Here is a 107,091-nt window from a genome sequence, read left to right on the forward strand (position 1 = left end):
TGGAGGCTTTTAACCGGCTCCTGCACCAGCAAGGCTCCCTTCACACCAACAGGAGGCAGCCATTGTTAATGCTGGTAAATCCACCTGAAGGGTTTCTGTGATATCTAAAGTGTCATCGCCACAATCATCAGACTGGAATCAGATTCTTTGCTGGAGGCACTGGAGAGAGGGGATGCTGCTCGGGCTTCAGAGCGTGACTGACAGTATTTGTCATCCTCTTCTTACCTGTAACGGTTCCACTGCACCCCCGAACGCCACGGGAGATTCACCAGTCACAACTCCTCTCTCTCTGCTGCACACGAGACACTAATGAGAATTATTATTAGGCACCATTATTATAGAGAGTACCTTTAACTCAGTGTGTGTCGGTGTGTGTGTACTGTATATATCCTGGCCATCTTCAATAAAGTTGTGTCTTATCTTGTGTATAAAGATAAGAATAGCTGAATACCTTGTACTGATGAGTCACTTTGAACAGATATAGGCCATCTGAAGGTAAAAATAGATTATATTTATCATTCCCTCCCACTATCACGATGGTTAATTCACACGCTGCCATTCATTAATTTAATTACTCCATGGTCGAATGGGCTCGACCCATCTCAGGTGCCCTCAGCGTTTCTTATTATAGCGTGCGGGGGTCTAGCTCATCACTTGTATTTGTTCGGCAGCTCACCGAGACCCTCGGCCCTGACGCAATCTCACCTCATTAACATTTTAGGTGACGAGTTTGTCACGGCCTTAATTAACAATTCATGAGCACGGCTTATAGCTATATTAACATTTTACAGCCAATAAATCAGCTTTCCTAATCTAGAGTGTGTGTCTGCATGCACAGGCCTGTGTGTGTGTGTGTGTGGATGTGTGAGACGTCCGAAAGGGGGGGCTTTGGACATGTGTGGGTGGGTGTATTATTTATGTACATCCACAATAACAAGAAACGATATATTTACAAGACTGTAGCTGTATTGCTCAGTCTCCCCGTCTGCATCTGACCGTGACATTTGTTTGAACTTTCTATTAATCATATGTTCTGATCATGGCAATTTATTGAATCATACTCATGCCTCTTGCTCAGCAAATCAAGAAAAATCAAACCTGATGCAGAGGAGGTCGTTCACAGTGTTATGCCAATTAATAATCTAAAAAATGAGAAACCGCACACAAACGCACAAATTACCCTTGATTGAAAGGTCGAGTGCTATTTTCGATTAGTCGACTATAACAAAGCTACAAGGTAAAAGTTGGCCCCTGTCAAGTCTTTGCCTCTGGGATGCGAAATAAAGGAGCAAGAGAGAAAGAGAAAGGAGTGAAGAGATATCGAGTCGAGGGATAAATCTGAGATAATGGCGGAAGACAATCTGGTGGAGTCGATTCTCTGAGGCATCGTCACTTCTGCTTCCCTCACAGCAAACGCATATTCAGAATCCATTGAGAGTTGGTGTCACAGCATGTGATGAGATGTGGAGTCCTCAACTGCTTCAAGGTGCCATCATATTTTGTATGGCTATGGTATATATCCATGAAAGAAAAAGAATAAAGCATCCTCCCAACAGGAGTGTGATGTCTGGAGACTTGAATTTACAGCAGCTCAAAACACGTGTTGCAGCGAATGAACCATCTGACAAGTGTGATCAAAACAAAATGTCTCATATTCTCATTCTCATAAGGAGAGAAAAGTGAAATTGAGGTAACGATCCCACCACAGCATCCCCTTGACCCCCACTTTCAAAGAGCACCTGTGTAGGCTGTGTGTGCCGGCCCTGGCTCCCCCACTGAGTCGCCCAGTGTGAGTGCACCAGTATCACGTGTAGCGCACATGTTGCATAGCATGACAGCCAAATGAAGGTGAACGCTGCAGCACTGTCTACTCTTCCCGGGTGACACAAGAAGCCATTTTTAGCTTAGTACAGGTGTCTGTTTATTGTCATGAAGACCCAATCCCTGCAACATCCACAGTGGTGCTACATGGACACTGAGCTTAACCTGAATGGAATATGATCCACATGATGTGAGTCAGTTTTTCTCAGGATATATGTGTATATGGTGTAATGGATATGCAATACACCACAAATGCACAAAACTGGTGCTTTCATAGAAAAACCCGGCTTTTGTGTTGCCTCAGTATAGCAGCCTTCCACGGCCCACATCCATTCACAAGCACATGAATTATAACACACAGATCAAGGTGAGTGCTTCGGCGGGAGGATGCTGAATTTAAAGGATTCAAAGCAGCTGTGGTGAGGCTTGGCCTTGCAAAATGCATGTGTCTGTGACAGAGGCATATGCAGCAAATGATCCTCCCCAGGTTCAGTGCAGGCTATTCCAATTCCAATCAGTCCTCCAACTCCTGCAAAGTCCAAAACATCAGAAATCGATCCGAGGGAGGTGAAACCAGGGAAACATCCCTCAGATTGATGGCTGGAACCACGGTGTGTTTTTAAACCCAAAAAGATATGGGTTGCTTTCCTGCAGCCATGATTTATGTTGTCATGTATGAAGTTAATTGTGATTTTTGGGACATAGGTATTAGATGTTAGGTGTCATCAGGGCCCACCAGTCCATCTGAAGATGTAGAGCTGTGAGAGCAGAGGGTGATTCTCCCTAAAGTGGTGACAAACGGCTGTAAACGTTAATGGGCCTCGTAACAGAGACAATAAGATGGGAACAGATGATGATGATAATGATTTGATAATGTAATTCCAATTACACGCACAGTTATAAATAATGGCCGGTGAACTCAGAGCACAGATAATATACATAAGCGAAGCATGATGAGGGTTATACCGAAAAAGAGAAATCCAGTAATGAAATGTCCAACACTTTTAGAAAAAGGAATTGCCATGACTACAAGGTTTTCTTGTTGCTTTCTTTACTGCTGCTGTGCTGCCCTCTTCTGGAGAGTTCAGATAAAAGTCAAAACTATTCATCGTCCACAGGAAACCTATTAGAAACATTTGTCTCTGAACACACTGGGTTATCAAGGTTTGTTGAACATGTGAACGAAAAAGCAATGCGGTTATCAATAATCTCTCGATTGGATTGTGTAACTGCTGCTACTAATGACACGTCAGGTTTACCTTTTAATAAAAGATAAGATAAAGATAAAATCAATTCCCTGCAGACAGCTTTTCACACACATCACCTATCCCAGCATCCTTCACTGTGCGGGCCCATTAAAAAGCTGTATCTCTGTCTGGGAGATGGGGGAGGAAAGGTCTCTCGTGCATGTTTTTGTTTATATATCTTGTCTTCCTTTCACAGCATCCATACCTGTCCCCAGTCTGTCCTCTTTTTTTTTTTAAACCCATCATCTCCTCTGGCTTCTAGGGGAAACTGATTGAGGCACAGAGAACAACATGATTTGTGAGATGGCAGCAACCCTCCTCATGCTCCCACTTTGGCAAGAAACCAGTGACAAAGTATTCCTGCCTCTGCTGCTGTGAATTGAAGCTCTGGTGTAACTGATGTGTTGCTTTCTGTCTCAGACTCTGCAAACGTCTGGCCTCAACCCCCCTGGTCATCAACACCACTGCTGCACACACCTTTCAGGCTGCATTCAATAGACATGATCCTGTTATGGTTCATCAGTGAGGTGTTAATTAATGGCTGTTGGCTCACAAAGACTTCATCAACTTCTGCCCCAAATCCTCTCTGGTGGCAGCCTCCATTTAGTCTCTCAGATTAATTACTGTTTCCTGGCAAAGAGGAACTTAATTAAAGGAAAACCTTAGCACAGGCTGACACATCTATCAGACTTTAAATCTTTGGATGTTCTAGGGGGGGAGTTCTCTCCTCAGCTGAGGGTTTGGGAGGAGGGTGTAGGCCCTGAGCGTCATTCCACTGGAGCTGCAGTGACTGTGGACTTCCACAAACTTGAGGAGTTGCTGGAGTTGGAGCAGCCTCTGGGTCAGAGCGACTTTTTTGGGGGAGAACGTCGCGCATGATAATAACTGAGTAGCCTTCTTTTTTATTTTTATATGTTAGTTCTATTTATTCTCAGGTTGTCAGTATGAACCACCGACACGCAGAGATGGACTGGCGCTGGATAGTTTTCACACTGTTTTTAAACTTCCCCTCCACGCACGGGTCTCCCCCCTCCTATGACTTGTTCCACGGGTCTGCGTACACTGGAGCGGTGCACAGACACAGAAGCAGGTAAGGACGGTGTTTTATTTGAAATCCTCCTTTTGTTGGGAAACATATAAACTGTTGGTGTCAAAGTCAAGATCCAGTTTATCCCGTCAAATCCCGCTATCCCTTGTGGTGAGACCTGTGCGCTGCTGATGCACTTTTGGATCCGCCAAATAAAGGAAATGCGATATCTTCCAAACTTCTCTTTTATCGCAGTGGCCTCGCATCGCTTGAGATTTTAGCCTCTTATGGTCACAACATGTGGCCTGGTTTCCATTCAACGAGCCTGTATCAACCTGCGACTAAATTTGGCACCAGTTCGCCTTAGGTGATAAGATCCAGATAAACGCAGGAATGTCTCTGATCTCTCATTTACCAGAAACCGTTACTGCGTTTACAACAGAAAACATCATTGAATAGTGACACGCCCTTGCAGGAAAAGTGCAACAAAACCATATGGACCTCATTAGGATGAGTGTATTGTCAAATCACTAAGAAGTCCAGCCATTCTCTGTGGTTTCTGCACAGAGTTGGTCTTGAATATCTCTCTCACGGTTTCCCTGCCTCTCTCCTCAGGAACTGGTGCGCCTATGTGGTGCACAGGAACGTGAGCTGCGCCGTGCAGGGGAGTGTGGAGAGCTTCCAGGAGCCCGTGATGGCCCCCTGCCCAGCATACCAGCCCGGCTGCCAGCAACTAGTGACGTGAGCATCCGGGAAGGGGTCGAGGGTGCATGTTTTGGATGTATGAGACAGACAGATACAAAATGTTTCTCAGAGGGAGACCAGGAGGGAGGCATCTTCACAGCGACTGCATGAGAAACTAAATTGGCAGAAGTCAAATTGCACAGATTTGAGTATGATAGAAGAGCACAAAAACTAGGCCAACTAACAGGAACAGGAAGTGTAGCCCAAGTATGATGAGGTCTTTAGACTCCAAGGATCTGGAGTGGGTACTAGAGATGAGGTTTGGTTCGGGTTAAGATGAGACATTAGCTGCTTTCAGACCTTCTCCTGACTTGGTCTCCTGACATTCTCCAAAGGGGCTGTGAACGAGAACGCTGTTGAGAGTTTCTCCTGCCAGATCCTCTGGAGGATTTACTGCGAGCGAGAGATTGTGTTGATGACGTTTCTTCCACTCGACAGACGCAAAAAGGAAAAAAGCTGATGTCAAGAGACGTTGTGGTGATTAATTCTGACGTCTAGACATCTCGAGAGACTCCTGCTGTGTTCTTATACGTGGAAAGAAAATCTGTCTGTTCCCGATCGTGCCAACATTCTCCAGAGTTCATGTCTGAAAGCAACAATACTGATGGAGTAACACACCTAGATTCTACCTCTGCGCTTTGACATCTCATGCCAATTCTAGAACGATACCTGAAACTAGACGGGCACCCGCAGACCTCATACCTCCACCAATGCTTTCACCCTATCTCTAAAAGTTTCATGGAAATCGGTCGAGTAGTTAAGTAACAAACAGACAAAGTTATGGTTAAAGTTGATCAAGATTATATTCCTATTTGAAGATCCAACCACTGCAGCGACTCTAGATCGATCCATTGAGGCTGTATCTTAGTTGTTATATTTGCTAAAGACATGAGTATCTTCATGAGTATCAAATGATTACAAGCGAATCTGGATGCAACTGTAGCTGAACAGGACTGCTGACGCTGAAGCATTACCGTTAATGTTCATCATTATCATTTTACTCAGAGTGTTTATTTAGATTTAGGGCAGGGGTCAGATTTGAAACTTATACACTACAAAACCAGAATCTCTTTGGCTCCACACACCAAACATTTGACTAAGTATTTAGACGTCCAGAAGAGATCTGTCTCTGTCTCTCTGACTCTATATAGTTTTGTCTGGTGTTTGAATGTAAGTTATCATCATCTAATAGTTCCCAGCTGTTGATTCTTTATAAGTAGTTGTATGGCTCTCAATATAACAAATCAATGCCCTGTTGTAGCTTTGCTGCTTCCAATGCAGTCGATCTTTCTCAAATGTGCATATTTTAAAATGTGACAGCTTAATATATTCTGGATTTCACTTCCTTTCCTTTAACTGTAATAAAGTAATAAATCATCTTCTAGTAGCACACAGTTTGATTTAAGGCCTCATCTAAACCCAAAACCTTTGAGATGAACAAATCATTATATTCCTTAATAACGTCTTACTGTAAATGGGAGTTTAACAGTTGTCACACAATGTGTTGCAATGCAATAGATTTGACTTTGTGAGTCATTAATTGTGAAACGCAACGTTTTGTGGTTTTACTTTGTTATTCACTCACACAAACATATGCACAAGAGTCATGGTGATGTGGAAAGGATCCATGGAAACTGATCATTCTTAGATCACTGGAACTCATTTTCAAGTCTGTGTAAAGTCAGAAAAGCTGCCAGTGAGAACAGACATCTCAGGTTTTCCCATTTCTAAGTTATGACATCAAGTTTTGGCTTCATATTATCTCTTGTTGGGATTTAAGATCACGCTGTTGATTACAGCCAACAGAGTTTCATTGTCCCACAGGTTTTAAGTTTCCTTTTTTTCCCCCATATTTGTCAACTGTGTTATCAGTGAGCGCGACAGTTGGGAAAACGAGCAAAAGTGACTGTTTCAGATATCAACTCTCCAGATGTTCTGCATGACCCCTTGCCTTCGGGGAAATTATGTCATCTATTGTTTCTTTCCCAACTGTTTCCTTTGGCTTGAAAGTTTAGAAGTAAATGTGCTGTGAACAATAGATAGCTCAAAAACGATCAGAGCCCAGAAAGCAGAGGTTTTAGTGATTGCAATATAATACGTAGTTTTGGAACAGTTTCTCTTGAAAGGGCAAAAACAAAAAAATGTCCAAAAAGAAAGGAATAACACGGAAAACACTGGTCTGAGTTTGTGAACCCCATTTCAGGTTCATACTTTCTTATGATTTTGAAAAACAAAAGTTATTGATTACACTGCTTTGTTTTTTTCAGATACAAAACTCGGTTTCGACCCACGTACAAGATTGGCTACAAGACATTCACAGAGTTAGAGTGGAGATGCTGTCCTGGTTACCAAGGTCTGGACTGTAAAGATTTAAAACCGCCTCCAGATCGACAGAGAGCGCAGGGAACGCAGCCTTACCTCCCACCGAATCCTGGACTCACAGCCAGACACACTCAAAGTAAGACAGCTCCACTCAACACTGCTAAACCACTAAATTAAACCTGCTCATAGAAAACTTTTTTTGTGTTTATTTAAACAGTAATATTGTATTTGTGACTCCAGGGCCGGAGAGGAGAGAAACAGGGCACCATGAGACCAGGAATGGCGGGATAGATAAGGTGCGTCTTCTGGAAGGAGAAGTTCAGCGCCTCTCTCAGACAGTGCTGGGTCTCCAGTCTGCTCTGACAGGGTTGACCAGCAACCTCCGCACAGACCTGCAGGAAGACACAAAGAAGATGCTGGTAACACTTCTTAACAACATGCGTCCACCAGACAGCAATATGGCCGCAGGCACAGAGGAGAGTCCAGCAGTGCTCGATGGTCATCAGGCCGTCCGAGGAGGGATTGTTGGAGACAAGGCCATAGAAAAAATAGTTGCCCGGATGGATGATATCAACCATGACTTGAAAAGTAAGGATGACGCTTTGGAAGACCTGAGAGGAACCATGACAAGTCACGAGGGACAGATCCGCGTTCTTATGGATGCCTCGCAATCCCAGACTCCAGCCATAGCAGAGTTTGATGTTATACAGATCTACATCGATGGGAAAGTTGAGAAGCTGAAGAAGGAGCTGGACCAGAGTGTGGAGGAACAGATGGCCAAGCTCCAAAGCTCATGCAATGACAAGATCCAGACTCTGCAGAAGACCTGGGAAGAAAGCCACGACCAGGGTTTGGTCAACCTGAGCAAGCTGGTGGAAACTAAGGAGGCTGACCTGAGAAAGGAGATCCGAGAGTTACGTTTGGACATGGTTGCCGCCGATGGACCTATACGCACTCAAAGGCAGACAGACCCATCCAAAAAAGACGAGCATCCCAGTGACCACAAAGACCTGTGGCGTGAGATCGATCGCATTGCAGAGGCTCACCGCATCCTGAATGTCCGTATTGACAATGAGCTGGAGCACCTGTCTGCAGGTCCTCAGGAACTTGACAACGATTTCAGCTTCCAGATTGAGGAGCTGGAGGCACGTATAAATATCACAGAACAAAACGCAGAGACTCACTGCTTCTACATTGAGGAGAAGCTGACCCGTACAATTGGAGATGAAGTGGCTGCACTTCGAAAGCTTCTGGGTGAACGTCTGAACAGCATGGAGGACCAGTTCACAAACATGCTGGTGGAAATGAGCAACAATTCATTCCCAGGGATGTTTGGGGACTCCATGGATTCCGTACAGTCAGAAGTCAATAACAACAAGTTCCTCCTCCAAGGTTTGGATGATAAGATCAATGCTGTTGGAGAGTTGTGCTCTGCAGGATGCTCTAGCTCAGGAAGTACTGGCGACGCAGGGAGTTCCTCACCTGCACCTAAAGGCCTAGAAAACATTTTAAAGGACCTGATCCGGTATAGGAATGACTTGGACATTCTTCACTCAAATGTCAGTGCCAACAAAGACAAGGTCAAGCACCTGGAGGACATTGTTCAAAGGCAGTCGGTCGAGAATGAAAGACGTGCCAAGACGATGGACGATTTCCAAAAAGGACTAGTTAATCTACAAGATAATGTGCTCGGCCTGGCTGGTGCAGTGAAAGGATTAAGTGACTCCTTGAGCAAATACCACCTAGATATGTACAAACTAAACTCAACATGCTGCCACGCGGAGCCGAGTGGCACTGGGAGTACAGCTGGGGACAACTGGGCGTCAGTCCCCGCGGTAACCAGTGATCACACAGACGACACCAGACGTCAGGTGGAGGAGCTGAATAGCAGGCTTGTTTCGCTAAGTGAGAAGGTGTCATCTGAACTGAGTCAGTGTAAACACAACACACAGGGCCTCTCTGATGGCATGTCTACTGTGGACGGACGAGTGACCAGACTTGAAACGGTGTGTGGGAGGCTGGACGGGGTTTCTGCGAACATCAAAGAGCTGAAGGACGGGCTGGAGCGGCACGTCGGGGGTCTGCAGGATGGCGTGAACAGGATGAACGTCACCTGCAGGAGTCACGGCGCAGACATCGTCGCCCTGCAGAACTCCCTGCAGAAGTTCCAGGCCCAGCTGTCAAGCATGGCCAAGCATGTTTTGAAAGACATCGCTGCCAAGGAGCCAGGTGAGTTTGTGGTTTGATGAGACTCTGATGATGGCATGTTTTTGTGTCTTTAAAAAAATAAGTCTTCACGGGACCTCTCAGACTTTCATTTAGATAAACACAGTCAGTGTGAGGTCATATTTAAAGATATTGGCATTTGATAGCTTGACATCCATCCATCAATTGTCTGGACTTCTTATCCTTTGAGGGTCGTGGGGGCAGAAGCCAATTGATTGCAGACATTGGAACCCATATTAAGAAGCTTCTGGCTGTGGTGTTGTTAGCTGTGTCATCCAAAGATGTTGGAAGGCAAAGGTGTTTATAGCTTTCTTTTGGTCGACTTTTACTTTACCCCTGGTTTTGTCCGTCTGTGCTTTAACTTCTGGGACAAGTGACAAAGGAAAAATACACTGATAGCCAGTCAGCTGATTTTCCTTCTAATGTTTATAATAGTAATGGATTATGATTATTCATTGCCGTTAGCTACGTAATGTGAATAAAACTTTAATACAATACCTCATCTATGTTGTGGCTGAGCAACGTCAGGTCCCACTCTGCTTCTCCACTTGATCAAACTAGGCCTTTTGTTACTGTTTAGTTTGAGAAACCCCTCGCGGCCGAAATTACATATCTTGTGTAGAATAAAAAGTCCATCGGTTATATCATCTTAAATGGATTTCCACATTAGCAAAGTCAAACACTGAAAGGCAAGAAGTGGGACAAACCAACAATCTTTTTTCAGCTTCTCCGTCATAACTTTCAATTCATCCGTTGTGATTAACATCTGTGTAAACACAAACTGCTCCCGAAGATAATCCCCCATATAATGCATTCTGCTCGCTTGGTTTACATGGAGGCCTGGAACGGAAGGATCAGATCCCATGAATGGCCACAGGGTATTTCCCGGAGTGGGAGGACACAAGTTCACTGGGCCTCCTTTTGCTTGCCTTGAATCTGTCATTCAATATATCCCGGCACCGAGAGGCAGAGGCCCACATTGGAAACTTCCTGTGACTTAGATTCATGTTGTCCTAAGAATTCCTCAGTTTTAATGTAAGGAATGGGACAGGTAAACCGAATCTTACATTTGCACATTCCACGCTCTGCTTATATTGCCGTCCCAGCCCCTCATAACCATTACTGATAATTTACATGCACTATTGCGTGTGTCATTGCTCCCTGGTGTAAATACCCGCCTATTCCCTTTATGAACATGTTGTGTTGTGAGGTCCTCTGTTTTGCACCGTGATGTTGCTTTAATGCCGATACCACAAAACTGCAGACCTCAACCCTCAGCGCACACAAAAACACGCAGCCTCATACACAATACACCTCCCTCCCTCCCCTCCGTCTCCGACACATGTACAAATGCCAGCCTCCAGAGATTCCCGTAGGGTGACCTCAGCCTGATGCGTGGAGTCTGGTCCTCATTAAGGGCCCTGACTCACTGCTGGAGCCAGTCTTGATGGAGAGGGGAGAAGCAGGCCTCCACACCCAAGACCAGATGCTTCGACTACCCTCAGCTGTGATGTCATGACTGGGGCCCCATCACTTGGTGCCTCCCTTTCTTTAACTGCCAAACAATGGTGGGGTAGGGACCTGAGGAGAACGGGAAGGTGGATGCATTAATGGTCGGGGTGTGGTGAGGCGGGAGTCCGTGAAGGCATTTTGTATTCCATTGCGGTCGTTGCCAAATATGGCCTGTTCCAAACTGTGATGTTCGATTTCATTACCGTACATGGAACATTATACAGCACCCCTGCCCGGCATTAACTCAGGCAGAGCTCTGCGTACTGCAGCAGGATTGTGAAAGATATTTGTGTGTGATCTCACTTCATGAGTGTTGTTTGTGTAATACTAGTTTATCTTCTTCTTTATCTAGTATTCCAAGGAAAAGTCTGACATTTTGGGAAATGTGCTTATTTATTTATGCTTGATAGCAGAAGCTACTCCCTGGCTAACTTAGCTTAGCATTAGACTGGAAACAGGCGGGGGCTAACTAAATAACACATTATATCTTGGTTGTTCGATCTGTACAAAGGGTCAAACTGACAATCCCTGTTTTACAGACAACTTTTTAAGCAGGAACATTTGGCAGGCAACTGATATGACACAAAACCCCCCCGATAGAATCTGTAATTTTCACACCATGCACTATGTGTTAATTTGTTACCTTAAATGGAGGCAGGCTTTCTATATCTGCTTTTTCCTGTCTTTGCAGATTACTGGTCGTAACTATTTACAGCTCAGACATGAACCCGACAGAGGTTTGCTTTTTTCTCTCAGTTAGATGAGAAGATGATAGCACTTTAATGCCTCGATGGTAAATCAAAAGCTAGAAATAGAAATAGTTCATAATGTGAAGCAGAGTTTGGTACTGATAGGAATAATTAATACCAAACTTATTGGTAAAATAAAAACACTTGGACATATATCAAAAAAGATAAGAACTGCCTAAAATGACAGAATCCATCTCAGTTCAGAACTTATTTGACTTTTTAGTCTGGCACATGTTCCATCCACTAACATGGAGGAGGCAGCGTTGATTAACTTTACTGCAGCCAGCCACCAGGGGGCAATCCAGATGATTTGGCTTCACTTTTGGGGAGCGGTCATTTCGTCTTTCTTTACATACGCTCTATGCTTTTGGCAGATCAGGCTAATTGTTTCCAGACTTTGTGCTAAGCTAAGTTAGCCAGTTGCTGGTGATACCCCCCTATATTAACCATTCAGATCTCAGCCTGGTATCGATGCTTCTCTTGGCAAGAGAGCGGACGTTCATAATTCCCAAACTGCCAAATTCTCCTATAACAGCAAATATCATGTGATCTCACTTTGTGCCCATATAGTCGAAAACCTTGAATCTCACAAGAGAGGGAGTCGAGCTGTGCGGTCAAAGATTTTTTACGTTTTGGAAAAGAGAGAATTAGAGATAAAATGTCCATGAGAAATCCCAGTTCTTTGGGTGTGGTGGAGTTTGAGAGCCTCCTGAACTGTTTCCTCTCGGCGCCTGAGCTCATGTTCTCCACACGGTCATATGAAGACCCCGAGGAGGAGGCTGCGAACAGATGAGGTGTTGTAACAACATAACTGAAAGATTAACCCGAATAGCTCGGCCCTGAGTCAATGGGACTGCTGAATGGAGCTGCGTGACTTCAGCTGGCATCGCTTCGCCCTCCATCGGCAGCTGCTGGGTTTAAGAGGAGAACCACGAAACCCTTGTGTGTTTGTCTCCTGCCGTCCGGTGAGAGTTTGGAGAGTTCAGTGGCTCTGTCAAAGTCCAACTTTCAAGCATGTTGTCAATAATGTCTTAGAGTAAGTGGATATATGGAAATCTTGAGCATGGCCTTCCTCATGCAGCCGGTGACTAATCACTTTTTCTGAATTTTCTCATTCGATTCTCAAGCTGTTTTTTTTTCTACTCCTCCTTTTTTTTATTTTGGAGATGATCCCAGACCGGCTCAAATCACTTCCCTGTTGTTTCCTTCTCTCTCTCTCTCTCTCGCCATCTCGCTCTCTCTCCTATCTCTCAATTGCTCTCTCCTCACTCCCTCGTCGCTCTCTCCTTCTGTTCAGTTCTTTCCTTCCAATTTGTCCTTCGGAGAATGCCAGAGGACTTCTCCTTCTCCTCTTCCTCCGCCCCGTCCTGGGAGTACGTATCGACAGAACGGGCCAGCTGATGTACACACACACCAACACACACACACACACACACACACACACACACACACACACATAAATACAATAAAAGGCAGTTTTGTTAAAGCCGGGGATAATATACATTCTTTGATTCCATGGATCAATGCTTTGCAATTGATCACTGTGGCTGTATATCGGGGAGACAGGGAGCGAGATGAACTGTCTGCAGTGATGAGGGAGTACAAGAAAAACAACACATCAAAGGACTCCTTTGAAGTTGGAGGGTGTCTGCTGGGAAAGAAAGGAAAATTGTGTTCGACACTGCCACACACACACACACACACACACACAGAGTATATATTTAGTCAGCCCTAGATTTTTGAGGGGGCGCTCCAGCTTCCCCGGAGACCCTTTCCGAAGCTGCCAGGGTTGAGGTGTTTCCATCCCTGACCCGAGGAACCCATCTGTAAGTCTTCAGGAGGAGAATGGAGCCAGAGACACAATGGGAGTTCCTGAGGTCTGCCATGCACTGCACCATTTAAACCTCCCATCATTAATTCCACTGGAGAAAAATGGGGTGGAGGGTGAAATTGTGTCCATGTGCATCTCGAAAAAAGGGAGAACTATGTGTGATGCATTATTGTGTGTGTGTGTGTGTGTGCGATTGTGCGTGCTCCACACCCTTGACACTAGTTTCCAATGGCGTGATCGACATGTCTGCTGCAATATTCCTTTCGGCTTTCTCACACTTCCTCACACTCACGTTCTGTCACCTCAATCTGTGGAGGCACCGGTGACTAAACCCGTCCCCCCCCCCCCCCGTCCCCCTGCAGCGTCTCGATCTGCTCGCGAGCGATAACATCTGGTTTTGGTGAGTCTCTTGGTTGCACCAGCTCCCCTTGTGTGTGCGTGCGCAGCCTTCCTGTGTGTTTTTGTGACTTTGCGGTTGCCCCCTTAGTGAGACCGTGGAGTGAGACACAGGCGGAGAGCTCATGGGAAATATGCACTCAGGCAACCGGCATCCTGAAGGAGGCAAAGGGAGGAAATGAGGAAAGAGATTTCTGATTATCTCAGTACAACGTGATTGCTGGGTTTAATTTGTTTTTGATTATCTGTGTGGTTCCTGAGTAGCTTGTGGTATCACTCGCAGTAAGACCAAGGAATTCTGTGGATGATGTTTTATTTGATAAAAGCACGGTGTCTGATTACTTTCATAATCCGGAGTAACAAGCAGACAAATGTAATTAGATTACTTCCAGTAACTTGCTTGATCATTTTGCCTCAGTGCACGACTGGATGTTACTTTCAGGATGTGTTGTTGGCTCTGTCAGAAACTAAAGTCATTTTAGTTTAATTTTGACTTCGGAAATAGTTGCGGGACAAAATTAACTGAGTAGCTGAAGTAAAACATGTTTGTGTGAAACATTTTGTTTACAATTTGTTTTTTCCACCAAAATGGCTGCAAAGCTTCAAGGTCATCGAAGGTAATAAATGTGTTGCCCTCACACACTGTATATACAGATGGAAGACATGACACAACATGACACGCGTGAGGGATCCGTCTCCCAGGACGGGAGATTTGATTAGAAGAAAAAGTTTGTAACAATGGAAAAGTGTGTCAATGTTTAAGGTATTTAGAAAATGTCTGAAATGAAAGAAGCCGCAATAACAAATTAATTGAGGTGTTATTGCCAGTAAGGGTAGAATATGTGAGGAGGTGTATTGTAAAACAAGCAGTCTTGTTGTAATCACAGTCCAGGATCAGGACTTTGCTGAGAATTGAACATGTGTCTGTGTCTAAATTCTTTATCTAATAGTCACCATGCTTGTTTCCCTGCAGCACCTTCGTGGTTGTTTGTGTTCTCCCAGAGTTTCCCCAAAGCCTTTTCAGCCAAATCTTAACTGTACAACCATTCGCAATAAGTGGCAATTTCCTTAATGTGAGTGTCTGTGCCTGAACGGCGTCTCTATAATCCTGTTAGACAGTCTCTCCACTTATGCCCAACCTCACCCACAAGGTTGTAGTGGCTCTGCCCAGAGCAACACGAGAGTCGTTTCCACCCATCACTGGATCTTAAGTGCAGCGTGACACAGATCCGTCCGACACCTGGTTGTCAAACACATCTTGATTTGTCTGTGGGACTCTCTCTCTCTCTCTCTCTCAGCGCCTCTACTCTGACCTCAGGCTGCAGCCGTGTCTGTGCACTCGGGGGGGCCCGGGCAGGCAGCCAGCTGCTTTCCGTTCAGATGGTTCTCGTTGCCGAAAAACTCACACCCACTCCGCCTGCTCAGCTTTTACGAAGGGTAATAATGGTACCAGCTGAAAAAAACAAAAACAGCTCAGCAGTGCAGAGTACGCCAGGTCTGATTTGGGCCGTTATCAGAGTGGACGTCGCTAAGGAGAATTCACAAGAGTACGGAGGGATGCGGTCTGACTCTGCGAGAGGAAGTGGGAGTTGTAAACAAAAAGTTTACTGGAGGCTTGTGCGATTACAGTTAGAACATTTTCTATAACTTTCATTTGGGTTGAGAGAAGCTTTTTATCCTGGATGATCATACGGTGAGGAAGTGAATCATAAATCGATGTATTTATAATCAGGCTGCTGTTTCTTGTTTTTGTCCTCCACTTTTCTAGGAATGACCTTACGACCGGAGAGGCCCGTTTCTCTGCCAGACACCACTCAGACCAGAACCAGAATAAAACAAATCCAGATCCCTATAATCTTCCCGCCGCCGCCGTCCAGCCCGAGGCAACCGTACAACCACGGCCAGCCGGCGCAGCCCAACACGCGCACCATCCGGATCAGCTCCCCGAACCAGCCGTCCAGCCCCCCCCAGCCGGGCCACCACAACGTGCCTCTGGTTCCCGTCCGGCCCGTTGTGGAGACGGGCGAGGCGGGACCACCCGGGTACAGCCGCAGGGTGACTGTGCGGAGGGGCTCGGAGCAGTCGTCTGACCTGCCACTCAAAGTGTTTGCTGGACGTCCAGGTGAGCAGAGCTAACGTTCACACTGACCTTTAGTGTTTCTACACTGAATCCACTCTGCAGCTGGGGAGACTAGTCTGTGTGAAACCTGCACTGAGCCCGGTTTGATTTTTCCCCTGTTTGGATTCATGTCACTGAACTGGATTTGGCAATGTTTGAAATTATAGCCTACAAATTACAGTGCAAATACCAACATGATACTGAAATACATCTGTTTGGATTGTCACAGGGATCCTGCACATGGTCCAAACACTGTCCACACTGGCCCTCAGCATTTTAACATTTCAGTTTTATATGTAGTTATCAAGTCCAGAGGTTTATCCACCTTCATGATTTGTTTCCAATCACAACAATAATGGACATTATAATAAAAGAACATAATTTGTAAAAAAACATATCATTTCCTTTAGCCATTTTTGCCACACGGTAACTAATAAAGATTTCTGCATACTACTCACATCAAACGCAGGACTGGGCAGTAACTGAGTAAATATCAGTGCCACAAAATTCTTATTTTGATTCACAGAATCCAGATCATGGTCCAGAGCTGCATCAGGTTTCCCCTTCTCACAGATATAAGCACTTTCACATATTTCATAAAGCTTCCTGTGTTATTTCTTCACAAATTCACAAACTAGTTGAAAAAACGCTGGATCTGACAAAGCGAAAGAAAGTGAAAATAAGGTGAAAGGTGGAAAATTAAGTCCTGGATCGGCTTCCTTAATTTGATTCACTCCAGAAGCGAGTGACTTCTTCCTTGGCTCATACCGCACCCGTCCACCAAGTTTCAATAAAACTGGTTCAGTAGTTTTTGTGTAATCCTGCCGACAGATAAACTGGAGAAAATTACTGCTCTTGTGTATGTGTCCCGGTAAAGTTCCTCAGTGACTATTTCATTCATTCCTCGTTTGTGTGATGAATGTCGATCATGTATCATCGCTGCAGTGACAAGAAGATGATTTTATGGCGCTCTCTCTCTCTCTCTCTCTCTCTCTCTCTCTCTCTCTCTGTTTTTATGACAACACATCTGGCGTTGTATCAGACTGAGCCATCGTTGCCACATGTGTTCATGGTCAATATTCATCTTGTCATCTGAACTCGTCAGGAACCTGTTTCTGTTTTCTCCCTTTTCACACATGGAAGCCATAACGAGGGATTAACTATCTGTGTACTTTGGGTATTTTTGTCATGTACACATAAGAATTCTTGACTAAAAGGCCTTTTAACCACGGCCAGCTCCCATTGGACGGATGAGACAATAGAGCGTCGCAGATTTAGCTCTGGATTGAATTATCTGGACTTCTTCGGCTGAGGGATGATTAGGGAAAACAACAAACAGCAAAATATGCTTTGTTACAGTTTTCACATGAGCTCGGTTTGAGACGTCAGCTGTTACTGGTCACTGAGTGTGGGAGAGGAAGCCCTGTATGTTCCTCTGAGTCCGAGACGTGATTCCTAAAAATCTTCAGGCTTAAGTTTAGAGTCATGAAATGTGGTTTTATTCATCCTTGAAAATGTAGATGCATGTTCTCACATCATCTTTTTTCGAGGGCTGGATCATGACCCAAGGAAAGCCCATTGACTTTTTTCACCTTCTTCAACAAAGAGACAAAGGGAATTAACCTTGAGTGAGGTCTGCGCTCTCTCTCTCTCTCTCTCCGATCACCGTTCTACTTTCTACTATTTCACCCATGTCCGTTTGTTTGTTGGTTTGATTCTAAGCAACTTTATGCAAAAGAGTACGTGATGGATTATCCCAAAACTCGATGGAAGGATGTGGTACGAGTCAGGAAAGAACCCATTAAAGTTCTTAACATTTTTGCTTATTTCTCAGAGAATTATGTGTGAATCTTAAAGGGAAAAAATTGAATTTATGGGGTTTGGTATCAATGAGTGTGTGCAGTTTTGTGCGAACCCTAATAAAAATCTGGCCCTAGTGGTTATAAATGTGGTTTCATAAGGGTGTAGGTTTTTTCAGCTGTGGCACATTAACCAATGGGGCTAGAAGCATGTAACTAAACCACCAATGTGTAGCTGAGAAGTGTAATGTGGCCTCGGCTTTAAGGCTTGTTTAATTTAACAGGACTGTTGAGGCTTGGCCGAGGTATGTGCTCTACTGAGCTGCATTCTAACAGCAACCATGCAGGTTTGAGCCCATTTGGAGGCTCAGAGGAAAGTGTGATCACCGGAATCTGCTGGAAATAAAAATCAAGCTGATTCCAGAAGACACTTTTAATGCAGTTTATTATAACCTGCTGTGTAACCCATGGTGTTTTGCAATGATTTTCACATGGAAAACCAAACATGATTCTGATTCCTCACGCAGGTTATCCTCCTGTGCAGCCGGTGTCCTTCCAGCCTCAGTCAACCAGCCACCAAGGTACAGCACTGCAGCCGCTTATTATCAGGTTACACATCATGCAACTGAAGTGTAGAAAAAAACAAACTGGAAAAAAACTGGAAAAGCTGAGAATAATTAGCAGCTTTAGATTTGCAGGGGAGTGGAAAGTGGATGTGTTTAGTTTAAGGACGTGTGGGCGGAGTGTGGGAGGCTTCAGCTCGTCTGCTGTCACTCAGCAGAGAGTCACCCCCCCCCCCCCGGGCCGAAGGGCAAATGTTACACTTGGTGATGATGAAGGAAACTGTGTTATTGAAAAGGATAACGGCTGCAGCAGCTGAAACAAGGATCTTTAGTTGTTTTTTTCTCCTTTCAGCCACAAACACTGAATCGTATTCATTTGATTCAGGCAGCCAGAGACTTGCATGAATGAAGCAGCTCTAAATATAAAGGTGTCGCCTCACAGCCCTGACAGAAGAAATTAACACCTTCTTCTCTTGTGTCGTGTTCTAGTTCCTGTGGCGGCGAAGGTGCCGTGGAACCCACTGCAACAAGCTCCAGTTGCATCACCAGGTAAAACCCGCCTGAAAATCATCTCTCTGCATAGATAGAGATAAAACAGATACCATTTATAGAAAGGTTCATATTTGGTTAAATTACTTGGAGGATGAAGCAGTAATTCATCTCTGAAGTGAGACACTGACTTGTGTGTTTTCTTTCAGTTTCTTTCGACAACAGCGCCTTCGCGGATCCCTTCTCCTTCTCCGCCGGCCTCACCCAGCAGCCGTTCTCTGGAGACTTTGGCATCATTCGTTTTAACAGGGTTCTGGTCAATGATGGTGGACACTACAACCCCAACACAGGTAGAGGCTCACACAGACACACACAGTCAAACACACACACACACACACACACACACACACACACACACACACACACACACACACACACACACACACACACACACACACACACACACACACACACACAAACACTGACAAACACCTGGTTCTTCAGATGAACTTCAGTTACACCTAAACAAATCCAATTTTTATTAAATCCATTTATTTCAGTTTAATGATATTGCCTATTATCTTGTAAGTGGAGATTTAAGCTGAACTAAACAATGTTTTATATAAAACACACTGAATCAGCTCCCCCCCTCCCCCGAGCCCCATGGAGCATTTTAGCTTCTCTCAGTTCGTTGTTTTGGTTATTAAGCTTCACCAGAAAATGCATCTTTGACCAGAGACACGACTTCAAATGAATGTTGATGTTGCTCAGTTTGGATGCTGTGTAAGCCAAAAGAAAATGTGCAGCCACTTTACTTTAAAATGTATTTTGTAATTAAGCAATTTCTCAACAACATAATCTAAAACCATATCTAAATTGATGCCTTTTAAAAATGTGTAATTGAAATTTCAAAATAAAATCACACAAGGAGAACAGTTTTGTGGTTTGACGTCTAGGAGCCATTTTCTTTACCTTCTCATTCCTCTGACTTCAGCCTTTTATCATGTTTGTCTGACAACTCATTAACTCCATCATGGTTCCTCCTTCCACAGGCCTCTTCACTGCACCAGTGGACGGTCGATACCTGATCTCAGGCCTGCTGACAGCCAAGCAGGGCGACCACGTAGAAGCCGTCCTGTCCGTGTCCAACCGCAGCGTCCAGAAGCTCCGGAGCTCAGCAGCGCCTCCAGCAGGTCAACACCGGGACTCAGCCGGCGGATCCTGCGGCTGCGGCGGCTCGGTGTCCTTCAGTCTCATCCTGCCCCTGAGGAAAGGAGACCGGGTGGGTCTGGTCAGGACTGGAGGTCAGCTGGCCACCACAGAGGCCAGGGAGATCCTGTCCTCCTACAGCGCCCTCTACCTGTACGCACAGCAGGCGCAACGATAGCTGCAGCTCACGGACACAGAGAGCAAGGACTCTTTTGCTCCCTGAGGGTCGGACTGGAGGAGATGTTGACTAGAGGCAGTTCTCACTGACTTGCTGTGATGCAGCCACAGCGTGATGATTATAAATCCAGTTAAACGAGTCATTACGTCGCCTTTTGTAAACCATTTGCCTTAAAATACCTGAATATGAGAAGTAGGATTTGCTCCTAATATATTTGATTATCAACTTGTTTATTTTGTAGCTATTGTGAATGTCTTGTATAAAAGTCTTTATAAATTAACATTAAAATTCCTAAAATGAAATATGTATCGTAACGAAACCATCTCAGAGACTCGGGTCAACATATCAGTGGGATGGGATATTGCTGGTTGGGCAATAAACTTTGATAAAGCACAGTTTAGCATGAGATCAGTTGAGCTCAGTGTTACCTACACTACAGAAGAATAGAAATGACTGATGAATACACTTTAAGGAGATTGATGTGTAAAAAAAACAAGGGATCAGCAACTCAAGCTCTTTTTAAATGTTACAAACTTGGCTGTTTTCAGAAGCTGCACTGAGGAAAAACCCCATTTGGGTCATTACGTAAGGTGGGTGTGGGTGAAAAATACATTTCCCCTCTCGTCACTCATGAGATTTACAAAGTTCCCCAGCAGAACACTTAATCTCTGCCAACATTTAAAAACAAGAGAAAAAATCCTCACAGACAAGTCCACTGAATTAATGGTTTTGTAATGTTTCATAGTTTTATTGTTCCATAAAACAAAGTGATATTTGGAATGACCGGAGGGACTGAACCTGCAATACAGTCAAAAAAAAACTAGAATAGCAGAGTAGACAAGGTTCAGAAGTTAAATTCAATCAAACTGCACAAACTCGTATCTGTTCCTTAGCTCTGCCAGAGTTTTTATCATCAAGATCCATAAATTATTCTCTGGGAAATTCCGGAAAATGTCAAAAACTCCCCACGTTGAAGAAAGAGATTCCTGGATCTGTGCTAAAATGTCACGGCTTCTCTTCTCGGTACATGTCCTCCCCTTCCATCAAGTTAATGTAATTAGTGGAGAAAAGAAACAGGCAGCACAGAAACAGTTATTCAGTTAGAAACTTTATTTAATACAAATATGACCACAAGCCACACTTTGTTAGCTTCCATAGGCCTGTATTACCTTTCCTTCTCTTCTTTTAAACATATTTTCAACCACATCTCTATACAAATCAAACACAGCATGTACACTTTAGGTATCTCTGTTGGTCAGACACATTAAAACAAACGAGCGTTAACCTCAAAACAGAACGAAGCAAACAGATCACACGCTTTAAAAGAAACGATAAAAGAATAAAGGCATCGGAGACAGAACAACGTGATGATCAGTCAATATACTGGAACGTGTTTTCCACAGCAGTCGAGCAGTGAGAACAATATCTACCACGTGTCCCAGGGTCATAGGGACTGTGGCTCTTCCACACGAGATGCTTTACTTTCATAGAAAGAATGGAATTCATTTAGTTCCTTATAATATTTATCTGACTTCACCAAACTTCATGGAGAACAAACATGAAAACACGCATAAACACACCGGTGGTAGAGAGTGAACTCAGAAACACTTCAGTCAAATTAGGACGACTAATATCTAAATGAAAACTCGATGGGAGAGAACTAGTCTGTTGTGCTTTTTTTCTCCCTTGCTCCTGCTGCATTTTTAATCCTCATCATCTTCATCACACTGGTCAGATCCACTTCAACGGGGCGGCACATCCGCCCACAATTGTTTTCCCAAAACATCCACACACACACACACACAACAACAGTGAAGCACTTCAAAAAGCTTCCTGTGCACAGTCAAGTATTTCCTGTTTATCTCCAAACATGACCCAGTGGTTCTTCCTCTGATGACCAGAGGCAAAGCATCAGTCTTTTTTCCTGTGTCTCTCTCATTCACACACAGACACTCACACACACACACACACACACAGACACACACACAGGTTAGGTGGCTGTGATACTACTTTCAGGTCTGTTCCGCACCACAACTATTTTCTCCTCCAACTCCGACATCTTGCCCTGCGACCGACAAATACTAACCACCCGTCGTCAATAACTCACACAAACATATTTCAGGGCAGCTGATTTGTCTGTGGTGTTCTACTGCGACTCGCACAACAAGGAGGTCAAACTCCAGCTCCTCATCCTGCATTAATGGCCGACAGGAGGAGCGGATGTGGGTGAGACGTGTGCTGAGTTGTGAATCTGTGTCTCTGGGTGAAGCTTAGACAAAGTGCGTTGGATACGTCTCGGTAAAGCCACTGAGGGACCAAAAGGGCGAGTGGTGCCGTCAACCAGCAGCAGCAGCACTCAGTGACTTAGGTGCACACACACACACAAACACACATACACACACACACACTCACACACTCAAACACACGCTTGCATCATCACGTCATCCTTCAGGCAACATCCCAAACGCACACCCTTCATTTGAAGCGCCTCTTACATCTCCACATGTTTTACACGTACTCACATATTCTCAAAGCTAAAGCTGCGGATTCTGAGGGTTTGCTGAGGAATGTGTGTGTGAATTAAATGTTGAAAGCTTCACTGTAAATCAAGGAATCATTGAGGAAATGGGAAACAAGACACAAAATAATACAAGATCATGCAAGGCGTAGCAGATACTGTTAAGTGCATGTTAACCTGTGACCAAACGTACAAAATACAATTTGGAATATTTCCACATTGCATTTGAGAAGCCTTCTTCAGACAAACAAAAAGGCATCACGATAGAAATCAATAACTTAAACATATCAATTATCATAAATAATGACTGCACTGTTAAGAAAACATACTGATTTGCCAGAGCTTGAATAAACAGAACATTAAAATAACAGCAAGACAATAAATCCTGAAGCTGCGTAATTTTCTTTTCTTTAACAGAACTTCTTCACATACTTGTTGGCAAAAGAAAATCCCAGTCACGACCTGGAATATCAACATGTTGTAGGTTGAAGGTTGAATCCTCTCCAGGGGAAAGTGGTTTTCTGAAAACAGCAGCGGGCTGATAACTCCAGTCTGTCCAGGGTCGAGGGCGTGAGGAACTAAACTGAACACCTGTGGTAGCTCGCCTACTGTTTTGAGTTTAAATGGTTCAGAGTTATTTTCCGGCCAATAGCGCCATTTCACTTCAATCTTCTTTTAGAAAACTGAAATTAAATCCTCCAAACAAAGGCGGAACCTTGCGTCGAGACATACTTAGCACCCAGGGCAGAAATATATCACCAGCACATGACTTATGTCCTATGATCATTTTCTTTCTTGTTTTAATTAACAATACGCCTTTTTCTGCTTTGAATGATTCACTTCAATTCCTCGGGGAGTTCAGAAAATGGGAAACATGAGAAAACCTTTTCCTTCCGTGCAGCTCAGACTCAAGTGCTTGAGGCTAATGCCTCGTGTGGGGCTCCTGCTGCTCCCCAGAAAAGCAGATCAGCCTCTGCTAGGAGTTAGAAAGAAGAGATTTATCTCAGGTCTGTGTCCCTGTACAGCGATGAGGACTAAAGAGTGCTTGCCGAGTTAGGCTGCCTTCACAGGCATGAGGAAATAATAATAACAATAATAATTTAGTTCGCAATTAGACTCTTGTCTCCCAGGGATGAGATATTTTCAGTGACTATTAAACAGAATATGGTCTGAATATAACATCCACTTTGATGGGTTAATTAAAGTTCACCAGTTTCTTTGAGTGTGTGTTCACAGCTCTGCTCCTGTGTCACACTCACTGTACAGTTGCGTGTGTTTGAGAACCATGGAGAGAAGTCGAGGTTCCAGTCCACGTGTTTTCCTGGAGATGCGTCTAAGTGCACAGTCATGTATATGTATATCTTGGTATCCACATGTGCTGGATCAGAGCATTTCATCCGGCTGGATGTCTGGTATGGGCTGTCTCCAGTAACAGAAGGAGCTGAACTCTGGCATGAGAAAGGCCTCGTTCTGCTCTTTGCTCAACAGAGGGAACACGTGCTCCACCAGCTCACTCAGCCGCCCGTAGCTGTGGAGGAAAATCAGATATCAGTCCTCTACATATACCTGATTTTCAACAACAACAGAAAAGTATCTTGGTTCTTTGCTGACCCATAATGCATCCTTCCACCTAGTTTCTTGCTAATCTGTCAAGTAGTTTTTGTGTGATCAACCAACAAACAAACAGAATGTGAAAACACAATCTAATTGGTGGAGGTAATATTTACTGTGTTAGCAAACTGCTGCTTTGACAGTGAGCCACATTAGCAATCATTTGACTCCAATACTTAACATCTAATTTACATTTTGTTCACATCTCCACCAACTTTGGTTGAGAAACACTCTGCTGTGTTCACCAGGAAGCTGCTAACTTGTTTGGAGCCAGGCAGGTAGCGAAAAGTCTTTTAATCTGAAAACAACGGTAAAGTTGCTTTTCTAAAACCCAAAGAAATAGATGCAAGATGGAAAGAAAAAGCTCTTTATCAAGTTAGTTCACATGTAATAGTTCTGTAAAGGTAAGTTCCTATTGAGTATCTATTTTTCTTTTTTCCACATTCCAAAAGATTACATGTATTTGTAAATTAGTCGTGTCAAATGCATTGGAATGACACAGAAATAAAGAAGGCATGTATGAATGTGAATCCTCAAAGTAACGATGTTTGTACTTACGAAGACTTGTTGCCCTTGGTCTGCTCCTGGATCAGCTCTCCCTTCGGGTTAACTGTGAAGATCCGACACACAGGAACTCCCACCTCCTTATAGGCAAACACATCCTGAATGGAGACATGAGGTTTAGAGTTCAGTATGTGATCTGAATGTAAAAGGGACTTCCTAACGAAAATACGTTAAATTCTACATTTTCCTTAGATAAAATCTGAATACATTTATTTTTTACATTACAAAAGTATATTATATTAAAAATGCATAAACTCAGGGCCCTTAAAAGCCTTCTGAAATGACGGCTGTTGATTACTGAATTTGAAGAAGCCTGCAGATATAATACACACGGGTACAAACTGACCTAAGTGCATTATTCACATAAACCACAGTTTTCCTACCCATGTTCCACCTAATGCACGTAATGCTAATATTTCCAGACAGAATGTTTTGTTGGGCAGGAGCAGGACTGTGTGTGTGTGTGTGTTTGTGTTTTTTCTTGTGTTTTATGTGTTTTGGCAAGTGATGGAGACAGACAGACTGGATGGCTGCCCCCCTGCTTCATTTGGGTGTTTGTGTTTATGCAGCTGAAGATGAGATGCTGGGCCTGGCTTGAGGTCCCGTCCACAGACAAAGTCACACGGGACCATGTCTGACTCCCACCAGTGACCTCAGCTCAAGTTCAGCCCAGTACTGATTTCACATGTTTGCGTCTGTTAATTGTCAAGTTGATCAAACGAAACATCGTGACAACACGGGCTTCTGGAAAGCACAGCTCGCTGACATGTAGAAGCGAGCGCTTTAATGTCCTGACATCTTCAAACAGCCATTAACTCACATTAGTTCTATTCCCAAAGGCAGCGTAGAATGGCTGCTTGTTATGCTGGAACAGGTTCTTGATGTCTGTAAGGCATTCAATCTTGAAGATCTCTGGCTTCTTCTCGATAACCTCCCTGAGGAAACACACGGGTGATTAGAATGACACAAACTGCATGTCCTTAGAATGGGGCAAGAGTAAACTTCTCCAAGTACAATGTTACATTAGAGGGAGAAAAGAAACCAAACCCATCTTGAACCTGACAGGATTTCTGTTTGTCGTATCTCAACCTGACCTGAGACCCAACACTACCCGAAACCTGAATATCATTTCAAAATGTGGGAACAGACAAAAAGTTTGATTCCACAGTCTGAATGCAGAACATTTAAACCCTCAAATTTAAACTTTCCTTATATTAGAAATGCCAGGGTTTGGAATAATTATTTCTGTTGAATACACACGTAGTTAAATTAAGCAAAACTATAATTTATGTTTACTTGTGGTGAACTGGGAAAAGGCATTGATTAAAGCCATGTTGAGCAAATTAACAAGGACCTTTACTTCATAACAAAGCCTCACTGTTTGTGTGTTCTCTGAATAGTTGGGCTTGAGGCGAGGAGTCGGGTGTGATCATCTTTGTCGATGCCAAGAAGCTGCTGACACGCATGTCCTTTAAAAAGCAGCAGCTCTACCAGTGAGTGGAGTGTTATGGTTGTTTAATTAACTTCTGTTGCAGAGCCTAGTGAGATGTAAACAATGGATCAGTTGTGTGCTGCGGTAAATCGTGTTCACCAAGACCAGTAATTACCTCGGCCAAGGGGGTTATGTTTTCTGTCAGAGTTTGTTTGTTTGTTAGAAGGGTTAAGCAAAAACTACTCAACCGATTTCCATCAAACTTTGACCCAAGGAAGAGCTTTTGGTGCAGATCCAAATCATAATCTACATTATCTCAAGGCACTTAACACAGAAGGTTGAGACCTTAGAAAGTGTGATCGAGGAGCAGAAGCAGGAATTTTCTTTCAACTTGCTGAGGGTGTGCAATTTTATGCAGTTCCAAATAAGAATCTGCAGTTCCAAATAAGAATCTGCGTCTAGTGAGTTTAAATGTGGTTTCTGCTCTAATGAGTCTCTCTCTAGTTTTAACAATGATTCAAAGATAATCTGTGCAATGAATACAACAACATTTTTTTTAAGTGTCACTGAAATATAAGCTCCTTAATTTTTTTATGGAATGTGTAAAACTATTTTGCATCCACAGCTTAATGCTACACAGACATCGGCAGGTTGCAGTAAGTCTAACCAGCTAATTAATGAACCTGTCAACCACACATCCAAAAGAGGATGCCTAGGAGGCTTTAACCTTTCCTGGCTTGTGAAGACAAAATTTACATTCGTTTGAGCCAGGAAATAAAGCTGGAGAAAAAGGTGGTCATTTATAAAGCACATACCTGTGGAAGGCAGAGAAGAGGCTGCTGGGAGACAGCATCAGAGGTCCTCTGGGCAGGATGGTGCCTCCATCATTGACCCACTGCAGGTAGCCTCTCGTCATGTCCGCCATGCCAATAGCCCGAGCTGAGCAGTACAAGAACTTGTAGCCGTTCCTGCCAGAGGGCAGAGTGGTGCTCATTAATGCTTGTGCGGATACACTTCAATATCATGACCATCATTAGCAACTACTAAGAATAGCCCTTTAATTAGATCTGCGACTCCGGATGTTTTTATAATGTGCAGAAGTCATATGAAACTCGATGATAATCGCGCGGAGGAAAGATTCTATTTATTATTACTGCCCACGGTCACTATTTCCCATTTCCTCCTGTGTGTATTCAATGTTCTAATGACTAATGCAGCAGAGACAGGTCAAGATTTAAGTGTTTGAGAAAAGTACTGATACTGATACTTAATAACTGAGTGAGTCATCAAACACACACAGAAAATATCATCTCCACAGTGATGATTGGGAATCATATCCAGACAGTGGTAAACATTGACCAGTCATTCATCCATCCTCTGTGGTTAATCAGTGTTGTTGTGCACTTACTCAGCCACTGAGTGGTAGAGCTTGGCGATGCCTTGGTGAGTCCAGTCCTTCCCCAGCTGTGGCAGGATCTGTCCAAACACATCTGACCTGAAGCATTAAACAAACATGTACAAATGTTATTGACACAAAGACAGGGCTGTACCCATCCGCCACATCACTGAGCAGGAAGAGGCAGAAAAAGCGTGTGTGTTAAAGACGATGAAGCAGATCTGTAGCAGACTTCCCAAAAGATGTCACATAAAGCTGCATAACTACTTAACCATTCCATCATAAATAGAGAACATTGTGAACTGTTCTCCACTAATGAGGATTACTGGCCCATGGGAAAGGAACCATCTCAACCTTATCTTATGACGGTGTGTGCTTACAGACTGAAATGTAAATGGGCTCATTATAGCCCCTGTGCTCTTCACCCTGTTACTATGAAAAAGCCACATGTCACAGGTTGGCCTAAAGGGTCATACAGATAATAAGCTGCAGTCAGTGTGGACCCATTTGATGTCGACCACCTATGAACCGCAGAGTCTGCGTCAAGAAGACATTGGTTTGGTGTCAAATGAGGCAGAGGTGGCCTGAAGCTAATTAGAAAGATTAGAATAAGCAGAAGTGCATAATGCTCTTAATTAATATTTGCTATGTGAGAGGGTTGAAGACAAAACTGCATAAAATGTGGAATTATCAATAAAAGTCATTTATGCTCCTTGATTCTAAATTACTTGTACATCCTACTTATCCACTGTTCTGTCACACTCTAAGTCACCGTTCATTCTCCTGCTGGTTTCCATCTGCAGCGCTCACATTAATAATGAAATAAGAGGCTTTATATCACAGTCTGCAGGGAATTTACAGACACCATGAACTTAAAAAAACATTGCACTTCAACACATGCTTGCTAACGCGTGAATTGCTTCCTTTCCTGGAATACAGATTCTTACAGGTCGTGATAAAATGCCTGTGATGCGTCATATGTCACAAAGAGACTTCTCTCGGATTGATCTAAAATTAGCTTTTCTATATAAAATACTAAAAGTGTTACATCCTTCTACAAGAAATGGCTACGAGTAACAGGTTTATAAAGTGTACACTTCTTGGTATTCAATTTAATATTTATTGATAATGATATTATTCATGACTGATACCACACACTTATGGGGACCTGATGAGCCCTAGACAATGTGGAGGGTTATTTTAACTAAGAGGCAATTTTTGTCAGACGAGTTCCTCTGTAAAAACTGAAAAAATCCTCGGTATCATTGTTCAGCTTGGAGTGGGAATAAAACCAGTGTGAATTATATGGGACAGGTACAAATACATGTACCATATCCTGTGGTTTTACCCAAAACTTGCCCCTTTCTGGTTTTCCTTTTCTGATACCATTTCCAAGGCTTATGGTTGTAATATTAATTGCTATCCTATAATTAACAGTTTTGGTGTATTTTCAATTCCAGTTGTTTCCAATCTCCCTGCTCATTTACAGAAGGTCATTGATGTTTCCTCTTTATTGGTGTGTATATATCACACCTCAAAAGATGATCTGTCCTTTTAAGGTTCAACTACATTGTGATGTGAATACATTATTTTATATTGTGAGATGTAGTTAATACCTTGTCTGATAAATGTAAATACCTTTATAAAAAAGGTAAAGTGTATAGTGTAAAAGGTATAGTGTAAAAACACTGAAGGATTTGGTGCCACATACTTGGTGATGGTGCCATCTATGTCAGAGATAATGACTCTGTCGTCCCAGTTCCACATGTAGATGGTCCCCTCGCAGCGGCACGTGCCCTGGTACTGAGTGGTGATGCTAAAAGTAACATCATTGGGTCCCTCCTTCAGTTTCAGACTGGCCTGGTAACACAGGGAAACAGTGACAGCATGTGTACAGTTTATTTCATTCAGTAACATGTGTTTAAAGCAGTGCACTTTGCTTGAGTAGGAATAACTATGCCACAGTACAATGATCATATACAGGTCTGCAGAGCCCCCTACAGATTCATTGAGGTGCAACACATGTAATTCATAGTCCGCCAGCAGAGGGAGCCCTACACTACCAAATAAACATTTTAAAGTGTACTTTTGCAATCCACTGTGTAATCTGATTAAGAATGTATTCTGAAAAACAACTTTATTCATATTTCACAATGATTTGGTCAAATTAACTTACAAAGGAAACAAACAGAGACATGACTTTGAGGAACTAAAACCTCATGTGTACTACTTACTATCTGATCAGAAGAGAGGCGTAGTGACTTCCTGTATGTGTGGGGGCCGGCGTGGTGCGGAACATCTACCGACTGCAGTCGTTCTTGACAGGATGCAGCACTCACCTCCTTGGACTCTTCGTCGCTGGATGAGTCTCCTGCTTTAGGTCTAAACGGGAACAACAGTTGAGATTGTGTATTATTGTCTGACTGTCCGACCTTAAAAGCCAATGTTTAAACACCAGTGTATAACCACTGTACACACAACATATGGGTGTATGTTTGTCAGTTTTACAATCCTATGCTTGACATCATCAGGTGACCTCACTTGACTTGAGACACATAAATAAACCTTTAGTTTCACTTACGGTGAGGCAAGCTTCTCCTGCGATACAGAGGGGCCTTCCTCCCCCGACAGAGACTCCTCCTTGGTTTCACTCTTGGTTTCTGACTGTAAAAAATGTAAAGAAATCCCGAGATATTGAGCATGAGCAAGAGAATGGATATAAAAAATGTAAAAAAATTGTACATGGATTTGAATTTTTCCTAAAAATAAAACCTGCTCACACCTGCTTGATTGCACTGTCCGCCCTCTTTCGCCAGAACCACCAGCGGCCGGACTTCTTTGGCATTTTCTCCTTCACCCAGGCCTCCTCTGTAGCCTTGAATAAAAAAAGACATTATGTGATGAGCTACAATGCTCCACAGGTACGGACTGCACATAGAACACAATGCAGAAACGAGGTCTCTCTTACCTTTGGTAAATTCTTCTGAAATGCTTGTAGACTTAGAATCAAGGGGGCAGCAAGCGTCCAGTTATAATATCTGATGAAAGACAATAATTTAGAGCTGAATATTGACCATGTACTCATGCTGAATCTCTCATATACATTCAATTTCATTCATGAATTTAATTAAATGCTTACTTACCTATTTCCTATCTTTACTACCAAGTTGGGGTTATCTATAATTGCTGGATGCTCTGCAAATTCATGATAGGTGATGATATGCTCCGTGAACCTTTCTGCAAACACAGAAGCGAGAGGGACATTAATTAAAGGCCGCAGATGAAAAGGTCAGTAGTGGTGAGCCATAAGATCTTACTTAAGCCACAAAGAAAGGTCAGGAAACTTTTTCATCCCCAACGTAGAGAAGCTAATGTGTAGAGTGTATTTTTATCTTTTATTTATTCACACAACAGAAAATTTGTAAGGAAGGTGAAGATGGGATTCAGTCCTAGTAAAATAGAGACTGGTGTCCTTGAAGGGAAATGTGGACACAATTATGGTTACCATAAGCGTACAATAGATCGAAAGAGCCTCAACCAGCAGTGTCTAAACACCTTCTGATGTCACTAAAACAATACGGAATTATCATAGTTTTACATGTAATTTAGCTCCATGTATCCACTGGCTGACTTAGAGACTTCCTGTCTTGCATAAAGAACTTAGTGCACTTAAGGCTTTTTACGAGTGTTTTTCTTATATACCTTTGGATATTTCAGCATTTTCTGTGAGGCCTCCACACAGAGAAAGGGTGACGTCTGGGAGGTCACTTGCTGAGTCAGACAGACACTCTGTCCCACTGTCAGCTGCAGCACTACCCACCGACTGAGGAGACTGAGAACCAGAGAGCATCTCCGAGTCCATCCAGTGCTTAGTGGCTGCCTCAGCCTCACTGGAATGACAAAGGAGCAACACATGGTCTTTAGAGGAGGTACATTTTTCCTACACAGTTGTAAAAATAGCACAGTATTTTTATAGAAACAGGTCAGGCTGTAAAATTAATTAGTGACTTTTTTCATGAGCTAACCTCTTAGGAAAATATCTTGCAGCAACATCAGGCTCAAGTACATTCAGGTCATCTAGGTAGATATCCTCAGGACCCTGATGCTGGCTCCTCTTTGGGACACCTGTGTTTAGAAATAAAATCACTTATTATCTATCAGACTTTTGTAATCAGTGATAACAGAAGAAAATTGGCTAAGAAAGTGACCCATCTTACCTTTCTTCTTTGAGGGTGAATCACTCGGTTGGCTGTTGGATGGCATGGACGTTGTCAGAACATCCAGGGGCTCAGTGGGGGTTTCAGGTCTCAGAGAGGTTGCCGTGCTGACAGATTCAAAAGTATTAACTTCTGTTATTGTGGTGACAGGGGTGCGTGGCTGTGGCTTGAAAATGGTACACACTGAGGAGGCACAATCTCCCTTTTCGATCTCTGCGTCATCCTCCATAGCCTCGGAGCTGAGGATGACTCGGAAGTGGGTACTCTCCGACGGGGTGATGGTCACTCTTTTTAGTGGTTCTTGTCTCTCTTTCTTGGGGATCTGGAGGTTGGATATGATACATTAAAAAAGATTCTTCATTGATGATAAAACTAAGAATTATGTTTTGATGTGAAGAGTGTGAAGTGTTTACCCTGGTTGTTTCTGGAAACTCTCCCCAGGTCCACTGCATGTGAGACTCGGCTCTGAGCAAACTCTCTGAAGGCCTGACCACCAGTTCAGAGTCACTCTTTGGGGAAAAGGCCTGTGACAGAGTGTTTCTGCAGGGGTAGATATAATCCATTAAATCAGTAAGTAAGGGGCAATTAATGCAACTTCTTCTCACCCTTGTTGATGGCTGTGAGTTCATGCCAATACATACCTGTCATCTGACCGCCAGTCCCCATCAGACATTGAATAGCCATCAAGGCTGTGTCTGGCTCCAGGTAGTTTTGGGTCAATGTCCCGCATTGTGGTTACTGAAGAGGACCTAAAATCAAAGGTTGCGAAAGATACTTAATAATGAACCCATCTCTAAACAGATCTTGGCTACAGTAACAATAATTGAACTTACCTAGAAACATGTGCTGCAGCCTCTTCGTCAGAGCTCAGTTCCATCTCAAAGATCTCTTCATTTTGCACAGAGCTAGACATAGCAGCAGTTGTAGCAGCAGGTGCGATTACAGCAATGGTGTTACCAGTAGTGACGGACATGGGTGGGGTCAGCTCCTCTCGCCGGGGGTCTCCCTTATGCTTCTTCCTCCGCCTCTTCTTCTTTTTAGTGCCCACGGTGCTGGGAGTCGGAGGCTCAGAGGGGTACTCGGGGTCAGCCGGGTCATCCTCTAGATCTTTCGGGGCCCTGTGCTCCACCTCCGACATCCAGAACAGGTGACTCTCAGTGGGGATTGGGGAGGTGGCCAGGTGGGCCGGAACAATCTGCTAAAGGATCAGGTGAGAATGCGAGAATGTAAAGCTCAAGACGCATTTTAAACAAAAGCAAACCAAAGGAGCTCAACTCATCCCAAGATTCAAAATAGAGAATGAGCCAACCCTTAAAGCCACCGAGGTGATAAGTCAGAGTCAAAGACCAACAGTTGAAATTAAAACTCATATATTTCCAATGACAATAGCAGTCGCTACTGAATACCAACTGCAGCAACAAGCTGCATCAGCTGTTAGAAACAGTTTGATCCTGTGTGAGGAACACCTGAAAAGACAAAAGATTCCTATTTATGGAACTATGATAATAAACCCCATAAGACCTCAAATGCCATTGTAAACTAAATGTGGTATGTTTTGGCTCCTTTTGTCAGTGCACTGGGGCCCATAACTCAAGTCCTGTAGAACAGGGTGGCTGTCAGTGCCGAGCTGTCACAATAGGAACTGAGAAAGCTTGAGCAATAGGTCACCTGTCAAATGCAGAAACTGCACAAAAGTGGAGTAATTATTTCCTATGTTGGTCAATGCAAAAATGTCTGGAAGCTGTAATTCATTACAATCTCATTCTAGAAGGGTACAATTATTACAATTAAAAAAAAGCAGGAAATAAGTTATTGTTGATGTTTGATGACAAATTTGCCAGAATTTACAAAAACTAAATTTTTTAAAATTGTGTTATCAAGCTAACAAACAACTCTCATGGTACGTGTTTATTTTTCAAATTGTGGTCTTCATCCCTCTGGGTCGTTCATGAGATGCTTACATCCAGCAGCTCTATTTCCTGGACGAAAAAGGCCTCTCCATTGTCACCCAGCTTCATGTGCAGGTCTACGGGCTCTCCATTCACTTCGATGTCAATCTGAAAGAAATTGACACAGCGTTCAAAGCGACAGCATAAAGGTAATTGTGAAGTAATCTTATTAGGAAATAGGACAGTGAAAATGGTGTTATTAGACGTCTACTCAGGATGTATTTATCTCTAAGTCTGAGTTTGCCTTTTCAATTGACTGGAAAACAGATCTCGTTTGAATATACTTCAAACATTTAGTCAGCTCACAGAAGCAGAAGCTTTCTCAAAAACCTAATAGGTGTATGGGTCCTCTGGGATAGCTTTCTGTGGAGCCGGCCAATAGAACAGGGCTATTAGTGTTTGCCATGCAAACCCCCAGTGGACCCGAGGCCATTCAGAAACTTGACACCACAAAAGCAAAAACCAGCTCATGTCTGGCAGAGACTACATAGGAGGCAGACTTTGACTCTTCAGTTCTATGACTAGTCTGAGAACCTGATACCAAACTATCAATATTAACTCTCAACCAATGTCCACCTGTTGAAGAAACCAGGCTGGTGAGGTTTCTGAGCTACTGGTGATTCTGTATTACCTCCTCAGGGTTGCTAAAGGGAATTTATGTGTGGTGAGTGATGGCTGGGAATTTCAATACCCAATTAATAATGAGACAGAATAAATGAGGGTCCTCTTAAACCTTTCCACACTCAGTGACAAGTCACATTCACTGTGTGAGTGGCTGAATTGTGGCTGTGCCAACACTATGCAGGATTACAAGCATTACACAAAGCAATGAATAGATGCTAATGCTTGAAATTAGGGAGTAGAGTTGGGCTTTTGCCGTCTGACTGCACAATGCGACTTCGCTGACTTTCCAAGAAACCAAAAAAAAACAACTTGAGTTTAATTCAATCAAACGTGTTTGTTTTTAAAACATGTCTGGTTGCCAACAGAAGGGACTGCTGAATGGGAACAAACACACCATCAACAGCCAAACTTTAATTAGCATTTGGCTGGCGACCACAGCCTATTCCCTACTTCTGAATTTTTTTTGGATTTGTTTGGTCCAGCAACTTCTTAAAAAAATACATATTTAGCAGCAGCCCACAGGGATCTGACAAGTGATTTCAAGGACTCATACATAACTGTTGTTACAAAACAGCCCTTGTTGAGCCCCCTTTCTTCATGCTTCCTTCCCTTCTCACACATTCAAGTTGTGGAACTGTTGCCATAGAAACCACTCATTCATTCCTGCCTTCTAAACCCATCAGCATTCTGGGTAGATGTCGGTCCCCCGCAAAAATCATCATCCACTTCGGTCCACAAACCAGTAAATGAGCTTCCTGTCTTTCAGATCAAACGCTGCTCTGAGATAAGACGTCATGGACAAGCTCAGCTGTCATGTGGGAAAACGCATTAAATTAGAATCTCTAATTTTAGCCATTCAAAATTACCACCTGAATGCCAAGGGCAATTCTGAAGCATTATATAATCCAAGTAACCTCAATTTCACTCAGGTTGTGTAACAGATACCAGTGCAGTTTTCCACCATTATAATCCAAGTAGATCTAACATTTTAAAACCATATAATTTACCTGTTCTAAAAATGCTGTATCTTGCAATGTTGAAGTGGAAGAACCACGTCAAAATATAATGAGTCCTTTCTTGGCCTATGTCTCTTTCTTCCACCAAGTATTGTGGAATTCCAAAGCCAGGGAGCTTATTTATTTTAAATGTTGTTTGGCCCAAATCACTTGTTTTTCTAAAGAAAATGAAACTGAAGTTAAGCCAAGCTTCTTCAAAAGAAACATAACCTCTCTAATCCTAGTAGGAGCTACTTTTATATGGCCTTACACACCCATGCATGACAGGTCATCAACCTCAACAACTATATTACGCCATGTGACTACAAACTGAATCATCACTCACATTCAATTTAAAGTTTGACTTTATTATCCACCTTCAGTTTTCATAGAAAAGAAAACTAATTTGACCTTATGGGACATGTTTTTCAAGCTGATTTTGGACAGACCCTCACAGACCTAAAAAGTGGTCTTATGAGGAAAATCCCTGTAAAAACACCTGTGTGGGCGGATAATTGATGTGGGACACTTCACTTTGTCGTACACATCAGGGGTCTGGTTGCGTGTTTTGAAACCCAAAAAGCATCCGACTGCATGTGAATTCAAAATATAAATAGAATACAGTGTGGAGAACAGGGCACACTTCTCCAAAGTAAAACCCCATGTTCAGTTTTGAAGATCTGGATCTCTCTCACATGTGCGGAAATGTTTTCTTTCTTGTTATGTAGCTCAACAGTTTAAACAGTAAACATATTAGGGAACAGAAGCAAAAAAAATGTATTTTTACTTACAACTTTCTCTTTGGAGCGAAGTACGCCCAGCTTGCCGAAGCGCACATGAAAGGGTGAGCACTGGTACGTTCCATCTCTCTGGCGGACCACCACAACATCGATGCAGCCCGATAATGTGGCCTGATTAATGCCCTTATACAGCTCTTTGACGGTCACAAGCACCTGACCTGCCAGCTGGCCCACGTAGTTCATAGTGTCCGTCTGGAGGGGGGGGGGAAACAAAATGTTAGTTATGAGAACGACTGTATGAGGGTTTTTTGTTTAGGTAGAGTCCAGAGGAGATGATAGCATTCACCTCTGCAAGTCATGGAATCTGTGAGTTTTCCTTTAATAAAATGTCTTAGTCTATTTTTTCTCTGTAGACCCCTCACAGTCCATTCATTGTTACCTTTCTTTTAAGTATCTTCTTCCGGACAGTAAGGCTAAGTCATTTGACTTTTGTGTTCATCTCTCAGCTCTTTCACTGCCTGTTTGCTTGCCCTGTTGTGTCTGTTATCTCCTGACCTGCATACAGACTGAGCCAGAGTGCAACTGTGACTCCTGTCACTGGCCGCAGTCCCACATGAGCAACAGCAGAGATGGGAGCTGACGGCTGGCCGGGAACAATGAGAGGAGACAACCTCACACACATCGTTCCCACTGCCCTGCTGCCGTGAAAGCAGCCGACTTCCTGTTTACATTCACAACCCTCTGCTACGTAAATCCAATACAAACAGTACAAGCCAAGACAAGTTCTGCTGCTGTACTTATGTGGGTTTGAATGAACTCTGGACATTATCATAAGCACTTTTTGTCACTTGGGACAAACAGATTGTGCGACTGTAAATTTCAGAAGCAAACTGTCCCAGCTAACAGATAATCATCTCAACTCTCCAGCCTTCCTGTAGCTTCTTACTTGATCGTTTGCAGTCATTTGTGAACTGTGATGCTAAGTGTGTGCAACTATTACCTTAGCAAACACGAGTCTGGCTTTGCTCGGTTCAGGGTCTATTTTAGTGGGGTTTGTAAACACAGTCACCCGCTGACCTCACATGGTTTATGTAACTTTAAATTGCCACAGTGACCTTATGTTCAGAGTACAGCCCTGAGAGCAGTGAGGTGAGTGCAGGGCTGTAGAGAACGGTGAAGGGTGACAAGAAAAACTATTGTGGATATTTTCCCTACAGGATCAGGTAGTAAGCTTATGTGCAACTCAACAAACCTAATTCCAAACCAACAGCTGTCACTATACACTAATTGTTTAAAGGGTATTTTCATCAAATTTTCATTATGTCATTTGAGGCCTTCTATCAACAAAACAAAGCTTAATCATCCCTACAAAAGAGGGCTATGCAATATGATGATATACACTATGGGATGATAGTACAATGTCATCTATCGTTTCATGTTGAGCAACATTTTTTGGTCACCTGGACGGAGCTTCACGTCCTTTTACAGGACACGGATTCAGGCAGGAAAGCAACACAAGGTCAACACAACAGACATGGAGGGAAGTGGAGCGGTAATTCTGACAAGGAGACATCAGGCTCTTCTCTAAAATGGTAAATAGTCTCTATTTATATAGCACTTCTAGTCTTGATGACCACTCAAAGCACTTTGCACTGCAGTTCATTGCCAAAAAATCCAAAGACAGGAGATAATTGATGATGCTTACAACTTACACATAAGAGAAGGCACAACTTCTGCCATCTTTGTGTCTTTGTGTTAGTGCAACTGAGAAGGACTCACACTGAACATTTTCCTACTTTGCTACAACAAACATCTGCTGTGACATTTGAATATGCTGGTGAGTTTGCAACACTCCTTCAGGCATTTAGAGAGAGGTTCCAGGACGTGCAATGTAAACAAAAGGAACATGCTGCACGGTTTTACTTGGAATGAGCCGGGGTGCGTGACAATCTACAGCATGAAGGAATTAGGCTTCAGGGCAAGCCTGGAACGGAAACTTCAAAAATGACAGATTAACAATCTTAACAACTGGAATTGAACACAACCAAACAAAGAAAACAAATGCTGTAAAACCACATCACAACTGCTTGAGTGAAATTAATTTATGTAAAGCATAAATTAAATCACCAACACATTTCAGGGTTTAAGACGGCGAAAAGCCAGCATAAATTAAACTGGATCCATCTTTATTAAGACTTTGATCAATATATTTGCCTTTAATTAACATTTTTCTGTTCAGCATAATGCTTATATATTATCCTATACCCCCAAAAATGAGGCAGAGTAACACTTTGAATATAGAAGAAGTACTTTATGTCAGGAAGCAAGTTATGTAACTCATGTGAACATTTACCACGACACCACAGAGCAACACTGGAGGTGCAGTATGTGCTACATTCTTGAATCGTGGTCTGGCACAGTGTGAACACTAAGTGCAGAGATACAAGAAGAAGTCTGTCATAAGTACAAGGCTAAAAATGGTTATTATATAATAGTTAATATTCTATAGAAGATACAAAAAGCTCTCTTGTGCAGCAGCTGTGTGGAAAGAGGCCAGTATTCAGATATCTGGAGCAGTCAGAGGCGACAAATGTACTTGAACTTGCTACTTGCTTCTAATGATTTCTTCACTCTGACAGTGTCAAACGTAGAAGTAAACACAAGTAGCTATAAGCACCTGAGCCAAAACTACAATTTAGCTATTGTTTTGTTAAACAGGTCATTTACAGATTAAGCAGGTGAGGCAGGCTCCTTGATCCAGCCTGGATTGCCAGTGTATATCAGTGTCCCACTCTCTTCTTTCACAGTTTGTTATCCCTAAAAACAGTCTTGAATTTAGCCCTTAAACTTGGCCACAGCTTTGACCAATAAGCGTACAAACATCAAAAACCACACAATACAACTGTAGCCGACCCTCTAGCTGAACCTGTGACAATGTCATTCTGACTCACCAGGGACCAAGACAACCTCAGAGACAAGGACTTGGCCTGCTCGATGTTTTCTGTGTCGTCCTCTGCGTTGCTGGCCTGCAGATCCCTGCCCCCCCATGATCTCGACCTCTTCATCACCAGCTCCTAGTTTACCAGCTTCAGGATACTCCACTGGAACCAGTGTTCTCCTCTCTTAGACTACGACAATAATGACTGACTCCCATCCTGAATACAATCTCAAATGTATCCCACCTTATCACCTATGAATATACCTTCCCAGGCGTAAACACTGATACTCTATCTCACGCCAACGGAGTTTATGCAACAGTGTCATAAACTTTGTCATCCTTTTCTTGGGTATATTTTTCCGGATATGCATTTGTGCTCCTGCCATGTAACATGACACAGAGGCTCCAGCCAATGGGACGGCCTCTTTGAGGTAGCGGTGTGTGGCTGATAAGCAGCAGCTGATTTTCTGCCAACAGTGTTTTTCCCTGATAAGAGCACAGCTCAGGGAAAAGGCCGAGCAGTTCTCTGCAACATGACGTCCGAGCACAGTCAGTCACATGTTCGGTACAATTGTTGCAGCGTGTGCTTGTTATTGTGCATGACTAATCAAGGGGAGGTGGTCAGCAAGTGGCTGCAGGAGCCAACCAATGGGGAGCTCAGTGCAGTGGATCTCTACTAAAAGTCGCACTTTACCCTTTTTAACATCCTGTCCATGTGATTGCAAAGATAAAGGGGTGAAAGTCCTGCAAAAGTCACGTCAATCAAATTTTCGTCAGGAATTCTTGACATAACAATACAGTTGACTAGAATTAGCCAAATCTGTATACAGTGGATACATTCATGTGACTGACGTCCAAGCAGTGAAGAATTCAGATTTGTTTTTATCATCAGAACATCCTGTGTGGTGCGAATTCCATTTTCATCCTGCCTGCTTTAGCTCCCAAGTGAGTTCATGAGAAAACATAATTCACGAGACTCCTCCATTAGAGGCCTCATCCCCACTCTCCCATCTGCTGAGCCGTTTGTAAACAAAACCAGTGAAACCAGAGGCCCACTGCGATGAGGGCTATTGGTTCATCTTCCTACTGGGTTGGGGTCTGTCCATTCAGGGCGCTAGGTCAAATTCTTTCACAGATACTTTCCTTTTATGAGTGACAATTACGTGACTTGTAATGAGTCGTGGCAATGACCGAATATACACTTACACTGCAATACAATAAACATTGTATTGCATATTGCACAATACACGTGAGTAGTATGGCTCTAAGTTCACCCTAACTATGATTATTATGGTGTGTACACGTGGAGTTGGCTCCAGCACATTCCCTTTGAGTGGCTGACAAAGCCTGGAGTCCTGAGACTAGGCTGCGGCGGACGAGACCACACAAGGTTCATGTTACACTCTCAGGTATCAGGTTACACCAACCTGCATGAAATGAGCCCACTTATTATGTGAGAGAGATAAATCATGAAAACCACCGCCAAAGAAAAACAGTCTGGGGCTGGATGGCGGGGCAATAATACAAAAACAAACCGTTTTCAAAAGGAATGTTGAAATTGATTCAACCATTCAACTGCTTGTTTTCAGACAATTTTCCAAATGTTGTGAATTTGGCGATAACAAAAACAGAAAGGATCAATGAATTTGGCCAAGAAGATTATTAGGTCAAGTTAGATCTGCGATAAATCCTAATATCATGAAGGTAATAATGTGTATTCGCTTTTTAAACCCTTTTAGAAACATGCTTATTCCATTGTTAGGTAGTATCGCTGTTAATCTAATTTTGCTTTAGAATCATGATGATTATTTGATTCATCACCTGTCGAAATACACATTCTGGGAAATAAATAAATTATTAACTAGATCCATTGATAGTCAGTGAAGACAGTTCTGTGTCAACACCTCCACCAATTACAACCTCTAAAAAGCCAAATAATGTGATTTTACACCTTTTTTAAAACACTTTCAACAAGAGATGGACATTTATGACAGGAGCCTGTTGTGATGGGACTCGACACCAGTAGTGAGAAGACCCAGTAAACTGGTTTGAATCCTGTGGTCTCTGGTTTCATAACAAGGCTGATTTAAGGTTTTGTAAGGTCACCTACTTGAATGGGAGGCGATGGTCTGACCTGAGTGCTTGTGATTGAATGACAGCACCAGTGGGAGGATATCACACAAACCACATATCTACACTAAGAGCCTGACAGAACTGGGTTTCTCCCAATAGACTTTGTAAACCACTGTGTTTTGAAACCAGTGGGGTTGGATGGTGAGGTGGCAGCACTGTCACTCTCCTGGAACCCGAGCAAGCTAACTAGCCTCACACATATAACGTTAGCCCGGGCTGTTCTGGCTAAAAGTGCTAATTGAAAGAAACACTAAAGCCGACATGGCTTTTGAAATTAGAGTATCCGTTAAAAACCCTGACAAAATAATCACGGAAATGAACGGAAAAGAAACCGAAAACGAGCTGTTTTTAAACGTGTAATGTTAAAGTCGTCGCCAGACATTTCCACAGATTATGAGCCACGAAACACGGATGAATAAACGGACGTTTCTAGATGAATGGAGCCGGGGCTCCGCTAGCTGCCGGTGGGTTCCCCCTCGGCTAGCTCCGGGGGTGAACTCACCAGCTCCGGGGCTTTACGGTACCGTTAGCAGCCGGGCTTGACGCTGCTCCGCCGGGTTCCCTGGACCGTGGAGCCGCTGGTGTGTGGGGGTTGTGATGAACTGGTTCTCAAACCCGCTTCCCAGTGTGTGTGACTGGGATTAATCCATCTTGGCTAAAGCGGTGTTAGCCAGCGTAGAGGCTAGCTAACGTTAGCTTGACTCAGAGGAGGAGGAGGAGGAGGGGGAGAGAAAAGAGGAAAGAACCGGCACCATCACAAACAGCTGCGGTGGAAACGAGCCGGTTTCAGGCGGAGGACGAGCGGTTACCTTTCGGTGGGGAGGGGGGGATGCTGCTGCCGGTGAGGGGACGCCGTGGTGTCCTTAGTGGTGTCCTCAGCGAGTCCCCATGTCTCAGTGTCCCTGTGGTCTGAGCCCGGTGGAACTCCGGGGAAGCCTCCTGACTGAGTGTCCGAGAAGGGAGCACCGCGGCGGGGGAGCAGCGCCCGCCCACAGCTGCTGGCACCGGGCTGGGTTAAAGGGTCAAAGGTCCAGAGGGACAGATCCAGGGGACAGGGACGTCCGGGTGTATTAACATGTCACAAATAACCCTGGAGATGCTTTCACTCGTGTGTGTGATCATCTGTTCAGTTTGATATTTACATCAGGAGCCAGTCCTCTCGCTACGGAGGCCGACATGCTCTTTACACTAGTTCAAAGTAAACACCTTTTGAGTTGTTATGACAACTGAAGGCTGCGTCAGGTTGTCCTTCTACATTCCATTAAACCTCGGACCACGGAATTTATTTATTCATCTATCTATCTATCCATTTATCTATCTATCTATCTATCTATCTATCTATCTATCTATCTATCTATCTGTCTATCTGTCTGTCTGTCTGTCTGTCTGTCTGTCTGTCTGTCTGTCTGTCTGTCTGTCTGTCTGTCTGTCTGTCTGTCTGTCTGTCTGTCTGTCTGTCTGTCTGTCCAACCGTCCGTCCGTCCGTCCGTCCGTCCGTCCGTCCGTCCGTCCGTCCGTCTGTCTGTCCGTCCGTCTGTCTGTCTGTCTGTCTGTCTGTCTGTCTGTCTGTCCATCCAACCATGCATCCATCTATCCGTCTGTCCGTCTGTCTATCCATCTATCTGTCTGTCTGTCTTGCTGTCTGTCTGTCCATCCAACCATCCATCTATCTGTCTGTCTGTCCGTCCAACCATCAACCCATCCAACCATCCAACCATCCAACCAACCATCCATCTATCCATCTGTCTGTCTGTCTGTCTGTCTGTCTGTCTGTCTGTCTGTCTGTCTGTCTGTCTGTCTGTCTGTCTGTCTGTCTGTCTGTCTGTCTGTCTGTCTGTCTGTCTGTCTGTCTGTCTGTCTGTCTGTCTGTCTGTCTGTCTGTCTGTCTATAAAGTTTTTTGAGTGTTTATTAGCACTTCTGTCATTAAATGTGCCGTACTTTCCAATAACTGTCTGTGGCTGTTTTAAGGTGTTACTATGCTTGAAATGCAGAGTAATGTTAATGCTCATAATATTAGGAACTGTGTTCTAGCTCTCTAACGTAAACATTGTTCCTGTGCAACTGGAACATTATTTACTCTGGTAATTTGGGCGTGAAGTCATTCTGAGGGCCGCGCTGTAATGGAACATCTTTCATGTTCACCACTAGATGTCTCTTAACTCTACACACTGAACCTTTAAGCTCAAATATTCTTGTCTGTAAATATTATAGTGGATCTTAGAAAGCATGTGTTACTTCTAGAAAGACTTTTGATTTCACAGCAAATCATAGAGAATATGTTAAACATGGGATTACAGGGACTATCTTTATGAATGAAAGGTATCCTCAGTGAACCTGAAGGCCCTTTATGAAACCAGGATCCCACTCTGGGTGACATCCAGCAAGAAAACCATGCAGAGATGAAATGGCACTATTTGTTTTCTTACAGGCCATTCATCCTCCAAATCCATTAGTTGTTTTGTGTTTTTGCAATAATCAAATGACTCAGTCTAAACAATAAGCTGTTTGACATGAGATTATATAATGCCAAAGGGAAACCTCTCCAAAGCAGGTGCAGCCTCGTTACAACCCAGAGCGTATGAAAGAGAAAACAGACTTCATGTTTACCTTGGTGGTTAGATACACAGCCGCAGAACAAACGCTGCAGGACAGTTTAATGTTCACGGCTTCCTCCTGTTTTACTTGAAACAAAACGTTCCCTCCACTTCCAACACACGTCTTCTAAAAGTGTGTGACACTCAAATGACTAGTTCAAATCAAACAGTAAACATCTCACCAAGTATGACGATGATGTCTGTGCTCCTTTGCACAGTTGTGAGGGCTGAATGAACCACTTCCGGCTGTCACGTGTGTGTGTGTGTGTGTGTGTGTGGTCACACTCGTGCTCCTCTACATGTCAACGAGGTTTACCTGCTCCACCTCCAGCAGAATGCTGTAAGGACTGACAATTGGAGCTTGCCGACTGCACATCAAAGGCTACATAACATAGGTAGAGTTTACACATAATGGCGGTTTGTAAACAGACACAGAGAGATCAATGGAAAATGTGACATCACTGACACATTTTTAAAACACAAAAGAAAAGGCTGGATTTCATAACGTCCGTTTCTTCCTTTATTTTTTTTTCTACAGTACATACACCTCAGTGGGACATGGTTTGAGGGGTCACAGGTCACCCACATGTTATACTGTAATATTGTAAAAACAGTGCTTTGCTTCTGCTGCTGTTTTTAAAACAAAGAGTAATGACAGGTCAACCATTTCCCATACATTACTTTAACTGCTTATGGCGGCCAGAAGGGACAGAAGACATCTCAAGCAACTACAAGCGAACCATTATCATCCCTCACATTCACGGTTTACTCCCTTAATAAGCAATGCCCAAAGCTGTTTAACCCAGCACATGAAAGACGCAGGCGGAAGCAGCTGAATTCATGATTTATTTAAACTGCCTTGTTGCATTGGCATGTGCCGGGGTAAAATGCTTTGGAGACAGCCCAGTCGTCAAATCTTAATCTCCTTTATTTCATCACCCTTTAGTCTTTCTTCCCCTCCTTATGCTCCTCGTCTGGGTTGTAGACACTGACAGTGAACTCGCCAGCTTCCTTTCCGTACTTGTTCTTGACCTGGAGGGCGTATTTGCCAGAGTCAGCCGTGGTGACGCAGTCGATCGCGATGCTGGCATACTTCCCGTGCTCCAACGTGAGCTTGATGTGGTTATCAGAAACCAGCACCCTGTCGTTCTTGGTCCAGCACACATCGGGTAAGGGCTCACCCCAGACGTTGCCGGTCAGGTTCAGGCTCTGAGGAGGAGAAGAGGGACGCAGGGTTTTTGTTGTGTTTCGTACACATTTAGATTTCTGAGGACAGAGGTGCTCCAAGAAGGATGTGATGGCAAATAAAGATTGTGCTGAGACAAAGCACTTAACACAAAGTGAGTATCTAATTCATTTACCTTGCCCTCTTGGATTGCAACCACGTCTGGTAAGCCTCCAACGACACGAGCGCGGTCTACACATGAAATACAAGAGTCAGCAAAGAAGCAACCTGAAGCATTCATCAGGTGCACGACCTAATAATCACACGAGTCTGTCTTTATGTCATAAAACATGGCACAGTATTTATCTACTCTTCTCTATGCATGAATGATGTTGTGATTTTTAATTGAAAACTTTCTTTTCTTCAATCTATGGTGAATTAAGATTTAATAAAATAACTTAAAGTCTTAAAACTTCACTTCTAAAAGTTCTATTAAACCAAAACAACCTCTATATCCAGAAATATGTTAAATCACTTCATAAAGAATTTGGTTTCTCTCAGTAGAACCAAAAATAGATAATCACTTACTTCTTTCTGCAATTGCTGCCGCCCTGCGGAAGGAAGGAGTGGAACATTATCAGAAACATCTCCATTTTTCTCCTCCTATGCTATACAATGCCAGGAAATGTATTTTGATTGCTTCTCAAAGGGCCCACACAGTGCACAGACTATTTGTAGTTTGTGATGACCGTTAAAATTTATTTGCGTAAACATCCTCTTCAGACAGAAATACACAATTATGCAACACAAGGTGTCGTTTACTTACTTGAGCCTCTGGAATTCTTCAAATGCCTCTTCCCAAGCTGCAGCAGAAGCAAAATTAATTTTGTTACAGCAGGGAAAAATAGTCAGTATTATCTCTTTTCAATTGAAAAAAGTTGTACTCACCCTGGCCAGTCAGCTCAAAGACTCTCTTGACTCCGTCCTTGCCATCAAAGATGTCCATGGTGTATTTGCCTTTGTCCTTCTCAGTGGGCTCATTGATGTTAAGCCAGAGCTGCTCTCCTGTGAATCCGGACTTAACTCTCTCGGAGGCGGCGATCTTTGCATCTCTGAAGGGGAAATGAGGAGAATAGAGATTATGTAAAGAATATTTTAAAACTGAATGAAACTGTGCTGCATCATGTACACCAAAAACCCTGATTCAAATTGGAAACGAAAGCGGTGATTCTAGCTAAGCTTCCTGCACAAACATCCCTATTCTAGTAAAACATGTGTTTTCATTATAGTTCAAGAGGGACAATTATATTAAAACAATTATCAGAAAAGAATGTAGAATACAGTCGGGGAATACACACTTTTGGAGCCAACCAACACGCAGTTCCTCATGGTGATATACGACCGAGGAGTGGAGGACGATACCGTGTTCAGTGCTGAGGACTTGAATTTCACAGGAGGAGTTGGCTAAGAGGGAAAAAAAAACATGAATCAGGAATTTATTTACAGCCCATATAAAACAAAAGGATAAGGAAAATAGTAATGAAGCAATCTATGGCTGTTAATAATTCATGTTGCACATTGGCACATTCTCTCCGTGGGTTTGTAATTCTATGTGTGGCGCTTCATTGTGTGTGGTCGTTCATTACTGCTTGATAGGTGTGAAGCTAAATGACTCACCAATAACCCTGAACAGCTCGTTCATTACAGCCTGATATCCTGGGGGAACAAAGGCGGCAGCAGTAATTAATGTCAGATTCGCCAATACTTCTTTTACCAGACTTACACCATTGATTTCCAATTTTTCATCAGTTGGAAAATTCGACTTCACCTGCTTCTGTCAGATTGAAGAGGCTCTTATCTTTGCCTCTGTCATCCCTCAGATGTACCTCATAAATACCGGCATCCGCTTTGGAGATCTAGAGTTTGAAGTAAAACTTTAGTGTCCACGAGGCAACAATAAATTCCCTTTTCCCTCAAACTGAGGATAAAACTGTGTAATTCTTAGGACAGAAAAAAGACAGAAGAACAGCCAGACAGAGACAGACTAGACTGAAAGCCCAGGATGCTGCAGGCGGTGAAAGGAAAACATGGAAAAGGTAAGACGAGGAGGACACATGGAGAAATTATGGACATGAACTTATGGCAACAAGATTATGTTCAGACTTTGGATCTTGGTGGTGGAGGAACGTCATCTGCAGGCGGCTTTTTTCCTTCTCTTTCTTTCTGTTTCTCTTGCTTAATTTTCCACTGTGAATTAGACAGATAAGCAGGTTAATGCAGGAGCGCCTCTCCAGAGCTCATGCAATGACACCAACCCTCTCTTTCTGAGTGATGTTTATACAGTTTCAATGCACTGGTGCCTTGAAACTTCAATATAACTTCTCTGGCACTCGAATTCAAAACCTCAAAAAGACAAGAGCTTTTATATTGGCCAGAGGAGTTATATTGAATTCAGTTAGAAATTAATAAATGAAAGAATGAATGAATGAATGACAATGAATGAATGAATGAAGCACACAGACAAACCATACATTGCATTTTCAGTGTATAGCCATAAATGTTTGAAAACACGACCTGTAAGCAGTAAGAATCAAAATGTCGAAATACGAATTAAAAGTAAAACCTTCAAAAATAGAGCGTTAGCTGGATCCAGTATACATCTATTCTGTTTTCCAAGGATGACATGCTGATGTGCTGACTCCAGCACCGCTCAGGAGCGTGAATATTTTCAAGAGTGTTTCATCATTTATGATTTTCTGTGTGTCAGAGAGGGAAGGTTAGCAGCGTAGCAACTAGTCTACCACAACGATGGAAGCATAGCTGCACCAGCGGCATCGCTACTTGCTCTGTACTCATAAGCCCACGACTCCTCACAAATAGCGGCCTGCGTATAATGGGCTGACCTTTCCGATATTAAAGGTCAATTCGCCCTCCTGTCTCTCGATCTTCTGGGCATCCTCATCATCATCTGCAATCTCAATTTTGTCCTTGTACCAGTTGATTTCGGTCTCGGCTTTGACATTTCCGATCTGTGGAGCGAAAGAAGGGACGTGGGAATGATTTGACTGAGACTCTGAGACTATTTACTGTATGACTTGAACATTCATAAAAATATTTGAAGTTCCTTTTCTTACCTTGCATCTCAACAGCACATTACATTCTGGAGTGACAGCAAAGTCAAGGTACTCGACAAAGTGAGGACCTGTGGAAAGTAAATGGAAAATAATCTTAATAACACTTTTGTAAGTTATGTTATTAATTATTAAACACTGCAGAAAGATCTCTTACCTTGTTTCCTGACCCATTCTGCCCTCTCAAATTCTGATTTCCTTTGAAGCTCCCTGAATTCTGGACAGGGGCAAAGAAAATGTGACAGTTAAAAATGTGACAGTTAAATGTCATATCCGAAATTCTTGGAATGTTTCGTTCCTGAAAAGTAAACTTAAGAACACATGAGGGTGAAGAAAAGGTTGTCTTCTGCTGCCCCCCAACGGACATGTAGCATAACTGCAGTGAATGCAACACACCCAGCAGAGCAAGATGTTCAGTGTGTGTGATTAAAAGATTATCTGCAGGTTGAGGTGTCTGCTCTGTATTACATAACATAATAAATTAATATTAAAAGCATCAGTATGGGTATTAAAGTTGCATTTAAGATCTTACCATCTCCAATGAGCACCAGGCTGGTTGTCCCCTTGGCCTTTCCATCCACCAGGTTAAAGGTGAACGTTCCCTCATCGGTGACCTCCAGAGAGTCCATGAACATTTCAATGATGCCGGTGGACTTGTCGAAGTTCATTGAGTATTTCTGGAAAACAATAAAGGAGAGTGTTTCACAGACAAACACCATTCTATCATTTGTAAACGTAAAGTCTGAAAGATTCTCCATATTAGAAGTGGAAATTTTGAACAAGTTAGCTTGGAGTATGATCCCGACCTTCCCCTGAGTAATGAGGACGTCGTTGAAGACGTAATCCACTTCGCAGGCAGAGCTGCATTTCTCCAACTGAGTCCAGAATCTCACGCAACCCTTCTCCAGCAACTCCATGGACATTTCTTTCTTAAAGGGAATAACTAGAAAGCACCATATTTATCAACACTCTTGTAGAGACCAATGCACTTTTATGACCACTGCTTGGAAACTACAATATTCTTGACAAAAATAGTTAAGACATGTTTTCAAACTTTATGATAAAGCAGTGTGAGATCTGTGCTGTGTGGATATTCACCAGGGAACTTGTGTTCATGGCTGATGTCCAGGAGACGCTTGAGACCTGTCAAAAAACAATGGCAGCAGCAAAGTGGTCAATGTCACGACCTCAGCAATCACTCATCCAACTGTTTCCACAACCCTGACAAAGAAGATACTTGAGATAACATTTCAAGACAAACACATACGCCTATGGGTGCAACATATGTTATAACCATATAACAGACATGAGCCTCTCTCACTCTTTTAGCAATTATGTCATCCATATAAATATCAAGTGAATCAAGTTGCAGGAACGAAGGAGCAGAGGTTCCAACACCGGCGGCTGACTCACCCTCCTCAGTGAGTGTGTAGCTGGAGGAGATGCCGTCAGTGTTGGTGACCACACAGGAGAAGATTCCCAGATCTTCCAGGGAGGGGCTGTTGAAGATGGCTCTGGACCTGGAGACAGGCGGCCACAAACAGGATGTGAGGAAAATAAATGTCTCTCAGTTGTTTCCAGGGGAGCTGCATGAAGAATTGTTCTCCCTTACCTGCCCTGTTCACTGACAACAGTCAGCCGTGAGGAGTCTGTAATGGTCTTGTAATTCTTTGACCAAACAAACTCGGAGCTTTCACTCATCTCGGAGCATTCAAAGATCATCGAGATGATGCCATCATCATCGACATCCACATAAATCTCTTTGGTGCCTGAAAGCAGAGCAAATGGAAATGGTTACTGTGTCTATGTGTGTGTGTGTGTGTGTGTGTGTGTGTGGGTGGGTGGGTGTGTTCGTGTGTCTGTGTGTGCGTCACTGATGGGTTACAGATTTCCAGTCTGGATAAAATACAACTCCACTTTCCAGGAAAACTCGAAACCCAATGTGTGTGTGTGTTATATAACAGCCACACTCACCAGGGTGAGTCTGGGCCGGGATCGGACCCAGGGCAGCCGATGCCTTTCCAACTCCAGCAAGATTTTGAGCGCGCACAGTGAAGATGTAGGATGCACCAGCTTTCAGCCCAGTAACCTGGCCAGTTGAAAACAACACTGATTCATTATTTCACAAACATATATCTCGTGAAGATGCTACAGTGACACATTGAAAACATCATTCATATTGTATTCACTGCCTCACCTTCATGTATTTCTTCTTGTTGGCCTTCTCGTGGACAGCCTTCCAGCCCTTCTGTCCAGCAGAGACCTCCTTGAGGTCCAGGTAGTACCCGTTGACAGGAGAGCGGCCCTCAAATGCAGGGGGCTCCCACAGGACCACCACAGAGGTGTCACGGACCTCCAGCACGTGGAGACCAACGGGAACACCTTGAAGGAGCCACAAGGACGTTTAGTAAGTGAAGAATTGCAAGATACTTTAAATGAGATCAGGATCAAGTTTGGATTCAGAAAACATTTGCTCTCATTTGATGAACATACATATACTTGACATGCATATATACATTCACAGTTCTTTTTCTGAGTACACTAAAAACGATATACAAATCGAACAAAGAGTATTTTTACTCCAAGACATACTTCTAATGTATATTAGCAAATCATTTTAAATGTTATTCTTTAATATTTGGAGAAGGGTGCACTGCTTCTTTGTTGCTTACATGGTTAATTGTATCAATGGAATGTATTGTAAGTGGTTTTTTAAGTTGAATTATTTAAATACATTTTTGAATAGCACAGAAGACACGTTAACCATTATTGTTTTATTGCATGTTAGTATCTACTCGGATGTGAAAAGAATTGTTGTCAGCAAAACTTTTTCCTGTGGAATTATTGTACTTATCTTCTCCCTTATTAATTGCATGCATTATCCTCTTTGAAGTGTGCAAATACACATCCACGTGATAAGAAATGATCCCGACTTGACTTTTGAAAATGTACTGTCTGTCAGAATGTTTTCTTTTACCTGGCACAGTAATGGTCCATTCCTTGCACTCCAGAGATGCACTGGCCAGAGAGGCTTTGCTCACACCTGCCATGTTCATAGCGCGCACCTGGAACTGGTAGAAGACATTCTCCTTCAGGTCCTCAGCCTAAAGGAAGGCAAGGGCAGATCATGAGAAATTATTAGAAGTTCAGTTGTTAACTTATTTGTGCATCACACAACGCCTACATTCAATTCTGTGACTTGTAATTATGGAGAAAAACACGTACTTTGTAGGTGGTTGTAGTCAAAGCTTGGTGGTTCATTTCATGCCATTTCCCCACAATGTTTCCCTTCACAGTCCTGTAGTCCACAAAGTATCCCCTGATATCAGCCCCTCCAGTGTTAGCAGGCGCGGTCCAGCCCAGAACCATGAAGTCCTTGACGGCCTCCAGCAAGGTCACACCAGTGGGCCTCCCAGGGACGGCTATAGATAGAGTAGAGAAGGTGGTCAGTGCCTGTTTATGTTATTGTAGATAACAGAGTGTGAAAAAGAAGTAAGTCAAAATCATTTTTCAGATATTCAGCCCTTACTTATTCAGCCCTTACTTATTTCCTTGAATTAAAAATTCCGTTCTATACATAGTCCCATACAGATGACCTGGTATTTGCCAAATATTGCACACATCTTAGTGGTCATTAGTGTTAAGACATCACAGACATTACAAACGCAACTGCTGAACATGCTTTGCACACAGAGTTATTTCAATGTATAATGTACTTACGCTCGAGGCCAGAAGCCGGCTGACTCTCATTAGGTTCATGCTCTTTAAGAATTCAATGTTTTAGCCTTCAGCTTGGCCATGCACCTAGAGGCAAACCCTGAAGAGTTGTCAAACAGCAAAACAGAACTCGAGCGAAATCAACTTTATACAGAAATCAATACCAACACAGAGAAAAAAGCATTTTTAAATTGGAACTCAATTGTTAGTCATCCGCGTCACTAATGAATGTGAAACAGCAAAATGACAAATTCCACTGTTAGTGATGAGCACGTCTTGCAGGCACATGCAATTACACCCACGAGCGTCACAAACAAACAAATGTCACTTGTGTGCATATGGCATTCATGATATGAGGGCATTTGGCAGCAAAAGAGGAGATAATACCTAGAGAATGGATGTAAAGTAACTGAGAATTATGATTCAATGTGTTTGATTAGTTAACAGGAAAGAATAGATGAAAGTTAATGGACATAGATGAGTTTAGAGAATCTCATGGCACAGATCTTGTGTGTATGGATTTGAATCTTAATGACGAAAAACGGGAATGAGTCTGTGCAGCAATTATTCCTGGGAGAAATAAATGTTAAAAAAAAAAGAGGAGAGAAAATGTCTACGGGGCAAAGTGAGAAATGGAAGTGAGTTCGGATGGGGACACTCACCGATGGCAGCCTGCACAACCACAGCATCAGAATCGTGGGAGCTGTGGCTGTAACCAGCTGCATTCACTGCCTTCGCCCTGAACACGTAGCTTTCTCCAGTGGTCAGGCCATGGCACACAAACCTGTTCATGGGGAAGAGAGTTTGATTTATCAACAGAAGAAGAACAAGGCTAGTGCCAACCTTCACATTTTTCATACTTTACGATTTATACCTTTAATATTACAAAGTAGAATGAATAATACTTTTGGCCTTTCCTACGCTTGTGTGGAATGTAAGAGAAAAAACTTGAAACAGTAAACCAGCTTACCTGGTCTGCTTGACAGGCTTGTTGTTGCATGGCATCCAGACATCAGAGCCGACCACGGTACATTCAATATAGTACCCAACCAGGTGTGTGACATCCTTTGAGGCCCCCCATAAGACCGCCACTGAGGTGTCGGTGTTCCTGATGGCCACTGGGTTGCCTGGAGCGCTGGGCAGGTCTGTTGAGAACAAGGGACATATGAGTAAATAAGAAAGACAGACAGGATGTTAGACTTACTACAGTTACATTTCATTATGCTATAGGCTTAAGGTCATATTGGCCAACCTAAGGCAGAAAAGTGCTGATAAACTGTGCCACCTGTACATGATGCAGGTCTTGCAGGCTCACCCAGTTTATCCCCGACTGTGATCTCTCCCGTGGAGACGGAGGACTCGCCCACGCCAGCCGAGTTGCAGCAGCGCACACGGAAGCTGTAGGATTTACCCTCGGCCAGGTCAAACAAGGCAAAGCGGGGTGACTTGACTGGCATTCCGGTGTTCACCCTCTGCCAGGTGTCCGTACCTGCAATACACTGAGGTAGAGCCAGCGACGTGTCAGACTGATGACAATAGGCATTTAAAATACATTCTAAACAGATTAAGAAACAGAAAAATAAACAGATTACGGAGCGGGAGAGATGTTATTACTGGCACATTTACAGATATCACTGTCCCTGTAGAATAAATACAATTCCTCGTAATAACAACAATCAAAATAGCACTGGGCTCGGAAAACAAACAATCAAAGGTAGTTCACTTTCTCCTCACCTTCTCAATATAATACATGACTCCTTCATGACCTCTCTGGACTGGGGGCTTCCAGGCGAGCACCACATAGCTCTTGGTCGCCTCAGTAACCACAACATCCGAGGGTTCTCCAGGGACGAAGCCCACTGAAGAGACGAGAGGACCAGGAGACTGAGTACAAGACGCTCAAACACCAATTGATCAATATGAAAAGCCATTTGCCTGGTTAAAATATAATATAAATAAACTATAAAATATTTTGTCCGATCCACAGAAACATTGCAGACAGTACACCGAAGTTGAGGTCCGATACCCAGCTCTACACCTTGTGTCATTCAAATAACAGATTTTGATGTTGTCCTACCAGTGGGATCCTCCTCTGTAAACTTGATCATCCCAGTCCAAGGAGCTAAAGGACCAGCTGTGGAGGAAAATAAAAAATAAATTGATTAGAAATGTAGTTGCTGGCCTTTTCAGTAACATTTCAGCAGCTCTGTGGCGAGTTAGCCGAACCTCTGAGGCGTCCTCTGTCAGAGTGATCCATGGCGACTACGGCCTCGGAGACGCGGGACGGACGACTGACTCCTGCCATGTTCAGAGCCGTCACCCTGAAGGTGTAGGAGCGGCCCTCCACCAGCCCTGTGACCGGGAAGCGGGCGTACTTCACCGGGGTGTCATTGCACTGAGCCCAGTGCTGGGTGCCCACCTCACACCTGTAAACACAAGACACACACACACAGGTGATGTACAAATCACATGTGTGACGCAAAACTAAGTCTTATTTAAGATGATTTTAGAGAACATCTGTCTCATTAGGACGTCACTGACAAGTCCAATCTATGAAATGCTCATTATATATATTTTCAGTGGCAGTCACAGGGACAGGAGGCAGGTAGGAATGTATGAAGGTGTTATTCATCTGGAAGGTAACAACACATCTGTCAAGATTTCAGTTCGGTGGAATTAGAAACAGATGTATGATGATGGATGATGATGGACGGATGATGGACAGATGATGGACGGATGATGGACAAATGTATGATGATGGATGGTGGACGAACAGATGTATGATGATGGATGATGATGGACGGATGATGGACAAATGTATGATGATTGATGGTGGACAAACAGATGTATAATGATGGATGATGATGGATGGATGATGGACAGATGATGGATGGATGATGGACAAATGTATGATGATGGATGGTGGACGAACAGATGTATGATGATGGATGATGAAGGATGGATGATGGACAGATGATGGACGGATGATGGACAGATGATGGATGGATGATGGACAAATGTATGATGATGGATGGTGGACGAACAGATGTATGATGATGGATGATGAAGGATGGATGATGGACAGATGATGGACGGATGATGGACAGATGATGGATGGATGATGGACAAATGTATGATAATGGATGGTGGACGAACAGATGTATGATGATGGATGGATGATGGACGGATGATGGACAGATGATGGACAGATGATGGACGGATGATGGACAGAGTCACGACATAGTTGGCTGACGAACCTGTCGATGTAATATCCCAGGATGGAGCTGCTGCCCTCCACCGCTGGCTGCTTCCAGGTCACCACCACATAATCCTTGTTGGCGTCATGACAACGCACATCCAGGGGGGCCACGGGAACCCCCTCCACCTCCACATCGGCATCTGGCAAAACAAGACACACACACACACACACACACACACACACACACACACACACACACACACACACAAACACACAGTGAGTGAGTAGGGCAGGGCTCAGGCTCAGGCTGAGCTCCATTACGTACTCAGTCTCCATTTTCTGACCTACTTCAGCCTTTACAGTACAGTGTGCGAAGCAGCGCTGTGGAGATCTATGATTGATGCATTTATTTCTTAGTAACACAAAACAAATTCAGAAGATTCTCTCCAATGCATAATCCTGCAGATTTTTGGTGCAGGCACGTCACCCTCGGCAGTGACTCTCCTGACATGCAGACAGATTTAGAAGCGACATTGCTCGGAGGAAACCAAACACCTCAGAAAGAGCGTCATGGCACTCAGAGACACTGCAGAACTGAAAGGCTCTCCACCGTATCTGTACTGTATGTGGAGTAATCTGTAACATGCTGTGCTACACACGGTCCAATTCTCCAGCTTCTTAGATTAATTCAACTTTCAATGCACGTATCTAAAAAGCTACATTTCTAAGGTGCCTCTTCTATGTGATTATGGTACTTTACCTCTGACGAACACGTAAGCAGAGTAGGTGTTGAATCCAGATTTGGTGTTGACGCGCAGGGTGTACATGCCCTCATCTTCCTTGTTGAGGTGAACAAGAGTGAGAGTGGCACGCTCACCAGACCAGTGGGAGTGGACCCATTTGGATTCCTTCAGGGCGACGGCTGACAAGTCAAAACAGCAGAGGTGTGACTAGCGACACATGGGGGATTAATAATTATACTAAAAGACTGAACGCTCTACTTACAGTTTCTGTACCACACGACGTCAGGCTGGTATTTCTTCACAGTGGGATAAACGATGACAGTGCAGCCCAGACTCAGGGTCTCACCCTCGCTGCCAAAGGCCACTTCAAATTTGTCGATGATGGTGGTCTCGAAGGTGACACCGTGCTCAGCGCAGAAACCATCTGCAAATATTCACTAGAATTCACAACCTGTGGTTTTGTCCGCCACCAACCAGTGCAGTTTCAGTCAACGTGTATTTTCCCCCCCCAGACTCATATAAGGTCACTGGGACCTTTGACCACTTTGATATAATCAGCTCATCTTTGAGTCCATGTGATGACAAATCAAAATTCCCTTCAGGCAGATGCAAGATATAATGTTTAAGAGACCAATGAGCTGTAAGGAGCTGAAGAGCAGCTGCTTTTCATTTCATTCTTCTACTCATTTTTGATTATTGCAACTACAAGCTCTACTTTATCTCATTTGGAGCTCTTTAGTTACCCAAACGTATGTGAAATGTAGAATGTGCTGAACACAAATGTTTCTTGTTATGCTTAAAATAAATTAAATCAAGAGTGACTCACGTGGTTTAGCATCGAGTGGACCTGCTTCCTCTTTGTCCTGGAACCCTGCAAAAAATAAAAGATCTAAATCAGTAACCTATTGAAAAAATATAAATGTATTACACATCTCACAACTTTAAAACATAAGATTTTCCTGCTGTCCATCACTGATGCCATTTGACCTCTGACAACACTCTTCCAGACACAACTGGACCATGCTGTGTTTACAATGGGCCTATTTTCACCCTCCACTCTGACCTATGACCTTTAGCAGCAGGAACAGGAACTGATACAGATCAGACGGCCTCGGGACTTACTTTTGACGACAATGGTGGACACAAAGGATGTTTCTCCTTTTATGTTGAGCGCAGACACCTGATACTGAGCAGTGTCGAGGAAATCACAGCTGGAAAGGAAACAAATCACTGGCACCTCATCTGCATTGAATATTTCCCACTCAAAACACTCAGCTTGTTGTAGCGTGCATTGTAGACACACATGTCATTGATACTGACGGAGGCCACGCAGTGTGAGCTGAAGGATTACCTACTTCTTGATCTCCAGGGAGTGCATGTTGTAATTGCTCTCCTCCGTGTACTTCTCGGAATGGGCCTTGGCATCGATGAGCACATTGTTTTTGTACCTTGAAGACAGCGGAAAGACAGCTGGTTTATTTTTTCTTACCGTTGCCCTCGGAGTGTGTAATTGCAGAGGGAGGGTGTGTGCGTTCAAGTTGCGACGGAGGAAAATAAGACGAGAGCTTTGGACAGAAACTTCTCTGTGACTCACTCACGCCCGTTTCGCCCTCATCAGCATCTTTTTGCTGGTGTGACTCATAGAAGGTGGGGACCAGTGAGCTGGGGAAATGTCTTACCAAGCGATCCTGGGTTTGGGCCAGCCGGCCACGGTGCAGTGCAGCTTGACGGTGTTGCCCTCCCAGACCGTCTGTCCACGGGGCTTCACAATAAACTCCGGAAGGTGTGTCAGGCTGTCTGGGTTCATTTTCTTACGGAACTCGGACCACTCTTCCATCTACGTGACACGAGAGTGAAGCCAGACTCTGAGATTAAGTGCAGGATTACTGGGGTTTTTTATGAAAAGATGATTTAACCTTAACAGTGGAAAACAATCAAACAAAAGAAAGGATGTACCGTCTTGTTCAGCTGCACACGCTCAGCAGATTCCCTGATTTGCATTTTTCTGGTCTTCTTCTCCACTTTCACGTCCACAGTCTCGCTGGCCTCCCTGACAAACAGGTTCCTCATGGCCACATAGTTGATCCCCTCCTCCGTGACCACTTCCTGGGCCTCCATCAGACCCCGAGCCATTTCATGACTAAGGGGGAGGAAGGAAAATATCTTACAACACATAAAACAACTGATTTCTCTCTCTCATGTGCATGTTTGGCTTCACTCACTTGGCTCGAAATACAGGTACGACATAGCCGATAACTTCCTTGTCCGTGTCCATGGCCAGGTAGGTGCGTTTGGCTCTCAGCGTGCTCAGTTTAGCCTCCTCCTGCACCTTCACCTTCTCTGTCTTCACAGAGGTCGTAAGGCTAGGAGGTCACACACAACAATTAAAATTAGATACTGTGCGTGGCAAATTCATACAATCAAGTACAGTTCATGGTGTGTTTCATTTTACTTACTCATTCAATCCAACAATCAGCAAATACTAATAACTGCAGCGGAAAATAATCTCTCTTCACTCCTGTTTAAGTCACGTTTGCTAAAGACAACAATATCTCTCTTTTCTTTTAAATAGACTTGTTAAAAAACTTATGTATGCCTCATACTCGGGCTCATGAAGGTAACATTTTTTTCAAAACAATGCTGAAGGAACTGAGATGTTCTGTTTTATAACTGCAACTGACATTTTGGAGGCTGGAAAACTTTGCTGCATTGTACAGAAAGGTGTTTTGAATATTTCATCCATCCATCAATAGAACAAAAATACAGTGAACGACGCATAAAAGATGGACAAAGAAATCTTTAGTGCGATGTAAAAATATGAACATGGACCACGCTGCCTCTCTGCATCTATAAAACTTTAAATAAATGTTTCCGGTTACATAAACACCCATTCAGGATATGCTGTGGTGCTCAGAAAAGGCAGGTGTATTTCTGTCCACCTTTGAGGACCCTGACCCATATTACACTCTGACTCATTTGCCTATCCGGCTCTTGGGCCTCCCTGTTATCTGCTCGGTTTATCTGCTCGTTTAAAAATAAATAAATAAAGGAGCCGGAAGTGTTGGATATAAAGCAGGGTGGACGTTCACCCTAAAGCCCTGCATCTGATCGTAAACACGTCTGGCCCGCTAAGTTGTTGGGCCTGGAGGAGCGGCAGCGTAGCACGGCTGTGATAGCCATGGGATCACTTCAGTGGAAGGGGATGAAAGCACAGCAGGGACCGGCAGATGGAGAGAGTCTCACAAAAGATTTCTGCAGAGCCAAGAAGTTATTTCCACTTCTGACTCATCGAGCGTGTCGAGGGGAAAGTCTCTGGCTCGGGAAAGTCAAAGGTATCAAAAGTTTTGGTGCTGATAAAAGCATTTCGTTCTCGACAGGCTCAGAGGCCACGGAAGGTGTCAATCGGAAGATCTTAACGATAAAGGCACCAACTTCCACACAGCATATTGCATAAAGGAGAGTGAGTGCAGGTAAAAAATCGACCTTTATACTTGATAGGTAAAAATTCATACCCAACCAATATCAATGACTATTAAATGTCCGTGGAGGCTGGTTTACAATCTCTTGAGTCACATACAGGGTCGTTACAGTCGGCCTACCGGCAGCGTCTCATGTCCTCCATACAGAAATAGCACAACCGTCCAGAAATAAATCCGGCAGCCGCTCGCTCCAGCTGAAATTCCTTCCTTGACCCCTTTAGAAAACGACCACGGTTCCAACCAGCAGACTGAGCCCTGCAGCTTCCCACACAAAGACCCTCTCACCACTTTACATGTTGTCAGGCCTAAGTGACACAATGGGTAATTTCTGAGGTGCTGCACTCAACAGCTATTGATTATAGACTTGTTTTGACAGACTATGGAGACATTTCAAATCAAGCCTGGTTCAATTCCAACACAGGATTTCACAATAGAGTTGAAATTGAATACAAAATCAGTATGAAAATGAGGCAGATTTGGACCAATTGAAATGTTCTTGACAGCTTACAGTGATATCTCCTGCGATTATCATCATAACAAACCTGTCACATGAACATAAGGCTGGAGAGGTCGTAATCTACAGCTCATATCTTATATTAGGATTAGTTTGAATGAACACTTGGAACAATTGTTGAACTAACAGGCGTAACCTCCGCCAAGGACATGATTTATGATGTTTGCTCTCTGTTTGTTTGCATGGGAGCAGGATTACATAAAAAAAATGCTCAACTACTTGTAGATGGGTGGGGGTGTGACCCGAGGAAGAGCCAATTAAACTTAGTGTGGATCTTGATCAGTGGGAGACTTCTTTCTTTACTTTCTTTAAGATTGGGAGATTGAGCATTTTTTAACATTTTCATTGATTTCCCAGAGAATAATTCTTGGAACTGGATTTTTTTTAAATCTGCGATATTTAGGGGACTGATATTATGGAATGTGGAAACTTTGATGATGATTCCAAAAAAAATCCAGACTTTCCAGATTCCAATTAAATCATAAGGAGACTGTTGGGCTGAGCTCTACGGGGCGCCATGTCATTCTTATTGGATTATTAATGCTAAATATATACTGTTATCAAGTCACTGTTGGGTCACATGCAGAAAATGTTTAAAATGTGCATTAGAATATACAATGCAGGTGAAAGATTCTTAATGTATTAATGTAACTTCATATCTAAGATTTAACCCCAAAATGACTGAATAAAGTATTTGTTTGAAAAACTAACGGATTAGTAATTAACTGATGATCAAAACTGTACAAACTGAACTTAAGTGACTGTTTCAGTTGGTGTTGGTTACCGAACTAATTAACATCAGAATACCCAAGAACATTATTATACAAGTAATTTATATACTACACTATAGATTATCCGCATTACAATAGACCCGGAGCTGTAAACATGACACTTGAAACTTGGACTAATAACAAGGATTTCAGCTCTTTGAGACTTCACTTCTTCAGACTCAACTTTCCTAAAAATTTCACTTGACATTTAAAATGAATTTGTAAATGTTAACGGTTTGGAGAGTAAACTGTTCAAATGTTAGTGCTGAGATCTTGAAGAATAGCGTTTTTTTAAATCTTTGGAACTAAAATATTCAAGACTTGAACTTGGTCCGTGAGACTAGACACGGTTCCTCTTTCAGCATTCAGGAGAATAAGATGTAGTCTGACAAAAAACGTAAAAACCCTGACATCATAAAAGGTGGACATCTACGAGTGGATGACTACGAGTACACCAGAGCCTTGGAGTACAGTGATGAATCTATGAAAGTGGTCCGCTTGAATGCATTCGTCCCTCCTGGGGTTATGGAAGCGGCAGGTCACATCAAGCCTCATTCTTATCTTACACTTTTCAAATATCAACCATCAGTGCCTTGCGTCACTCCCACGCTCTTACCGACGGCTGGTGCTCTTGAACGAGGTGAACGACTGCTTGCTAACAGACGCCTTGGAGCTGAGGAAACAGCTGCACTCAAAGTGATGCTGCAGCGGATACTTCTGCTGCTGATGCTGCTCATGATGCTGATGCTGCTCATGATGCAGATGCTGCTCATGATGCTGCTGCTGCAGATGCTGCTCATGATGCTGATGCTGCTCATGATGCTGATGCTGCTCATGATACAGATGCTGCTCATGATGCAGATGCTGCTCATGATGCTGCTGCTCCTGATGACGATGCTGCTGCTGCGTCTGCTGCTGCTGCTGCGTCACTTGTACAGATCCTGACATCCTGAGAGCCACTGTGCCAACTTAGAATGTCAGACTTTCCTTTTCAAGCTCTGTGAATCAACCTCATTGTTATTATTGTAGACGGATTTCTGATGTCGGGTTAGGGGGGAGGTAAGCCGAGGATATTAAGTGGTGGTTAGGTTCTAAGAAAGCACCCAACTATAGTTAAACATGTACTAGATGGTGTTATGGTTTTATTTGTGCAGCAGTTGAAGTGTTAGCTCTGGTTAAAATCTAGTTCTACTGGGTTAAATGAACTAGCGGTAGGTAGGGAATCAATTCTCTGTCTCAATATCTTCATCTTCATTTTCTGTCTTCATAAAATTAAATAAGAATTTAAATGGTAAACCAACTGGTAAACAAAACAAAATGGGATTGGTTGTGATTCAAGGGAAAATAGGTTAAATACTATGAGTCTTCATTAATTAATTAATTTGCAGGCTTTGGCCGATGACAGAAATAATACTGCAACATATGATTATATGCTTAATTAATAAGATTATTTATTATTTTCTTCAGGCCATCAAAAACAACAAAACCTGCCTTTAAAAATATCCAAAACCTCTGTTGACATATTCAAAAAATGGTCTGAATCCAAAGGTTTTCAGTTTCCTGTCGCAGAGATCAGGCACATGATGTAATTTGAGAACCAGGAACAAGTGAATGTTTGGCATTCGTGAATTTAAAAAAAATGTTTTATTACATGATCAAAACTACTGCATGAATTAATAAACTACTAGTTTTCCCTGAGTAAGTATTGCTCAAGTTAGACCTCTTGAAATCATGAACAGCCTCTACTGGGTACAGGCCCGTCCCCATGTAACAAAAGGTAAATGATGTAATCACAGGATGTGTAGATTATAGCAGCAGATTTCAAACTGTGCTCTCTGATTGTTGTGCCCTTGAGCAACACATACTGCAGGAGGCGTTTGCCACCTTTACTTATCAAGAAGAGCTGGAAGCTGTAAAGTGCTCAGTTTGCCTTAAGGGCACACAAATGAGATTTAGCTGTTTAAAGTCAAATGAAATATGAAATGAATGGATTAGCTCTTCTTCATTGACTACGTTTCACTGCAAATGACACATGCAAACTAAACTACATGAGCGCAGAAACTACAGCGATAACATGTTAGTATAAAGTACAAGAACACTCAATGGATTTAAATAACAAGAATAATTTAAAAAACATATATATAAATACATTGGTTGAATTTAGGACTCAAGCCTTAGTGGTTAGGAGCTTTAACATATGACTACATTACATTATCCTAACAATCCTTAAGTTTAAGAGACACACTTATGAAATAAATAACCATATATATATATATATGTATACATAAATATATATATATATCTGTCACTCACCACAAATGAGAACCCACCAATCCGCAGCAGTTGAGAATAAGAGAAATTGATGTGTTAATTCCAAAAGTGGCCTTGGCAGGTTGGGATCAGGGCAAAGCAGCCGGCTGAGGGGCAGTGGACAGGACTCAGCCCACAGAACAGAAATAATGCTGCCACTCGGCAGAATGCACAAGACACCGTCAGGACCTTTTAAGGCTGCAGCAGATTTAAATTTAGACCATGAGACCACGAGAAGGGTTCAGGCGAGTCTGAGGAGCCTCTCCCAGGCCTGGCCCTCTACCCCCGGGGTGCAGCCCCTCAGAGGGGGGGTGTCTCTGGTGGGCTGTGGTAGATATATGGTAAAAGGATAGAAGTGAAGAACGGCCACAGTTGCAGTTTAGTTAGGATGAGATGAATTGTTTCTAGGTAAGTTCAGGGTTCATGTTCAGGCCTTAAGGTCAATTAACTGTATTTTACCTCATGTACCCACCAGCCAACATTAATGTGACATGATTATAATAACTCTTTATTATTATCATCTCGATTTACCTCAAATTAACCTTTGTAAACATACTTGTTACAGACCAGTTATCACAAGTGTGTATTTATTATGTCATTCACACACAACACACAAAAAATTAAATAAACTGAAGTTCTACTTTGTTCAATTTACACGTTTGTAAACTGTTTGTAAAGTAACTGCTGCCCTCTCGTGGTAGAACATATAAACAGCAGCATCTGTAGTTTTCAAAATATAAATAACCTCAATATTGATAGCCAAAACATATTTAACCAAAATATGAATAACCAAAATATAAAAAAATAACATATGAGTCACCAAAATATGAATTACCAAATTAAAGATAACCAAAATATAAATAATGAAAATATGGATAGCTAAAATATGTATAAAAATAACCAAAATTAAAGAGCTTTGGTCGAATCGTGTGCTCTCATTCATTATTATCTAACAAATAAATTTAAAGACAGCATATTGTCCTAGACAACTTGGAACATTCCAGTCTGATGGTATCTTCCGGGTCGCCTCTGATTGGTCGGTTGGGGGAACAGGAAATAAAGCATTGCTGGTCGCTCCTCTTCTTTCTGTGGATGCTCCACTTCCTGTGTTTTCGGCCTCTTTTGCGAATAATTCCTGTTTCTTTCTGAGGTTTGTGCTTTTATTCTTTATTCATCTACTGCTCTTTATCGCGTCATTCGTTAAGAAGAGAGGGTCCGTGTACTTCCTGTATTTCCCGGTTAGCGCCCTGTTGTTATTTAGGTCAACATTGGGCTAAAGCTAGCTCCTACATACAATGTTTGGATCGAGTTATTCACGCTGTGGAGAAGATATTTGTTATTGCACAAATACAGATAACGATATTTTTATTCACATTAGCAGATATTTCATCGTTATATACATTCTGGTTATTGTGGACGGTTGACGTAAGCTTCACTTGCTGTGATGCTACGATAATAACACAATTTCCTAATGGCAGATTTCTCCTCTAAAATCAAATCCTCATTAATATTAAAGTCACCTCTTCAACATCAATAGGAGAAACCCAGGTAAATGTTTCTTTCAGGAAATATTTAAGCATCAGACACACAAGAGACATAAAATAACCATTAATGCTCAATAAAACAATAAAGAGTGAAACATGAGGCAATATCGTTCAGTCTCTTGTTTAATTTACGTCTCATTGAAGGGACTCGTTTTTTAAATCGCCATCTAATGTCATTTATCAAGTGCAAAGTTTGGTTGAAGTATTTATACGACAGATGTTAAGTTGAGAGACAGAGACCTGTTAAATAAAACAATAAGAGAATGACCCAGAGCGATATGTTTTTATGTTTTTTATCTTTATTCAAACAAAATGCACATTGTAAAGCTGATCTCCCTGCTTTAATGCAGTCAATCAGAAATTGTCCTCTTCAAATATCTCATCTAATAAATGAGGAAGTTGCCTTTTTATAATACATACATTCGTTGATAAACTACATCATTATATTGTTTAACATCCATCATGCAAATTCTATGACATTTGTCTAGTCGTGCTGTGAACACCATCTGTAGGGATGCTGACTAACTTTGATGACGCTCGTCTCATGTTATTCAGTCAACAACAGCTGCAGTGAGTGTTGACATCCAACCAGGGATCAGCACAATGTCCCATCAACAGTCTCAAACTGCAGATGTGGTCATTATTCCTGATGTACATGAAAGTCAGCAGCTGTTGTTTACCATAACATTTATTGTTATCAAGGTATATTTGACATAATCTTGAAATCACTGTGTCTTCATGTTATTTTTTTTACCACAGGATTGGGAAAATCTACCAGCTGCCAACATGTCGAGCAAAAGGGCCAAGGGGAAGAACACCAAGAAGCGTCCTCAGCGCGCCACCTCCAATGTGTTTGCTATGTTTGATCAGTCCCAGATCCAGGAGTTCAAGGAGGCTTTCAACATGATCGACCAAAACAGGGACGGGTTCATTGACAAAGAAGACCTTCATGACATGCTGGCCTCATTAGGTAAACTCAACAGTATCAAGTTTTTACACATATACACATTTAAATTGGGGTTTTATACAAATTTGGGATAAAGAAATGAAAGCTTGGCAGAATCATCTGTTAGCAAGTGTTCTTATATAGCTAGTAAGTATTCAGGAAGCATGGGTAGTGGGTAAGAGACATTTTATTCAGTCTTCATCTCTTCCTTTTCCCAGGTAAGAACCCCACAGATGAATACCTGGAGACCATGATGATCGAGGCGCCAGGTCCAATCAACTTCACAATGTTCCTGACCATGTTCGGAGAGAAGCTGAACGGCACAGATCCTGAAGATGTGATCCGCAATGCTTTTGCCTGCTTCGATGAGGAAGGCACAGGTGATGTTAAGATCTGAGTGAGACCGGTTCCCCAGGCCGTGGTATCTTCAGAAGTTGTACAAGTATACGCAGGCAACTGTACTTGCTTGTGATTCTTGTAACTTGTACAACTTCTGAAGATAACCATAGTCAGTAGCAGTTACATTGTTGATGGCAGCAGCAGTAACCTGGTGTCCATAACGTTCTATGTCTGCTACCTGCCTCATACAGGTGTGATCCAGGAGGAGTATCTGCGTGACCTGCTGACTACGATGGGCGACAGGTTTACAGATGAAGAAGTGGACGAGCTCTTACGTGAGGCCCCTATTGACAAGGGAGGCAACTTCAACTATGTAGCATTCACACGCATTTTAAAGCACGGTGCAAAGGACAAAGACGATTAGGGACAGAGGCTTCACCGGATGAGGTTTACGCTCTACATGCTGCGTGTTGTTAAAGGGTCACCACATGTTAGAACACTTATATCAGTTAGTTTGGCTCATGACAAGGCTTCACTGTGCTGTAGACTTCTGAAGGTCATTTGTTTAAGCTGCTTTTTGGACCAAATCTCTGGACCAACCCTTCTCTTAAAGCTCATTTGCACTTATATGAAAAGACCACTAAGGGTCTGTGTAAGCTAGTTTAAGATGTATGTGAAGACCCCCTTGGATAAAGCTGGAAATAAACTGTTACTGGAACTGGTTTGGTTTTACTGAAAATGTTTGCATTCTGTCGATTTAAATTGGGTTCTGACATCAAACACCAATGCTCTTTTCATATTTCAAAAAGTTTTTATTTTTTAAAACAAAGGAAAACTGGGTGTCCTTCTGAAATGGTTTTAAGCAAATGAAACTCCACAGTTCACACACATGAACACTCACTGCAATGAACAAATGCTAGTTTTGTACTGACTCATGAGGTAATGAAACAGTAAATACATAAACTGGCCAAAAGTGTGTGGACAGTGCTGTGTACTGTGGTCTTGGGCTACACTTTGTTTTCTTTAATTATCTTACTAACATGACAAAGAAATTCAGCAACTCCTGCTGCAGAGAGCAAGTGGAAACGACTCGACCAGCCTGCACAGATCCCTGTAGTCAAACCCACCCAGCTCCTTTGGTGTTACCTGGAACACAAGGTGTAAGGGCCCAAAACTTGTGTGTGAAGTTCCCAAATTGTACAGAAAGGCCTCCTAAGAACAGTGCAGGCTGTGACCAGAGAAAGAATCATTTGGGATTCTGAGTCTCATTTTACTTGGTCGTCCACAAACTGCCGTACAAAACAATTTATATTAATAGGTACAGAGCAGTGATCACAAGTTTCAGATGCATTAAAATGATCCACAGTATTTAATTTCCCACAATTCAAAGCACCTCTGAGTGCATGTGGTTAAAATATCTCAGAAAGCTCATCATATCAGTCTTTAACCGAGAGAATGTATCCGTGAATCGCTGTCGTTAACCAGCCTCCTTTTGTTCCCACGACCGCCTGTGATGAGGGATTTCACTTCACACCAACAATAAATAAACAAGGGTCTGCTCCACACTCGAAGCTTTCTGTACACGTCGCAGTTGCTCACAGAGCAACGTAAAGCAGACGAGGGAGGCTTTGTTGCGCTAATCTACCAGGGCAAGGTTTTTCGACTGGACCTTTGTTAGGTGATCCGATATACAGGCCTCGATCTTGTCACACTGGGCCAGGAAATCCTGTCGACAGACAACGAGCACACTCAGTAAAACAATTCCATTATTCTAAACTGTTTTATATAATCACCACATTTTGATAAAAACAGATAAAAAGGATTACCTGCACTGTCTTTATAAGTCCCTTCTTCTTCATTTTGCAGTCATTGAAGTTTTCTGGGAGGCTCTGTTAGAAGAGAAACAGTATTAGGTTTGCTATATGACACATTAATAAAACATGCCCTGAAAGAATAAACACTTAAATCACAATAGAGTACCATGGCATCTATCTGCTCCAGAATCTTCATGAACTGCTCAGCTGCTATTTTCACTCTGTTGTCTAGTTTCCCCAGAGCCTCTGCCTGCAGGTCTTTGGCCAGGAAGCCCTGGATAGAACAGGAACAGAGAGACATTTATAAATAGAAAAGGGAAGTGCAGGAAAAATATTCAAATTAAAAAACAGAAATAAATCCGTACATTCTTGAGTCCAGTTAACTCCCCGTCTACTTTCTCCAGCTTTTTAGCCGTTAGCTCCACAGACTTCTCAATGTCCTTCAGCTTCTTCAGTTCTGCTTCTTCCTCAGGACTATTCTGTTTGGAGATGATTGAGAGTTTGTTATGTGATCACATATTTAGTCACCCATCAGGAACTTAACAAATGTAAACACCTTACCCGCTTTCCAATCATCATGAGCTTGCAGCCTCCTTTTATCCCGTAGGTGGATAAACTCTCCTCCATGTCCTTCAGCGATTTTCCTGCCACAATGAAGAAGGCGAGGTTAGATAGCGGTCGATAAAGCTCGTTTGGCTTAGAATCAGAAGAGACCTTGAATCTACCTTTGAAAATGAGTTTCTGTGAGGCTGCTGGGACTCCGGTGGTCTGAACGAGAGCATCCGACAAGTCTTTGACAGTCGGACCATTCCCTTCTTCAGGAACAGTTAATGTGATGCTGTGCTTAATTGATCCTGAAGTAGGAGGAAGAAGAAAAGACACAAAAACTGTTATTCACTTTCCTACGTGGCAAATAATATCATCATGGAATAAAGTGCGTGACTTGGTTATAAGTGGAACTATTCAGATGCATTAATTCAACAGCTGTGAAAAATGCTTTATTTCATTTGAAGAGCCTAAAGGTAACTTAGCAAATGTGACCTGCTCTACAAATTACAAAAAGCACTCAGTCAATACAATACTATTACAAAACTAAACAAGTAAACAAACCCCATATTGAATATTTAACTAAATCCAAAGCCAGATACAATTATATTTACACATTATCTACAAGAACATGTAACGTCAACTGTAAACCAACACCCAAATTAAAATAAAAGGAATGTAAAGATTGAACATTTATAGATTAAAATGTTTATGGAACGGCTGTGCCGTTTTATTTAATCTAAGGGAAGATGGTTCTTGCCAATCTGTATTTTGGGATGTCCAGAAGACCTTGGTCCGTAGACCGTTAAGATCTCAGCGTGTGCAGAGGAAACACTAATTCAGAAATATAATGAGGGGCTAAACCATGTTGTGCTAATGTCATTTGAAGAATATTTAAAATCCATTCTACGTGGTAACCAATGAAGACTGGCCAGTGGGATGTGTAACCTGTGTCCTGTGTCAGTTAAAAGTCTGGCCACCAGTTGGACCTTCTTATATACAGTCTGTGGTTGGAGCCTCTTGGAAGGATAACACACTTGAATATTTTAGCAATGTTTCTTAACTGAAGGCCACAGGACTGAGTCACTTTCTTCAAGTTGAGTCTCAAAATTCAATTCGTTTTTAAGAGGCAGGCTGATCATCTCCAGCTTAATTGTAAGACTTCCTTGATCGATATATAAACACAACGAGTACGTACAACACCAAACTGACAGACCTCAGATCTGTATTCACACCTAACAACAAACAGAATAACATGACATTTGTAGTGATAACTATCGATATCGTATATAAAACATTTATAGTGTTTGACCATATAGAGCCCTGGACCTAACCGCTGGCTTCAGGACGTAAGCTACTGTACGCTAGCTACAGTACATTAGCTAGAGTACATTAGCTGCAGTACGTTAGCTACAGTACATTAGGTACATTACGCTAGCTAACCGGTTCCTAGCTACACGACCGACATTTTAATTCCTTGCCAACATGCAACAGTTTGTCGTTTAACGTGTTAAAAAGCATTATTTACCGTTTGCAACAATGACCGTGATGGTTGGCTGTGACATGTTTCCTCCTGGAGTTCTTTGCACACATCAAAATGAAATCACAAAGCTAAATGCTAATGCTGCTGCTGCTGTCTGCTGGTGCTAGACACTGGCTACTTCCGGCGGCACACCGGAAACAGTTTCCCCTGGCGCTTTGACTTTTTTTTTAATGCAAACTTTCAAATAAAAAGATAAACGCGTATTAAACTGATAGTGGGAACTTGCTGATCTTGAAAAATATATAAAAGACATATTTCTTAACAAATACTTTTGTTTTTTTGTATAGATTTATGACGTGGTTAAACTTCGATATGGAGACACGTTCAGATTGTTGACGTTCAACGTTTAATTTTTTACCCTTCACAATAAGATCTTTCTCCGCAGGCTCCATAGATTGTGACCATATGGCTCTGTGGCGCAATGGATAGCGCGTTGGACTTCTAGGCAGGCACTTGTGCAGCAATTCAAAGGTTGTGGGTTCGAGTCCCACCAGAGTCGGAGACATTTTTGAGATGAAGACAAAATGGATCAAAGTTAAAGTTCTTGTTGAGTCTTCGAAGCACATATCACTATGATCAAAACATTTTGCGCTCAAGATTGCGCGTTAAACCAAAGTAACTTGTTGTAGGAACAGTCACTACTGTGCTACAGCGCCCCCTGCAGACCTCTGGTGATTCAGTGGACTTTGTGGTCCCACTTAATGATCCCAAACACAACTGGACGGTGGAATACTGTCGTCGACAGAGCCCAACACACCGCAAACTAAGAAAACACATGTAAATAGAAAATGTGCAAATTAAGAAAACAACTTTTAATCAATTTGACTGCAAGAAGTCACAAAAAATGCAAATATAGTAACACGCTGCGAATTTGGAAAACTACAGCGGAAATGTTTCCAGGAGACCTTAAAAAAAGGGATGAAGCTGGCTCTGAGTTCAACGCTTTGAGAAGATGCAACACCACTGACGGATAGCAGAGTTCAATAACTTCACAAGGTGTTGAACTACAGACTTTTTGCAGCGCATGTGTCGTCAAATTGATGAAGTTGTTTTCTTAATTTGCACGAGATTTCTTAATTGACAGTGCTTTGGGCTCTCTAGGCCACCGTAGTTGATATTACCCATGATCCTGGGCTTCCTGAACCAGGAGAGATGTAACAAATCCACCAAACTCGGTCTGGAAATCTTCATATTTTAAGGGTATCGTGATGTCTAACTCTTTTTGACTGATCCGCAGTTCAGCATTTCTCCTCAACACGCTGGGCCTCCAAAATAGCTCCATTCCCTTATTTTGCATCAGCTTCAAACCAATTTTGAAGCTGATATTTAAAGGTAAAAATGTTTAGCTTTTATGTGAGAGTTTTAGACAAAGGCCGACTGGCTGTGTCCATGTTCCCAGTCATTAAGCTAAACCAAATCTTGTATTAAATGGACATATATAAGTGTTATCAATTCTATCATCTAACTGTCAGAGAGAAAGCAAATAAGATGTGTTTCCAAAATGTCTAACTACTGCTTTAATCATAGTTATATTGCAGTTGAAATTCTTCTAAAACTTCAAATAGTATCTTAAATATGGTAAATGATTTGAAAAGAAGTACTCCAGCTTGGTTTCTGGCAGCATGGGCAAAACTTTGTTGGGGAAATGTGGATGTGTGGGCGGCTCAAAAGCAGCCTACACCTCCGCTTTAGCCTGGGGCCCTTGAGCAAGGTCCTGTGTGGCCCTTGAGCAAGGTCCTGTGTGGCCCTTTACAAATAATAATTAACCACAACACGTTTATAGTAGTCCACCTTCTAATTAAAGTGTTAGATTCTACGTTTTCTTGGCCAGCAGCGTAAATCTCAAGGTCTGCAAGTAGAGTTAAATCCACAGAAATAGGAATCCACAGAGAAAGAACAATAATAAGATAATTACCAATGAATCAATAATTCAAGGTTGCTGTAAAACACATAATTTATTTTGCATGTGTCAGATAGCCTTAAGCTATTTTAAACAGACGAGTGGGAATCATCTTTTCCACAAACACAAACACAGAACCAAAAATAAATTAACACTAGGGTAATACTGCAGATGACTGAGAAGTCAAGTGTTAGACGGGAGGCTGAAGGGCAGATAAGGAGAAGAACACGTTTTTGAAAGAAGGCCACATGCTAGCACAGTAGTAGTAACAACACAAAACCCAACAACTTCAAAATCGGAGTGTTTCAGGTCAAAGGGGTTTTTTTTATGTTCAGTGGAAACTGCTTATAGTGATCAACCATCTATATGGATCTAAAAGGTCTGGGGAAGAACCGTTCCTATACAATGCTTACAGTGTTCATTTAGGGTCTTTTCATGTTTTGACAGTTTCCCCCCGCTCTGTCAGCGGAGCAGCAGAGTCAGTGTGTGTGTGTGTGTGCGCACACATACGCAATAGTGCAATGTTACCTTTCCCTCAAGTTCCAGAACTATCATACAGAAATAATAGAAATCAACCGCTTATAGTGATACGTTTCCCCCAGGACAAACGTGATCACTATTAGCGATTTCCACTGTATTTAGTGTTACTCTACGTATAAAAGTGTTTTAAGGTGAAGTGCAGTCGTTCCAACCCACTCCTGGTTTATGTGGCAGGAATCTGTGGGAGGCCGAACTCATCCACCAACACTCCATCCTGGAAACAAAAGAAGAAAACACAATTAATGACAAACCTCTAAATATATACCTCTGTATTTCAAGTGTTATGATTCATTTGACTGGTTCTTGGTCGACAGGGCAAAGATTCAGTCAGACCGGATCAGAGCTGCTAAACAAACCACACTAATAATATACATTCTAAGCCTTTTGCTGTACAAACACTTACTTAACATTAAGAACAATATCAATAGCTGGGTATTAAAATAGTTGGACATGGGTATAAGCAGTCGAGAAACCGGATTAACTAATTTTACGAAAGAAGTAAAGTTTTCACATATGTCTGTTTGTTTTACAGCCGGATTAAACACAAACAGCAGATTCCCGCCAAACCTATATTTTGAATCACCTCTTTATCTTTGTTTTATGACGAGTGATCCTACCTTGTTTGTCTTGCTGTCACTGGGGATTCCCTCAGGGATCGACGGGGAAGCCGAAGCCTCATCCAGGTAGGAGTTGTCATCATCCAGCAGCAGCTCATCACCCAGCGCGTCCAGCTCTGAAACCACAGACACACAGTCACTGTAGATATGTCGACTCTTTAACACCAAACACTGCTGCTTCAAAGCTCGTGATTATTTGTCTCTGAGGGAAGGTATTCAAGTAAATACAAGGACAATGTGTCAGACACAGTCTGATCCGGTCTACCTGCTTCCAGATCCTCCTCGTCTATGTCTGGAGTGCCGTAGTTGCGGCTCAGGGACTCTTGGACCTCGTTGGCGTCTTCCATCATGTCCCCCAGTTGATCCTGTAAATCCTGTAAGTCCAAAAACACATCATAGCTTTTAGAAACAGATACTTCACAAACAGGAGTAAAGATTTTCACTTGGGATTGACTGAAGAGTTTGTTACACATCACCAAGAACAAATAATAATTTAACAGACATAGAAATGGACAAGACCTGGGAGATCGGCACATCAGGCCACATGTTAACACACATGGAAGAATGTCTTCAGCTTTCTAATTATTTTAAAGTTAAAATCAAACAGCATTGGACTGAAGTGGGACAAAGTAAACTGTACGTTTTCTTTTCCACACTTTAGCAAACAGTTTAAGTGTTAGAACATTTAATTACATTTCTTTTTACCTTAAATATCTAATGGTTAGGACCCTAATATTAAATGGAAATGAAGCCCTCTCACTGTTGTATACGTACTGACAAACCTTTCCGCTTGTACAAACAGAGAAAACATGACTTGATTGTTAGTTTCCCTGATTTAGGCCTAAACCATCAATATAAGGATTGCTGATAAGTTTCAGGAACAGTGCAGTGGTGTGTAACTATGGAGACCAACATGTGACAAACTTACATCAATCTGATCAACTTTGACGTCCTTGTAAGCCCTCTTCATTTCCTTTGCACCGATCTTCATGGCCTCCACCTGCAAACAGAAACAATGACAGGATCATTAGTTATCAGCTGGTTTTAAAAGTTTGACCCTAAACCAATCCCAGCGTGTGGCTCTTACTGTAGTTTTAGTGTCTTTCAGGGTCTGGATTGTGTAGTTCGCCTGCTCCATGTTGAAAGACTGCTGAGCCAGCTGCTCCCTTTGACCTTCATACCTGTGGAAAAACAATTGGTTTAAAATTTCACAATATATATATATATACAGACATACATATACAGAAAATGAATAAGCTAAAGTCTTGATAAGTGAGTCTTCATTTCATTAATTTCTTATGCCAAACTATCACTGGCTCCATCTTCTTGAATAATGAGAATCTGCCTTTTCTTGACTTTAAAGAAATCAAAATGATTTTGGGGGTTTTGGACAAAACAAGACAACTGATTACATTCACCTGAAGTCTAGGAAGCTGTGGCAAGATTTTTCAATAGTCAGTCTGATGAAGGCCGGTATGCTGCAATGTGCGGTTCAATATTTCCTTCATCTTTGCCATGCATGAGCCATACTAATGAAGGCTTTTTAAGTTTTCCACAGCAAAGGTGCCTTTCCTTATTTTCTTTATTCTATCATATTTGAGAAAATAATTTAAACATTCATCTATCAATATACCCATGATATATTTTAATATCTGATACCAATATCATGCTTAATTTGTTTGTATAACAAATGTTTTCCAATTTTGGTTATCAAAGATTTGTAACCACATAAAATGATGGAACATTTTACATTAAAAAAGCAAATCAGCTTGTGATCTCTGATGTTTGTAGTGTAGCATCTTGATACACATCCGCCAACATCCTGTGTACATGACATAAACATCTGCAGTTATTATCTGTGAAGGACTTACATTCGCTTCTGCTTCAGCACTCTCAGCGCCTTCTGTTTCACCATGTTCTGGATTTAAAAAGGAACAAACTCAAGTCCTCATCTGCCATGATTGAAAAACAACAATTATTCTGTGTCTCTTGTAATTCCTGGTGTGTCACCTTGGAGGGCCCATCTCTCATCTTTTTCATTTGATCCTTGTACTTGATGAGCTCAGCGTCCAGTCGGCCAATCTTCTTCTCCATGGACTCGGACCTGGCGTCCACCTGACACAGGATCAGAGGATCAGAGGAGAAATGATTTCCTGCCTCATCACAGTGTTGTTATAATAAACACTCTGTTCGAGCTGTGTGTGTGTGTGATGGAGGGAAACAGAGAACAGGATGGCTGAGGACTGAATGCTCATTATTTGTGTGGAGGTGAAAGATGCTCGCTCGGTTTAAGTCCCATAATAATAAAAAAAAAACCATAAACAACAACAGCCCAGCAGAACTCACATTGCCAATGCAGTCCGACAGGTTGGGAGGGGGTGCGTTCGGTTTCCCGCGGCCGAATATTCGGTTCATTTTCCCCACGTTGACTCAACTCTGGGCTTTTTTCTTTATCTTTTAAAAAACACACAAAAACAACCACACGCTCCAGGATCTCTCTCCCACAGAAGACACACCCGGAAGTAACGGTTCCAACGGGAAGGGCTCCGATTGGTCGGCGTAAACAGTCGCGGCCAATTGGGTGGGGTTTAGAATCCCGCCTCCGTGTGGCGAGCAGAGGAACAGCAGCTGTGGTAACACACCATTGTCTCCGTGGAAACGTTCTTCTGCTGCAGCCTTTGTTGAATCTGCAGAAAGACACAGCCAATCTATTTATGATTTTATATAAGGAGATGAATTTAGACTTGTTATATCATCTGTTCCCATATGCATCACTCTGATGGACAGTTTATCTATCATGTAATACTAAAAACAACAACATCAATAACAACAATAAAAGTAATAGCAATAATAAAAATTATAATTATAATCATCATCATCACCATCATCATCTAGATGCTAACAATGGAACCAATTAAAATGATTCTATACAACTACTATACAATCCACTGTATCTACACATCTTCATAGCAGTAACTTCCTTTAAATCAAAGTTAAACACCTGCTTTTATCATATTCTATTCCCTGATTTTACCTTATTGTAGATTTTACTATTGTAATGGATGGTCTTGCTTGAATTGAAATGTTTTTATTCATGTCATCATTCTATTATAACTCTCTTACATGAATTTTTTATGTATTCTTGCTTGTGTGTCTTTTATTATATTTATAATAATAATAGCAATTTTTTTAAAACAACATGACATAAACACATGTTATACGTAACATCCACTTTTTTCATATACAGTACCTTATGTATTACCCATTTATTATTCATTACAGAACCACTTCCACTCTTCCACAGCTGCATCACTTCTTTCCCTGTTTACATCTTCAGATAAGAGTCTTTTTGGCAGAATGTATAATGTTCTTGTACTTAGCACCATAGGAACAAATTACTTGACAACACATGTAATAAGGCACCAATTCTAAGATGTAAATTCTATTTGCTACTTTGATATTCTGTTCTGTTTAACTCAAATTAAACATGGTGGGTCGTGACAGCTAACTGGGATGTCATTTTGAGTGAAAATCCTGAGATTGAATGATTTTAGTCGATAAAAATAAACTAATTTAATGGAATTAATGTTTCTTCCCGCAAATTCTTGACTTTGAAGTGTGTGGAGCAACAACTGCATGAATCTCTAAAAGAAAACCTTTAAAAAAAGATTGAAAAGTGAATAAAATGAATGCTGTTCATATACTTATAAGTATAATATAAATATAGTATCAAGATAGTATACAGCATTTAACTTATGTCTTTATATTCCATCAACATATATTACCAACATTTATAACAATATTATAATCAAACAGCTAAAATTACACAAATCAAAGGAAATTCTCATGAACTGGCAAAAAAACCTATGAAACATTATCTTAAATAACTTATAATGCTTTAATTGCGCCATAAGCTACTATTGAACTTTTGTACAGGCCTCCTGTTTTTTGTTTTTTTTAAGTGTCACAGATGAATTGCCTCGTAATTATTATAAGCACATAACACTCATACACTTACTATGAATAAAGCCTTGTCATCCCCCTGACCTGTCTGAACTGCCTGTGACAGCTTCTCTTTTGAACAATGAAGCCTATTAAAGCCTTATTGGACTGCCTGTAAGTAATGGTTTGCTAATACAATTGCGTCTTCGAGAGACAAAGACAGAGAGCAGGAAGCAAATCAGTAATAGCACGGGGTTCGTCAGTGCTCACATAGAAAGACTGATTTAAATTGCCCCTCAGAGCTCGGAGAATCTCTGAACACCATTAGTCCTGTCAGCTGCTGGGAAGAGCGCTGCATCTCCCACAAGCTGCTGACAAATTTCAACCACAGAGGAAGACAGAGCACGTCTATATAATAAATACAGTAAAAACAACATTGCACACTCACCACTGCAGCACTGGAAAAAATTACTGAATGTCATGTGGGAGTAGCTTTGAGAACAACCATATTCTATACCAGCAGGGCCATAATGTTTCCCAGTTAAAACTGCGCTTTGGCCCCCCCTGCTTTTTCACAAATATATTATAAATATATCAAATTTTTCAATATGGAACGTAGTCCCCCTCATTGAACTAGATTTAAATTCAAGATCTGAATCAGTACCCTGAACATGCCGGACCTTTGAAAAATAGTTGGAGCAGTTTGTGCATATAGAAACGAGGAGAACACATCATTTCCTTGGCGGAGGTAATTAAACTGCTTGTAGATCTTTAATCTCCACTAATACAATCCATGTCTCCATAATCAAAATGTTGTCATCACCGGCTGGGCAATATTAGATCTGGAAAATCCAAAACCATTCAGAACCACAGCGGCAGCAGCTTTACCTGAAGCTCCTCGCACAAGCAGCCGCTGCAAACAGCGGCGCAAGGCCACCAACACAAAACCCCCCTCACCATGGAAACATGGCTTGTGATGTTATTCCATATTTTCTCCTCTTTGGGCGTTGATGAGTGTTAAACAAAGGACGGAAGAGAAATGAGTCAGTCTCACATTTTCTTTGGTGATTTATCGTGATCACCACCTTTATTGTGACTTCTGACAATCAGAGATATAAGTTACATGAAAATATAAATACAGCGTATAACAGATACAATGAGTTTACAAAGCAGCAGCACATTATACACAATTGGTGCTCAAACCTGGGCTGAGTGCAGCTGCTCGTGAACAATGGAGGCAAAGCATGAAATCTTGTCGATAAAGTATTTGAAGAATAATTAAGAAGCAAACAGTAGGCTGTCCACTGTGAGAGCAATAGGAATAAATAGTGCTACAATAACCTTCAGCAGTAAGTTTACACAAGAAAATACCTTCAGACTCTTAAGGAAAGAAATAATAATCACGAAAATAGATGTGGTCGATTGCTGATGTTTTGGAGCGAGCAAGCTATCAGAGCTAAGACACCAAGGATAAGGCACAAAAACACATCTTCTGCTATAACGACAGCTTTTGGCAGGTTATATATTTATAGTCAGTTCAATAGCAAGAAATCAAACCTTCAAAAGATTTGGATTTAATTTGATGAGGTGGATTTGATGAAAAGCTCCAATAACAACATCAAATCAAATTACTTGTCACAAGAGGTGAAGTACAGCGCAATAAACAGTGGCTCCAACCAGGAGAACTGAAATGAATTCAATGTATACCACGGAAAAGAAAACAGTTCCTTATCTGGGTTCATTCACTGATTGTTAGTTAGAATAATTAACTTGTTTATTCCTCATCAGTGCAGGTGCTGTCAAACACATAAAGCTGAGGAGCCCAAGCTATTTAAATTAACTGCTTAATATCACATATCAGGCGGTTCTACAATAGAATAAAATAAATAATAAAATCTGAGAGAAAAATGTTATTTTCACGAGGGGTGTGTTGTTATCTTGTTGCCTTGGAGCCCTCGGCCCAGTTTTCACACGTACTAGTGGTTTCAGACAAGGTGAGAACCCGGCAGGTCGACATCACCGGGTGCAATGCTCCACATCTCCTGGATGTGACGCAGCCTCCAGGCAGAGATGGTTTGAGGGTGAGGAGCAGTGTCGGCTGTAAGAACCGTTGCTTCCTGCACAGAAAACCATGGACGGAGATGATTTGACGTCTCGTCAAGATGAAAATATTCACTATCTGCTCGTGGGGATTTATGGGGGATGATCCCTGAGAGGTTATTACATATCCTACATGGGTTTACTCGCCAAGCGGAGACTCCTCAAAGATATAGGCGATGCCATATATTTACAGAACAGCTTTACACCACATCACAATTCACATTAGACACAGTTAGTGTAAAATTATGCTGAAGATTGAACCTGAAAAAAACTGATTTTCATAAAACTCCACTTGATCTTTTTATGCACGTGAGAAATATATTATTCACTTGAGTAATAAAAGCCAATTGGACAAATAGCAAAATGTGATTATTCACATGGTAAAATACTTTTGGTTTGTCTTTTTTAAATTATCAATACAAACAATGAAATGAAGAAGAATATGCTTTGTTTAGATTTCAGCTTTCTTTTTTTTTTCTATACATCAAGTTGCAATTTCTGTAGAAGTTGTAAAATTCGGAATATAATGATTTAAGAACTAACTGGGCTGCGATTCCGGAAGCTTATTTCAACTTTCACTGTCACAATCTCATAGGATTTGAATCTCCATTTTGGAGATGTTGCCAGAAAGAGACCAAAACCAATGATTTAGTTGGTATCTGAAAATCGTCCTACATCCCGACCTTTTCTGTTATCTGTGGCAAACAAGTGATTCCTAAACCAGGTGTAAACCATTCAATCATTGGTGATCCTTTCCATTATCTTTTTAAAGGATTAGTGATTTTCCAGAGGTCAACCCTTTGGAGAAATAAATAAAGACTACACCGCGTTCCACATTATTATGCAAATTGGATATAAGGGTAAAAAACATTCATTTTTTAGTTTTTGAATTAAACTCATGGATGGTATTGTGTCTCAGGGCTATTTGGATGATTGAAATCAATCTCAGACACCTGTGATAATTAGTTTGCCAGGTGAGCCCAATCAAAGGAAAACTACTTAATAAGGATGTTCCACATTATTAAGCAAGCTACATGTTTCAGGCAAAATAGGGAAGAAAAAGGATCTCTCTGCTGCTGAAAAGCAGCAAATAGTGCAATTCCTTGGTCAAGGTATCACAACATTGGATATTTCCAAAATAATTGCTCGTGATCATCGGACGGTGAAGAAATTTGTCACTGATTCACAGCACAAGCGGGTTCGTTCAGACAAAGGCAAAATAAGGAAGATTTCTGCCAAACAAATGTGTAGGGTTAGGAGGGCAGCCACTAAAATGCCATTGAATAGCAGCAAACAGGTGTTTGAAGCCGCTGGTGCCTCTGGAGTCTTGCAAACTTCAAGATGAAAGATGCTCAAGAGGTTTGCAAGTGTCCTTAAACCTGTTATTCGTTCCTCTAAACCAAGCTCACAACCAAAAAAGGGTTGCAGTGGGCTCAGGACTACATAAAGACTAAGTTCCAAACTGTTTTGTTTACGGATGAGTGCCGTGCCACCCTTGATGGTCCTGATGGATGGAGTAGTGGATGGTTGGTGAATGGCCACCATGTCCCAACAAGGCTGAGACGTCAACAAGGAGGTGGCAGAGTCATGTTTTGGGCCGGAATCAATGGGGAGAGAGCTGGTCGGCCCCTTCAGGGTCCCTGACAGTGTGAAAATGACCCCGGCAAAGTACGTAGAGTTTCTGACTGACCACTTTCTTCCGTGGTACAAAAAGAAGAACCGTGCCTTCCAAAGCCAAATCATATTCATGCATGACAATGCACCTTCTCATGCTGCAAAGAATACCTCTGGGGCATTGGCTGCTATGGGCATAAAAGGAGAGAAACTCATGGTGTGGCCCCCATCTTCCCCTGACCTTAACCCTATTGAGAACCTTTGGAGCATCATCAAGCAAAATATCTATGTGGGTGGAAGGCAGTTCACATCCAAGCAGGTGCTCTGGGAGGCTATTATGGCATCCTGCAAAGACATTAAAGCAGAAACTATCAAAGAACTCACAAGTTTAATAGATGCAAGAATTGTGAAGGTAATATCAAAGAAGGGGTCCTATGTTAACATGTAACTTGACCTGTTAAGATGTTTTTGATTAAAACCTTTTTTTGATTTCAGTAAATATGACCTCTTAATGCTGCAAATTCCACAAATGACAATTTTAAGTTCTTTAAAACCTATAAAATATCTTGAAACTCAGAAACTCAGAGACTCTGCATAATAATTTGGAACACTGCATTTTGAGTTTTTTATTTTTGAAAAAAATACTGTTATCATTGGGAGGTTTGTTCAATAAAATTTGAATTATACTCTAACAGTTGATGACTTGAAAAATATACTGACTGGCTGTGCATTACTATTTAGGAAAATCTGAGCAAAGTGTAATCTGCATAATAATGTGGAACGCGGTGTATAGCCCTCGGCGTTAGATGGCAGAGGTGATTTGAGTCAAGCCCAGGTCGTTGGAGTCCTCCCAGCCCTGACGCATGGAGGACATTTCCATGGCTAGTCATACGGGCCTGGGCTGCCTCACACCTCCGTGAGGGTCTGTGGGACACGAGTGGTCCCGCAGGGTGCTCCTCACCCGGCTCACCCCCTGGCAGTCCCTGTGTCCCGGCTTCCCAGGGCAGCAGAAGTCCCTGAAGCACCTCTTAAAGTTCTCGTCGAGGAAGGCGTAGAGGATGGGGTTGAGGCTGCTGTTGGTGTAGCCCAGCGCCACGCAGAAGAAGTAAGCGGCCATGACGGCGGTGGTCTCGGGCACGTTGGCCGACAGGGCCTTGACCAGGATGAAGATGTGGATGGGCGTCCAGCACACCACGAAGACGGCGACCACCACCAGCACCAGGCGCGTGATGCGGCGGAGGTTGCGGTCCTTCTCGCGCGAGCCCGACAGGAGGCGCACGCTCTTCAGCCGCATGACCATCAGCGTGTAGCAGACGGTGATGATGATGACAGGCGCCACGAAGCCGAAGATGAAGACACAGATCTTCATCAGCGTGTCCCAGTAGATGTAGGGCTCGGGGAACTGTAGGGCACATTCTGTGGTTCCTGTTAGTTACAGGAAAAGAGAGTCAGAGGAAGTTGAAGACAGCATCTTCATTTAAGGAGAAAAACAAGAAGATGCAACAGTCATGCTCGCAGCTCTGTGCACAGATGCTAAATGCTAACATCAGAAGACTATCAATCTCACAATAATCATTTTGTCATGGTGATGTTTAGAAGGTGCAGTTTAAGCTTAAGAAATTACGTCTTGAAACTTGAAAAGTTCTTTATTAATCTTTTCCAGTTTGACTATGTTTTATGTGTTTGTTTTCATTTATCTTATTTAAAGCTGGAAAAGGTAATATATCTTTGACTTTATTGAGTAAGAATAATTCCATAATTCAGCAATATGCAAATCGAGTTATCTGAGAGTAAACTAGACATCTGCACTTCCAATAGGATCAGTTTCCACGAGGAAACTGGAGCTAGGGGATCTTAAAATATATAATTTTTTATCCTCAGGGGAACTTGAATGTCTGAGATAAATTTCCAAAACGCATTTGCCAATGTTAACCTCATATTAGAACCATTCAAATTCATCCTCTGAGAACCATGAATATCTGAGCTTAATTCATGGAAATCAATCTGTTACTTGTTCTTTCGGTTTGAAGTGTTGGGCTGACGGACTGAGCGATGGACCAGAGACCACAGAGTTTCATCAGCTAATCTATAGCTCTGTAAATTGTAACAAGCTTTATTTGATGGAGGCTTATTGTGAACATTGATAATTTGATGGATCGGCGATGAGAAGAAAAGGAGACAATACTCCAAGTTCTTTTCTCAGTCAAGTTCGACCCTTTACGTCTGTCGCAGCTTCATCCAGTCAAGTAGCTTTGATCCAGACTCTCAGCAAACCCATAGAACCTCCTCTTCATGGAGTTTGAAGGATGCATCAGCTTATTGGTATAATTCAGAACCCAGCTGTTGGATGCAGAGCTTTAGGTTTGATAAGATTCCCTCTACAGCTGATAGGAGGTATTTTGTCTCTATAGCAGGCATAGACATGGAACACCTGGATGAATACAAGGAGAATGACTGTGAATAGATGCAAGGTCATGGTACCGTTGTTGGTTTTAGTGCTGCCCAGTATCATGGCAGGGATCCCGGCGGCAGACGACAGCATCCAGATGACCACGTTGATGATCTTGGCCTTGACGGGCGTGCGGATGTCCAGGGCCTTGACCGGGTGACACACGGCCACGTAGCGGTCCACGCTCATCATGGTCAGGGTGAAGATGCTGGTGAACATGTTGTAGTAGTCGATGGAGATGAAGACTTTGCACGCCACGTTTCCAAACGGCCAGGAGCTGAGCAGGTAGTCGGTGCTCTGGAAGGGCATGGTGGTGGTGACCAGGGCGTCGGCCACGGCCAGGTTGAAGATGTAGATGTTGGTGGCCGTTTTCATTTTGGTGTATCTGCAGTGGCAGGAGATAATAAAGAGGTGGAATGGGTTTGATGGATTTTTCCCGGACTTATATCTTTGTTTAAATCCATTAATGCTTTCAGATAAGCAGAAGTCGTCTGCTCAGCGTTCTCTCATCAGCCAGGGGTGTCTCAAGGGACTTTGAAGGTCCCGGGCAAAAAGGAACTTAGGGTGCCTTGCACAATTGTTGTGTGGACCACAGACTGTGTATAAAGATGGATGACATTACTGCCCCCCAAAAAGTGAAGCCAAAGCGAGTGCCACCTGCTGGCAAGCTGTGGTATAAACCATAAACCCTGTCTCCTCCATGTTAGTTGCTGGAACATGGACCAAACTAAAAGGTCAAAGTAGACGCCAAATACATTTTTCTCAAATAAAGTCTCTTTCATTTTAGGATGTTTTTATTGCACTGATATACATTCAAGTGGTCAAGTTTCCAGTAAGTTTGGCTTTAATCAGTTATTAAACAGGACAAAACGTAATGATTGACAGCTGAGACTGACTCGTGATTGGTCGAGCACACGTATCGTCAGAACCTCACTACTGCAGCTGCGTACCTTCTGACTCTAAATTCACAAAATGGCGGCACATGTATCCGGAATATTTTAGCTTAATTTCTGGATTTTGGGAGGAAGTCGAGATGCTTCATAGAGTCGATGCTGCAAACTGAAATAATCAGTCTTCCCGGGGGCCCCCCCTCTCCCCTCGGTGGCCCACCCTGTTGCTACGCCCCTGACCTCAGCAGCCAAAACACAGTATAATACAAACTAAAGCAAATTAGACCAAAGCAAGGAAATTATGTTCTTCTTTCTCTTCCACCTTCTCTAGGCAAATTCAAGGATGGGCTTATTTCTTATTCATCAATTACAAAGAAACGAGGCTTTATACAGAACCTGAAATGGAAGAGAGATAAATCTAATGGACGTTACAATGACACATTGTCATCATCGGTGAAGAAACCTCAGAACAATGCAGGTTAGAAATAAATGAAAAACCAACACATGTTGTGCACAACATGAGAGGCACAAACAATGATATTGCATCACACATGTCCACGCAGGCACCTGGGTTCACTTGATTCTCAACTCAATACATCCATGACAGCAAATCCATCAACCGACCAAAATTGAATACGCACTGATTTTTCCTGTGGCTTCAGAGCTCGGAAAGGACCAAAACTCACCTAATGATGACATACATCACCAGACAGTTGCCCACCAAGCCCACCACGAACACCACGGAGTACACCGCCACTATGATGGGGATGATGGGCGACAGGGGCTCGGGCTCGGAGTCCCAGGTGCCGTTGGGGGTGTAGTTGAAGAGGTCCGAGGACCCGGGCTGCCAGGTGAAGTTGGGGACACAGTCCTCCGGCTGGCCCGTGGGACATCGGTCCTCCTTGAAGATGTGGACCACGCTGCTCTCCATGGCGCAGGACGCACGCACCGGACTGATGCTGCTGCTGCTCCTGATGCTGCTGCTGCTCCTGATGCTGCTGCTGCTCCTGGGTGTAAACTGGTGATACTGGTTTCTCACGACTGCTGGTGGGGAAAAAAAACACGAAGAAAAAACTGTGCATCAGCCCAAACGACGGCTCCGCTGAGTGCCAGTGCGCTCAAGGACGCCTAGTGTTCCATCTTACCTGTGTCTCTTCTTCCACCCCCAAAAAAGTTCCTTCAATTAAAACCAGGCTGGTGATGAGTGGGACGCAGCCACAGATCTGAATCCAGATGTTGAGACGGGAGCAAAAGGTTTCTTGGTACTTGTGCTGAGGAGCAGAACATCCGCTGCCTGTGCCACCGCTGCCTGTTGCCCGGAGGTGCGCACTCGAAGCCCGACTGCTCACTCAGTGACATCAGAGGCTGAGCCAACAACACACAGGAGTATCCAGCAGAACAGCTCTAAACACAACACAGCCACATGCATTCAACACACAATCTTTATTCCACACAGTGTTCAGAGTTGTTTTCTGTTGTTGTTGTTGTGCGTAAAATGACCTCCTGCGCGCGTAAATCTCCCATTCAGACACCGACTGGCTCATTCCTAAATTTAAATTAATCTTCCAATTATATTTTGACTTAGTTTCCAAGTTCTCTTTAGTAAAACCAGGTCTGCTTCAGCATTACGTTCACATCTTTTTAAAAAAATGTTTAAATTCCCATCAGTGCTGTCATCAGACGTTCCCTAGCAACTCCTTTCAGATCCACCTCAGCAATGCAACCAGGCAGGACTCCGGTCAAGGGCCGAGGAGACATCCAGTGCGAAGGACACTCCACCTGCAGCCTTCACACGATGATTGAACCCGTGTGTGTACGAGCCGGCGCAGGGAGAAATGAGCCCTGGTGTCAAGAGTCAACTTTTAGACGTAATGAGAAAACTACTCATCACCTCAGTGGCAGTTTCACTCCATTTGAGACTGAGTAGGTTTTACTGGAGATGAGATTTGTCTCTTCACATCCTCATCAATATACCTATCCATCCATCCATCCTTCCATCCATCCATCCATCCATCTATCCATCCCGCCCTCCTTTCCTCATCTATCTATCTATGCAGCTCATAATCAAGCAGGTGCGGTTTCCCTCCCCTCCTTTATGCAAGAACTCTCGTTGCTTAGAGACCCATCAAGGCCAGATGTTGCTTAAGTGACAAAGTCTCTCTATCGATGTGTCTCTATTGTTCAGGTCTGTGCCGGCTCCACTTTTGGAGACAGAGTGTGACTGTGTTTGTCAGTGCAAATATTTGATGCAACTTTGACTGAGGTGCCACTTGAACCTTGGACCGGAGGCGGATCAGGAGTGAATGGCGTCCCTCTTGTCACATGAGAGCCCCGGCGGAGGAGAAGAAAAACACGGTGGCAGTATTTACCTTGAATGGTAATGACCTGGTGCCAGAGGATTGTTTGCCCACAGATAGGAACTGCTGCTGCTACTGCTGCTCCTGTGGCACTCGACACATGTCCTTTTGTTTGAGTTCCAGAGGAGGAGAGGAAATGTTTGTTATATAACCTCCAGAGCTGCTGTGTGTTTAAAATAATACATCAGTCAAAGGTTTCATGATGAAGGCAGGTATTCAATATCACTGATCTCTGTGATTTCATTCTCAGCTTTTCACTCAGTTTTTACCAAGTGGTGATACGAGAGGCAGGTTTTTAGATTGAGCCTCGCCAGTCGATTACTGTCTAGTTACGATTTGTCTCACTCATCCAATCTGAAAATACCCACATGGTCAGAAGGAGCAGATGAAAAGTATTTAAGGAGTCTTCGTTGAGGCAGGTTTGCAACTGCTTCACTGAGGATGGAACAACTGAACAAATAAATAAAACAGATTCATCACATGATCCTCATATGAGCTTATTCAACTAAATAGGTTTGTCCGTTTGCCGTAAAAACATAGAAATTCAAATAGTTTAAAAATAGATAATATATAATAATAATCTGTAAAATCAGTTTTTTTTTAACTTCGTGAGTTATACATATCTACATTTATTTTGATATTACTCTCAGCTGATTCTGGTCCCAGTCAGTTAGCTGCAAGATCAGATATTCCCCTATAATTCAAAGGCAATCCCTTAATTGGAAAAAACCTTCCAACATGAGAAAACATGAATATTCTCAGCTGAAGCACTCGGAGGATTTTAATATTCATATCAGTATCTGGCCTTGTTCTCGATTCAGATTCCAACACGTGCATTAAACTGCCTCATGTCTCCACAGAGGTTTCCGTATGGAAACAACAGCAGAGACGTCACAAACACCTGAAGAGCTCTAACACTTTTTTTTAGGTGTTGTAAGAATAGCTCTGTATGCAGACGCTGCCTCTCAGAGATCATCACCTTCATACACAGGTATCCAGATGGTGCTGCTCCTCAGCTCTGCCTGATTCTGCTCCAGATGAAAATGACTTGGCTTTTGGAAAAATACGATCGGCGTGTCCGACACCTCGGAACAAACTGTTCCCTGCTTTTGGTCACGCTTGTCCATATGATGTCAGAGAACATTTCCTCTTAGTGCCAGTGCTGACATTTGAGAAGTGAATTGTTGAAATCGCAGAACACCTTGTGCATGGAACCAATCAGAGGAGGCTCATGTTGTCAACACTGAACTTCTTAATAAGTGCACAGAACACTTTCCTTCCAGTTGTTCATTACTGTTTGACATGTTCACCAGACCGTACATGTGTTGGATTATGTTAATGCTCGTTTACATGCAGTGTTTGCCTGCACGGGATTATGACACATGGAATGGTCACTATTTCCTTTATTTGTTTAATACACATTCTTTAGCATTACGTTGCAGGACAATCAATAATCTAGAAATTACGCACATTTGCAGTTTATGGTTTTAACGTGGCCTCGTTGTTACTCTTGATCATGTACAAATCCATTTGGAGTCATGTTTCTTTTTATGTCATGAATTTAAGTCCAATATTCACTCTTATCAACAATTTATTCAACTGGCTTTAGTGGCTGAATGCTTTACTAAGTTCACCCACTGGATAAAGTTCAGAGTAAATCAGAAAAATTATAAACCAAAGCAAGAAGCTGAACTATACAGTACATTTTTCATGGAACTGAAATGTCAGACATCAGACGTCATTTAGTTTACAATGTGTTGGAGCTTTCATTTAACAGTGAAACTTTAATGTGACAATTTGAGGGAACTCGGGGTCGACTTGGTCTTGAAACAAGATATTAAAATACTTTGCATTGTATTATTTATTTTCAGGATAGTTGTGCATGTATAATGGGGCAGACTGGGATCAAACCACAGAGTGAAACGAGATAACGACCCGCCCTATACCCCTGAGCCACTGTCACAGCTGAGACAAAAACTAAATGAGTGTCTTCTTTACTCATTTGTGTCTCGCCCTCTGGGTCCCTGCATTCAAAATATCCATTATGATCCAGTATAACAAGATAGACTTTAAAACCAGATTTCACTGTTTGTTGTTTTTCAACAGATCACTCAACAGCTAAGTCGTCTACTAGGATTCAGTGCAGCCTCCATCTATCGACGTGTGAGTGCACCCTGACCAACAGGAGGAGGATGACTGAGCACCTGCACTCGGTCACAAGCAGCAGGACGTCGGGCTGTGAAAACCTCTGGAATTGTAAAATCCCAGTGTCCATGCATCACACAGTTAATTTCGCAGCGTAATGTCACACATAATAAGATTATTATAAGGCATAAAAGCGAGAAGTGAACTCTCTGCAGGGGCTAGTTGTGATTTTCCTGAGACGCAGCCTTAAATTGAGGCTCGCGCTGCGTGGCTGCCGGCAGAATCTTGTTTTGATCGTCACCATGGGAACGGAGCATCTCTGGCCAAGGTTGCGAGCAGCCAAAGTGGATTTGTGCAAACGGAGCAGGGGCAACGATACTCTGCTCTCAGGGAGCTCATTAAAAGTCTGCCAGGCCGAGGAGACGAAGATGAGGAACGTGAACAGGTTGAGAAGAGAAGTCAAACCATCTGAATGTTTAATAAAGATCCAGAACCAAAACATCTATCTGAGAAAGAGAGAGAGAGAGGGGGGGAACTAAACTTGATTGAAAAGTTGGGACACAAAATGAAGCAGACAGCACCTCGGGGAGTTTCATCTATAAAACAGTTTGAACCGCTGCCTTGACCGCAAACAACAAATGTGTGTAGCATGATAAAAAGGGCAGTGGGGAGGAAAATCCATCTGCTTCAGAGTGCAACAGTTCACGGGGTACGGTGCAGGTGAGCGTGCACAGGGAGCTCAGAGCATCAGCCACTGTAAATAAGGCAGCGACTCTCTACATTAATATTGACTCGACTCGTCACAGCCTGGTCCCGGCTCTCCAGACCTTTCAGGAGTCAGAGCACGAGGGACGAGCTGATCGGCGTTTGCGAGGACGGAGGGGTCATTTGAAACGTGACTGTCGGGTAGGGTTGATCTCTCTAAAGCTCAGAGGACTGAAGTTGTGTTTGACTGAAGTTTAGCTCAGGTTGGACGTTCTCAGTCCGACCGAGGACTCGAGAGTTGAAGAACAAATCAGAAACTCGTCTCGGGGGGTTTCACTTCAGCACTGAGGGCATCTGGCAGCTGATTGCTCCTGGGCATCCGGCTGCTCCTGGGCATCCTGCTACCAGCCTCGCCTTGTGAGCCGAGCGAGTGGAGCAGACTGGAGCTGTTGTAAATACTAACGAGAGCAGCACTCAGTAAAGTGCATTTCTCTAAGGCCAGAGAGTCTGGACCTGCACCCAATGGTACACACGCATAAGTATCAGCCCATTAAATATTCACGGTTTTGAATAACCAGATTGACCTCAACTGTTTGTACAGACACTTTGTTTTGTAAAAGTTTTTGATTATGCCTTTTCATTAAATGCAAAATGTAAGGTCTGGTTATTAGACAGTGGTGCACTCTGATGATTTGCGAAACTAAAAGCTGCAACTGAATGAAAAGAACCTGTTATATCTCCATTATGCTTCATTAGGGCCTGATTGTGGGTCTGTGGTCATGAGTAGTTCACACAGTAACACAGAGATTAGAGTCACAGTCCGTTCAGCAGAGACAAAGATATTATCTTTCATGGTATATTATTTCAGTCATTCTGGCATCTACTTTACCCACAATGCAAGTTGACTTGTAATGTCTTAAGCCCTTGGTGCCTCTAGCAGGAAGTTCTTTAAACATACTTATTCACCCATGTCCATTTTTCAGGTTGTCAGCAAAGATTATGGAAAACTAACGAATGGATTTGCCTGAAACTTGATGCGAAGATGGAAAATGGGCCGAAAACGAAAACCATGTTTCCAATTAGTGTTCTTTCTTTTTCACTGCAAGATTTAGGCATTGTTTAAACTGTCATGCATTTTTCAGGGAATAATTTGTGGATCTTGGCAGAGATCTACTATATGCCATTCTAATGTCCATCACAAAATGTTTTATTCCCTATTAGTGTTTATTCTAACAATGTGTCTGTTATTGCTGACAGTCAACAGACGTTTACTCAATACTCATGGGACTGTTTGATAGATAAAGTCAAGAGAAGTCGTGATTTGAAATTCTTGAGAAATCAAAACAAGTATAATTATACCCAGGGCTCAAGTGTTGTCATCGATGGAGCTGTTTGGTTCTACAGGGATTCATTACAGGGAGAAAATGGAAAAACAGTAAAGAAATTTGGGAGAGTGGGTACGGAAACAAACTGCCCTGAGCACAGTGTCTTATAGTTACACTCAAAACTCCAGTCTCAGTCAACAGCTCCTATTACAGCTGTTGTCTCCTGTTGTGTAAACTTCATAACGTGTGTGTGTGTGGGTCTGCTCGTGCTCATGCTCAATGAGCTGAAACAGTGAAGGCAGAGCTGTGAAAAGCATCTGCACTGCGAACAGTCAAGGGCAGGGCGGGGGGGAAAGGTCAAACACCTCAGATTCAAATGGAATTCTGATGGACACACAGTGGATTCACAGACTCTGGTGCACATTCGAAACATAACCTGCTGTGCAGCACAGAAACAGATAAACAGCCACTCAGGGAGAAGCTGTGAATAATGTGAAATGACTGTGAGGAAACTCATAGTCACGTCTAATGAAGGACTGGAAGCGTCAGTGTAAGGTCAAAGCTTCCTACAAAATATCCTACATCTTGTTGACATGAGAAAAACCTGTGTGTCGACTGTGGATGAAGAATAGCTCCAATCTTACCGTAGCTTTATAAACTATATATTACATTTTGAGGAGATTAGGTGTTATTGTCTTTCAAACAAAGATAACTCTTCACAGGAAGAGGTCTGGAGAGCCAGACAGTTAAAGGAATAGTTTATAAGATACAATTGTGTGTTATTTTCTTATTATTTTACACTCTATAAAGTGCTATCATTGGAAAACTAAAGGGACTCAGTCAATCTCTTTTTCATTCAGCAGTCGTGACCTCGACCATGATTGAATCCTTCACAGGAAACACAGACGTGTCACAGGAACACCATATATAAGCATCTTTATTAGAACACGTAGAATGTTTCACAGGTTACTGACATAAATAACTTTTGTACATCATCACAGACATAAAGTGGGACTTCAATCACCACACGCCACTGAGCCGAGGGGCCACGTCACGAAACACGACAGTCAAATCAGGAAACATCGAGGATCATTGGAGCTGGAGCAGGAAACCATGTGGTTTGATTTTGATTTTCAAATCGTTACACAAAATGAGCTGAAGACGATCAAATACACAAACACACACACGCACAGTTCAGCTTCGAGCCGCCACGGCCGGAGTCTGCTGCTGGTCGCTGGACTGGAGCTGTCGGCCGAGGTACTCCCTGAAACAGAAAGACACAACAGATTAGGATTTTCACTTCCAATATTCACACCACTCCTTAATTTGAATTTCATTTGAGTTTAGATTAGAGCATTTAATGCTTTTTAAGTCTTTCTTTCCTCTAAGATATTGTACAAGTTTTCTGTTAATGTAAAACTTCTAAAAGCCCAAACTCCGAGGTAAAAAGAACGTCTCTCCCCACAGAACCTGTCAGGAGTCCGGCCAATACTTCCTGGGTATCGTGACGCCATGTCGATTTCCATTGGTTGTAATCATGGCCTTAAAAGGTCAGTTTCAACTTTAAAGTGAGCTTGTGGTTTCCAGAAAGACTCTCCTGCTCATTCTGACCCAGACATGATGACATTTTAAATACTAAAACATACCAGAATTCTCAAAGGTCACAGATCTTCTTCTTCACGCTTTTCTCTTGGCAGTAACATTTTCAGACTTGCTATCATGACACTCAGCTTAATGCTAAAAGAAATATCAAATGCCTCTCAGAACCCTGAACATGGAAAAGGCTGGAAAGAACTTCAGAGGAGAGAAATAATATCTTCCTTAAAAAATATACGCTAAGATCTGTGACTGCTAATATATATCATATTAGCAGTCACATATTAGCTTTTTTTGATCCGTTTTTCTCAAGATCAACAAATAGAAACAAAAGTATGAATCACAGCAGCAGGTTGATAACAGCACAATATTCAGGAGCCATTGAAAAAAAAAAATATTACAGCATATTTCCCTTTTTCTTTCCGGTTTCTCCACCTCAAAAGACCAAATATTGCTCATCATTGAGCTGCATGCCAGATTTTAATTCTTTGTTAACTGCTGGGCCCAAGATGATGAATTTATAACATCCTGGAAATCGTTTTTCTAAAGTCAAATCTGGGCATTTCACTGTTTAGAAATAAACTTTTTTTTATTTGACTGGTACAAAAGATAAAAACCCACTAACTCCTGGGAACAACATCCTTGCACCTGTTCTGGATCAATTCAAATCTATCAAACAGCAGATTTTAAGCCTCTGTCGCCTGTTTCTGTGAAGTATTTACTCAGTGTTTCAGCTTTTAAGAGGATAAAAAAGAAATCCTCCAGCATCACAAATCTCCACACCTCCCTGGAGCTGTCAGTGATAACCTTTAGCTGGGCTGCAAATAGCAGCTATATGTTGATTCAGAGAATAGCCAGCGAGCTAATAAAGGCAGATGGCAATAATTGGAAGCATAAGCCATAGTTGTGTAGTAAATGACGGGGGGGCTGTCTGACGCATGTAGCTGAATAAACTAATACCTACACTGCCACATCAGTCCTGGAGGGGAAACATGAGAAAACAAATACTTAATGAATAAAGCAAAGTTTGGGCCTTTTATTTATTTATTCATTTTCAAGTTGACCGAGGTGCAACAGGATATTATCAGGTTATATTGCTATAAAAAAAAGATGGTAGCGCTAATGAAAGGTGATGATGAATACCTAATTTAAAATAAAGATAATTTTCACCTCATCATTGCACAGGAAGGCGCTAAAGTGTGAGTCACATTATCACATAATTGAGGCAACAACACAAATAAACGCTGCAATTTCAATCTGCTGAAATGCTGCACTCCAGGTCTGTTTTCTCCTGTTTTCACCTGACAGCACATTTCATGATATTATTCACAAGGGAAACTATTTTGTCCGAAGCAAAAAAACGAATTCAAACCAAGGTTCAGCCACAACACACACTATTTTGCAATACACTTATTTTTTTGTACTTTTCGATTGGTACTGTTCCGTTTCTTTTTCAAATCTAATGATCAACATCTATCGCTGATAAACTCAGAGCTGACAGTGTGTCGATAATCACCCTTTTCATTTCACATCATTTCATCTTCCTGTTTGGCAGATATTAGATGAGATGGAACAACATCTTCCCAACATCCTTGATTTAAAAAGACCTTAGAATGACAGTGTTATATTGGTTTGATATTGCTGCTTCAAATAATTACCCGCAGTGAGTCCTTGTAACAAGCACAACACACTTTGCACATATGAGAAGCTGTGATTATTCTGATGTAAGAATAAATATAACAACCATGCTACCTAGGAAAAAAGCAGCACTCAATCAACAGCACATTCTCTTCAGTGACAGTTTCACTAAAGGTTGACAAGAAAAATATAAATTCACACTGAATTCACATTGATATATAATGTTTTTTAGAACCTGACTAAAGGTGCAGACTGCAGCTGAATGGCAAAGAAATATAGTAATTTATCACTTATTGGATCTGAAAGCACCTAAGAAAAACAAGTACTTAACGAAGCAGAGCAAAGACCACATGAGTAAAATAAGTGTAGTTTTTCCAGTTGACACATTCATCTGTGCTGTTGTCATGACAGCGGGGCCGGGGACCTTCAGTCAACACAATGAGAAGATCTTGTTGAAACAGTAACAACATGGGAGCTCCCTTCAGGGACGTGGGTGTTGTGAACGCTTCTCACTTTGTTGAGAAATGGAGACTATGCATCTTTAAGAACATGAGAGCCGATCGATATCATCTTGTTCTGCAACGGCATTCGCAGATTTCTGTCGTAATGCAGCAGGCTATTCACACAGCCCTGCTCCACATAACAGTTCAGGTCGTGGTGACCAAACGAGTGAAAACTAAGACAAACAATAACCCTCGGTGCTTTCCATGTTTGTCTATTTAAAAGCTGATATATTAACGCATCTGAATGATTCACGTCCGCAATTTTGTCCCCAGCAGTTCGTCACGAGGACGAATAGGATATAGATGTTAAAGAAAATACAAGAAGTGTAAGTGTTAAGATTTGATTTATGTGCTGTGTTTTTAAAACCTAAACCTGGGATGGATTAAATATCTGTTTTAATGCCAAATTAAAAAGGGACTCAAGTATAAAGGTGTGTTCGATGACAGTACTCCTGTTCTCTTCCTTTAATTAACCAGAAAAAAAATGCAGGTATTATATCAAAAACATTTTTTAATTCTCTTGTAGATATAAATAAAAAAATCTCCTGGATCTGAAGTTAAAGAGTTTAAGTTGAAAGGGAAAATGCATATTGCTTTATAATGCATTTCTCTTCGATTTGAGAACCTTTTAAATACCAGCAAATTAGATTGTATTCTTATTTAATTTTTACTATTGGTATTTTGATGTATTGTATCTTGCTGTCTTCTTGGTGCACCTTTTTACTTTGTGAAGCACTTGATATCACATTTTAATTTATTTTCCTCAGTAACCAATACCAACACTGAAAACCCCTTTGTGTTCTAGTGGATAGATGCTGCTCACACTTCAGTGAAAAGCCTGTGTGCATGGAATCACTTAGATGGGAAACCGCATAACGCTCCGATATTACACACAAAGCCTCAATCCACAGTTGCTCAGGGAGTCGAGTGTATTTAAGATAGCGGCCGCAAAACCAACACAAGCAAGATTTAAATTCTAATGTGACAACCATTTTATTTTAAACCTCTGTAAAGTGTCTTGGAGCATTGTTAAAAGCACTACACAGAAAAAATGTAGTTCTGCTTTGTTTTCGTATACAAACGATTCAGGATTTGTATGTTCTGCTCGATTTGAGGACACAGACTGAGCTGGAGTGACATCTGAACAAATCTGCTGTCAGCTCTAATCCAACTGATTGTTCTCATCAGTATCGAGTGCACGGAGCACTGCTCATATTCAACCCAAGCAGACGTCTAATCAGACCAAATCAATGACATTATCTGTGATCGTGTGCAGAGCTGTTGATCATCAAGCTGTAAATGCAGGGTATTGATATTTCCCTCTCAAAAGGTACGTGTCCACTGAGGGAGAGCTTTCCTCATGACACTGTACAGATGAGGAGTAGTTTACCTCCAACAGGAAATTGTATATGAGGTTTAATGGGTTCATACCAGTTGTGGACCATCAGCTTCTGCACAGCCAACAGGGCGTTGTAACGGACCAGCTGGTCCTCGTGGTGCATGTGATTCATCACCAGTTGTTTTCCACCCAGCTGCTCGATCACCCTGAAATGGGAGGAATAAAAGGCATTATGGGTGACAGCCTTTTATTCACAAAGAAAAAAGGTCCTATTTTCCTCATTGGGTTTGGTCCAGCAGCAGGTAATTTAATCCAGTCCCTGAAATGCTCTATGTATTTTATGAAAGGTCACTGGCCTCGAAAAAGGATGTTGTGCTTTGAAAGGAGGGAACAGGCCTTCATGAGGCGGTGCGTGTGGTAATTCAGTAAATGGTCTGAAAGTAGGTGAAAGTACATGCATTGGTAGTGTTACATTCTTTGGGCCAACTGAGTGTTATCATTATAATAAGGCTGGACATGGGGGAATAACGACCCTGAGATTATGACAACAGGTAAAAAGGAAAGAGAAGAAGTTTAAGAGAAGACAAACCATTAGTGATCTGTCACTCACACAGAGTCACAGGCCTAAAGAATATGTATAGAGAGGATGAGGGAGGTCTCTTTATTTTACCAAACATGGTCATCTTGGTTATTGTAAAAATCAGAATCAAGGAGAAACACAGAACACATTTTTTAGATCACCTGTTAATGTCTCACATAACACACACTGTTGTAAATAGGGTTGGGTACCGAGAACCGGTTCCAATATGGAACCGGTTCCATTACAACCGGTACCTACCCGGACCGAAATGCAACGGAGATTTCGGTGCTTCATTTCGGTGCCTGAGCCAATTGCAGACTGAGGTCTCCGCTCGTCCCGCCTCCTCACACTTCCGCTTCTTCCTTCACGGGAAGCGGCGGCTCCCGCCGGGCCCCCGGCTCCCGGTGGACAGACTCTTGTCCCTGCGCTGCCCGCGCCCCACGTGCGTCAGGGCTCACGTTCAGGTGGTGGGGGGGGAGACCTCTCCCCGGCGCTGCCCCCCGCCGGGCGCATTTCCTCCGTGGCGGTGCGCCGCGGGCTCCGGGTCGGCTTGGAAAGGCTCGGGGCGGGAGGAACGAAGACCACGGCGAGACATGTTTCATAAAAGCGTCCGCATTTTAGGGGGACGAAGGGGGGCCGAAGCCCCCCTGCGACAGCCCCAGCCGCGGAGACACGGGGGGGGGGGGTAAACTTTTGTTAACAGTTCGTATGTTATTCATAGTTTTAAGTTAAAAAGGGTTTTGTATTTATTTATATTTATAATCTACTTTAAACAGTTAATATATTTGGCAATAAAAAAAGCCTTTCTTAGTCAAGCATCGTTTTGTGCACTTTTTTGAAAAAAGTATCGGTTCCGGCACCGTTTAGGAACCGGTATCGTTTTAAAAGTATCGGTTAGGAACCGGTATCGGATAAAAACCAAACGATACCCATCCCTAGTTGTAAATGGAGTAAAGAAAGAGGGATATGACACACACGCTTAATAACCAATTAAAACCAATTTTTTAAAAATGCACTAGAACAAACATCAGTGTTCCAACAACTCCATGTCCCATCCACTAACATGGAGGAGAACAGGTTTATGTTCATAAGTATTCCCAAAGGCCTCAGGGAAATTGAATCTGTTACAGGACTGTAACACATGCGATTTCATATTATTCTGAAAGACACAGAATCTTTAAGCCTGATTTGGTCTTCCATTAAAAATGTCTCACCGTTTCCCGCGTGGGTAATGTCGCACGTATTCTCCCACATCGTGAGCCGCAACCGCTATGACCTGAGGATCATCAGACACCTCCAACAGCCTCGTCAAGATCCTAGTGAAGACAGGCAGACAAAAGGAGAGGCATTTAAATGGTGAGGTCTGGCTGCGTCAAAAGCAAAGACGATGTGCTCTGAAAATTATACAATTCTCAGATGCTCCCCGGCAAAAGCTTCACTGAAAAACGATGAATGAATGCAATTGATTAGCTGAGATTCTTTGTCTCTTAAGAGCTGGTGGAAGTACAAATGCACAGATTGCTCAGTGAATCAAGGCCAATGTTTGTTTTTTTAAAGAGATTAAACCTAAACTCTAATCGAAGAGTATGACAAACAAGGATCCTATGAAAAAGGGAAACCATGGGATTCTAAGTGAGACAAAGCGAGGATGAGATTTAGGGAAAGAGACAAAAAGAAATTGAGGGTAATTTAAGACGGGGATGTCGTCTGAATACAAAGAGGAAGGTGATGAGACAACCAGATGGAAAAATCATTTTTTTTACTTTATAGATTGCTGGTAAAAATATGTTCAGATAAGAAAACCCCAAACGCATTTGTCATTAGCCAATCTGTCAAAACTCTGATTTTATACATTAATTAAATTATTAATTATGTTTTTTGTGGGAATAGCTTGAGAAGGTTTTGAACAAGCTGTACTTTCTACTGCAAAGCTTTTTGTTTTCTGAAGTGTCAAGTTCAGGTTTTTGAGTCCCATGGAGAAAATAAAAAGCCTTGCTACAGAATCCGCTTCATCTTACTTGAGCAGCTCGTAGTTCTTCTCATTCAGACGAACGGCATTCTCACGCCAGAACTTCTCTGATTTGTGCACAGGACTCCATTCCAGGCGTCCGGACTTGAGTTCAGAGCTGTACTCATCAAATGAGCTGTAGATGAAATTAAAAAAAGAGAAGAACATTGGAAAGATTTTCAATAAAGAGAAGAGCACAGTCCAAGGATCATCAAAGTATTTTGTTCTTCGGAAAAAGAGGACACACTATCGGCTTCCCCATCATTCACAATTTACAGAAAAATGTTTTTAGGAAAGAAATTGGCCTCATTTGAAAGTGACAGGTAATGTTTAGAACTACAATATATATAACTTTTTTTAAATAGTCTGGAGTGATTATTCGTGCCATGGAGTCCACTCGGTACCTCAGATCCTGCACGCTCTCCCCTAGCTTCTCCAGGAGGAATTTGATGTCCTCTGTGATGTCCTCGTCATCATACTTCTGCTGGTCAAGGTTCTCAAGCTGCTTCAGCACCTTGCACTGAATCATGGCCAGAGCGTACTCCTGACGAGTCTCCTTCTCGGACGACTTCTCGAGGAGATTCTGTCAGAGAACAAAAGAACCGAACAGTTATTTGATGAGTTGTTTATCGTAGGTGATCAGTCTGTTTGAAGTGTACTGTTCATGCTGTGGTTATTATAATGTTAACTGTTTACTGTGTTTTACACGATAGAAGACAATACTGCTGCCTGGTAATGTTAACTAAACAACTGATTTTCACAATGTATGTCTATCACCATATCAAATATATACAGTGAGAAAAGCTTCTATTCATATAACACACTCCTCACATTTATTTACATGACTGATATGGAAATATACACACAAGCTATGAATTTCCACCAGGGCAGATCAACCATATGATAAACTGGTGAGTGAGCTGTGAAGGTGATGAGTGCAGAGCTGTAACAAGAACACAATGTTCAAGCTTTTGAGTAAGGATCACTGGACAAAGTCCCAGAAAATTCTAGTGGCAAAACTTAGAGTGACACTAAAGTGGCGTCAGACTGCTCCTCTGATTGAACCCTTTCAGCCTGCATTCAGGCAGAGCTGCAACGGACTACAAATATCTTCTTTTCTAAAAAGAGCCTGTTATTTGTTCACAGCATCTGACTCAAGTGGAGCAAACAGTGCCAATAAAAGTTTAAAATCCGTCCATCTTTGACAGGATATGTGTAACAACCAGTGGGATGTTTTCAGGAGCAGGATTGGATTGTTTTTTTCAAACAACTGGAACAACATTAAGTACCAGCATTATAATGGGGGCGAACACATCATAAACACTTGAGTCCTGCCTTTGACGATGTGTTTAAAGACTTCCAGATGGTCTGGTTAAATCAAGTCTGTTTTTGGTCCCCTGGGCTGAGCAGAACCATTTGCACAATTAGGACACTTGGGAAAAATAGCAACATGCAAAACAATGGTAAAAATATTCAAATATGTTTTGAGTGATCCCAAGTGACATTCTACAAAATGCACACTTTCTTTATCAGTATCCTATCCTGCATAAGTAAAGTGCAAGAATTAAATCATTACCTAAAAACTTTTGTCAGCAAATTTGTAAAAGTTTGATGGTTCTGAGTTTTGCCAGAAAAGGACTTTCAGACCAGTGCTTTCCAAACTTGGCCGACACTGCAATTAATCCTTTTTCATACATGTTCATACAGCATGTGTTCTTCTTCTGTGACAATTATTTAGATCAGTTGCTATAACAACTGTTCTTTTCTGACAACTGATTACCTGGATACATATTTAGAAAAGTTATGTAACTCTGCTCTTAGCCTCTGTATGACTGCACATCCAAGATGATTAATATAATTTTTTCATTTTATTCATATGGAAGAAGAATATGAAATGTCCCTTATATTTAAATGCTACCTTTTTTTTATGAGGTTGATTGTTAAACCAAATATACAGTAAAATATGAGAAATCTTGCAGAACCCTTGGGAACCACTGGTTTAAACAAAGCACCACAATATGGACGAGCAATTCAGTCAGTGTGGTAAAATAATTTTCAGTGTGAAAATGGCATTTAAGCAAAACACCGAACTTTCTCCACATACCCTGAAGGCAGCCAGGATGATTCGGGTGACCTTCTCCTTGACAGACTCCTGGAGGATGTCGGACAGGGCTGGCACTACGTTGTAGCGTCTCAGCTGCTCACAGAGCTGAGGACTGAAGGCCAGGAGCCAAACACAGAAGATCATCTGGTACTGGAGCTGGAAGCCACACTTGTTGCTCAGCACCGCTGTGATGCTTAAACAGAAAGAAAAAAAAACATGAATAAAACAAAAAAGGGAAAAGCGCTACGAAGGACATCTTCATCTACCACCTGTTTACTTACAGAGGAGCTTTAATTTTCATCCATTTTCTCTGATAATGGATGAAAATGAAATGTTCAGACAGTCTTTGGAGCAACGGACTAGTTGCTCAAAATACAGAGACCAGTACTAATAACTACTGCGAGTCATGCATTTGCAGAAATACCTGCTAAGTGCAGAGATGGCCAATAATTATCTGATCCAAATTATGAAGTAAGGCCAGTTTTACATACTAAATACTAAAGTAAAAAACTCACTTGCACAGGAAACACTTTGACATTCAACATTGGTATTTTTTTTTTTTTTTACAATGAGCACTATTCTCTTCCTTAGCTGGATTTTAATGGGGATTTGAATCATGTTTTTTTGGTGCCAGTTACATACAAAATAAATAACATTCAAACTGTACAGTGGCTTTTAAAGATTTAATGAAGTTAATAAATTATTTTATGTATAAAATATCCAGTATGAGTCAAGTTGGAGCCATGCTGAGAGCTCAGAACATTTAATTTAACTCACATTACCCTTTAAATTTAATTTGATTCCATCAGGTTGGTGATTTCACCATGATAGCAGTGGCACTCACTGATACATGAGGGGCTTCATTCCATCAGTTATTGTTGGCTGTTTTTTAACATATAAGGAGTCTTTACTCACCAGTTGACCCCATCAGCCTCCACCCAGGAAAACCTATACTCATTCACCTTCAGCATCAGCTGAAGGCACCCAGCCACACACTGGACATACTGAGAGCTCTGAAAAGGACAGAGGGAAACATCTGATCAAACAGAGGTGGGGCCTTAGCTGTGCAATTAGGAAAACAAACCAAATGTTAGAAGGTCAAGTTCAATCAATGCAGCTCTGAAACACTGAGTAGTTGACAAGCAGAGACAGCACATGGAAGAACACCAGTCCAAAACTTGCACCATCAGCTGTCAAACCTGAGGCCTTGCACATGCAGTCTATCGTCTATACACATGAACACATGCTAGATCACGGACTCAATAGTACAATACAGAGCAAGAGCAGGGACAAGTGACCCATCACACCTGAGCAGAACAATGTAAAGATTAGAATTGAGATTAGAGTGGAGGAAGCTGAGAGGAGAAAATAGATTGCATTAATCTGTTAATTTGAAAAGGGTGAAAAGAAAGATGTCCAGCAAGAGGAACAGGGAACAGTGAGGACAGAGGGGTGGTGGAGCAGAGGTTACCTTGTTGAAAATGATAAAGATGATGTTAAGTTATTAGATACCACTCCTGTCAATATTTTCTGAGCACATTTCTCAGAATAATGCAACTATGCTTGACACAGTATGAGATATAAAATAGTAGGATGCTGCTGCTGGGCAAATGTTGATCCAATTTCATATTAACCTTGTTATCCTTATGTACAGCAAAAGCTGTGTTCGTCATGCGCTTTCAGCATAAAGGGTGAAGAGGCTTACGACATGCAATTTTGTACAGCTGCAAACAACCAGTGGCAGCCAACACCATGCTGGTTTCCATCTTTCTACAAGTATTGATGACAAACTCCAGTGCAAGAGCAGGATGACAGAGAAAAAGCGGGGAAAGAACAGAAGTGAAAGTCCAGTGACAGCTGAAACGTTGCAGCTTGCACAAATCCTGCTTTTTTTCATCCTCCTGGAAGCCCCAGGTTTTCCGAATCTGCACTTCACTTATACTTACTTCACTGGGGGAAATTGTTCCTGCTCCTGAGCTTGATTCTGGACCTGTACCATGTAGGTTCTAATGAGAGATAAGCAAAAGAACAGGGGCAGAAATGTTCACAGTTGGAGATGAGTCACTGTGTCACTGGAACAACACAGCTTGTGCTGCAAGTTTTGCCACAAATGCAATTCAGAGACAGCGGATGCTGAGTGATTTGCTGCTTGGCTGTTGAAGAGATTAATGAATATTAAACACAATTATAAGAAGCAGTTTTGGTTTAGCTGCCCACTGTTTGGTGCACACGTCTGCCATTGCAAAGCCAGCACCTACAGTCCAAACTTCAGACCATCTCTAAATCTAACAAGCCAGCTCAAAATCAATGTGATTCAATAGATCATACTAAGTCAGACAAAGTTAACAGGGACAGATAATAGAAGTTATCTATATAGATAAGACTCTTGAAGAATAACTGTAACTCCATTAGAAAGATGTAGCCAAATTTTTAAGAAGCGGATATCACAATATCTGAGAAAAGAAAGAACCATGATATGATGAATTTAAGAGGAAAAAAACAGTTAACAGTATATTTCACACACACTTATACAACTACTAATAACACCGTATTGTAATAAACTGTTGTTAATCAAATAAAATAGAAGGAAACACAATTTTCTGTAAAATAAAAGGTTAGACAGTTTGACTTTATGTGTACTCTGCTTTTTTTACCTGTGAACTGAGCTGACTTTTTATCCAGTTAAAATAGTAGTTCAGATCACTTCCCTCCATCAGATCACGGCCCCACGCAGCCAGCTTCGCGATGATCCTTGCAGCCTAATATAAGAGGGACATTTCAAAGTTATGTTGCTTTGAATGAACAGTCTACCAACAGTTGACATTTGAAATCTGCAATTGAACACTTGACAAGATGAGACAGGAACAAAGTAATTTCTCCAATTTCCTCCTCCCCAGGAGAAGATGAATATTGTGGCTGCAAATTATGAGAAAGGGTACGGCATGATTGTTGGAGTGACTGTCGTGTAGTGTCACATAGTTTGGGTCACATTATGTCCACCTACTGGATGCCATCTCGCTTGTTTTCTTAATCAGGCTCCCTCATAGAACTCAGTTTGACTTCAAGTTTATTTTAAAAAGGGTATCTGGGAAAAGTCATTACATTAATTGCCTGTTCAAGGAATGTGGATAAGGTTCCTTTGTGAGGAATAATTGATGCCTTGCTATGATTAGAAGCAGAGTATGTGAAAAAGTCATGGCTGTGAAGCATTTAATGGAATACAACCTTTTTATCTGGAAACATCATCCATTAACTCACCATGTGGACAGTAAACAGGTCCTGACGATTGAGCATGGGAAGGAAATATGACCAGGCGGTGTTCTTCGTCTTTTTGGCGTAGTCGAAGAAGATGTTCACCCTCTGATGGTTCTCCTGAGAGACAGTTGAAATAAAATATTGGATGAGTTCTTGGATATGGACTGCATCACACATAATCCATCTTTACAAGCAAATGATTGAGTATTTTGAGAGACAAAATAAATTGGCAGATGCTAATTAGACAGTGATTATCACAGAAGCCAAGAAGTAAAATCAGTCACAGTCTGGTGTCTCGATTAAAGGCACATTACATCATCCACTGGTAAATTAAAGAAAAATCATAATACATCAAAAGTGCAGACATGCTGACATTAGTTGTTGATTTTACATGCTACCGACATCGGAGAAGATGTGTGAATACACACAACTTAAATCAAAACTCTTGGTGGGAGGGAAACGATGTGATCTATATATGAACATGCATGTCCTACATGTCCAAAGTCAGCGGGTCTGTCTGTGTACCTGCAGGGTGTCATCAATCAGAGTCAGGATGTATTGGACTGTCTGCTCCTTGGAGATGTGGGCCATCAGGTTCAGAAAGGTCTTGGCACACTGAGCAAAAGCAAAACAGATATTCAGAAACTCAGAAAGACACAATAGCTCCTGTGTCAACAGACATGTTGAACACACAGCTTAGATTCTGTGCAGTTAAAGTGCAGGCCCTCATACCTGATGTCCCTCATTGGTCAGAATGACCTGTTTCTCCTCAGAGTTGGCCACTTCAAACTTCTTGATGAACTCGCAGTCTTCTGCTGAAATCATCTGACTCCTAAAGGAAATGAGATTGAGACACAAACATTTTAGCACAAACTACTATAAATTGTGTACAAAGTTCTGTATCAAGACATTACATACATGTACTACTGACCCTCACACTGAGGAATTGACACTAGCATGCTGCTTCTAATTGAAAGAGAAGCTTGCACAATAATGGCAGTTAACCTGTAAATACCACATGTTCTAGCTAAGGCAAAGCACACAATGGGTGGTCCATGAAGACAGGTTGTTATTGTTGGTCATCGCACAGCCATAAGAAATGAAAGAAGGAATCAAGTAATAGGATCATATTTGTAGGGGTGATAATATGAGTCATAAGTCAGATCTACTGCATTCAAACACACAGGCTCAAAATGGGAAGTATCACTCGAGACAGTGAATCACAGCAGAGGAACAAGTGTAGAGCAGATTTTAGATTTGCACACTGCTTTCTGACAGATTGACGTATGAGAGCATAACTTGCTGACTTAACTAATACAATATGAAGATGCAAATTGTGCAGCTTGGAGAGTGTAAACAACAACAACTTCTACCATGACCTCAATTATAAACATTAAATATGACGGTGACCTTTCTTATAGTGGTAACAAAAGCAGGAAATGTATTAAGATAAGATGAGATAAGATTTATTGTTCCAGTGGGAGATTTGCCTTGGACCACAATGTCACAGCGATAGAAAAACACAATCAAATACATTCATCCATCATGCACTGTAGATAAAATATAAAAGTAGTGAACGAGGGGGGTGAACATACACGTTTCATTATTGGGAAAAAGGGTGGTTTGAAAAGGGGGGACCTTGTACCATCTGCCTGAGGAGAGGAGCTGATACTTGGAGGGAGGATAGGAGTTGTGTCCTTGGTTGTATTTGTGGACATGGCTGCATATAGTTTGTTAATCTGGACCTCAGGCTGTACAGTATTACAGTTGGTTAGATTGGACAGGAGGATCCAGGGTATGTGTACACGATTTGTGGCAGTACTCACTGCAGGTAGGACTGCCAGTTCACCAGGTTGGCCCGCACCTCGGCTGCCTTGGCCGCGATGATGTTTGTGGGGACCGCAGCGTCCACCGCCCCGCGGATATCCATGTTGATACAGATCCACTACACAACACTATGTGTCCGGATGAAAATACAACAACACCTGGATGGAAACACAACAGTGTCACAACATTGGAGGGTCTGATGCAGCCTCTGGTTTGGCTCCTGTGTGTTAACATCATGCTAAAAGATAGGAACTAGTAGAAAAAGTGCAGCATATTTATACATGTGTACATGTTATAATTACTATTATTATATCACCATTACTATTATTATTATAAATACTGTTGCTGCCATTATTACCATATACTGCTTTTATATTGGTATAATTACTATCATATATAAATATATATTATGTTATATAATATACTATATATACTGTAGTATTCTTATATACTGTCTAACAATACCATTACCATCATATCATCAGTACTTTTACCATCATATTGCCAATGCACCTTATCTACCTATTTTATTGTATTTTATCTTGTGCTTCTGTTTTTTTATTCTTTCTACCTCAATATTTTTAATTTTATCCTATTGCATTGTATTGTATTTTATTGTATTCAAATATACCGGCTGCTATGACGACTTAATTTCCCTTCGGGGATGAATAAAGTACTCTATCTATCTATCTATCTATCTATCTATCTAATGTGTCCCTTCTGTTCAGCACTGTTTAGCTAGCAGGGTTAGCAGTGACAGAGCTACCAGGAAAACAGTCTGGCGATAAAAACGATCTACTACTAACGCAAAGTAGTTATACGTGTGGGAGACATGTTGTTCTCACAAAGAGGTTTAATGGTTTCGTGTTTTAGCTCAGTCCACAGACTGGAGCACTAGCTGAAGCTAGAGCCGCTAGCTGCAGCAGCTCAAACTAGTAGCTAGCTAAACCCAAAGTCACGACAGGCAAAGATGAGTCATCCCGACAGCTGAGATAAGGCGACACACGATGACATTAACTCGAATTAAACTCGGAGACAAATACAAGGTATACGTGAATAAATGTGAAGTTAAAATGTTGTGTGGGGGGGACAAATATGACACCGTTAGCTGAGCTCTTCCTGGCTAACAGCTAGCGAAACAAACTGCGGATGCTAACCTGTGCTAGCTGTGCTAACATGGCTTCTCATCCACTCTGAGTCAAAATGTGCAGCGCTGCAGACGCGATTACTTTATAACAACAGAGGTTGACAGCAGACGTGTTTGCTGCACGACACCATGTTTGTTAAGAGGTAAAGAAGAAGAAGAAGAGTAACTCACCGTGCTAATGTCCTGAGTGGTCAGCTGACTGACTACAACACACAGCGTCCGTGTCATGTGACTGTCACATGCTCTGTCAGAGGTTTGACACAAACTGAGGATCCGTGTTCATGAACTGTTCATAAATACTGTGAGACCGCTGTTATAACATGAACAGGAATATATGGTGGAAATGACTGAGAACGTGTGTTTAAATATTTAATATTAAGATTTTACACACAAAAAAAGAATAAACTGTAAAATAAGCTAATAAAATGTGGCTAAATTTAATTTATGAAATTCCCCAACAGTATTTCAATACCACCGACATATTAATGCATCAAAAACATAGACTATAAAAGTGTACTAATAATAAACACTTACAAGGCCCCTTGCTAGTCATGGAGTACTTTCACAATGCAATTCTTTTTTGAAATACTTTATTTGACACTGAATTGTAAAAATAGAAACTAGGGAATCAAGACATACAGAAAATGCACCAGTTCGCCTCAATAATTGCAAATTTGATGATAAATTGTCAAAATGAAACATTATAGATAATAAATAAATATATATAACAACGTGTAACAGAGTTGGGAATGTACTTCTTTTTTTAACCCTATTGAAGTTGTAAGAATTATTATTATTATTATTCA

The 107,091-nt window shown here is 42.1% G+C and overlaps 8 protein-coding genes and 1 non-coding gene across 11 annotated transcripts; 3 read left to right on the forward strand and 6 right to left on the reverse strand.

The window, feature by feature from the left end:
* The first annotated feature begins 3,913 nt into the window (after positions 1-3,913).
* Positions 3,914-20,577, forward strand: emilin2a (elastin microfibril interfacer 2a). Its single transcript, XM_061084442.1, has 9 exons — positions 3,914-4,158; positions 4,711-4,836; positions 7,107-7,297; positions 7,402-9,390; positions 15,644-15,997; positions 18,321-18,374; positions 18,846-18,905; positions 19,055-19,195; positions 19,898-20,577. Exons 1-9 carry the CDS (start codon positions 4,013-4,015, stop codon positions 20,230-20,232), a joined length of 3,396 nt encoding a protein of 1,131 aa, XP_060940425.1. The 5' UTR covers positions 3,914-4,012; the 3' UTR covers positions 20,233-20,577.
* Positions 20,578-21,324: 747 nt separating this feature from the next.
* Positions 21,325-42,338, reverse strand: lpin2 (lipin 2). Of its 3 annotated transcripts, none has more exons than XM_061084776.1 (20): positions 42,159-42,338; positions 36,330-36,530; positions 33,932-34,027; positions 32,804-33,168; positions 32,612-32,719; positions 32,384-32,510; positions 31,971-32,292; positions 31,779-31,878; positions 31,456-31,643; positions 30,897-30,990; positions 30,722-30,791; positions 30,536-30,628; positions 30,335-30,417; positions 29,988-30,135; positions 29,465-29,613; positions 27,766-27,852; positions 27,173-27,325; positions 25,746-25,860; positions 24,920-25,023; positions 21,325-24,278 (listed from the first exon to the last, which is right to left on the reverse strand). In XM_061084776.1, the coding sequence occupies exons 2-20, from the start codon at positions 36,519-36,521 to the stop codon at positions 24,134-24,136; spliced, it is 2,739 nt and encodes a 912-aa protein (XP_060940759.1). In that variant the 5' UTR covers positions 36,522-36,530; positions 42,159-42,338; the 3' UTR covers positions 21,325-24,133. The 3 variants fall into 3 exon arrangements, with proteins under 3 accessions (XP_060940759.1, XP_060940758.1, XP_060940757.1); XM_061084775.1 differs by lacking the exon at positions 42,159-42,338 and adding an exon at positions 39,230-39,629 and having other exon boundaries at positions 32,804-33,165; XM_061084774.1 differs by lacking the exon at positions 42,159-42,338 and adding an exon at positions 39,230-39,628.
* Positions 42,339-44,621: 2,283 nt separating this feature from the next.
* On the reverse strand, positions 44,622-61,610 carry myom1a (myomesin 1a (skelemin)). Its single transcript, XM_061084773.1, has 38 exons — positions 61,534-61,610; positions 61,279-61,368; positions 58,122-58,262; positions 57,856-58,039; positions 57,579-57,736; positions 57,255-57,347; positions 57,022-57,110; positions 56,726-56,770; positions 56,162-56,323; positions 55,917-56,078; positions 55,215-55,356; positions 54,184-54,383; positions 54,035-54,091; positions 53,692-53,816; positions 53,273-53,456; positions 52,928-53,102; positions 52,620-52,741; positions 51,466-51,662; positions 51,218-51,344; positions 50,438-50,622; positions 50,215-50,329; positions 49,853-50,009; positions 49,654-49,760; positions 49,339-49,383; positions 49,047-49,183; positions 48,773-48,917; positions 48,398-48,457; positions 48,244-48,311; positions 48,013-48,138; positions 47,273-47,356; positions 46,938-47,025; positions 46,787-46,825; positions 46,468-46,573; positions 46,058-46,221; positions 45,936-45,972; positions 45,698-45,720; positions 45,306-45,361; positions 44,622-45,153 (listed from the first exon to the last, which is right to left on the reverse strand). Exons 1-38 carry the CDS (start codon positions 61,608-61,610, stop codon positions 44,887-44,889), a joined length of 4,539 nt encoding a protein of 1,512 aa, XP_060940756.1. The 3' UTR covers positions 44,622-44,886.
* A 3,675-nt stretch (positions 61,611-65,285) lies between these two features.
* On the forward strand, positions 65,286-66,581 carry myl12.2 (myosin, light chain 12, genome duplicate 2). Its single transcript, XM_061084349.1, has 3 exons — positions 65,286-65,486; positions 65,681-65,842; positions 66,053-66,581. Exons 1-3 carry the CDS (start codon positions 65,303-65,305, stop codon positions 66,223-66,225), a joined length of 519 nt encoding a protein of 172 aa, XP_060940332.1. The 5' UTR covers positions 65,286-65,302; the 3' UTR covers positions 66,226-66,581.
* An 11-nt stretch (positions 66,582-66,592) lies between these two features.
* On the reverse strand, positions 66,593-69,801 carry bag1 (BCL2 associated athanogene 1). The gene is made up of 7 exons (XM_061084348.1): positions 69,690-69,801; positions 68,341-68,469; positions 68,177-68,259; positions 67,981-68,094; positions 67,782-67,889; positions 67,628-67,690; positions 66,593-67,527 (listed from the first exon to the last, which is right to left on the reverse strand). Exons 1-7 carry the CDS (start codon positions 69,724-69,726, stop codon positions 67,438-67,440), a joined length of 624 nt encoding a protein of 207 aa, XP_060940331.1. The 5' UTR covers positions 69,727-69,801; the 3' UTR covers positions 66,593-67,437.
* A 310-nt stretch (positions 69,802-70,111) lies between these two features.
* On the forward strand, positions 70,112-70,203 carry trnar-ucu (transfer RNA arginine (anticodon UCU)). The gene is given in 2 exon segments: positions 70,112-70,148; positions 70,168-70,203. It is a non-coding gene; the product is annotated as a tRNA-Arg (tRNA).
* A 1,469-nt stretch (positions 70,204-71,672) lies between these two features.
* On the reverse strand, positions 71,673-75,262 carry chmp5a (charged multivesicular body protein 5a). The gene is made up of 8 exons (XM_061084684.1): positions 75,108-75,262; positions 74,772-74,876; positions 74,633-74,679; positions 73,849-73,942; positions 73,690-73,761; positions 73,027-73,135; positions 72,762-72,877; positions 71,673-72,358 (listed from the first exon to the last, which is right to left on the reverse strand). The coding sequence occupies exons 1-8, from the start codon at positions 75,174-75,176 to the stop codon at positions 72,308-72,310; spliced, it is 663 nt and encodes a 220-aa protein (XP_060940667.1). The 5' UTR covers positions 75,177-75,262; the 3' UTR covers positions 71,673-72,307.
* A 6,041-nt stretch (positions 75,263-81,303) lies between these two features.
* On the reverse strand, positions 81,304-84,687 carry oprk1 (opioid receptor, kappa 1). Its single transcript, XM_061084658.1, has 3 exons — positions 84,443-84,687; positions 82,899-83,251; positions 81,304-81,842 (listed from the first exon to the last, which is right to left on the reverse strand). The coding sequence occupies exons 1-3, from the start codon at positions 84,685-84,687 to the stop codon at positions 81,304-81,306; spliced, it is 1,137 nt and encodes a 378-aa protein (XP_060940641.1).
* A 6,520-nt stretch (positions 84,688-91,207) lies between these two features.
* Positions 91,208-106,519, reverse strand: atp6v1h (ATPase H+ transporting V1 subunit H). The gene is made up of 14 exons (XM_061084494.1): positions 106,457-106,519; positions 105,138-105,296; positions 104,044-104,143; positions 103,837-103,926; positions 103,315-103,428; positions 102,711-102,815; positions 102,003-102,062; positions 100,972-101,069; positions 100,057-100,249; positions 98,357-98,535; positions 97,963-98,088; positions 97,159-97,260; positions 95,457-95,570; positions 91,208-91,552 (listed from the first exon to the last, which is right to left on the reverse strand). Exons 2-14 carry the CDS (start codon positions 105,239-105,241, stop codon positions 91,483-91,485), a joined length of 1,455 nt encoding a protein of 484 aa, XP_060940477.1. The 5' UTR covers positions 105,242-105,296; positions 106,457-106,519; the 3' UTR covers positions 91,208-91,482.
* Between the last annotated feature and the right edge of the window lie 572 nt (positions 106,520-107,091).

This window comes from Limanda limanda, chromosome 13, assembly GCF_963576545.1.
Source record: "Limanda limanda chromosome 13, fLimLim1.1, whole genome shotgun sequence".
NCBI lineage: Eukaryota > Metazoa > Chordata > Actinopteri > Pleuronectiformes > Pleuronectidae > Limanda > Limanda limanda.

What these genes read in the sequence shown, in the direction of transcription:
- emilin2a (XM_061084442.1), top strand. Translation starts at nt 4,013, where the DNA reads ATGAACCACCGACACGCAGAGATGGACTGGCGCTGGATAGTTTTCACA. An exon ending in CACAGCCAGACACACTCAAA is followed by an intron (nt 7,298 to 7,401) that starts GTAAGACAGCTC and finishes TTGTGACTCCAG; the next exon opens with GGCCGGAGAGGAGAGAAACA. An exon ending in CATCGCTGCCAAGGAGCCAG is followed by an intron (nt 9,391 to 15,643) that starts GTGAGTTTGTGG and finishes CCACTTTTCTAG; the next exon opens with GAATGACCTTACGACCGGAG.
- lpin2 (XM_061084774.1), bottom strand. Translation starts at nt 39,343, where the DNA reads ATGAAGAGGTCGAGATCATGGGGGGGCAGGGATCTGCAGGCCAGCAAC. An exon ending in AGGAAATAGAGCTGCTGGAT is followed by an intron (nt 33,169 to 33,931) that starts GTAAGCATCTCA and finishes CTGATCCTTTAG; the next exon opens with CAGATTGTTCCGGCCCACCT. An exon ending in GACTGGCGGTCAGATGACAG is followed by an intron (nt 32,511 to 32,611) that starts GTATGTATTGGC and finishes CTACCCCTGCAG; the next exon opens with AAACACTCTGTCACAGGCCT.
- myom1a (XM_061084773.1), bottom strand. Translation starts at nt 61,610, where the DNA reads ATGTCAGGATCTGTACAAGTGACGCAGCAGCAGCAGCAGACGCAGCAG. An exon ending in GTCCACCATTGTCGTCAAAA is followed by an intron (nt 56,771 to 57,021) that starts GTAAGTCCCGAG and finishes TATTTTTTGCAG; the next exon opens with GGTTCCAGGACAAAGAGGAA. An exon ending in GGCAGCAATTGCAGAAAGAA is followed by an intron (nt 45,362 to 45,697) that starts GTAAGTGATTAT and finishes TTTCATGTGTAG; the next exon opens with ACCGCGCTCGTGTCGTTGGA.
- myl12.2 (XM_061084349.1), top strand. Translation starts at nt 65,303, where the DNA reads ATGTCGAGCAAAAGGGCCAAGGGGAAGAACACCAAGAAGCGTCCTCAG. An exon ending in TGACATGCTGGCCTCATTAG is followed by an intron (nt 65,487 to 65,680) that starts GTAAACTCAACA and finishes TCCTTTTCCCAG; the next exon opens with GTAAGAACCCCACAGATGAA. An exon ending in CTTCGATGAGGAAGGCACAG is followed by an intron (nt 65,843 to 66,052) that starts GTGATGTTAAGA and finishes TGCCTCATACAG; the next exon opens with GTGTGATCCAGGAGGAGTAT.
- bag1 (XM_061084348.1), bottom strand. Translation starts at nt 69,726, where the DNA reads ATGTCACAGCCAACCATCACGGTCATTGTTGCAAACG. An exon ending in CACGGTCATTGTTGCAAACG is followed by an intron (nt 68,470 to 69,689) that starts GTAAATAATGCT and finishes CTCCTACTTCAG; the next exon opens with GATCAATTAAGCACAGCATC. An exon ending in TCATGATGATTGGAAAGCGG is followed by an intron (nt 68,095 to 68,176) that starts GTAAGGTGTTTA and finishes ATCTCCAAACAG; the next exon opens with AATAGTCCTGAGGAAGAAGC.
- chmp5a (XM_061084684.1), bottom strand. Translation starts at nt 75,176, where the DNA reads ATGAACCGAATATTCGGCCGCGGGAAACCGAACGCACCCCCTCCCAAC. An exon ending in TCAAAGTTGATCAGATTGAT is followed by an intron (nt 73,136 to 73,689) that starts GTAAGTTTGTCA and finishes TTGGACTTACAG; the next exon opens with GATTTACAGGATCAACTGGG. An exon ending in GTGACAGCAAGACAAACAAG is followed by an intron (nt 72,359 to 72,761) that starts GTAGGATCACTC and finishes TTTTGTTTCCAG; the next exon opens with GATGGAGTGTTGGTGGATGA.
- oprk1 (XM_061084658.1), bottom strand. Translation starts at nt 84,687, where the DNA reads ATGGAGAGCAGCGTGGTCCACATCTTCAAGGAGGACCGATGTCCCACG. An exon ending in GTGATGTATGTCATCATTAG is followed by an intron (nt 83,252 to 84,442) that starts GTGAGTTTTGGT and finishes CTGCCACTGCAG; the next exon opens with ATACACCAAAATGAAAACGG. An exon ending in CAGCACTAAAACCAACAACG is followed by an intron (nt 81,843 to 82,898) that starts GTACCATGACCT and finishes TGTAACTAACAG; the next exon opens with GAACCACAGAATGTGCCCTA.
- atp6v1h (XM_061084494.1), bottom strand. Translation starts at nt 105,241, where the DNA reads ATGGATATCCGCGGGGCGGTGGACGCTGCGGTCCCCACAAACATCATC. An exon ending in TGATTGATGACACCCTGCAG is followed by an intron (nt 103,429 to 103,836) that starts GTACACAGACAG and finishes ACTGTCTCTCAG; the next exon opens with GAGAACCATCAGAGGGTGAA. An exon ending in CATTACCCACGCGGGAAACG is followed by an intron (nt 95,571 to 97,158) that starts GTGAGACATTTT and finishes CTCCCATTTCAG; the next exon opens with GGTGATCGAGCAGCTGGGTG.